Raw genomic sequence first — 106,399 nt, forward strand, 5'->3', positions numbered from 1 at the left:
GAAGTGACATGTATTGTCGAAATGGGAATCTGGTGCAAGAAAATAGGTACAGTTAATTTTATTTCAATTTAGACTCGTTTATATTTTTTTGTTTGGGCTGGTATCATAATTTCACTCCGGTTTATATGATCCGTTCATCCTATATTGACTCTTAAAATTCAAGATTTATCTAAAAATTAGGGTACTTTTTATAACCAGAGGCTCTCAAGAGCCTGTATCGCTCACATGACTCTACCTGGGTTTTTGATTTCATAGAAAAAAAGATAAAAATTTGGCTACAAAGTAAAAACACTTTGCCAGCCCCTCATCTGGAATGGAACATTTATGCTATGTTTGGTTTCATTCAATTCAATAGTTCTCTAAAAGATGAAATTTGTATGTATTTCCCTTAGGGTCCTATGTTAAACTAAGCCCCTGCTGGTGGCCATCTTGGATAATGGATCGGCTACAAAGTAACAACACCTGGTCAACACGTCATAAGGAACATTCATGCCATGTTTAGTTTTATTCCATTCAGTGGTTCTCTAGAAGAAGTCATGTGTATGCATTTCCCTTTGGGTCCTATGTTAAACTAAGTCCCCCGCTGGCGGCCATCTTGGATGATGGATCGGCTACAAAGTAACAACACTTAGTAAGCACCTCATAAGGAACATTCATGCCATGTTTGGTTTTATTCCATTCAGTGGTTCTCTAGAAGAAGTCATTTGTATGCATTTCCCATAGGGTCCTATGTTAAACTAAGTCCCCCGCTGGCAGCCATCTTGGATGATGGATCGGCTACAAAGTAACAACACTTGGTCAGCACCTCATAAGAAACATTCATGCCATGTTTGGTTTTATTCCATTCAATGGTTCTCTAGAAGAAGTTCAAAATGTAAAATGTTAAATACGACGAGGACGGACGACGACGGACGACGGACGCCAAGTGATGAGATAAGCTCACTTGGCTCTGTGGGCCAGGTGAGCTAAAAATGAGAGTCCTTTATATATGGCCTTCTAAAATACCGTTTCGATGCCTAACATCACTGAAGAGACATTTATTGTCGAAATCCGGATCTGGTGTTCCTTAAAAAATATTGACACCGTATGTTTGTGGCATAACATCGTGGCCACAAGTTAAAAAAGGCTTTTCTGTTTAGTATTAAATTTATATTAAGATCCATTTTTTACATCTTGTGATCAATTTTATTTGGCAATCGCCAATGGCAGTCAGCAGGGTAAAAGAACATCAGTTGTTCGACCTGTTTGTCCTGTTAGTCAAATGCGTTTTGTTTAAATATACTTTTTCACTTTTTTGGTCTTTTGGAAAATGTTGTTTGTGCTGTGTTAAGACCCTTCTTCAACGAAATTTGTTTTACATGCACACGTATAAAAATTGCGGTTTTTATCCAACGCAATCATAGATTTGAACGTAGTTTTCAATTTAGACTCGTTTATATTTTTTTGTTTGGGCTTGTATCATATTTTCACTCCGGTTTATATGATCCGTTCATCCTATATTGACTCTAAAAATTCAAGATTTATCTAAAAATTAGGGTACTTTTTATAAAGCCTTCTAAAATACCGTTTCGATCCCTAACATCACTGAAGAGACATTTATTGTCGAGATCTGGATCTGGTGTACTAAAAAAATATTGACACCGTATGTTTGTGGCATAACATCGTGGCCACAAGTTAAAAAAAGGTTTTTCTGTTTAGTATTAAATTTATATTAGATCCATTTTGTTACATCTTGTGATCAAATTCAGACTCGTATTATGAGTCGTATATATATATAAAGTCAAAAAGGGTACAACACCACCATTAAATAACTATAAAATGAACAAATATTAGATATTTCGGATAACAGACATCCTTCTTCAATAATAGCACAATGGCAAATGAATAATGTAAATATATTCAAACTGAGAAGCGTTTTCTTAATCTTGAAATTTATACAATTTAAGCGAACAGTACCACAGACGCTGATACAATCTTAAAATTTACAAACACGGCGCAAAGATTACAAAGATATGCCAAATGAAAATAGTTATTTTCAATGTGAACTCGCACAACTCTTAATTTCCAAAGGTTATGACAGTTTTGATGTTATAACTGCATTGAGGGCAGTCCTCAAACAAAAAAAATCAAAAATGTCCTAATCGATACAAGTTGGTATATTTCAAATTTGACAACGGTAGGGCAATTGCAACGGAAACTACACATGTAAGCCTCCCAAACGAAAAGCAGTCTAATAATGATTAGAAAAATTTGTAAGGGTTCCGCGGAACTCAGTGTCTCGCCTACTTTTGCTGTAAATCACAGGCTAAACAAAAATGAGGAAAAAAATCAATAAAAATATTCCTCTTGATACTATCATGACTATCTTATGATTGTAAGAAGCTTCTGTCCAAGTTTGGTAAAAATCTAGAATAATTAATGAATCTAATAAATGTTTTGAAAACTTTAACTGCAGACTGTATGTAATGTTCACTGGAAGAAAATCTAAGTCCATTTAAAAGTAAAATACAGAAAAAATGGAGTTGTCTTTTTACAAAATTTACTTCTGGATACTATCTAATGATCATAAATAAGCTTTTGTCCAAGTTTAGTACAAACCCAGGATAGTTTAAGAAAGTTATTAAAATTTTAAAAACTTTTACCACAGAGTGAATGTTATGTTTCCCGCAGAAAAACTAAGTCCATTTAAAAGTAAAATACAGAAAAAATGGATTTATTTGTTTACAAAATTTACTTCTGGATACTATCTTATGATCATAAACAAGTTTCTGTCCAAGTTTGGAACAAACCAAGGATAGTTTAAGAAAGTTGTTAAAATTCTAAAAACTTTAACCTCAGAGTGAATGTAATGTTTCCCCGCAGAAAAAACTAAGTCCATTTATAAGTAAAATACAGAAAAAATAGAATTTTATTTTTACAAAATTTACTTCTGGATACTATCTTATGATCATAAACAAGCTTCTGACCAAGTTTGGTAGAAATTCAGTATAGTTTAAGAAAGTTATTAAAATTTCAAAAACTTTAACCACAGAGTGAATATTTGTGGACGCCGCCGCCGACGACGCCGACGGAAAGTAGGATCGCTTAGTCTCGCTTTTTCGACTAAAGTCGAAGGCTCGACAAAAATAAGTTTTATCTAAAGAGGTAAAATAATTGAACGTGGCTTGGTACATATACATCCATCCCGAATGAATGGAGCCCTGTAATTTAAACTGGTATTTTTTTTTTAAATCGTAAAGCCAGTACTAAAGCCGGAGTTACTAGAAACAAGTGATGACAGGAAAATGAGGGACTCATTCTATGTTGGTTTTTTTTTCATTTATGCCCTCTGAGGAAACTGTCCGTTACGTATGCAGTATGTTGGCGAGACAGAGAAGCCATTCAACAAACGCATGAATGGTCATCGGAGTGACTACGCTTGCAACCCCGACCTATCCTTAAGTCGTCATTTGAGATCATCTGAGCACACACAAGCTGATCTCAAAAACCTTACCATCACAATCATAGACCACAACGAGGGTTGGTCGAAGGTCGACAGAGTCGCTCCGGAAAGATTTTGGATAAGAATGTTACGGACATTAGCTATCAAAGGTTCCAGGATTATAATTTAAAACGCCAGACGCGCGTTTCGTCTACATAAGACTCGTCAGTGACGCTCATATCAAAATATTTATAAAGCCAAACAAGTACAAAGTTGAAGAGCATTTAGGATCCAAAATTCCAAAAAGTTGTGTCAAAAACGGCTAAGGTAATCTATTCCTGGGATATACATGTACTGTGCTTCTCAGGTCGTAGAAACCTTCTCCAAATATTAAGAATTTTACTTTTGGGAAAACTGTTGGTAAAGAATTTCGTAGTTAGTTTTGTCTCATTGACGTTTATATATACCAGCTCACTGTTGATTTATTACTGTGAAAAAAATCATATTTATAGTAAATTAAGATTTGACTTGGTTTATTTTGTGCTTTTATTAAAATTATCTAGGTATGATATGTATAATACATAACAACAAAGTTTACTTACTTTTACTCATGGTAGTTAATTGTATGACATTTGTGGAATGAGAGTTGCAGGCTTGCAGGTAACATTGGTCATATGTCAACGTGAAAGTTCTGGCATTACTGAATGGTTATTAAATATGTCCAGGTTAATATCACATTACCTAAAAAGAGAGCATAAACGTGTATATTTATTTGATTTATAATTTCAGAACAAATAGAGCAATAAATGCATAGCTAGGTATAGGGTTTGAATTATGTTAAAATGAGAGACGAAAGATAAAGGAGGTACATTTAAACTCGTCAGTCGAAAACAATCTGACAATGCCATAGCTAAAAATTGTAAATTATTAACAGACAAACAATAGCACACAACACACAAAATAGAACACCAAAGACAGCAACAGGAACCCTGCAAAAAACTTGGTGCAATCTCATGTGCTCCGGAAGGGTGAGCAGATCCTGTTTCACATGCCAAGGGCACCCGTCGTGTTGCTCATTTAAGTGCAAACCCAGTAGTCATTTTTATTCGGTAGGTCAAATTTGGGTAAAGTGAGCGGGATTGCTGTTACGACATTATGAGCATATCCGTTATCATCTGTAGAAAGAGTATTCCATAATGGTCAACTAACTTTGGCGTCCGTAAAACTAACGAAGGGATGATTTCATCTGAACCACTGGGAAGTCTTGGTTTAATTTCCTCCTTCTGAACGGCAACCCTCTATCGAGGAAATCATGATAGAAAATATGTACTAAGTGTATGAAGTCGCTACGGGGTGCCGAATGGGACTCTTGTGGTTTTGTACTCAAATTTCAATTTTGTACAGACAAAAGTGACTTTTGTTCAATAAAAATGAGTTCAGTTTAACAGAATTTGTATCCTACTACAAATTTTTAAATTTTGTCTTACAAAATTATCTATCAGCCGACAAAAGTCACTTTTGTCATGACAAAATTCATTTTTGTTACACAGACTTGACTTTTGTTACCTAATTTGAAAATTGGGCGACAAAAGTCAATTTTGTATTCAAATTAGTTTAGTTTGGTGTCTGTGAACTAATTTGCATACAAAATCGACTTTTGTTACACAAAATTGACTTTTGTGAGACAAAATTGACTTTTGTCTCAACAAAATTGACAAAATGACTTTTGTGAGACAAAATTGACCAATGTGATCAACAAAATTGACAAAATTGACCAATGTGATCAACAAAATTGACAAAATTGACTTTTGTGAGACAAAATTGACCAATGTGAGACAAAATTGACTTTTGTCTCAACAAAATTGAATTTTGTCTCAACAAAATTGACAAAATTGAATTTTGTCTCACGAAAGTCAATTTTTTTCTCACGAAAGTCAATTTAGTCTCATAAAAGTCAATTTTGTTGTTACAAAATTGAATTTTGTCGTCACAAAATTGACTTTTGTCTCAACAAAATTGACAAAATTGACTATTGTCTCAACAAAATTGACAAAATTGACTTTTGTCTCAACAAAATTAACAAAATTGACTTTTGTCTCAACAAAATTGACAAAATTGAATTTTGTCTCACAAAATTGAACTTTTTCTCACAAAAGTTAGTTATGTCTCACAAAATTGAATCTTACCTCACACAATTGAAAATTGTGATTTAATTTCCATATCAGGGAACAAAAGTCAATTTTGTATGCAAATATGTTTATTTTTGCATACCTTTTAGACAAAATTGACTTTTGTCGTGACAAATATGAATTTTGTCTACAAAAGTGAATTTTGTCATAACAAAAATGAATTTTGTCTACACAAATGAATTTTGTCATCACAAAATTGAAGTTCTCACAAAACAAGTCTGTAGCACATAGTTTTGTAAGACAAAAATGATTTTGTAACATGACAGAATTGAATTTTGTACAAAACCACAAGAGTCCCATTCGGCGCCCCGTAGTCGCCGCTGGATTGTTAAAACATAGAAATGGAAATGGCCTGAAATTCACAATTGGGAAGCTGAATCTCTTTTGTGGAAAGTTTTGTTAAAAAAAACTTGTTGTCAATTTCTAGATGCAAGTCAAGATATGAGACAGACTATTAACAATATTTGTTGTAGTATCTCAAATTTTGTGTGAACATTCCGGAACGTCACTATCTAAAAATGGATAGTTGATCATAGTTATAACGATAGGAAATGAAAAATCATCTCTTTTATTATAAATCTTAGTATTCAGCATTCCGTTAGTGATATAGATATCAAGATCAAGGAAAGGGCAGTGGTCATTGTTATTATTAGCTTTATTTAAAGTAGGTTCAACAGGATAAATTTCTTTAGTATACATACTGAACTTGTCATAATTGAGAGCCAAAATATCATCCAAATATCTCAAAGTATTATTTAATTTGTTTATCAGATGTTTTTTTCGATGGGTCTTTGCTTATTATATATGTATTTCTTGTTTCGGTGGGTCTTTGCTTATTATATATATATTTTCGCCTATGACTTACTTCCGCATATTTAAATTAATTAAAGTAAATGGACTTTGGTCCCATTTATCAAACAGTTTTAATAAGTCAGTTTTAATTTCACATTTTTATACATTTAGTATCCACATTGTTCACTGGTGTAAACAAAATACCTAATTTTTCAGTGGCAGTCAAAGTTGTTCTGTGTTGTCCCAGTCGTTCCTTTTTATCGACCAACTCGGTGCACCTACCTATGTCTAAATCGTCTAAATCGATATGACAAGAAACGAAACTTCATTTTTGGATACTAATTAAAATCTAGAAATATATTAATGTTACCTTATCTTTAATGGCCATGCATTCCCATTGATGTGTCTTAAAATATTGACGTTTTGAAAAATAACTCAGAAATTCAGAAAACAATGTACCATTTCCCCTGAAGATATTAATAGAATCGACTCAATCTTGCTTCGTTTTGAAAATGGAATTCCCCTTTTACAAAAATAAAAGGCATACTGTAAAACATGGTATGGTACGATGGTATGGTATGGTATGGTACGATGGTATGGTATGTGGTATGGTATGATGGTATGGTACGAATATCATCATACCATGGTATGCATGAATGGTACCATGGTATGGTATGATGGTATGGTACAAATTACTATACCATGGTACAAATTTTTATACCATGGTATAACTTGATGGTATGAAGCATTATGTAGGGTTTTTCGAAGTAGGAAATTTAGAAAAGTCTTTATGCTTTAGCTATTCTTAAACAGGATTTTATTAATTATCTGTTTGCTTATCTTTCTTTTTTACCTATTCCAAAACAAACTCTTTTTTTCAATAAGAAACAGGAACAAGAGTATTTGTTGAAAAAATAATGTAAACAAAATATTCATTGGTTAAATTTTTTAAAGACATTTAGAATCAAAACTATTTTAATTTAGTAAAACTATCATGCTGAAGAAAAACAGTCAAAGTGAGGTTGGTGATTAGTTGTAGTAAGTAAGAATATAATCTGCTGTGACTAAAACTTTTGTTCAATTAAAGGATTTTTTTATTGCTATTTTTTTATTGCTGTACAAGTGTTATTTTGTCCACTGTAATTAATTTTGTCATATTAACCAAGGACTTATATAGGTCCCTGTATTAACATTTTGGTTATCGTCTGTTGGTCATTAAGTCAAATGGCTTCCTGCTATAAGATTATTAACATAGCATGTTCTCTAGGTCACATAGTAAATACTTTTATATGATTTATATGTTTTATTTTTGTAAACAAAGAGTTAGAGAATATTCAGAGATTATTTAGGTCAGTTGGGGAATATTTGGAGATAGAGGTATATAAGAGCCCTCTGTTTAAGTGTTTTAAAAGGAGGATTGAAGGCTAGAAAAGACCCATACAATATGAAACTTTAAAAAGGATTTTGTTAATTTGGGCAGATTTTAGCATATCTTTGGAGAACTTATAGATTTATATAGAAGTTGTGTTACATTACTTTTCAACTGTATTTAGTTTTGATATTTTTGTCCGCTCAGACTATTGCGTGGTTTTGTCCGCATAGTATTGGACACTATGCTTTGGTTTTTTTCTGTGTGCACAGTATTGGACATTGTTGCTTATTTTGATGCGGAATGTAATGAAATCCATTTGTGATGTGTGAAAGTGATGTACCGACAAATCTTTGAATGTACATTTCGTAAACTGTATATTATGTAAATATTCCTGAAAAAGCCATTTTGAACATAGGGGGGGGGGGGGGGGGGGGGGTTCCATATATCACAAACAAAAATATCCGTTAGTACTAAATGAAAACTATGAAAAAAATATATATAAAATTTAATTAAATTAAAACCTTAATTTTCATAAACCATAGATGTAATTACATCTATGCATAAACTTATTGAGCAAGTCTGTATTAAGAATATTCTATCATGGCAGATATAACATGTACATGTATAGGGACAACATGTATTCATAATATTCGATGGAACATCAGATGAAATTTTATTTTTTTCTTGTCTAGCAAATGATTATAACCCTTTATTAAAGTCTCAACTAAGAAATCTCAAACGAAAAAATGTCGTTCTTAGATGTTGATGTAATTTTAATGCATCTTAAAATAACCATCTCAAGCTTAATTGCCGAAACACTAAAATAGAATGGTTGGATCCTATGGGATGTGTTGTAGCATGGGTGTTTTATAATAACACAATTTTCTTTGTTGTTGTTTATCCTGAATTTCAAGATATAACTGGATGTGATTATATTATTATTATTACATATATATAGTATACAAAATATTCAAATTTTGCAATTAATAAAAAAAAATGAAATAAAGTTGTTTAATAAAATCTCACATAACAAAAAAAGACACATTCCTTGGTTGATATTGTCAAGGTATTGTGTATATACTTCCTTAATGCACATTGTTTTTACATATAAATGAAGAAAACAAAATACGTACTCTCTACAACATGTGCTATCTATCCATGTATCAACCAACATAGTATTATATTTAGTGACAGTTTAATTTGAAAGTATGGTGTTTTTTAATCCACACAGGAGATGCATTCACCTTTAATTCACATTTTTAGTGGAATTTCTTGGCCATAGATGTAGACAGAATATGCAACTGTTTAAAGTGTCATATTTCAAAACAATATAAAAGTTGACCATTGACAGAAGATTATGAAAAACTTGGTAATGATAACTACATTATCTAGATTATAATCATAAGATATGCAGTACTTCCCAAAATTTCAAAGAATAATTGACAGCTATTCTACTGCCAGCAAAGCGTCAGAATGGGACATAATATCTATCTATCTTATCATAACTTAGTAGTTATCTGATATGTTTAAATTGAGTTTCTTTTTCTTGTTTTCTGTTCACAGCATAAGGTAAGGGATAGTCTAACTGGTTTGTCTACATCTATTTATTTTGTAAAATTTTATTTTCACAAATAAAACAGATATATGTACATAATGTCAACAAATAAAAAAAAATCATATTTTAGATTTTTCAAAATTTCCTACTTCAAAAAACCATACCATGCTTCATACCATCAAATTATACCATGATATCATAATTTGTACCATGGTATAGTAATTCGTACCATGGTATAGTAATTCGTACCATGGTATAGTAATTTGTACCATACCATCATACCATACCATGGTACCATTCATGCATACCATGGTATGATGATATTCGTACCATACCATCATACCATACCACATACCATACCATCGTACCATACCATGTTTTACAGTATGCCAAAATAAAACTGTTTGCTTATTATTTTTCTCTGTAACGTGACACTATTTTTATGAATTAAACACAACAAACTTATAAATGTGATTACATATACTGATCTATACTGAAAAGTACTACAATCGAACGCAGCAAAGGCCATGACGTCGCTGAAAACACTCAGTGACAGCAGTAGTCTTATATTGTTAACAAGTGATCTGTCGGTAGTTAATTCTATCGTAAGTTCGAGTGATTCCGAAAAGAACTTCCGGTGAAAACAAATCGGCATGATCAGCATCATTTGTTTAAAAAATTGAATCATGAAGTAATGCTTTACATCATAATTATCTTCTTCTGGTATTCTTTTTCCGTCCACGTTGGGACTACCTCAATTGAGTACAGTTTTTCTTTCTTCAATATCTACAGACAACAATAATCCGTCATCACAATAATGTCAATAATATCCTTCACTGAATTTATATACACTATATATCAAAAAACCCGTTGGTAGAAGATAGCATTTATCTAATCAAATATTGATAAACAATGGACTTCCAAATTCAGATAATACTCAAAAAGGGAGAACTAGTAAAGAAGTACTCAAGTAGTCAAAATAATTATGATGTCTGAACTAGTAAAGAAGTAGAGTCTAGAGTAGAAACTTGAGTAGCTGAAAATAATTTGTTATCATCATAAGTACAAAAATCAGAAAAATTCTCACATACGTTTATCAAGTCTAGGGTTTTCTCCCTAATGTTGTACAATAGAACAATAGAATAGTAGATAAAATTACATGAACAATAAAAAAACAATTTATAAGGTACATATAACAGCACCCATTTGCCTAGTCCAAATAATTATGACGTCTGGAAAGGCTATTATAATTTTTTTCTTTAACTCCTTACTTCGATGTCATAATGCTGAAGCCACCATTTTCGGTTGGACTTTATATTTTGCTCTCAACTTAGAGACCCAATTTAGCCATTAAATTTTCATTGAAGGCTAAAAAAAAGTAAGGCGTTAAAGATTGGTATATCATTAAAGAATGTATGACATTAAGGTGTGTTGATGTGCAGGCTTTTAAAAAAAAAATGATTAGGTTATTGGGTATTGATACAATACTAATATGATTGACATCTGTCATTATCACTAAACAATCAGAGACAAGGTAGACCTTTAATTATAATGCACCACCTCTTAAACTGTCAATCAGATTGAACACATTACTTATCAACCCCAGTCTTGTATATTGCAGGGTATGTATAATTATAAAGACTTAATATACAAATTATTTGACCTAATTACAATTGAATACACAAATGTATATTATAGATGTTTGATATAGATAAGATAAGATAAGATATTTTATTTCCAATTATGGGCCCCAAAGGGCATAAACATTACAACATCAATAATTTTTTCATAATACAATACAAACAATGAGATAAAAAAAAAAAAAAAAGTTAAACGAGAACTATTTAAGTTCTTAAAGAATACGTAGATAAAGAATCTATAGTATGTTTTTTTTTTTAATACTGAATGCATTTTATTGCAAGTGTGGTTGATATAGATAACAAACAAGCAGCCCAAAAATAAAAAAAGAAAAATAGATATCCACATACATGACATATGTATAGTACACAAAAAGTTGGATCAATTAAATATATAATAATTAGCCAAAAAGAAAGTAGAAATTAAACATGTCCATGACTCATCCTGTGTCAGCAGCAAATAGGAAAGCATTATGGTTTCCTAAAGGCAGCTGACACCAGGGGGCAATACCTTATGGGCCATAGGCATGTAAAATGTGTGTAAATGTCTCTTTCCTACCTGTATCAAAAGCAAACAAGGAAGCATCATAGGTAACTTGAATGCAGTTGATACCAGGGGACGATGCCTCAAGGATATAAGAGAACATTTGAATAAATAATATATCTTAACAATTATTTTTTTTTTTAATCGGCTAGTATGTTTGTGATATTCAGATGAATACAATTTTCTATGTCCAATCAAATGTATATACACACATAGATTTCCTTTAACTAATCTTCACTAAGGAAGATGTTTGTATATAAAATTACATATTATTTTAAGTAACTCAACATTTTCTACACTAAATAACCAGATAATTTTGCTTTGACTGTTCATATGATTAAAATAAGAATTATATTGTGCAATACTAGCTAACATACAATTTCTATCATCCTCAAATTTGTTACAATCAAATAGAAAATGAGCCTCATCTTCGACACTATTGGAAGAACATTTATTACATATTCTGTTAATTCGGGGAATACCCTGATATCTACCTAATTCTATTTGTAATCTATGAGAAGATACACGTAATTTAGTAAAACTTCTTCTAAGTTCAAAATTCTTGATCAATGTTAGATATTTTTCAAAACCAAAATTTGTTTTATATAAAAGGTAGGTTTTCAGTTTACTGTCTGAAAATTTATCTATTTGTTTTTTCCAACAGCTAATAAACAATATTGATAGCTTGGTTTGTATATATTTCTTAAATTTGTATAAGGATTCACAAACTGGAGCATTTATGGCATTTGTATAGTCAATACCAAGTATTTTAAAAACAACATTTATTGAACCATACCATGATGTTATATTCATGTGATGTAGTGTCTTTGATTGTGTATATGCCTCTTTTAATAGAGGAAAATTATTACCTAAATTCTCTAATCTATACCAGTACAATAACATTCCTTTTATAATATTAAAATATATTGGAAATCTTCCAAGTTCAGATAACACTGCAGCATTTGTTGTTTTCTTGTGTACCCCAAGTATAAATTTACAAAATTTTATATGAAGTTTCTCACAGGGTAAACCTGAATATAATTTTTCAAAAGATATATCTTCCTTCTTACATTTAGAGGAAAGAGAATTAAACATCCCCCATATTTCGCTACCATATAATAAAATAGGTTTTACAGTGTCGTCAAAAACATGAATACTTGTTTTTACATCAGGATTAAGTGATAAAAGATCTTTCCTTAATTTGAAATGAGCTTTCAGGGATTTTTTGTATAGTTCATTTTGAGCATAACTGAATGAACCAGATGAGCTTAAATATAAACCTAGGTATTTGTATTTTGAAACACATTCCAGATTTATATTCTGAAATGTGAATATCTGTTTTACATGTCTGCCTGCCTTGTTGAAAATCAGCACCTTTGTCTTATTAGTATTCACATTGAGACACCAATCTTTGCAAAATTTATCAAGCATTCCCAGCTTTTCTCGTAGTCCTTCAGCTGATGTAGATAATAAAACAATATCATCAGCATACATTAAACAATGTAGATCTTTGTCATTGACATTAACTGGGTCTCTAGTATCTGACAAATATCTGGGCAAATTATTTATGAACATCTTGAATAAATTCGGACTGAGGTTGTCACCTTGTTTGACTCCAATATCTAATGGGGAAAAAATCACTTACTTGATTTTGAATTTTGACACATGATTTGCTAATTTCATACATACTTTTAATAATGTTATAAAAATAAGACCCAGCCCCAATATCTAGTAGTTTAATCTTGATCCCTGTATGTATAACAGTATCAAAAGCCTTCTGAAAATCAACAAAACAGGCAAACAGTCTACCTTCTTTTGAATTACAGTATTTGTTAATAAGACAGTTTCAAATAAACATATGATCTGCAGTTCTGGCATTCCTTGTGAATCCAATTTGACTATCATGTATAATATTATGTTCCTGAAGAAATTTGTCCAGTCTTAGACTTAATATTCTATTAAAAAGCTTTCCAATTGCACTTGTTATTGTTATTCCTCTATAATTGTTAGGGTCACTTGTATCGTTGCTTTTAAAAATTGGTGTAATATAACCTTCAGCCCAAGATGTTGGGTATATACCTGAAGACAGACAAGTATTAAACATCTGTTGAAAACTTTTTAAAAGGAAAGTCTGTCCATTCTTTATCATATTATTACTAATGTTATCCAAGCCTGATGATTTATTGCATTTTAAGTGTGAAATGGCTTTGGATATTTCAGACTCAGTGATAACGGAGTCCAACTCGTTGAAACATTTTGAGTTTTCTAACTGTTTCAGTTTTTCACATAGCTCTGTATATCTACTTTGAAATTCACCTTTCAGTTGTGACAACTTTTGGAAATGTAATATCAAAGTTGATGGTTGTACTCCACATTTTTTTTTAGTTTCATTTTTTTCCTGTAGTTCATTAATTAAGTTCCAATACAGTTTTGGATTCTCTTCGTGCAAGGAGTCCAGCTGACTAATCAATGATTGTTTGTATTGTTTGTATTTATATTTCCTTAGTTTGGAGTATTCACGATTCAGTTTATAAAAGTGATTTTTGATAATTGGATCATATGGAAATCTTGAATAAATTTTTCCATAATTAAGCAAGTTAGTTCGAGCTTGTTGTAAACTTGCGTCAAACCACTTTTTGTTTTTTTGTTTGTTTGTGTGTTTTTTTAAAGGTCGTTTAAGTGATAGATTTGCTGCTGATAAAAAGATGTTTGAAAGTTTTGATGATGCTTCATCTACTGATGTCTGAGTAAATTGAATTGTGCTGTTGTTGAATTCTAGTATGTAGTTTTGTAGTGTATCTGAAGAAAGTGTTTCTTGAAATTTGATTGCTGAACAGTCAGTCCAGATATAATTAGGTGTCATATTTTTCAACTGGATTGGAATATCATTTTCTCCAGGAACACAATATTTTGCAGATAATTCCCACTCAAGTTTACAATGACAATCAGATAATGTGGGAATAAATCTGGATACTTTAAAATACAGTACATTTTCAAGAATTTCTTCCGACACAGCAACATAATCAACCACACTTGCACCATTGGGGGTATAGCAAGTAAAATTACCAAATGTATCACCAAGAACTCTGCCATTTAAAATTCTTATTTGTTTACTAATGCAAAAATCCAAAACTTCTTTGCCTCTTTGATCAATTTTTTGGTCTCAACTTTTTCTTGTCATAATGTTTTTGTCAGTAGGGTATGTATCAAAAATTGGAGTAAATTTTGAATCATCGTTTACTATAAAGTCATTTTCAGAGCCTATTCTGGCATTAAAATCTCCACATAACAAAATTTCACCCATTTTTTTATACTGAAAGATATCTTTTTCTATGCATTCAAAAACATCAGAAGAGAGTTCTTGGGTATATTTAGACGTAACAGGGGGGTTGTACAGTACACAAATAAATAGGTCACTTTTAAATCCAAAAAAGGATTTTTCTAATTTAATCCATTGATAATCTGGATTACTGTTAATCAATATTTTGACATGAGGTTTAACGTGACTTTTCTGTAGAATTGCTATACCCCCAAAATGACGGTTATTATTTGATAATTTTCTACATATTGGATGATAATGAAATTTACCAATATTGTGTATTTGGGAATTATATCCCACATGAGTTTCGACTACAAAAACAATGTCGTAATTCTCTATATGTTTCAGAAAAAGGGGATCCTCTGCTTTATTCATGCCCTTTGAAAATAAGCCACCTATATTCCAATAACCAAATTTTACAGATGATTGGTTTGATTTTGGCATTTTGGTTGATACAATTAAATCTGGTATAAATAATAGAATAGATTTTCTATCTATAAAAAAAAAAATAATAAAAATTAGTCTCTAAATAAAAGGAAGAGACAACAAGGAAAATATTCAGAAATGTAAATATTTGAAATAAGTAGATTTATTTAGAGGATAGTTTTTACAATGGTTTTCTAAATACAAATAGTCTATGATATAATGACAGATAATTTCTTTTCTATGTATCCTCTTTTAACTGAATAACTATTAAACTGATTTGGGTTGAATAACCTGATATCCTGGGTTAATTCAAGATCAAAAGTATGATTCAAATGTGAAAACTAAAAATAAAAATGAATAAAATAAAATAAAAAAGGCGAACTTTTATACCTAGCAGAGGTTACATACATATGACCATGTAATAGTGTGACTTCTTCACATAATGGCTGTTTCATTTGAAAAATCTATTCAAATGAGAATATGAATTTATCAGCCCCAAAAAAAAAGAAGAAATATATAAAGTTGTACATGTATATATAAATTATATGTAAATGACTTTAAACATGTTAAAGGAAGTCAACATAATGATATGGTAATATGTATAATATTAAAAAGCAAGTTATTCATGATGACCTCTGCCACGTCCACGTCCACGTCCTCTTGTGTTGCGTTATTTGGATCTACCTCTTGAATTTGGCATGGGAATGTTTAAGGCAGTGTGTATTCCATGCTTTAAGTTTGCCGATAGCTGAGACACGCCAGAGTCAGAGAGATGAAATTTATCTTCACTTAGTAGCTCTGCAATTGGGTTTCCATTTCGCAACATATTGCCATGATCAACAAGTAGAACATCTTTATTGACATCATATATTTGTTTCAACAAGGCATTTATGATTTGTCCATTTGTGTTGAAAATTACACTGTCGAGTCGAGGAGTAGTAAGAGAGATGATGCAACCACTATTTTGCCATTTTTGAAGTGCAAGCTTGACAATATCTTGTCTTTCTTCTACACATTGCTGTGGTGATTTTATTTTCAAATCATTCGTCAGGGAATGAAACACTATTAGATTTGGAATTATATCCGATATCTCCAAAATAGCTTGTTTAGTTTCTTCTAAATTGAAAGCAGTAACCTTATTGGTTGTAAATGATGGCGATATCTTCTCTGCATTGATACGTTTGGTATTGGATGTACCAATTAAAATAATTGTTGGTTTGTTATCAATGTCAAGTTTAGATTTGTCAGTATATTTCGTGTCTGCATTAACAAGATGAAAATCTTCAAATCGAGAAATCATTTGGGAGCGGAGAGAGATATTTTCTTCTTGTAATTTCTCCAAGTGTTGAGTATGTCGTTTTAGAGTATCAGTTAGTTTGTCAATTTCTTCATTTTTGGTTTGTAGGCTTACCGATAGAAAGTCGATCTCAGAGTTTGAAGTAGTTAATACCTTTTTCATTTCTGCTCTAGTCTCCTCCAGTATTTGATTGTGACATTTCATTTGATCTTCATGTTGAGCTTTAATTAACATAATATTGCTTTGCTCGTGTTTTAATTTAACTTCCAAAGTCTGTTTTTCTGTTTGTACGGTTTTATATTTTAATTGTAATGTTGATATCTCATTGTCGTCTTTTCTACCTTTTCCCAAGACTAGAACATCATCATTGCATTGTTTAACAGCAGTTAATACTTTGCTGAAGTTTTCATTGTGACTGTGTTCTATTTTAGCCAGCGTGTCAACTAAATTTAATTCAAGCCTTTGAAAATCATCTTTTTGAGGTTGATCTTCTTGTACTAGTACTGATTTTAACCCAGTCTGGGAGTCAGGTAATACACAAGTGACCTTGTCAACAGGGCATAATTCATTAATAAAAAGTAAAAACACAAAAATACCGAACTCCGAGGAAAATTCAAAAGGAAAATCCAAAATCAAAAGGCAAAATCAAAAGTCCAAACACATCAAACGAATGGATAACAACTGTTAATGTGTGTATTGTTATTGTCATCATGACATTCGTGTGAAATACATGTATTAGTAGGACTGGTTTGTGATATGTTTGTAAGAACTTTATCAAGAATATCTTTCAGAATTGGAAAATGAATATCCACAAACTCATAACAATGACTGCCTTGTACTCTTATTGTTCCTGTTGTGACAAAAAATGTAATATTAAATTGAAGTTCCCCCTTTTTTAATACTTCAATCATCACAGAATTTCCACTGTTGTTTCGGTTTTCCCATGTTTTGGGTTCGTCATACCATTCAATATCATAATCAGGTTCCTTTCCAAGATTGTCATAATAGTAAATATCTAGTGTTTTTATCCATGGTTGGATTCTGTCAAGGTTTGTGTAGAATGTGATGATTTTACCATGTTCATCATACAAGTTTGGGTCAATTTGCTCGAAAAGGCTTAATTTTGCTTTACCAGTCCTCTTGTTTTGCTTTGATGGGAGAGATGAAAGAGGATAGTCATTAATGGTTTTGTCCATCGATAGGTCAATTTTCAATTTGCCTAAATCTACCATGATGACCGGCTTGTAGTCAACACGTGTTTATATAGTTATATGTGCACACACGTAAATCAGCGTAAATAAATGTTTGTAAATATAATATATATAAGGATGATAGATTTATCTATTGCTAATTTCTTTTGATCTACATAACATAAAGTGATTCTGTAAATTATATCTGAAAGATAAATGAATAATGGATTAAAAAGATCTTTTAAAAAATGAAATATGAATAGAAATATGAATATATAAAAGGTATTCAAGTAAGGCCTATAATTTACTTGATAAATTTCCAATAATCATCTGTAAATAATTAACAATTTAGATTAGGTCACTTATTTTTATAAGGAATTGGCATGAAGCAGTTTTAAAATTTAAAAACTTTTGATTATAACAAACCATTGTTTATTCCCCATCAATAATTATGTTTTTTTAGTCATTTGAATATTTCTTAAAGTGAATATATATTTTTGCAATCAAGAAAGAATCCACATTTCAATAAAATAAGTTTTTTTAATTTGTTCACATTGTACAATGCCCTGTATTGAAAAATACTTTAAAAATTGACCAAAGGGCACTCTGCAATTTTAATCTTCAATGTCATATAACCTCTGTCTTATCTTACAAAATGCCCAAAAACAACATTTTTAGATTATTTTTGTTGACACTTAAAAGTTTTTAGCTGTTGATCTAGATTTACAAATGTATGTCTACAAGAATAGTTGGTAACATTTACTTGAAGAAATTTTTATTTGCAATTTTTTGGTTTTTTAAAACATGTTCATAACAGGCAACATTATTTCTATATCAAAGATATAAACTGCAGTTTTAGATAAAATTGTGCAAATAAAGAGACGCATATTATTTAATGTGAGCTCATTTTATTCTCATACAGGGTTATAATCGCATAAATTTAAACTTGCATTTCGATTTTTTTTCTCAATATCTCAAAAATCAAATCGCATTTTAGTCTTAAATGACAACCGCAATAATAAATGCACCCATCAATTTCTGAACTTAAATTCACAATAAAAATGTTTGGTCTTACTTTATTCAAAACTCTTTCGTTTGACGTCAAGACAGCAAAATAAAATTTGAAAAAGGATGAACAGGTATTTGGACAAACAGATATATATAAGAGCTAACCTGTATCAGGGCAAACAGACCCTGATTCAAATTATTGCATAAAAGGCAACTGTGACCCATTTGGGGAATTAATTATCCCCAGCCTTTTCATGTTAACAGTTTGTTTTTTGCAATTGAAATAATAGTGATTACCAGCTGATTTTTATACGACCACAAACATTTTTTTGTGGTCCTATATATATTGGTATGACATTGACGTTGGCGTTGTCGTCGTCATCGTTGTCGTCAGAAGACACTTTGGTTTTTGCACTATAATTTTAGTTTAAGTAAATAAAAATCTATGAAATTTAAACACAAGGTTTATGACCACAAACGGAAAGTTAGATTTGATATTTAGAGTTTTGGTCCCAACAGTTTATGAATTATGGGCCAAAAAACGGCCAAAAGAAGCATTTTTCTTGGTTTTCGCACAATAACTTTAGTATAAGTGAATAGAAATCTATGAAATTTAAATACAAGGTTTATGAACACAAAAGAAAGGTTGGTAATGATTTTGGGAGTTTTGGTCCCAACTGTTTAGAAAGAAGGGGACAAAAAGGGGCTAAAATAAGCATTTTTCTTGGTTTTCACACCATAACTTTAGTATAGGTGAATAGAAATCTATGAAATTTAAACACAAAGTTTATGACCATAAAAGGAAGGTTGGGATTGATTTTGGGACTTTTGGTCCCAACAGTTAAGGAATGAGGGGCCCAAAGGGTCCAAAATTAAACTTTGTTTGATTTTATCAAAAATTGAATAATTGGGGTTCTTTAAAATATATGCTGAATCTCACTGTGTATCTAGATTCTAAATTTTTGGTCCTGTTTTCAAATTGGACTACATTAAAGTCAAAATGGTCCAAAATTAAACTTTGTTTGATTTTATCAAAAATTGAATAATTGGGGTTCTTTAAAATATATGCTGAATCTCACTGTGTATCTAGATTCTAAATTTTTGGTCCTGTTTTCAAATTGGACTACATTAAAGTCAAAATGGTCCAAAATTAAACTTAGTTTGATTTTCACAAAAATTGAATTATTGGGCTTCTTTGATATGCTGAATCTAAACATGTACTTATATTTTTTATTATGGGCCCAGTTTTCAAGTTGGTCCAAATTGGGGTCCAAAATTAAACTTTATATGAATTCAACACAAAATGAATTCTTGGGCTTCTTCGATATGCTGAATCTAAACATGTACTTAGATTTTTGATTATGGGCCTAGTTTTCATGTTGGTCCAAATCAGGGTCCAAAGTTAAACTTTGTTTGATTTCAACAAAAATTGAATCCTTGAGGTTCTTTGATATGCAGAATCCAAACATGTATTATTTTTTTTGCTTATGGCGCCAGTTTTCAAGTTGGTCCAAATCGGGGTCCACAATTAGACTGTTTGATAACATCAAGAATTGATTTCTTGGGGTTCTTTGATATGCTGAATCAACCATGTATTTAGATTTTGGATATTGGACCATAATAGGTAAATGTCCAATTTAAAAATTTCAAGTTTTTAAGTTTAAGTTCTTAGACCACATTCATTCTGTGTCAGAAACCTATGTTGTGTCACCTATTTAATCACTATTCAAATTCTGAGCTGTATCAAGCTTGAATGGTGTGTCCATACTTGCCCCAACTGTTCAGGGTTCAAACTCTGGGGTCGTATAAAGCTGCGACTGTTTCAGGGGTCACCAGGAAAATATACAACTTGAGAAATCTGCCATCATGCAAAAGCAAATTTATTTATCAGCAAAGACTGCATGAAAACAGTTATTGAGAAGAACATTCATTAGTACACATAATAATATTTTGTTTTGATATTTTAACAGGATAAATGTAGATGGCTTGCTTGTTCTCTTCCCTTATGACTACATCTACCCAGAGCAGTATATGTACATGGTAGAGCTAAAAAGAACACTAGATGCAAAGGTAATTATAACTTTTGACTTATCAATATGTAACTGTGCAACATCCTGGATATAAAAGAAAATTAAAATCTTGTTTTATTTACCCCTGGTTTGAGATTCACCTATACATTTATGAGGGGGGATAGGACCTTTACTCGGATTCCGGAATCGGGTGTTTTTAAGCTTGGGATTTCCGGATTTACCCCTTCAGGATCCAGGAATTCTTTTTTTCCAATTTCAGGATCCGGGATTTAACATGATTTAAATTGGTGCCCTCGAGATTTCAGGATTAGGACCCCCTCCTAACCCCCCCATTTATGTATACTATTTTCGTTATTTTTTTGTGGGATACCAATTTTTCAATTATTACATGGATTTTTACAAGGATTTTTACAAGGATTTCAAGGGTAAAGGCTAATCATAAGATTGTGTGCACGAAAAGAACAGAAATCATTCAGCTCATATAAATTGTACAAAAGTTTTTTTTTTTTATAAATGCTATATATTTGTCATTGACTATTGACAGGGACACTGTGCATTGGAGATGCCCTCGGGTACAGGGAAGACAGTATCACTTCTATCTCTTATTGTTGCTTATATGCAGGTAATTATACTAATAGATTCACAACTTTTACAGAAGTACATTTAAATTAACATCTAACAGGCTATTATTTGAACTTAGAATTATTTTTAATTATGGAATTTGCATAATTTCTTATGCTGGAAATTTTTAATAAATTTCATGTTGATTTGGCAAAATAATGTATTATTATGTTTTGAGTGGATCATAACACTTTCCATACAATGTATTTTGTATAGAAAGTGTTGTGCGTGGCACAGTACATTCTATTGAAAATGTACTGTCTTCTTTGTAATAGAAAGTGTTGTGCACAGCACAGAACATTTGAGTACAGAATTAAAGCATGGAATTTATTAAAAGTTTCCAGCACTAGAAATTATGCAAATTAAGAATAATTCCAAATTCAAATAGTAGCCTGTTATCTGTGACATTTATTTCAGTTAACCTGACACTATATGTTTTTGAACAAAACTTCTTACTATCCTCTTGAGATCAAAGCATAACTTTGCTGAATGAAGTTTGCATCTTATTTTCTGATTAATTTTTAAATGTAACAATCATGTCAATAGAAAATTTAAGAAATGCTTGTTATTATAAATATTTCAGTAAAAAAAATACTGATATGTAGAATTACTAATAATTTCTAAATTTAAAGTATTTCAAGGTAAATATATTTTGCACTCAAAAGTAAAAAACACTGAATAAAAAAAAACTGTCCATTTTGTAAATCAAAAAAGACTTTTTTTCTGTAATACTTTAAAATTACTGGTTAACAAAATATTAATTGTTTGTTTTGATTATGACTTTTGTTTTTTTATTTTATAGGCCAACCCCTTAGAAGTAACAAAGTTGATATATTGTTCTAGAACAGTGTCTGAGTTAGAGAAGGTAATGTGGACATTTATCTTGTATTTTAATGACGCAAATGAGTTCATTTAACTGACTTAAGTGACTTGTGATAGGGTGTGTTACAATGAGGGTGAGAGGTTGTGACATCAATTTATTATAGGGACAAAACTATATAACTTCAAAAACAGCACTAGCTTTTTTTAGGCCTAGCATGCAAAAATGGAAAAATTGCTGAATTTTTCATTTCCATTTTCTGGCGAGTTTGCCTCAATCAAATATTATTAAACTTTATAAATATTATTATACAAAATGCTTATTACCTTAAAACTCAGATTAATTATGAATTTGGGTAGGGTCAATTTTACATTTCTTGAGTTATGTCCCTTTATAACGTTATTTGCAAGAAAGGCAACTGTGTCCCATGGACAAAATCCCCGTTTATTCTTTAATTTTATAAGCCTGCAACATTGAGGGGCTAGAAAAGACATGTATCCATTGATTCAGTGCAGGCTTACCTGTCTCCCTAAGGGCTGTTACCTTACAATCTGATATGCTAAAATGTGACCTAATGTCCTGGTTTTCTATAATGCAAAATATATAGGTAAGTAAATGTGAACAAATAGTAGGATAGTAAGATATTGGACACAGCAGATTTGATCATTCCGTGAAGAAATAATTTATGCAGATGCTGCTTACAATTGAAGATTATTTCATTCTGATTTACTTCCCTTTAGAAAATTTATACAGATATATTTTGGAGTGAATATTTAAAGATTATTAGCATTTTAAGTGTCACTTTTCATGCTCCTGTTTGATTGATATTGATATTGATTAATTACAGGTTGTTGAAGAATTAAAGAACTTGGTCAAGTTTTATGAAGAATCCAAAGAGAAACTACAAATTGTGGGATTAGCTCTAAGCTCCAGGAAAAATCTGTGTATTCATCCTGAGGTTTGCTAGAATGTCCAAGAATGACATAGAATTCTAAGAAATTTTATGTAAAAAAAATCAAAATTAAACTAAGTTAAATCAAATTATTGATTAGACTTTATGTTAACACTCTGATTTTAGATTTCTGAAGATTTTTTTTAATAAATGAAGATCATTTCACAAAGTTATGAACATTCATGAAAGTTTTATGTAGTAAAAAGGTAGCACTCAGGCAATTTGTTAAAATTAGGATAATGCCAAGGGAGATAATCCAAAATCATCATTTCAAGAAATAAAGACAGCATTGCGATCTGAAAAAAGGAAGCAACAAATAACAGTCAACTAAACTAAACATATAAAAACTTAAACAAAAGGTTGAGCCATATTTGAATTTAAAACATAGATATTCGGTGAATTTAAAGATTTTCACTTTAGTAGTTAATAGAATAGTTATCTGTTTGAATCTTACTCTTCTGTTAACAATCAGGTTAGCCAGGAAAGAGAAGGAAAAAGTATGGATGGACTTTGTCATAAAATGACGTCATCTTTCATCAGAGTCAAACGCAAGAGTGATCCTACAGTTCCAGTTTGTGATTTCTACGAAGTAAGTTTGTACTAAAATAAAGAATATAATTATTTATTTAAAAACTGTTGAAATCAAAATGGATATTTATGTTGGTGTTGCTTGCTAGGTAATTCAGTAAAATCTAATGAAAAGTAACTCAATAAAAAGTAACTCTTTGTTAGTCTGGGTCTCTCCATTGTCATGAGGATAAGTTTATTTCCCATGATGCCAAGGTTTAGTAGCCATATTTTTTGTTACAAGACCAAATATGTTTGAGTACATATTGTTCAGATATTTTCTATATATATCCTCTAATAAGCCAATATTATAAACATCAAACAGCTAATTGGATAACATATTAATTCATAACAGTTTTTCTACAAATTTTCATAGAAAATTGTATTAAATGTAATTATCTTATTTCCCAGAAAAATGAAGACTAATCTTTTCAGAAATTCCACATGTGCATGTGTCTGTACAAATTAATAAAATCTTGCCCAATTCATTGTAAGCATGCATGTACTGTAAATTCAGAAAATTTTGAATGCATTTATAACTTCGATTGTTAAAAAATAGACAAAGATAGGAGATTAATTATTACCTTTTCCGAAAATACTGCTTACAATAAATTTTATCAAATAATGGTTTTATATTTTGCGAAATCTATCTCCTTCTTGATGGTTGTCACAAGAATAGAAATTCACAAAGATGTCTGAATTTTATTGTACATTGTTACAATGCACTTCTAATTCTAATTAGTATATATTTTCTATTACAGAAATTTGATAAGGTTGGAAGACAAACTCCTCTACCAACAGGAATATATGGTTTAGTAAGTACTTATTTTGAAATTGGTTATTTCTTTTGATATGTTGCAGACAAGATAAATTTTTTATGCCCCATTTATGGGCATTATTTTTTCTGGTCTGTGCCTTCTGTTCGTTAATGCAGTTGAAGTCTAATCAACTTGAAACTTAGTATACATGTTCTTTATGATATGATCTTTCTAATTTTAATGCCAAATTGGAGTGTATACCCCATTTTCACAGTCCACTGAACATGGAAAATTATTATGCGGATGGGGCATCCATGTACTTGGGACACATTCTTGTTATGTGTTGACAATAACAATAGGCTGTAAACAACTGTGGGTCACTGTACGGCTTTCAACAATGAGCAGAAGCAATATTGTACAGTAAACTATAAAAGTCATGAACAAATTGTGAAACAATTCAAACATGAAAATCAGCGGCCTGACTTATACTTAAACAATGAAGAAAAAAAGACAATCACTAGATTAAAGGTTTGGTGAGTTTTGACAGGTACAAAAAGATGTGTCAAATTGCATTATAAACTTCAGTTGTAAGAACAAATGTATAAAAAAAGATGTGATTTCATTATCCTTTGATGTTGTACGAAGATTGGTGATATCACTTGTAGATTTATTATTAATCATGAAATCTAACTTTAGAAGACAAAAAATCATTGAGACTTTATTTAGTCTTCTAATACAAATTAAAATTTTGAATATGAAATTTAAACCATTTTGAGTAAAAGTCAATGATTTAGTACAAAACCCCAAATTGTATCACAATTTCCTTATATAGATGTCTGAATTTTAATAAAATTCTGAAGGAACTGATTTTTTTATTTCAGGATGAATTAAAAGATTATGGAAAAGATCGAGGATTTTGCCCTTATTTCTTAGCCAGATATGCTGTAAGTTGGTATTGATTTGATACAAATAAGATATTTAGAAGTAATATGCAAAGTTTTACAAAGATTATAGGTCAGTTTTCTCATGTCCTAAGGAGACCTGTTTGACTGTCCTTATGTTACCAGTTTGGTTTTAATTTAAGTTCTACCAAATTGTGAATTTAATATGTGTGTCATTTTAACATGATACTTTAATAGAAACAACACTGTCTCAGTGGTTTCATGTAATCATGCTAGACAAAATCAGCTAAGTTTCCTGAATGTTACTGGCGGCACTTACTGTGAAGTTTAAATTTACGATTGGGTTCAGACAATGAAAGGACATTACAGATTATTGAGGATATTATTCTGACTTTTTCTGGTGGTAGCGCTGTCTGATCTCAAACAGGAGACATAATAGGCTATGTGTGAACTGTAGTTGCATAATGTATGACATGCAATGCAACATCACTGAAGAAGTTTCAGACATTGAACAGGCACATGCATATGATGTTGGGATGTTAATCAGCCATCAAGCAGTCAATGGTTATATATGGTATGAAGTCTAATATGGAGTCAGTATGCACAGGATTTTTATATAGGATTCCATAATTATTTGTTTATTTTACATTTCAGATAAATCATGCCAATATAGTTGTGTACAGTTATTATTATTTATTAGATCCTAAAATCTCAGAACTTGTTTCCAGTGAACTTTCTAAAAAAGCTGTAGTTGTATTTGATGAGGCTCACAACATAGGTATGTATTAAAGTATTATGCAGAAGATATTTTTTTTGTATTGTTTAAAACATATGCTGAGTTGTGTGTAGAAGTTGCATGTCAACTGGTTATCAATGATAAAGAGAGTGAGAGACATTTTGAATCCACCAGTTACATATTCTTGAACCAGATCGACCCTTCACATGAGATGAAAAACAGTAGGCCAGATGATACTGTAAATTCATTATTATATCACTGAATACCAATTTTCTTGACTGTTGTGTTCAACCGGGAACTACAAATTCCAATGTCCAATGAGTTACAAATTTTCTTTAGGAATTTATGCAGACTTTGGCAAAACCACGAAATCAAATATCCACGAAAATGTAAATTTTCCTCAATCCATGGACATTAATACCCATGAAAATAAATGAATCCACTGTAGTTGGTTTAGCTAATCATTGCATAATTTTTTTGAAAGTAAACACATTTATCACAGAAGACTCATTAACATGTTAGATTTATATATATATATATATATATATATATGTATTTTCAGATAATGTATGTATAGAATCTATGAGTGTAAAAATCTCCAAACGGACGCTTGAAAAATGTCAACAGAATCTAGAAAAACTAAGTGAACATATTAAAAGGTAAAAAATGCATACAAATCAAATTATTTTTGAAAAGAATTTGGTTGAATTAAGATGAGGCAAAACAAGCATTTGTAATTTATGATGAAAATTGAGGAAAATTTGTAATAATTTTATTATTAATAGGACTTTAGCATCTAATAGAACTCACATTTGATATTCAGATCTCATTATAAAATGGCAGAAATGAATCTTGCAGTTGTGAACAATTATGGAAAGTTTATTATTACAAATGCAAAAGATGCAAATGATAATTTATGCACATATTTCTTCTCTTTTTAAATGTTTTGAACTGTACAAGATATATCTAAAAAAAAATATGATTTTAAATTGAAAAGTAAGATAATTAACTGGCAATGTAAGAGGACAAATGTTGTGAGGATTTCCCAAGTTTTAGTTTGTTTTGTACATTTTTATAACCCACCTACAATAGTAGAGGGGCATTATGTTTTCCGGTCTGTGGGTCCATCCTTTCAAATGTCTGTCAGTTTGTTCGTCTGTCCACTTCAGGTTAAAGTTTTTGGACAAAGTAGTGTTTGATGAAGTTAAAATTTAATCAACTTGAAACTTGTTTGTATACTGTGTTAATGTATGGAGATCTATTTTTCAGAATAAAAGAATCAAATGCTGAAAGATTAAATGATGAATATTTGAAACTGGTACAAGGACTTAGGGATAAAAATTTAGCCAGGGAAACTGACCAAGTACTTGCTAATCCAGGTATTCTATATATTAAATAGTTTACATGAAATTGACTTGGTTATATTTTATTTTATAAATATGAATTAACAACTTCAACTATTTATACCCCCGCTTTAAAAAAGGGGGGGTATACTGTTTTACCTCTGTCTGTCCTTCCGTCAGTCAGTCCGTCTGTCCCATGAATATTTTTGTCGCATTTTTCTCAGGAACTACAATACAAGGATTTCTGAAATTTGGTTTCAGGATTTATATAAGTCAGCTATACCGTGTGAGGCGTTTTCAGATTCATCACTCCACAACTTCCTGTTAACCGAACACTTACATATTTTTACACTATTAATATTATCCACTTGCGGCGTGGGTATCATCAGTGAGCAGTAGCTCGCAGTTTCACATGTTTTTTTATATCTCTTGTTTATTTCAAAACACCTGAAAAGAAACAAAATCAAAAAGTAATCTGAAATCTGATAGTGCAAGTGAGGCATCCATGTACTATAGACACATTATTGTTTTGGTTTTTTTAAGGGGGCTTGCGGGTCTAAATCAAATTTTTTAATTTAATGTACTAGGATTTCCCTAATTTTTTCTATAAATGAACTTTATCTGATACTTATTAGAAAAATGAACTAAAAAAATGGGGTCACTGTTCATTTACACTCACAATATGCCTTCGAAAGAAGCATGCATTTTTGTTAATGTTTTTTTTTCTTCTGTTGAACTAATAGGAGAAAAAGCGGTAATATCGTAATAAAAAAAGAACTATATAACAGAAATCGCTTAAATTTTACAATTATGTAGTTTATGTACAGCTTATTCAAAAACAACAATAAAAAATATAGGTCACCGATTAGTTAAAAAAGATATTTCAATTTAAATGCCAAAAAATGGCATTTTTGCATAAAAGGGAGATCATTTGGAGCTTTTTCAATGATATCTTCATTTTAAAAGTCACCTGGGGCCAACACAAATTTTTTTTTGGAATGATCTTTGTACCATATGATAAAGTAACAGCTACTAAAGGTAATTAATGAAATTTGTAATGAAAAATACATGTTTATTTTTTTTCTGAAAATCTTGTACCTCCTTAACATTACATACTGTAAATTAAGAAATTAATGTACAATGTACTTCAAAAATGTAAATAATAAATGTATGCAATAATTTACAGTATTAATCAACTTGTACATATTTTAAAAATGGCAAGAATACTAGCAGTATAAATATGTATGAAGGGAGTTGACCTTTGTTGAAAGAAACATAAGCTAGTACGTAGTTTGTCATGTATCATACACACTTTTTTACCTCAAAAATGGTATTTTGACCCCAAAATTCTACTGTCTTAGACTATTGGATTAATTACTTTTGTGTCCTATTAGTTTATAAATTCAAACAAGCTATTTGTTTGAAAACATTCAACAGAAAAAATGTTCTGATCTACAGTTTTTTTAATTTTTACTTTCCTTTCAGTTTTACCAGATGAAGTACTTCAAGGTAAGTTGTTTACATGTATTTGAAGTTTGCTGTGAGGTTTTTATTCTGCATAGCTTCATTCACATATTTTTAAGTTTAGGAATACCTTTGCTACTGTATAAGAAAGAAGATGTAGTGTAATTGTCAATAGGACAACTCTTCTTATGATACAAAATAAAACAGGAATTTACATGTATAGGTCACCGTATGGCCTTCAACAATGAGCAAATCCCATACTGCATACTTGGCTCTAAGAGGCCTTGAAATCTGAAATGTTAAACAATTATTGTATATCTTAGCAGTTATAGTATACATTGTATTTTGGCTTTAATATTGATTCACTGATTAGGGTCTTTGCATCGGAACTAAACACATTTATTTCTAAAAAACAGTTGTTGGCATGACACAGGTTATGTTCTTCTCATATATTTTATGATAGTATGATACTAAACCCCTAACAGGAGGGATTGTGCCTGATATTCATATGATGAAGACATAATCTTTCAATCAGTTTAATTGAGGTCTGGAGCTGGCATGTCAGTTAACTGCTATAGCTAGTAGTCTGTTGTTATTTATGTATTATTGTCATTTTATTTATTTTCTTTTGTTACATCTTTTGACATCGGACTCGGACATCTCTTGAACTGAATTTTAATGTGCGTATTGTTATGCTTTTACTTTTCTACATTGGCTATAGGGGGAGGGTTGAGATCTCATAAACATGTTTAACCCCGCCGCAATTTTGCGCCTGTCCCAAGTCAGGAGCCTCTGGCCTTTGTTAGACTTGTATGATTTTAAATTTTAGTTTCTTGTGTATTATTCAGAGTTTAGTATGACGTTCATTATCACTGTACTATTATGCATATTTTTAGGGGCCAGCTGAAGGACACCTACGGGTGCGAGAATTCTCGCTACATTGAAGACCCATTGGTTGCCTTCGGCTGTTGTCTGCTCTATGGTCGGGTGGTTGTCGCTTTGACATATTCACCATTTCCTTTCTCAATTTTATTTTCTATATGAAAAATGAATGCTATGCACAAATTCGAAAGATTAACAGACTTTAGCCACAAAACACTTAAAAAGAGGTGAACAAATTACTAAGAAGACAGTGTTTTTGCAATTTGCTATACCTAAAGCAATTCAGATCTTTGAATATTATGTTGACACTTGTCTAAACTAATGACTATATTGAATTCATTACATTTTTGGTTTATTGTCATTGGGTTGCTGTCTAATTAAAGTATGCCTAACATCTCCTTTTACTATTGTTAGATTGTGATTATTTAATCATATAAATTTTGTAAACCCTCGGTTGCATCTACAGTGAAACTCACTTTTTATCTTGAATATCATGAACAGAACATTATATTTCTTAGGATATATCTAGTAATTATAAACTTCAACTTTATATTTTAGAGAATGCACTAAGTAATTGTAATCTTGAACATTACATTTTAGAGAATGTACCAAGTGATTGTAATCTTGAACATTATATTTTAGAGAATGTAAACTTGTAATTGTAATCTTGAACATTACATTTTAGAAAATGTACCAAGTAATTACAATCTTGAACATTATATTTTAGAGAATGTACCAAGTGATTGTAATCTTGAACATTATATTTTAGAGAATGTGCCAAGTGATTGTAATCTTGAACATTATATTTTAGAAAATATACCAAGTAATTACAATCTTGAACATTATGTTTTAGAGAATGTACCAAGTAAATACAATCTTGAACATTATATTTTAGAGAATGTACCAAGTGATTGTAATCTTGAACATTATATTTTAGAGAATGTGCCAAGTGATTGTAATCTTGAACATTACATTTTAGAAAATATACCAAGTAATTACAATCTTGAACATTATGTTTTAGAGAATTTATCAAATGATTGTAATCTTGAACATTATATTTTAGAGAATGTAACAAGTAATTGTAATCTTGAACATTATATTTCTGAGCATATACTTAGTAATTGTAATCTTGAACATTATATTTCTGAGGAAATACCTAGTAAGTGTAATCTTGAACATTATATTTCAGAGAATGTACCTGGTAATATAAGAACAGCGGAACATTTTGCAGCATTTATGAAAAGATTTTTAGAATATTTAAAAATTAGATTTAGAGTACAACATGTGGTGTCAGAAAGTCCTCCATCCTTCCTCAAAGACTGTGTTCAAAAAGTCTGCATTGAAAGAAAACCTTTAAGGTAAAAAGTATGCATTGAAAGAAAACCTTTAAGGTAAAAAGTATGCATTGAAAGAAAACCTTTAACGTAAAAAGTGTGCATTGAAAGAAAACCTTTAAGGTAAAAAGTATGCATTGAAAGAAAACCTTTAACATATATCTTATACTGATAAAGTCTGATTAACCATCAATGAAAAATCTGTTTTAAACTCTGGGTGATTTAGTGTTTGTGATAATGTGAAGGCAATTGCCCATTGTTGAATATGATAAAATTCAGAATGGAAATGGGGAATTTGTCAAAGAGACAACAACCAGAGCTCCAGATAAGAATTCACTAATTGGGTTTTTTACCCACCATTTTCTTATACAATTGGGTGATAAAGTTTTTTAATTGCATTATCAATTCATATTCACCCCTCATGTTAATATCAAATTGGGTTTTTCACCACCAAGCTCCTTAATGTATTGGTTTTTTTCATCAACACAATATTGAATATTTAGGGAATATCAACCCCAGATTTTTTTCCATCTTTAATATGTTTCTTTCTTTGTTTAGCTGTTTTACTTGGTTTAGGGTTAGGGTTAGGGTTATTTGCTAGCTGTTTCATTTGGTTTATTCACTAAAGGTCGAGAGGAGCAATTGTAGGTTTAATTTGTGTTCCGTTTCAAACCTTCTGCCAGTTTTGTATTTTCTCATATAAACTGATACAAAATGGATATGTGTATTCACAGGCACTCGTCTTATACCTTTATCATGTTTATATAATAAATTCTGAGACCAATGCCTGTGTGTGTATTCATTAATTAACCATAAAATGAAAAAAAATAGTATATTAACTCTAATTATACTTGAATGTTTTTGTTTTATTCCAATTTTCATAAATCTGGGTTTAGTTGTCTTTTATTAGAACTTTTGGTTTCTGATGCTTTATCATGTCATAATTGATTTGGCCTTTCCCTTTTTCCAACTGATTTCGTTTTTGAGGAAACCCCGTTATTATCAGCAATGTTCTTGTTAAGATACGCACACACGCTTCCTAAAAACACTGACTGAGTCTTGTTACCATCATAACTTTCCCTCAGCTTTTCAAAAGAAGCAGAAAATATGCTTCTATTCAATATTTTTACCGGACATTCACTTTCGTTTTAATTCAATGTATGTTATGATAAATCCAGATGAATGTGAAAAAAATTTGACTACATGACACACGCTAATTGGATAAACGCCGAGAAGGTCGAAATGTTTTCAAAAACACGTGTACCTATTGAGCAATGGAAAACTCTAACAGGGACCCAATTCAGTTACTTGATGCAGGGATCTATTTTTAGAACGAAAGGAAATTTCCAATTATAAATATTATAAAAATAGTTTACGCGACGACTGTAACAGGGTAAATAACGCAAGTGGTAGCCAATAAAAGGGTTGAGAACTCATGGTATTGGCATACAATTGGGTTTTCCTTTGAATTAATTGGGTTATTGAACCCTGCAATGTGCAATTGCATTGGTTTTTTTATTATTTGTATTGCGTGATCACGCAAATACGCAGCTTTTCTGGAGCTCTGAACAACTGTACAAAAGAGCAGAAAACAGCCCAAAGCCACCAATGGGGTCTTCAACACAGAGAAAATCTGCACAAGGAGGCTGGCTTCAACTGGTCTAAACTGTAGATGTCCATTTTTTACTGTTTAACCTCTAGGATCTGCATTTGTAAAAGAATTGAATGTTATTGCTTATAATTATATTGAGAGAAAAAACGTTTACCAATACTCATTCCCTTCATATTAAAACGCTATACACAACCAAGGATGGAATAATCCAATTAGTTTACAAAAAGATGCATTGAATTTCAGTATTACATTTTCATGCTTCAAAGATGAAAAAACGAGTTATATCAAATTTTCTTTTTGTTTTCCCATGATGCATTGTTACACAGGAAGCACATGCTGTCATCAATGTTGCATTTTATTGGGTAATGAAATATTGTCTAGTAAATATAATGCATCTTGGTTGTTGTCAGCTAATGAAAAGTATTGATGCATGTAATATGATTATTTATATTTACAAATATTTTATCCAAAAAAAATAATTGATACTTGTTTAAATTATCTGATATATATAATCAAGTTTAGCAAAAAAACTATTTGTCAGTTCTAAAACTTTCTGATTTAACACACATTTGGAAAACTTCATGACTTTATCTGGAAGGAATACATGACTAAGTAATTATTATCAGTGATCATAAAGTTTTCAAACAGTATGTGTGAAGAATGTTTTGTTCATAAAAAAACCAACTGAAATAAAATATAAGTACATTTCTGTCTGATTTACTCTTTTTTTTTATTGAGAATTGAAAAAAATATGTTATAAACCAGTGCACATAAATTTCAGATTTCTGAATGACTTGTTTTTCATGTTCTTTGGTCCATACCTTTCTGATTTTTGTTGAGCCTGCAACTTTTGTTGCAAAAAACTCGACATAGGGATAGTGATCCGGCGGCGGCTACGGCGGCGGCAGTGTTAGCTCACTTCTTTAAAGCTTTATATTTTAGAAGGTAGAAGACCTGGATGCTTCATACGTTGTATATAGATGCCTCATGTTACGAACTTTCCGTCAGTCACATGTCCAAAGTCCTTGACCTCATTTTCATGGTTCAGTGACTACTTGAAAAAAAAGTTAAGATTTTTTGTAATGTTAAATTCTCTTTTATTATAAGTAATTGGATAACTATATTTGGTATGTGCGTACCTTGCAAGGTACTTATGCCTGTCAGACAGTTTTCACTTGACCTCGACCCCATTTCATTGATCAGTGAACAAGGTTAAGTTTTGGTTCGTCCATATCTCAGATACTATAAGCAATAGGTCTAGTATATTTGGTGTATGGAAGGACTGTAAGGTGTACATGTCCAACTGGCAGGTGTCATCTGACCTTGACCTCATTTTCATGGTTCAGTGGTTATAGTTAAGTTTTTGTGTTTTGGTCTGTTTATCTTATACTACTGTGAAAGTACTTTTATTCGTGGGGTACCAATTTTCGTGGTTTTCGTGGATGACTTTATCCACGAATTTAAGAGTCCAACGAAATAAACAACCGTTGTCCAAATAAAGACATAGAAAGATCCACATCGGTAGGTTTGACTACTGATATGGACTTGGTCTAGAGAATATATTGAATAACCTCATGTCTGAGAATACTTTAGTAGCAGTCGCAGAACTACAATGGAATGCAGGATTATACCCATTAAGTCTTTAATAACATAAACTGTACAACTTTTTATCTTTTAATTCTCATAGAAAATATATTTGTACGATGAAAGTCAGATTTCCGGTATTGATATGCTAGTAGGATAAAGTGTTCATTTTATGTCTTCACAGTTCTCGTACATATGGGAAATAATAATTTCATGCTAGGCTTGATTTTGATAAAGTTATTTGACAATTCAAGATATGTTTATAGCATTAGTTTATGTTACTGTTTTCTTTAGGTGACATGTTTATGGCCTCATTAACACCTTTGATGGTCTTATATCTGTTGATCACTTTATCATGGGTTGATTAGTGTTATTACTACGATTTACACGGGTCAATGTTTACTTTGCAATTTCCTTTGATCCAGACTATTTGTAACCTTCTTTTCTAAAGGCTTTAATTTTTTCAATTATTTTTTTTTTTTTTACAAAACTAAAATCCACGAATTTAAAAACCCACGAACATGTAAATATTGCTGAAACCACGAAAATTGATACCCACGAATTAAAGTACTTTCACAGTATATGCAATAGGTCTATTATAATTGGTGTATGGAATGATTGTAAGGTGTACATGTCTAGCTGACAGGTTTTTTAGTTTTGGTCTATTTTTCTAATACTTTATGCATTAGGTCAACTATATTTGGTGTATGGAAATATTTTATGATCTATATGTCGGTTAGGCAGGTTTTATTTGACCTTGACCTCATTTTCACGGTCCATTGCTAAGTTTTAAGTGTTTGTGTTTTGGTCTGTTTTTCTTTATTTATAAGCAATAAGTCAACTATATTTGTTGTATTGAAGAATTGTTAGCTGTACATGTCTGCCTGGCATGGTTCATCTGACCTTGACCTCATTTTCATGGTTCATTGATCAATGTTTCATTTTCTTGGTTAATGTTGAGTTTATGTGACAGTTGAAATAAAGCTTTATATTTAGGTCTATCAAGATAGTATCAAGGATTAGTAAAGAAGGCGAGACATTTCAGTGTGTGCACTCTTGTTTATAATTGTTGAGCATTTTATCATCCTCCTTACAATCTTTTTATTTAGATTATTTAGATATACTCTATATAATTTTATTTAAGATAGTTTATGGTATGTTTGTTATTTTCAGATTTTGTGCAGAAAGATTGAGTTCATTAATGAGGACACTAGAATTAACAGATATTCATGACTTTTCAGCACTCACACTCATATCAAACTTTGCCACACTAGTCAGTACATATACAAAAGGTAAATTATGTACATAAGTGTGTATATGTTACAGTGAATTTGTAAAATCACTGATTATGTAGAATCCCTGAAATTTTCAGGGATTATGTAGAATCACTGGCCAGTTTAGGGATTATATATAATCACTAAAATTTTCAGGGATTATGTATAATCACTAGAAATAACAACAGGGATTCTACATAATAACTGAAATGAAGAAATAGTTTTATTTATAAAGAAAATGAATAAGTCAAATTGTTTATGCTATGAAATCATATTGAAACAGCATTACACTATATAAACATAAATTGTAGAATGCTAAGAACAAAATATCAAAATGATAATTTGTTCTTTTTCAAAATGTTAAGCACAATATATTAAAATAATATGCTTCACATCTGTTTTTACCACATTGACAATATCCAAATTTTAGAAAACATATTCCTTCATATATCAAATCAGATTTTATGACCCGCCTGAGAATAAAGTGTTCAGCAAAAACAATTGTAAAAAAAGAGAATTAGCAACCTCGAACTGATTCGATCAATACACATTAATGATATAGTTTGTAGGGTTTTAATATTCTCTGGCAAAATCATAATGGCATTGTAAGAAATATTGAATTATCCTTTCTATTCATATGCATTTAATGAATGATATACAGAACAATTTCATGTAAAATAGGAAAATGTTTTTTGAAAAAAAAATGTTCTCAAGTTGCTGTTTCAGAGTCTTAAGGACTATGGGTAATTTTATTGATGGTACTCCAAAAAGGAAAATAACTTTACGTCATTGGTTGAAATTCAATTGTTTTGGATGTTTTGAACAGTTAGTTTTGGTGATAGCTGTTGAAAATATTACTCAGAATGCATTAGATTCTGAAACAACTAATTAGTCTTTGAAATGATGTATTCGAATTTTGAGATCCATGATTTTTTGTTGATCTTATGATTTTGCACTATCTGACCTAATGAAGATTGCAAAACAATTTCTTTTTGTAAGATTTTTTTCTTTTTTTTTTTATGCTCTGCATTATTGCACAAACAATAAAATCATGTATAAAACTATGCTGCCATCTAAGATCTCTATCACTACAAATCACAGAAAACATTGAAGCATATAGTTTGAAGGAGCAATTGGGTTACATCAATGAAACAGCAATTCTTTCATTTCCTTGAAGATTGATATACTGTATAATTCAGAAATTATTGCTATGATTTATGGAAAAAAATGTGACAGGGTTATAAACGCAATAATAAAACTTGCATATTGAAAATTTTTATATGAATTAAACAGGATTATTGTCAATAATGCAAAAATTAATAACGCATTTTAGTCTAAAAATGACCAAATCACAATAAAAAATGCACACAATTATTTCTGAATTTACAATAGTGATTTGGTCCTTTATTTTCAGGTTTTGTCATAATTATTGAACCCTTTGACGACAGAACTCCAACTATATCTAACCCTGTGCTACACTTCAGTTGTATGGATGCTTCTATTGCTATAAAACCTGTCTTTAATAGATTCCAGTCAGTTGTCATCACATCGGGGGTAAGTCATAAGACATTTGTTCCAATTACTAACCTCTTAAATGATGGTACACCAATAATCATAATTTAGTTGTATGACAGTAAACTTTAGATATAATTCTTTCATGCCATGCTCTATGCTCATTTTAAAATGGGTAGGCATTGTATTTTTCAATATCTTTATACCAAGCGACACCAACACAAATGTCAACTTTGATTTCCAGAGTTGTTCAAAACACAGCTGACTCTGCAATTTCAATTGTGACGTCAATTACGTGCAGCCCATGTTTTATTGGAATTACAACATGGCTTTGTTTCGACAGCGAAAGAAGAAAGTCATATTAGAATAATAAGTACAATTAAGTTTCAAGACAAAACACCAATATTTACAATGAAGTTTCAAGACAAAACACCAATAACTACAATGAAGTTTCAAGACAAAACACCAATAATTACAATGAAGTTTCAAGACAAAACACCAATAACTACAATCAAGTTTCAACACAAAACACCAATAACTACAATCAAGTTTCAACACAAAACACCAATAACTACAATCAAGTTTCAAGACAAAACACCAATAATTACAATTAAGATGGATCTTATTAACTATTACTTGTTCTTTGCTAGATTTACTATTTATTGCAAATTATTTTCCTATTTGCATACTAGTGTATATCTACAAAACTATCAAACAATTATTATTTATGATTCATAGAACAGTGAAATGAGATGTAGCCTTGAAAATTTCTCTATCTGAAAGACCCTGAATAATCTGTTTATATCATTGTTTCTAGGAAATGCAAATGACCTTGAATTTTGTTTGTTCTGTCTTCTCACTCTTGTAGACTGTAAGAAAACGTTCTAATTTCTTGAAGTGAAAGACCCTAGATAATCCATTTATTGCGATTTTCATAAGTAACATCAAGAACCGTGGCTTATGATGTCATTGTCATTGTGTTCTTAGTCGACTGGACTGAGAAAAATGTCTCATTCCAGTACCTTGAGATTGAAATAAAGACCAAAAGCAATATATTAAGGAAAATTTTATCAAATAATCGGGTTTGCTTTATTTTTTAGACACTCTCACCTTTAGACATGTATCCTAAGATATTAGATTTTAGACCAGTAACCATGGCAACCTTCACAATGACCTTGGCAAGGACATGTTTATGCCCAATGGTAAGCTGAAATTATCTAACCATGGTTTAATAAGACCTTGCTATTATTTATAGTTGTCACTTTATAACTACCTATATGATATGCCCTCTTCTGAAACTAGCAGATATCTAAACTTTGATCTAGCAGAAATTTTTCTAGGGCCTATTTTTTTCTGTTTTGAAGAAGAAAAAAATTTTAGTGAAAAAGATAAAATATTATTAGGAAGTATTATGAACTAATTTGTTTTTAAGAAAAAAAATAATGTATTATAAACAAAAGTTTATAAATTAATTTTGAATGTTGGACACAAATTTACTACTTCAACTAATGAATTGTGATTTATAGTTTAAAAAGATTCAGTTCTGTTTTATTAAATGGATTGTAGTTAGTAATAACTTTAAATGTACACCCTTTAATCGACTAAAACCATGACATGCTAATCTTATTTGCATACTGTATTAAAACAGTGAATTATTTACTATCAATTAGATTCTTAAGCAGAAAATTGATGTCCTTTGGTATGTTTTAAGAAACATTTGCTTTGTATACTAGTTTAACTCAAATCATACACATATTGTAGATTATAAGCAAAGGTAATGACCAGGTTGCCATGACATCCAGATTTGATTCCAGGGAAGATGTAGGTATGTAGGTCTACAAAAAAAAACCAATATAGTAAAAATAATCTTTTAGTATTTATGTTTTAAAATTGTGAAAACAATATTATATTTTTTTTGTCATCCCTCCTGCTTTTGTAAACAGTTAAATATGAATTGACATATAAAAATTCAAATGTTTCCTTTTTTAGAAAAAAAGCAGACAAACAAATGCCCAAAGCTTAAAAATGGTTTTCGGTTATGTTAAAGGTCTAAGGGGAGGTAATTCTTAACATAACAAGGCAAAGTGTAACACAAATCAATAAAATGATACTGATTCTATTGATATGAAAGATGCTTTGGAATATATAATAACCTTCATCAGCTATGTGTTATACAAGAAGTTAATTTGATTTATATTTTTTGATAATTATCTCCCTTTTTTGCATGATTTTCGAGTGAACTATTTACAGTGTGAATCTGCAAGTATGTGACAATTTAGAATGTGGGAGGATTCAAAATATGTTTTAAATTGTGCATTGTTACTTATTTGAATTTCAGATGTATGGTTACCTGTTAGTAGAGATGGCTACCATTTTATTGTTACTTTTTTTGAATTTCAGCTGTAGTACGTAACTATGGTAACCTGTTAGTAGAGATGGCCACCATTGTTCCAGATGGAGTAGTTTGTTTCTTTACAAGTTATGTTTATATGGTATGTATTGTATAGATAAAGGAGGCAAACTTTCATTATTTCAACATAAGGATTTCTATCACCAAATTTTGACTACAGAAAAATTTTGCTTTTATTTTCCTTAAATTTAAATACTAGATTCCACAATTTTGATGCATGTATAAATATTAACCATGTTCTTTGATCTGTAATTTGGAATCAAATTGATGTTGGGACCTTGACATCACAGTCTGCACATATTGATTTGATTTTTGGTTCATTATTGTATGATGATGGCAATTATAACAGATCAAGTTTGTGTTTCCATCCATTGTTCCCTTTATTGGTGGAATAACAACTACACTGTATTTAACATGAGAAATTTTAATGAAAATAAATTCATACTTTAGTAAATTACTATTGAATACTGAAATACTGTGATGTTAAATTTCTGCATATTGATTCTGAAACTGTTGGTTAAATTTAGTTTTAATACCGGTATATGTCTATTAGAAATGTTCTTGTTTCATTAATTCTTAATTACGATTTTATCATTCACTCCTAGCAAAGCACAATGCTTTTTATTTCCCATTTATGGGCATTATGTTTTCCGGTCTGTCTGTTCGTTTGTTCATCTGTTTTTCTGTCTGTCCAGCTTCATATTAAAGTTTTTGGTAGAGGTAGTTTGAAACTTGAAAACTTAGTACACATGTTCCCTATTATATAATGTTTCTCTAATTTTAATGCCAAATTAGAGATTTTCCCCCATTTTGACAGTCCATTGAACATAGAAATTATAGTGCTGATGAGGCATCTGTGTACTATGGACTAATTCTTGTTAAATTCTGCACTTATTTTATTTGATGGTTGATGTTTACCTGATTCACAATATAAATGTACAAAAGGTCAGTGTAGAATTTTACTGATTATTACTAATTTTATCTATAATTTTCAGGAAACGACAATTGCTAGTTGGTACGAACAGGTAGGTCAAAATACAAACCTTTAGGCTTATAAAACTTGGGCGATTTTTATAAAAACCCAAAGAGGCATTCCCTTTTTAGCTCACCGGGCCCGAAGGGCCAAGTGAGCTTTTCTCATCACTTGGTGTCCGGCGTCCGGCGTCCGGCGTCCGGCGTTAACTTTTACAAAAATCTTCTCCTCTGAAACTACTGGGCCAAATTTAACCAAACTTAGCCACAATCATCATTGATGTATCTAGTTTGAAATTTGTGTTTTTTGACCCGGCCAACCAACCAAGATGCCTGCCATGGCTAAAAATAGAACATAGGGGTAAAATGCAGTTTTTGGCTTATAACTCAAAAACCAAAGCATTTAGAGCAAATCTGACATGGGGGTTAAATTGTTTATCAGGTCAAGATCTATCTGCCCTGAAATTTTCAGATGAATCAAACAACCCATTGTTGGGTTGCTGCCCTTAAATTGGTAATTTTAAGGAAATTTTACTGTTTTTGGTTATTATCTTGAATATTATTATAGATGGAGATAAACTGTAAACAGCAATAATGTTCAGCAAAGTAAGATTTACAAATAAGTCAACATGACCAAAATGGTCAATTGACCCCTTTAGGAGTTATTGCCCTTTTTGTCAATATTTTACAATTTTTCGTAAATATTCATGATCTTTTACAAAAATCTTCTCCTCTGAAACTACTCTGCCAAATTAATCCAAACTTGGCCACAATCATCATTGATGTATCTAGTTTAAAGTTTGTGTTTTTTGACCCGGCCAACCATCCAAGATGGCCGCCACGGTTAAAAATAGAACATTGATGTTAAATGCAGTTTTTGGTTATTACTCAAAAACCAAAGCATTTAGAGCAAATCTGACATGGGGTAAAATTGTTTATCTGGTCAAGATCTATCTGCCCTGAAATTTTAAGATGAATGGGACAACGCGTTGTTAGGGGTGCTGTCCCTAAATTGGTAATTTTAAGGAAATTTTGCTGTTTTGGGTTATTATCTTGATTATTATTATAGATAGAGATAAACTGTAAACAGCAATAATGTACGGCAATCTAAGACTCAAAAATAAGAAGTTATTGCCCTTTATAATCAATTTTTAACAATTTTCATAAAATTTGTAAATTTTTACTAACATTTTCCACTGAAACTACATGGACAAGCTCATTATAGATAGAGATAATTGTAAGCAGCAAGAATGTTCAGTAAAGCAAGATGTACAAACACATCACAATCACCTAAACACAATTTTGTCATGAACTGTCTGCTTCCTTTGTTTAACATTTAATTCACATATACCAAGGTGAGCGACACAGGCTCTTTAGAGCCTCTAGTTCATTTTTAAAGGGGAAGGGTGAGTGTAATGTTTGAGTTTAAAAAAAAATAATGTTTGGCTGCAGTAATCTCTATTCTTTTATATATCAGTCACTGCTATGCCAATGATATCTACCCCTGCAAATTCCCCCCTTCCAGGAAGCACCAGCTAGAGCAGTTCAGACCCTTTATATAGAGCCTTTATTTATGGTCAGATTATGTTCAGTTACCTTTTCATTCGAAAGATTTTGCTTTATAGATTTGACTTAAATTTGTGATACATATAAATTGTTCTTGATACTATATTATGACTTGTAAGTTTGCATGTACAATGTAATGTAAATTTTGGTTTATTGTTTCAATTTGAGTATGAAATCTAGTGTTAAAGTCTTTCTTGTGAATTTAAGATTTTTCAGATAACTTTATATACAATTTTTTTTTTAAATACTAGTAGTCAGCAACTAAATTTTGTTTTGTTTAAAAAAAACTCATTAGTAACTAATGAGGTCTACCAGTAAATAGAAAAACTGGCTATTTAGTTTATAACCTTTTTTGTTTTTTATTTTATTTTTGTTAAAGCATTTACTAACCAATATTATTTGACGACCAGATGCTTTTTAGAGTTTCTTCTACAAAAGACTCATCAGTGATGCTCGAATCAAAAAGACCAAATAAACTGAGAAATTGAAAAAGTTTGTCTTTGAAAGATAACAATTTAGTTTCATAAAATTAGAATTCATACATTTTTGCATGTAATCACACATATGTTTTAAAGATTACATGAATTGAAAAAACTAGTAAAAAAAATCTGAAAATGTATGTGCAGTTATTTTCAGTAAATAAAAACTGTTTATAACAAGACTTGGTTTTTATGCCAATAACCTGTACACTAACATAAGACAAGACTTGTTGTTTTCCATGGCTTTTAGTTTCTGATATGTTGGGTCGATGTCTCATTGGATTAAACTTCCCTTCCACTTATACTGGATAATCAAATGAAACTTCCAAAGAGATTTGAATTATCTCTGCAGATGTAATTAAGTAGTTTTGTGCATCTTTTCTCTTGATGGTTTACATTAAGAAGAACAACTTTTAAAATATCTGATGAGAATAATAATTCTTGTAAGGTAAACAACATTATTTTATGAACAGAAGGACAAAGGCAGAAGAATACCTTGACAATACATAAGAACAGAAGAAGAATGTGAAAGGTTTAGAAAATCTTGCAAAACACTGCTTGGTATTCCTATAAACATTATGAAGGGAATCCCTAGGTTAAAGAAGAATAGTTCAGTGTATTAATAAGGAGAAAAGCATTGTTGAGTGCTGACGGATTCATAAAAATTCAAGGGCAAATATTACATGCATGTTTAGGACAATATCTGATTACATACACCCTGATTTGAGTGCCTTGAACTAGACTGATGTGTGTTTTCATTTAAATTGTTTCAAATTTTGTCATGTCAAGGCCTTTTATAGCTGACTATACATAATTTGTTTTGTTCATTGTTGAAGGCCATACAGTGACCTTTTAAATCCCTTCATTTTGACTCAAACAATAAAACCACTTATCGTCCTTCCCTAAGCCTATACATGTATCACCCTGCTCTGTCGCTTAGTAATTCTCATGTCAAGACTTCAAAACAAGACCAGGCATTATCAGCGACGTCACAATGTGTGAGGAGAAGTTATCAGGGACGTCACAATGGGAAAGGAGACGCTATCAAGCTTGCTCCCATCAAGCATAAAACTGTCTTAGAGAGAGGAAAAAAGACAATTAAAAGAAATTTCTACGTATAGATATAGTAAAATATCAGCCGCTCGACACAATGTGAAATTTTTTAGCTCGTTCACTATGCTCACTCGCCAAAAAGGTTCACATTGTGGCTCGCGGCTGATATGTATGATATCAATGTGTAGAAAACCAGATAATCTATACATCTCCTTATTTTATATAACAAGTCTAAAAGAATACAACATCACCAAAAACACAATAAAACAAACAATATGTTAGATATTTCAGATAACAGATATCCTTCTTCGGTAATTGCACGATGAAAAATGAATCATGTCAATTCAAATTAAGACTCTATCAAAATCTTGATTTATACAATTTAAGCGAACGCTGGAACAATTTTAAAATTTTCAAACACACCGCAAAGACTACAAAAATATGCCAAAAATAAAAAAAGTTATTTACGATGTGAACTGGCATAACTCTAAATTCCCAAAGGTGTTGACAGTTGAGATGTTAAACAACTGCGTGGAAATACAGTCCCAATAAACAGTCCTGACCGATCTAAACTGGTACGATATTTAAAATATGACAACGGTAGAGCAGTTGCATCAGAGACTGCGTATTTAAACATCTAAAAAATATAGTAATTTGATGATAAGAAAATTGAGTAATAAATGTTTACTAAGGTTAAGTAATAGAACGTGGCTGCGTACTTACACATTCTTGCCAACTGTAATCAAAACATCTCCTTATTTTATATTGACATGATTTTAAAGTAAGATTTTTAGCATGCTAGCACTAAGGTGATTGTCCACAAGAAGATATTTCAATGGTCTTGTACATCATTTTGGGACTCCAAGCCATCAAATATGTTGTCTTAATCACAAATACCATGTGTTGAGCATCATATAATAGTTTTTAAGTCTTTTGTATGACTCAGTCTGGGATCAAGGCTAGCACTAGTACAAGACTATCAAAGCACATAAATGGTTTTACACTTGTAATTTTTGGGGCCCTTTATTACTTTCTGTGCAGTGTGGGACAAGGCTCCATGTTGAAGATCATACTTTGACCTATGATGGTTTACTTTTACAAATTGTGTCTTGGATGGAGAGTTGTTCCATGACCGCTCATACTGCATCTTTTTATATCTATGTACTGAAATATGATACTCCAATATATAATCATTTGTTGGTAATACTCACTCAAAAAATCGTTTATTTTGTTTGTATCAACTTTTGAAAATAGGCATGAGCCAAACCAATGTTCTGTCATAATTGCCATTTAATGTTTTGCACCAGAATTTATTTTTTCTGGGATCAATGTTATCCAACCAATTACATTTGTATAACATAGATTTTCATGTAATGTTAATGAGATCAGCATACAGAAAAAAAGTGTTTCATGATACAAGTTAGTATCTTTGACATTGGAACAGCACTTAAACATGACTATTGAAAAGGGCACCTAGTGTAAACTATATCAATTTATTTTCGATCTGTATAACATTTGACAATGGCAAACGATTAAGCAATGGCTGGGATCATTTGACAATGGCAGAAGATCATTTGGTGATGAGCCATCATAATACAAGTCGTGAAGATTTGTGTGTGTCTGAATAGTTTGGTACTTTACGATTGATAAACACCAACTGAAACCAATGCCTGCAACAATTTGTGTTGGTCCAGTTTTTGTATGTGGTAAATGATGGTTTGCGAAGTAGTCAAAAGAAAATAATCCAAAACTGCCAAATTGACAACAACTACGCAGATTTACCAATAGCTGCAAATGTATTTATGAAATGTTATAATATATAGATAGAACAACGTCAATTCTCTGGTGACTGATAAGATGAAGAACAGCAATAAAAGAACTGAGATATTGATATAGTTGTTTTTGTCTAGCCTGCAACTTTTGTTGCAGAAAGCTCGACATAGGGATAGTGATCTGGCGGCGGCAGCGGCTAAGGCGGCGGCGTTAGCTAACTTCTTAAAAGCTTTGTTTTTTAGAAGGTGGAAGACTTGGATGCTTCATACTTTGTATATAGATGCTTCATGTTACGAAGTTTCCGTCAGTCACATGTCCAATGTCCTTGACCTCATTTTCATGGTTCAGAGACCACTTGAAAAAAAAGTTCTGATTTTTTGTAATGTTGAATTCTTTCTTATTATAAGTAATAGGATAACTATATTTGATATGTGTGTACCTTGCAAGGTTCTCATGTCTGTCAGACAGTTTTCACTTGACCTCGACCTCATTTCATTAATCAGTGAACAAGGTTAAGTTTTGGTGGTCAAGTCCATATCTCAGATACTATAAGCAATAGGGCTTGTATATTTGGTGTATGGAAGGACTGTAAGGTGTACATGTCCAACTGACAGGTGTCATCTGACCTTGACCTCATTTTCATGGTTCAGTGGTTATAGTTAAGTTTTTGTGTTTTGGTGTGTTTTTCTCATACTAAATGCAACAGGTCTACTATATTTGTTGTATGGAATGATTGTAAGGTGTTCATGTCTAGCGGGCAGATGTCATGTGACCTTGACCTCATTTTCATGGTTCAGTGGTAAAAGTTAAGTTTTTGAGTTTTGGTCTTTTTATCTAATACTATTTGCCATAGGTCAACTATATTTGGTTCATGGAAATATTTTATGATCTTTATGTCAGTCGCGCAGGTTTTATTTGACTGTGACCTCATTTTCATGGTTCATTGCACAGTGTTAAGTTTTTGTGTTTTGGTCTATTTTTCTTCAACTATAAGTATTAGGTCAACTATATATGTTGTATAGAAGCATTGTTAGCTGTACATGTTTGCCTGGCATGGTTCATCTGACCTTGACCTCATTTTCAAGGTTCATTGGTCTTTGTTTAGTTATCTTGATAAATGTGAAGTTTATGTGCCAGTTGTAATAAAGCTTTATACTAATATGACTATCAACATAATATCAATGATTAGGTAACAGAAGGCGAGACATTTCAGGGTGTGCACTCTTGTTTTCTAGTATTTCGTGTAATATGATTGCTTCACATTCAAGTAAATAATTTCTGCAAAGTGGATGGTTTGTCTAAAGAGAGGATTAGTTTAATTGCAACTTAAAAGAGAGGATAAATTGGACAGAGGCAGAAGTTCAGCTTTACAATAAGACTACTGAGTGACGTACTGACACAGAAATGAGTAATGGATAGTATTTTACCTGATTTTTATCTTGTGTAATTTCTTTTCCAATTAAGATATTCGAATTTATTTAAGATTAATGTTATTCACTTGATAAACATTAGAGGTGTCCACATTGAAATGGTTAAATCCCACCAAGATTTTGCAACTGCAACACATTTAAGGTGTTAATGCTATTTATTGTTGTATGTTTGCTTTTTGGAAATTCTGGTTTTGGTTTGGTCATATATGCTGCTCAATCAATATATATTTGGTAATTCCAGGCCTGGATTTCAAAAAAACTTTCATGTTTGTTTTTTGTACTCATACTGAAAATGCTGGATTTCATGCTTCGAGCATATTTTTTGTGCTCCGAGCAGTGAGCAAAGTTTTATGACTTCAACCCCTGTTGTCCTTTTCTAGCCCACCATTCAGTTTAGATTTTGCTCTTTACTGGAAGCTGTAGTGGCCTCTTTGGTGGAGTTATATCATTGGCAATTATACCACATCTTCTTATTTTTATAAATAATTGCTAAATCCAGATTACTTCGACTCTGGTGGATAGTTATCTCATTGGTAATCATACCACAATTTCTTATTCTCATTCTAGTCAGAAAACTTAACATTGCACATTGGGGATTTGACTGGGATAAATTGTTGTGAGCGCTCAACACTTAGGGAAGACATCAAAAGTTTAATGTAGATTGAAAAAAATAATTCATATAGTTTTTTCACTGACCCCCATACCCCCAAACTATTTGAATTAAGTTTTTTATCCTACATTGATATTTTTTATATCGTCCCCAACCTGGGACAGTGGTGTAACAGCACAACACATGGAAATAGTGCTAATATCAGTTGGATGTAGTTGATTGCATAAAATGAGCAGAGATAGCAACCAAAAATGACCAAAAAAACTAAATATCAGCATATAAATGTACGGTCTGCAACAATAAACAGTATCTGCAGGAAAATCAAGGCCTTAATATACACAGACCCATTTTAAATGTGTTTATACACAATACAATTGTCTGCAAAAAGACAATGACACACCAATCTCACTTTCAGCTAACCAGTCTTTGCTATTGCTTTTAAGAGTCATGTGCCAGAACCAGTCGTTGCTCTTACTTTCATTTGTCATGTGTTTTGAAGGAAAGCAGCTTTACCACTTTCAAAGTTTTTGCGCAGACAGAGCTATTGTGACACAAGCATGTTTGAGTTGACTGAGGGAAACTTGAGCTAAATTGCTAAGTGAAGCTGTTATATCACTCATGATGTAATCGAAGAAAGATGATTTATCAACTCAGAAAAATACAACACATGCAATTTGATTTATTTGTAACAAAACAGAACATATTTATACGGAAAGCCCTACTTAGGTTAAAAATCTTTTGTCTTAAAGGGGACGGAAAAATAAATAGTTTGGCAACACATTGTCAAATAATCACAGTTTTATAGAACACTAAAGGTTCAGCACAAATACATACAAGCACTATACTGTGCAACATTTAAAACAACAGAATACACAGATTGTCAACACACAACTCACATTATCAATTCACAGCCACAATGCAATACTTTTTGCTTTTCACATAAATAACAGTTCTCCGTTTAAAGAGGTCACATGACTTTTAACACACGTATAATCCATTTTGAGAGTTTAAATGTCATTGCTTGGGATGGTAATAATTGACGACAACTGTTGAATGAGATCGGCATTGTTCATGGACGGATGTTTAGCATCACGAGCTAGCTGGTGACAAATATCCATTAAACGTTCCTCCATTTGTCTTTTCTGTACCTTTGGTCGAGTGTTGTTATTACGATTACGTTTATTTGCGAACCAGGACTTGACTTGAGTGACACTGATACCTCCATCTTTGGCCATTTGATCTTTTTCAGCTTTGTTTGGATAAGGACTGTCTCGATGTGTCTCGTACCATGTCATCATGACCTTGATTGCATCATTATTGAGTGGTTGATTATGTCGCTGTCTCTTGCTTGATAAGTTGATGTTAGTTGTGGTCTCGGACAGTTTACGCTTACCAACAGCACTAGACGGCATTTTGCATGGAATACGTAAACTACTTTCTGGCAGTTTTGGCAACCTATTGAGACATGTTGCTGGATATTCACTGGAAGAAATGTCACTAGATTGAATCTGTCTTTCTAAGGTAGATAACTCATCAGAATAGTTGGCGAGATTTAGCACAGAACTTGTCATTTCTGGTGTCATGTCATTTCTGTCATATTGATCATACGGAATTTCATTTATTTGTGGAATATCGTTTTCTTTATTATCTTCATCAGAACTTTCAGCACTTTTAACTGCACTCTCGGTTGATTTGACATTATAGTACTGAGAATTGTTACCAGATTTTTGTTGATATGGATACACAGGTGACATGTTTAAATCAGAGTTATAACCACTGTCTTGGTAACCACCGGCCATTTGTAGATACATGTGTGAAGCATTCTGTGACGCACACATCGATGAACTTTGAGAGTAATAATAATGATGGCGAGAATTTGATGGTACTTTTTCTGACGAGCTTGTAGATGTGGATCTGTGATCTTGTTTGTCAGCTGGTAAATTAGCAAGCACTGAGATGAGTTCTGGTGTGGAGCATCGGGAGAGTTCTACATTATATGTAGGCATGTTATACACTGCAACCGCTCCTGGTTCTGGTTTGACACTTTCTGGTTGTGGCTGTTGCTGCTGCTGTTGATGTTGTTGTTCAGCCACACTTCTGCTGTGCATGTAGTTAGCAGCATAATACCAGTTATACATGGGATACGGCCATGATTCAGCATTGCTATGGTTACTAATATCAGAGTAATTGTAGCTGTACTCATTTGGGGTTGTAGATCTTGGCTGACACAGATGGATTCCTGTAAAATTGAAATATTTTTATTTGTAAGCAGATTGATTTGTATTACTTAATATTTTTGAAATCATTGCAACAGTTACTTAATAAGCAGTATTTAACAAATGACTTTCTCCAGTTCTCCTTGAAAATGATTATAAAAACAGGTTGATAATTAAAAAAAAAACTTCCCCTTAGCTTAGTGCAAAAGGCTGTATGGCAGTGAGACAATCAAGAATTGAATTATTTATTTTGAGCCCAAATAGTTCTTTTAATTAATATTTATTTCTCAAATAAGGATAGGTTAAATGTGTTAAAAAAGAAATGAGACTCTTGTGCTTGTGATTTCAAGCAATAAGTACAAGCTAACTGAAATTTAGAAAACTTTTCCATATATGGTTGCTGGTGATGTGTTAAATCTTTCATAGATGAATAAATCCTATAAATGATTATATTAATGGTACTTGGAACAAGACAATTTTTGTTTTGCCTTCCCCCTTTTTTCTAAATCTGTTACTTTATTTTGTTAATTTATACTTTTGATTTTTTGGCTGTTTTTCTGATCCATAATTCAAATTTCACTAAGTCAATATCTGGACCCTTTATTCCAGACAGGTAATATTCAAAATGTTCAATATTGTGCAAACTGTCAACAATTGAGGTGCACTTGATTTGTACCTATCTGTCAATATTTTACCAAATGAATTTTGCCAAGATGCTTGCTGCTCATTGGTAACTTTTACCCTCAATAAATGAACAGGATCCATTTCAAACTTTGTGTATTTAAAATTTTACTTCTAAGATGTACCAGTAATTTAGTTAAAGGTCAATGTACTTTGATGAGAGGGTGCACCTGAACTAAGTACTTGACCCAAAAAATATAATTTCATATCTAATAGTTTATGCAAAAACTGCATAAAATAGATGATACTGCTAGCATTATAAACAAATAGTTACCTGTATTTGGTATAGGTGAGAAGCTCCATGAAGGTAGAGATGTAGATTTCTGTGGTTCAGGTGAACTTTCTGGGGTTTCACTGTACAATTCAGCAACTGATTGATATAGATCATCAATTTCTTGTGTCTTGCTGCACTCTCTTGGTTGTTGAAATTCTTTTTCATCCTCCATTTTAGAATTCTCAAAATTATCTGAACCACAGAACTGATATTTTCTAGTCGAGTTTTTTCAAAGGAATGGTGGCAAAATGTTACAGCTGGGTATATATACACTTCCAGGTTAAAAGTTCATTTTCGGGAATACGCTATTCTGATTGGATAAATGTCAGATGTCATTTGCATATTGGGTCTGATGTACTCCCAAGCCCATGTTTTGATTGAGTTTTACAAGGAAGAGCGTGTGTACTGACAATGTTTACTCATGCATCACAAGCTAAGATTGGACAACTGTCAAAGTTTGTTTGGATGTGATTGGATTGTGTCACTGAAATTGATTGTTTTGATTTGATAATTGATTTCAGTTTCAATAGTTTTTTTCAGCAGGGGAAATGTACTTTTATTATAGAATCTTATAAGAAATATTCAGAGAATACTCTTAAGAAATATTAAAAAAAAAAAATATGGAAGAAATTGAAATAATTTAAATTAGAAAAATACACTATTCCCATTACTCAAAAAAACAAACAAATTTTAGCAAGGAAAAAGGTGTGTGTACATTTCTTTAATTTGGCTCATACAAGAAGGAATTAATAAATATTTTGAGGAAAGAAAAAAAAAATTAGCAAGTAAAAAGTTGTTCATTTGACAAAAAATGTATTGCTAATTTGGAAAGAAATTTAATAAGGAAAATTAAAAAAAAAAGAATTGATTAAAAAAGAATGTAACTTTCAATTATAGAATATATAATTTTGATAAATGTATGTAACATTATCAATGGGATGTTACTGATTTCAAGTTTCATGTTAAGCATGATTTTGATCTTTCGTGTCAATAATGGGATGCCTGCAGTCAGGTGAAGCCAATCTTAGTGTCAATATATATGTTCCTGTTTGGAAGTGGATGTTTTCATGAAAACAGGGGATGGGTAATAATAAGTTATGAATTAGTTATATAGATGTTCCAGCATTCAAGTGGAAATACGACCTATGCCTATGACATGCTGGCAAATAGTTTGTTATATTTAAAGATTAGAAAGACAATTTCAAAAAATTAACTGCAGTTTGTAGAGGTTAGCATATAAGTTATTGGTGTGTTGTTTAAGTAAACTGCATCTTATAATATGTGGTTTATATTATGAAAAAAAGGATAGAACTATTGTGCAACTCAATAGGGAATTTTGACTTTTTAATTTTAAGAAAAATTAGTGATATCTAAAATGTATCTGAAGTTTGGAAGCCCTTGAAGTTTAAAGCTTGCATATATTTAATAATTATTGTTTGCTAAATTTTATGGATTTTTTTACAGATTTTTTTAGTTAAAAAAAATCAATCCATGTTTATAATATAACTGTTGCTGTTTTTTTTTCATTAAGTTTAAAATTCTAAAAACAGGGGGAGTTGATTATTTAAAAAGTGCTATTTATTTTATTTTTTGTTGTGTTGTTTTCGAATTCAGTTACACAAATTCCTTGTTCTTTCATTTTTAGCATAATTTATATATGTATTAGAAACATTTGCCATAAACATATATGTAGTTTGCCCAGGGAAGCATTCTTATGGCCTAATTTATTATAGATATGAGAAATACAATATTCACATCATGTTTGGAATCATAGAAAAGGTGTCAGAAAATAAATCACTATGATTAAAAATTGATTAATCACTTAATCCAAGCTTTGATTAATCTGATTAATCCTAAGCTACTCAAAAATAATCTTTGAGTTAATCAAAGTTGAACAAATCAATCAGTTAAAAACGAGTGAAATAGCAGTGGGAGGTTGATCAGTGTTTGACACACACCAATCAATAGAAACTAAAATGAAATTTTGTCAATCACAAAATTTTCTTGAATTAATTTCTATCTAAGTGTAAGGGAGATAACTCTGTGTCCTTTAAAGATTAAAATACATGTATATGGTTTCGGTTGGGTTTGTGTTGTTTAATCTTTAGTTTTCTATGTTGTGTCTTGTGTACTATTATTTGTCTCTTTTTCTTTGTTATCCATGGCGTTTATTTTTTATCAATGAGTTTGACTGTCCCTCTGGTGTCTTTCGCCCCTCTTTTATATTGATACTGTGTTACTGTGTTGCATAGTTTGAAGTGGAAACGGGTTTTTTTGCAAATTTTCTTCACCATTATTCTACAATCTTGAATTGATCGTTTTATGTATGTAATGTGGATTCATTTGTTTCTGTGTGTACCAATTTTCATGGATTTAGGAAAAAAATTGTATTTTAGTGGATATATTATTTTGTGATTTTTGCAAAAGTCTGCATACAATGCAAAATTGTGTATTAATTAAGTTGGACATTAATATTCATGGTTCACCTAGCTTTACCCAAGAAATCTACAAAAATTGGTATTTCACAATTAATAATCAATTCACAGTAATTGATGATTTAATATTTGCTTTAATGGCTTTTGATCTGAAGATCTGACGCAAAATATAGGGATGATGTTTGAATTTTTAAATAAACCTACTTAAAAGCATAAAATCTTTTGACTTTTTCTTTGTTTTTGTTTTGGCCTACTTCTTTTAATATGACATCAAAAACATTATATATTTTGGTATGCTGTTTTGTGTTTGGTTTCCGGACAATAAATTAAGTATAAGTTGATAGAAATCTATGAAATTTAAACACAAGGTTGATAACCACAAAAGAAAGGTAGGGAATAGTTTTTGGGATTGTGGTCCTAACAGTTTAGGTTATGGAATGAGGCGAAAAATGGGGCTCAAATAAGCATTTTTTTATATTATACCACAAGGTTCAATACCAGAAATTGATGTTTATGATTGGCTTAAGGGTGTTATGGCTCAAACTGTGTAGAAATTAGGGGCAAAAAGTGGGAAAACAAGGGTGTCCTGGTTAATGGACAATTACTTTCAAGTAAAATGTTAAGTTTGGATTATCTACCTTTCACTGCTTTAATAAATTGTGTGTGGGGGGGGCGGGGGGTGGGGGGGGGGGAACAAATATTCTTGTGATTTCAAAATTTAGAAAAAAAAAAAAGAAAATTTCTTCATATATTTTTTTTGGCCAAATTTGCACAATAGCAAAAAAAATATATAAATTCAAATCATACAACCAAATCTAAGTTCTTCGACTACAGTTATTCTGTGTCAGAAACCTATTATGTTCAACTGTTCAGGGTGAAACCTTTGCTTCATGTATCTAGCTGTGCTCGGCGAAGCAATTTAATTTTACTTTGAAGAAGAATACTTTAAAACTTATTTAGAATTAATATGTGGACAAATATGATAAGACTAGTTAATGATATTTTAAAAAGTTCTGCAAACAGATAATGAAAACAAAATTTGAAATGTACGATTAAATTAGTGTAATGTTTATGCTGTAACATTTATTACCAGAAGACAAACATTGCAAAAACAGATAAATGTTGGGTTTTTTTTTATTCAGAATGCAAGGTCTATTTGTGAAATATTAAAATATGCCAAAATCTATTGCAGTCATTGAAAAATTTATAATAAAAGTTAATAATTACTGAAATGAGTTTTTCTATGACACGAATAAATCTTTCATAAATAGATATAAATTGTCAGAATGATCATTTGATTGATTGATCATGACCTAACCAAGCTATTTACAAATCTCAGCTTGTAGTTTATCAAAGTTTACAAAATAATCAGTCAAAAAAGAGTGAAATCTCAGCTTGGTGTTGATCACTTTTGACAAATTAATCATTAGAATTTGTGAGGAGATTGATTTGATTATAGTTTTGTTATGATATATACATTTTTTATATATCAAATTTTCTACTAAATTAAAAAAACAATGAAAAAAAACCCAAGGATTTTTGAAATATTTATGCCATTTTTTTGGTATGGCAATAATTTGAGTTTCTTATGACATCAGCTTCACTACATTTTACATATCTAGACAAATATTTTTAAATTACTATTCATATCGATTTTTTTTTAGTGATTTCCAGTTTGTAAAGTTATATTCTGCTTAGGTTTATCTTTTATTGGTATATTAAAATTGTGATTAAATATATAATATGTCTTTATAAAAGAAGAAATTTTGTTTGCCATTTTTTGTTTGTTCATATAATGCTATCCTGATGTCACTGTCCAAAGACGCATTTAGTTTCCAAATGATAACTTTAAATTAAGTGAATGGATCTCTATGAAATTTAAGCAGAAAGTTCAATATCACAAAAGGAAGAGTTGGATAAAATTTTGGGGTTATGGTACCATCAGTGTAGAAATTAAGGGCCACAAATAAGCATGTTTGTAGTTTCAGAACAATATGTGTGTAAGTGTATAGATCTCTCTGAAATTAAATCACAAGGTTCCATATCTCAAAGAGAAGGCTAGGATTTAAGTTTGGGGGTAATTGCCTCAAACGTTCAAGAATGAGGGGCGAAAAAAAAGGGTAAAAAAATAAGCATTTTTCTAGTTTCCAGACAATAACTTGTGTTAAGGTGTATGTATCTCTCTGAAATTGTTCTAAAAGGTTCCATACTTCAAAGGGAAGCCTGGGAAGGAGTTTGGAGGTAATTGCACAAAAATCTTTAAGATAAGGGGCAAAAAACAGACATTTTTCTAGTCCCAGACAATAACTAGTGTTTAAAGTTTATGGAATTCTCTGATATTGTACATTTTTTGCTTGTAAAGGAAATAATCTTTAAAATTTCAACAAAAAATTGTGAGGGGGTGTCAATCCTTTTTTTTAAATGTGTCAAAGAGACAACAACCTAACCAAAGAGCAGAAAACAGTCAAATGTTACCATTGGGTCTTCAAAACAGCAAGAAAATCCAGCACCTGGAGGCCAGCTTCTGCTGGCCCCTAAACAAAAATGTATACTAGTTACATGAAAATGGATATCCCACAAATCTCAAAAACATATAAATAAACTAAAATTAAAAATTACACAATATTAAGGGCAGCTGACTTGGGACTTGTGCAAAAAATGTATCTGGGTTAGATATATTTTGTGAGATCTAAACTCTCCCCCTATACCTCTAGCCAATGTAGAATAAACACACCCACAGTAAAACTCAATTTAAAAGAGGTCAGAATAGGTAACAAAAGAAGCAAAGCAAGATGACAATGAAACATAAATTAACAAAGGACTACTAGCCTTCACTGACATGCATACTGAAAATGGTGTTTATGTTCCAACAAGAAATCAATCAATACCAAAAACATTGTCCTATTTTTACTTTTTAAACTTTTATATTTTTTTCTCATTCCAGGGTATAATAGACCAAATACTGAAGCATAAATTATTGTTCATTGAGACACAAGATGGTGCAGAAACAACACTGGCTTTGTATAATTATCAGAAGGTATGTTATGTAATCATGATTTTGTTTGTCATCCTGCAAAGTTATTATTTTAATGAGAAATCTTTACATGCATAATCCTAAATCAATTTGATGATGTCTTATGGATAAGAAAAAGATTCTCATATCTCCCTTATATTACCGACAAGTCTTTTTCTGTGATTATTGGAGTATTATTTTACCATATCTTGAAATTTCTAGAAAAACATGTTATACCAAAATTGAATTATTGTCATACTTGATAGAGAGTTGTCTGATTGGCACTCGTACCACATCTTACATCTGTTGGATAGAAGTCTCATTTATGGTTATTTACTGAACCAGGATTTTAAAAAAGGGGACCATATAAGCAACATTAAGAGTGGTACTTGTAAATAGTCTATGCGTTCATTATCACTGGACTAGTATATATTTGTTTAGGGGCCAGCTGAAGGACGCCTCCGGGTGCGGGAATTTCTCGCTACATTGAAGACCTGTTGGTGACCTTCTGCTGTTGGTTTTTTTTGGTCGGGTTGTTGTCTCTTTGACACATTCCCCATTTCCATTCTCAATTTTATTACTATATACGTAGCTATCACCTTCTCCTGAAATGACCCCAAAATCACCTTTTATTTCATTTTTCTAATTTAAGGCATGTGAGAATGGCAGAGGGGCTGTGCTGTTGTCAGTTGCAAGAGGGAAAGTGTCAGAGGGAATAGATTTTGGTGAGTGTGTTTGAATACTTATATATTTTTAACAGAACATTAAAGATGCAGCTTTTAGTTGAGTAGCTGATGCACATGTTAAAGTAAACTTTAAATGAATTTTTTGATGTTTTTTTTAAATTGAAAAGACATGTTGAAACCTGTTTGTCTTCTTTGTACCAGACATACTTCGAATAAATAAAAGTACATGTATTTTTCAACACAAAAAAAAACCTTGTAACAACAATGTAGATTTAATACCAAAGAAAATATCAGTGAAAACTAACTTCATTATTTTTTTGTTGTCTGTTGTAATGGGAGACAACTCCTGTTTTCAAGGTCTGTTTAGTTCAAATAAAATAGTTTGAGCTGATTGTGACTGCAATTATTATCAAAAAAAAGTTCAACATAAAAGTTTCATTAACCATGAAAAAAATAACATAAGAATACATTCAAATTATCCAAGCCATTTTAGATATTTAAAGAAAAGTGATGAGAATTTATAAAACAAAAACAAATCTTTTTTTAATTGTGATATGGGAGACAACTCTTGGTAAATACATCAATATATAGATATAACATGATTAGATATGGATATATGTTTCATTTCTTTATCTTTTTTTATTGCATAGATCACCACTTTGGGAGAGCGGTACTCATGTTGGGTATACCATATGTTTATACACAGAGCAGGATATTGAAGGTATGGACAAATAATGAAATACATATACTATTTTTTGCACTGTTAAAAAAATTTATCCTTTTAATTCAGAACCGAAATCATATTTTTACTTGCAGCGCTAAGTTTATCATGCAATATGCTCAGTTTATATATGCATAGACTTAGTTCAATTCAGCACATATGCTCTGTCTATTTTTAGCATGAACAGTTTTGTTTCATATTTTAAGATTTACTCAATCTATTTTAGCACTGGCTCAATACATGTATATTTAAGAGTATGCTTGACTTCTTTTGTAGTCTAATTTTTAAGCAGATGATCATTTCTTTTCAGCATGAATTTCAGTTTATTTTAGCAAACGCTTAAATTTTATTAGCATAGATTCAGATTATTTTACCTCATGCTTTCCAGGCTCAATTTATTGTATGCCAAAACAATCATAGTGAGATGTTTTTAAAAATAATGCTTCAAAGTAATCACAGGAACTTATTCTCTAATTTCAGGCTCGACTAGAGTACCTAAGAGACCAGTTCCAGATCAGAGAGAATGATTTTCTTACATTTGATGCCATGAGACATGCAGCCCAGTGTGTAGGGAGAGCTATCAGGGGGAAAACAGACTATGGTATCATGGCATTTGCTGATAAGGTAGATAACAATTACAAATTAGCAGACGGCATAGAAAATTGTGAAACCAACTTTTTTGACATGACATATATACTGGTACAAGTGAAAAAAACGAAACATTTTTTTTTGATTTTTTTAAACAGACCAAGACAGAAATAATAAATTGACGGAAAGTTGAAATTAATAAACATATTTGTTCCTATAATATGTCATAATAAAAAGTTTTTATGTGTAACATAATCAAACACCCAGAAGTAGTTGTGTGGTGAGGATATTTTAGTATTTTTTTTTATAGTTGTCTTTTTAATATTTTTAGTTAAGGTGGTTCATAACACTACAGGGAGATAACTGTGTAAAAATCAGCTAAATGTTTTATGTTGGATTTCTGTAAATATTGACCATGGCATTTCCCATAGGAACTCCTTTTACGGAGGTTCTAAAACTAAGCTTTTGAATGATTAAAATTAGTATTTGTCAAACTGCTATATTGTTGATTCCCTTGAAAAGATGTATACAAAATATATCATCAAAGGCTAGTACAAAATGCAGTTGTATTAACATTGTTGTAGAATAAAATAATTTTATTTTCTACACCTTTTTCATGAGTAATGAATTCAATGTAGAAGCAGAAATGTAAAATTTTATGTGTCTTCTTTTATTAGAGATTTGCCAGAGCAGATAAACGAGGTAAACTTCCAAGATGGATACAGGAACATCTTAAAGACGAACTATGTAATCTCTCTGTAGATGAGGCTATACAAGTGTCCAAGAGGTTTCTGAGGAGGATGGCACAACCATTTACAAGGGTAAGTTAGGGGAGATGTCGGAATACGTGAATTAAGTAAGAAAATGTTGCATGTTTTAATTATGTAATGGATCTATAGAGTACCCAAGTTTACAAGTGACACATTACAAAGTCTTAAAGTTGCATTTATAAATTTGTGACGTTCCTGTCATTTTTACGACAGGAGATATTCTGGCTTGAATAGGATTTTAAGAATCAGTGAAAGGATTGCATTTTGATCTGACTAATCCTTAACCATAACTGAAAATGAATTACCAATAGATATTTAGTTATTTGCCTTAACCCTTTCCTACATGGAAATTTTCTTCTTACCTACTTGATTTGCATAGGATTTTTTCAATAAAAAAAATCATCAGATTTAAAGTATTAATGCATTGTGAAAAGGAATATTTCATCAATGAAATTCAAGTCAGATATTCTCATAAATATTGTTTTCATATTGGATACAAACTTTTTTAAGTCTGATGCAGGCATTTTGTAGTCAAAGCATTTCAACTGAGGTACTTCACAGGCGTCATTAGGGAGTAAAGGGGGTGGCGTCAAAAAGCGTCATTACAGAGGAAAGGGTTGCATTTTGATGTGACTAATCTTAAACAATAATTGAAAATTACTTTCTATCAGATTATCACTTGCTTTAAGAAACATGACAAATGCCAAACTTAGAAATAGTATTAGATGAAGTGTAAATTTTACATGCTTGACTTGGTTATCTTAATCATTTATGTCTACAATTTAGGTCATCGATAACACATACAAGTCTTTAAGACCCTTAGTTATACAGGATATTTTCATAATTTATTTACACCAAATTTGAACATGCTTTCATATACAGAATTTGGTACTTCACATTTAGCAGAGAAAATTAAATCTGAGGTCTGATCTACTGCTTATTGTGGATACATTATTATTTTCATGGAATACCTATTTTCGTGGATTACGTTGGTAAAGGCGAACCACGAAATTAAAAGTTCCAAGCAAGACAAATTTTATGAAGGCTAATATGCAGACATCTGCAAAACCACGAAATTAAATATTCACGATATGTAAGTTTTCCTTAATCAACGAAAATTGGTACCTAAGAAAATAAATGAATCTACAGTACACCTTTCTGAAACTAATGAATTTTATTGGTAATTCATCTATAAGTATCTTTTTGTATTTTTAGGAAGATCAGTTAGGACTTTCATTACTTACAGTAGAACAACTACAGTCTGAGGAAACAAAGAAAAAATTAGAACAAAAAATGCAGTATGTCTGAGATCTAAGGAGAATCAATAACAATGTCTTGAAGATGGACAAAGGATAGGAAATCTTGGAATTTTGTATACATAATTGTGACTATTGTATGACACTAGAATTACAAGTTGCCTTGACTATGACTGTCAAGATTTTGGGAATTGAAGAAAAAATAAAATTACCTCTATTTTTGAAATAAAAGTTTTTTGTATTACTTTTAAATGTATTTATTTTCACAGCATCAATCATTCAATTGACCAGATTTGGCCCTGCACACTCATTCATGGTCTATTGATTTCAGTTGGTGCTTAGCTTAATGTAAGTTTGTTCAAGGGAAACTACTTATGTGAAGTCAATGATATTTGGTATAAAATTGTATAAGTACTAGCCCATCTCATTTTAATCCCAAAAAATTTTACTACACAAAATGATATTCTTGTCAATTTTATTGATATTGGAGTTATTGCTTTGTTTTGCTTTCAAAGTGACTTTATTGATTGATGCTAGTCACATCAATGCTCATTATTCCTGGATTCAAATGCTGTAAGTTTTATTGTCTGCCACCACTTGAATAACATCCATTTTGTCAGGCATTTTATACATTCTTTTCTTTAAAATCACATGTAGCAATTTGGAAATTATTTAATTTATGGAACAGGCAAAAATGAATTGATGCAGTAATAGAACACATAATCACCTGATAGATTATGTGACAAATTTAGCAAGTGAAAAAAACAAACATGCAAAATCCATCTGTTAACATTCAAATGACCTTTGGAAAGACATCAAGGAGCCTCATATTATATAGCTTGACATGGTTTGGTAATGTTGTTAAAATTTAAATAAGAAGATAAGCTATGTTTGCCAATGATATGACCTATACACTAGAGTTCAAATAAAGTGGATGAAAGCAATTTTAGGTAACTGTATGACCTTCAACAATGACAAAATTCCATACCATATAGTCAGACGTTAAAGTACCAGACAGGAAAATTTGAACGAGAAAACTAAATGCTGAATTTATACTGCTTCAATCTACAAAATACAAATGTGATAAACATGAACCAATAAGACCAAATAATCCTAGTTTTTGACATTGTAAATATGAATATTTGCTGCCAAGGCTGCCATCAAGGTGAGTCAATAAATCATAACATCTTTATAGATTTCTTTATTTTAAATTAAAATTATATAGGTTTTACATGTCAATAAATAAAGTTGTTTAAATAAATCAAAAGTATACACTTTATAGGAACACATCATTTAAATGTAAAATGTAATCTAGTTGGTGGAACTTTTAAAATGATGAAAATGTAGTGTAACCTATATAGACTCATAAATAAAACTGAATAAATATTATAATGAAAAGAGTATATATAATGATTTGTTGAAATAATGTTTGCCGATAAATTCAAAGTAATATTTTCCCATAAGATACAGATGAAAGGTAGTCAAATATAGATTAAGATACACTTTAAAATAGTAAAATAATAATTTTTAAGATAAACACAAATTTTGCTTGCCCTTCAATAATTGTATTTTAAATTACACAAGTGCTGTATTTTGTAATTATTAAGAAATATTTTTTGATGACATAAATAGGTGACAAATGTAAACACAGAAAGTGCATGAGCACTGAAACTTGATAACAAAACAAAAGTTAACAAATGTGGAAGAAACAGCAAATTATTAAAATAAAAGTTCAGTTTGTTAAAAAAATTCTGGAGTGAAGATAGATTTCAATTAGAATTTCCACAGAGATTTTGTTATGCAAAACACATTTCAATACAAAAAAATGTTTTGTCAAATAAAAATTGAAGGTTTTCAGGGGCAAAAACAGGATTTCAGATGAACTGAAATTTTAGATCGCTGACACGCATCCACCTTAATCGGCCCCTGGTTTTCAGTTAAAACAAGGCTCAGTATTGAAAGGTTTTCAGTTAAGGCCAGATTAAGTATAGACAGGTTTTCAGTTGGGAAGGCAGGGTGTAGCTTAAACAGGATGCACTTTTCATGATTATCATTAACACTTTATATCATAATTTGTACAGTTGCCTTAAAATATTTTTCATAATCGAGAAATTCATTGGATAATATGTAAATTAAACAACACACACACAAATCAATCATAGCATTTAAATGTCTCAAATAAATAAAATATCTATTTATATATTGCAAATAATTAACATAATTAAAATCGAACAAAAGAATAGATATATTAGTAAAGCAAAAATGTTTTTTATCACAGTCAAGCAGTTATAACAGTTGTAATACTTCCATACACACAACAAAACAAACACATATCATACAAAAATATGAACAACAAGGGAAAACAGACATAATCCCTAATAGATATTTAATTAGCTATCAAAGGTACCGGGATTATATTTTGATACACCAGACATGTGTTTTTTCTACATTAGACTCATCAGTGAACCTTGGATCAAAATAGTAAAAAAGGCCAACCAAGTACCAAATGGAAGAGCATTGATGACCTATCTTTTAGTAGGATTTCTTTTTAATTTGTTCCATGAATGTGGAAGACACAAAAATATTTATTCCCTACCATGAATATAAATTTCAAATTGGTTTCAGATGCTTAAATATTTTTAATGGCAGTGAGTTTAAATGTATGCTTTTTATTATTGATTGTGAAAATTGCTACCAAAAAACAACTACCATTGTAACCAATTTGAATTTTGATAGCATTATTTGAATGCAGTATTTCCTGGAATTATTAATTGTTCATTGTTCAACAATAGATGTAAATAAATAAATGCCTGCAAAATATCTGAATTACATTACACATACTTTTATACACTCAATGTGTTGTTTTGAAATGTAAATAATCAGTATGGGTTGGGGAAAGATCTATTTCTTCAGAGGAATGTCTGTTTGTTGGTTTGCATTCAAACTGCAAGGATTTATTTTGTGAAGTTGCTGTTTCACTTTTTTGGAGGTGTCTTCTTTGACCCACTTCCAGAGATTGCCTTAGGAGTAGCTGCTTCTGGTTTTGGGGGTGTTTTATCTGATGTGTTTGGAGTCTCACATTTCTTTGGTGAATTTTCAGTTTTCTTGGGTGTGCTGTCAGCTTTCTTTAGTGTAGCTTCAGTTTTTTTAGTTGCGCTGTCATCTTTCTTTGCAGACTTTGTATCTTTATCAGGATTTGCAGCATCTATCTTTGCATGCTCTGTTGTGACCAAATTTTTCAGTTCTTCCTGAAAAAAACAAGAAATTTATTGTACTGCCAAATCATCAAATAAGTACGCATTTTTGTATATGTAGCATTTAATGTGGTAGACCTAGGTTAAGGGAAAAAACTCTTTAAATCATCAGTACGTTTGTGTCTGCCATTTTCATAAATATGTTCTAAGCTTCTAGGATACATAGATTATTTTCAATCTGTTTCAGGTAAATGCTTAAAATACATTAATAGAACTTTACTATTACAAACGCATCACTGAATTAAAGAGTTATCTCCCTGGACCAAGGTCTTCCCGCTTCATTTGGTATGAAAAAGTTTTTCGAAAGATGACATGACTTTGTATATACAACTTCTAATAAAATCTATTGAAATGCATTCAATACCATAAATTTTTTTTCCATCATCATATTCTAATTTTCTATATGACTTACTAGTGAGATGTTTCAAAATAAATCCTACTTCAAATTTATAAACCTAATTTAGATGCTGTAAATTCAGAAATGATTGCAAGGTTTTTAATAAGTGAATAATACTACTACTTGAGTATCACATTAATAAGACCTCACATTCTGATATCAAATACATATATATTCGTAAGTAGCTTTTTCCAAAATTTACAATGATTAAACTTGCTGTTTTTTGTTTATTCTTCAAAAATTTAAATAATTTCTGAAATTACAGTACCCGAACAAAATGCATTTTGGTCCGAGACCACAATTGTCATTCCTTGATTTTTGTTGTCCATGAATATAGTCCCTAGTGTTGACAGTGGGTTACTTGCCATTTATTTTATACCCCTTTCAAATTCATTTCTCCGTCTTTAATGCATCAAATTGCAAGTAGGGGTGAAATTACATTGTAAAATAATTTGGGTACAGAATTTTAAAAGAAAGTAGTGATTTGGTTCAGCTGAAAAAGGTTGAAAATTAGCACTTCAGAAGCTGTGAAAAGATTTCAAGACGCCCTAAACATCAAATTGTCCATATTTTGAGTTGGAGCCAATGAAGTTTTCTATAATTTTGATATAATTTGTCCCAAAAGTAGTACAACACACTGTAAAAATTTCATTGAGAAAGGGTTGGTGGGATTTTTTTAATTTTCATTTATGTTCTAAAAGAAATACACTACGAAATAATTGTGGTCTCGGACATTTTGGAAGAAGGAAAAACAAATCCCTAAACTTACATCCCATCCTAATGCTTCAGCTAATGCTGTACAACCATCATCACAGGTTCCCTGCCAAAATATATCTCTAAAAAAACAAATCAAATTCAGAATAAAACAAACAAAGGTAATTATGCTCAGTTAACATTAAACAAGAATTCCAGTTTTCTTGAAAAGTCATTTTTTCTGAAAAGATTAATTGAACTTACAAAACTGAGCTTACAGGAAGTACACCACTAATTCATGGTCCCATTACTTTCTATGTTAAATTCCATCATTTCAAGCAGGCACACCTCTTTCGTTTTAAGTTCAAATAAAGTGGCAATCATTGCATTTTAAAGCAACACTTGGAGTTACACCTACAGCTTTAGATTTCTAGATTAATAAACATTTATTCATTGTTGCAGTATCAATTCTGACCTATTTTCATTCACAATATTTTTTTTCACATTACTTGATTCACATTACTTGATAGTTTCTTCTTGAAATTGGCAAGAATTTTGAAGTTTTATTAACAAAAAAAAGTAGCTGTAAGATTTCAAGCTGACAAAGAAATGCTGACCATTGGGCTGGTCATACCCTCAAGGACAAAACATTCATTAGTAGTGACATCAACCAAGTAGTCGTAAAAATTAACCAAAGATACCACTTACAAATTTAACCTTTCTAAAAAGATCATACTTAGTGCTTTGCAGTATCATAAATTACAACATCAAGCAATAATTGTTAATAGGGTCTTTGAAAATCCATACTGTTATTCTAATCAATATTTTACATATTTGATATATTCTCCTGTTTAGGACATGTTTCTAATTCTTTATCTCTTTAACAAATTGAACCTTAGCAACACTGTAAACCATTGAAGTAGATGGCATGAATAAAGAATAAAATAACTAACTTTGCACCTAGATGAGAAGCTATAATTTTGTATGTCAGACAAGCATTTGATCTACTTCTACTTCTACTAGATAATTGCCACTATCAACGAACTGAATATTTTGCCATGACTTGGGTGCGCATATTGATCCCTCTTCCCTACCAAATAATGTTTGAATTTAGTTCAGCTTTGTCACAAAGGCTTTAAAAGCTTATTGGCTGATCTTCTAAGCATGTCTTACATCAAACCAACCTGTAATTATTTTCACCATCAAAATCAAAACCGCTGCCAAATATCACAGTCATAATTGGATCCAGTTTCTAAATAAATAAAACAAAAATGATAAAATCAAATTTTGGGTAAAATGGAAAAAAAGCATTGTACACCTAATACAAAATAAGGATTTCTCACATTGCCATTCCATATTGATAAACTTCTCTTTGGATCAGACACTAATTTTTATCTTCTCTTTTTTATCTTTGAAAGATGTTTCAATTTTTTTTGTATTATGTTTTTCCTCACTTTTCAATTAAAGCCAATTTTTATATTCCAAAATCATAATTTTCCAATGAAATTGTTACAAAATAATTAAAGAAGTATAGCTGATTTAGTTTTATTATTTTAAAATTTCTTGTAGCTAGTATCCAAAGAACATCTTAACAATACGGAATGGCCTAACCATCAGACGGTCCCTTTACTTTACCTGTTATTGGCCTTGGAATATGGCCCAGTTTTATCCTTCCTCTGTAGCATTAAAATGACAAAGAATATATACAAAGAAGGTTATTTCAAATCTTGTTACTCTAATAAAATATCATATGAATGTCAAAATAAAAGGTTAAACTCAACCTCTTAAAAAATTAAAACAATAATTTATAAATTTCATGATCCTGAAGCGTTTTTCTGGATTTACCTTCATAAGGAATGCTCACGACTAAATATTTGAAAAGATTCAAAGATTATTTTAAGAATGTAAAAAAGATTGAAATATAAATAGCTCCTTATAGTAAGAGGAATAACTTGACCCTGCTTTCCAAATTGTGACCTATTTCTTAAAGTCCTTACTAATTAGGGTTTTCAAACTTTGCTTGCCTAGATGTGAAGGTTTTTTTCTAACTTACCGGAGGACAACTGTTTTCTAAGTTGATATACATTCTTGGTACATTTTCATTTGTTCTGAAAATAATAAACAAGAGTCAAAGTCATGACATACTAAAATCTATAGCATATTTGCATATTTGAAGTAACTTTATAACTGGCAATTGAGGAAAAGTTGAAATCGATGACATGCAAAATTTCATACAACCACTTCTCACTACATTAACTAAAACTCAGGTCATAATTTTTTTTGGTTTGAATTGTTTTTTTCAGGGCCTTTTATAGTTGACTATGTAGTATGAGTTTTCCCTATTGTCTAAGGCTGTATGGCGACCTTCAGTTGTTAAATATTATGTCATTTGGTCTCTGATGGAGAGGTTTTTTTTGGCAATCATACCACATCTTCTTTTTTACACAACTAGTTGTAGTACAGTCACTGAATGGGAAGTTAATTTATCCCCATTTTCTCTAATTTTCCTTTGATTTTCTTTCTACAAAATTTGTCCATATCACGCATCTCATATACTATATGTCTTTTTCAGTCTAAATGAAAGAAAATTCATGACTTTATGAGCCAACATCATCAATGCCAAGGAAAATCACAATCATTAACAAATTATCACTGGTCTTTTCAATTTTGAGGAAGTTTCTATAATACATCTCATCTCAAGGCTGTCACCCTTGGTTGAGATTGTAGCTGAGAAATGCCTTCTCATTTGAAATAACATGGAAAATCTTAAAGTATATTTTATGTGTTTAAAGTACCGCTTTTGGGCTTTTTTCATGGGGCCAGTTTTTATTTGTAGAGAAAGCCAGAGTGCCTGGAGAAAAAAACACTGACCTTAAATTAAAATGTATGAAATATTAAGTATAATGTTTATACATAAATTACCTGTTTACTAATGAAGCAAACGGTTGAACCAATAATGATGTTCCCATTATAATTAGCAAATCACATTTTTCAAAATCCTGAAAAAGAAAAACATTTGTCAACTCTGAATATGACAATGATGACTTGTTCTTTTTATTTTATTTTCATTCTTTTTCTAAGGACCTCATAATTCTCAAATAAACAAGTGAAACTGCGAGCTACTGCTCACTGATGATACCCCCGCCGCAAGTGGATAATATAAATGTGTAAAAATATGCAAGTGTTCGATAGACAGGAAGTTGTCGAGTGATGAATCTGAAAACGCATCACACGGTATAGCTGACTTATATAAATCCTGAAACCAAATTTCAGAAATCCTTGTATTGTAGTTCCTGAGAAAAATGTGACGAAAATTTTCAACTTGGCTATCATGTGTTAAACCATACAAGTGTTCTGTAAACAGGAAGTTGTCGAGTGATCAATCTGAAAACACATCACACGGTATAGCTGACTTAGATAAACCCTGAAACCAAATTTCAGAAATCCTTGTATTGTAGTTCCTGAGAAAAATGCGAAGAAAAATATTCATGGGACGGACAGACTGACTGACTGACTGACGAAATGACGGAAGGACAGACAGAGGTAAAACCGTATACCCCCCTTTTTTAAAGCGGGGATATAATATGTTTTTCTAACAAAATAATACAAAAGTAATGAAATCAAATGTAGTTTCATCAGAATGAAGTAAATTAAAAAATTCAACAACAACAAGAATGTGTCCATAGTACATGGATGCCCCACTCACACTATCATTTTCTATGTTCAGTGGATGGTGAATTTTGGGTAAAAAAAGTAATACACATTGAATTCTTTTTAACGAAAAAAAAATACACAAAAAGTATAAAGGAATTTAGTTCAGTTTTTCAGAAAATATTAAAATACTTCACTCTTCGTAAGAGTGAAATGTCATGCATGATTGTTAAAGAAGACATAACAAAAACAATTCAAAATTTCTTTTACATGTTTTACAGTGTTATCTGTAATTACTTTAAATTATAATAAAAACAATAAAATAGTATTATATCATACCTCTGACATACATTTTAGAAAACGAAATGGAAGACTTTCACCAAAGAAGACAATATCTGCAATAAATATCAAAAGATAAAATTAGGTCACAACATCTTAATTATTAATCATAATCAAAGTATTTTGCTTGATAGATTGTTAAATAGTACTCTCAGTATGATTGGAGTTCATTGTTCCCCAGTTTTGCAAATATTTAAGTGAAAATGAAGGCTTCAGAGCAAATGCAATGCAATTTTCAAAATAATTTATATTAACAAGGGGAATAACTTTTTTTTTAAAAGTTTACGAGCACTGATGTTGGAACTTGAAAGAGACATTGCTGATATAAACCTGATAAGTTTGATAAAAATATGGCAAGAATTGAACCCATGACATTGCTAACAATATTTCAAAAGGGCATATATCTTTAAAACTAAGGGCTCTAAAGAGCCTGTGTTGCTCACCTTGGTCTATGTGAATATTAAACAAAGGACGCAGATGGATTCATGACAACTTTGTGTTTTGGTGATGGTAATATGTTTGTACATCTTACTTTACTGAACATTCTTGCTGCTAACAATATCTCTATCTATAATGAACTTGGCCCAGTAGTTTTAGTGGAAAATGTTAGTAAAAATTTACAAATTGACTATAAAGGACAATAACTCCTTAGGGTTGTCAGTTGACCATTTAGGTCATGTTGACTAATTTTAAGGTATCACTTTGCTGTACATTATTGCTGTTTACAGTTTATCTCTATCTAATCCAGATTTGCTCTAAATGCTTTGATTTTTGAGTTATAAGCCAAAAACTGCATTTTACACCTTTGTTCTATTTTTAGCCGTGGCCATTTTGGTCATGTTGACTTATTTGTAAATCTTACTTTGCTGAACATAATTGCTGTTTACAAATTATCTCTATCTATTATAATATTCATGATAATAACCAAAAACAGCAAAATTTCCTTAAAATTACCAAATAAGGGGCAGCAACCCAATAATGGGTTGTCTGATTTATCTGAAAATTTCAGGGCAGATAGATCTTTACCTGATAAACAATTTGATCCCCCCCCCCCCCCCCCCCCCCAATCAGATTTGCTGTAAATGTTTTGGTTTTTGAGTTATAAGCCAAAAACTGCATTTTACCCCTATGTTCTATTTTTAGCCATGGCGGCCATCTTGGTTGGTTGTCCGGATCACCGGACACATTTTTTTAATCTAGATACCCCAATGATGATTGTGGTCAAGTTTGGTTTAATTTGGCCCAGTAGTTTCAGAGGAGAAGATTTTTGTAAAAGATTACAAAGATTTACGAAAAATGGTTAAAAATTGACTATAAAGGGCAATAACTCCTAAAGGGGTCAACTGACCATTTTGGTCATGTTGACTTATTTGTAAATCTTACTTTGCTGAACATTATTGCTGTTTTGAGTTTATCTCTATCTATTATAATATTCAAGATAATAACCATAAACAACAAAATGTCCTTAAAATTACGAAATCAGGGGCAGCAACCCAACAACGGGTTGTCCAAAACATCTGAAAATTTCAGGGCAGATAGATCTTGACCTGATAAACAATTTTACCCATGTCAGATTTGCTCTAAATGCTTTTGTTTTTGAGTTATAAGCCAAAAACTGCATTTTACCCCTATGTTCTATTTTTAGCCATGGCGGCCATCTTGATTGGTTGGCCGGGTCACCGGACACATTTTTTAAACTAGATACCCCAATGATGATTGTGGCCAAGTTTGGTGTAATTTGACCCAGTAGTTTCAGAGAAGAAGATTTTTGTAAAAGCTAACGACGGACGCCGACAACGACGGACGCCAAGTGATGAGAAAAGCTCACTTGGCCCTTTGGGCCAGGTGAGCTAAAAAATGGTTGATCAGCACTGATTTTCAATTTTGTCTGAGTCATTACTGATATTTGTTTGAAAAAAAATGTGGCAAAAAATGTACTCACTTACAAAAATGCCCTTATTTCCCTGTCCCCATAAAATATTGAGTACAGGTCAATGTAACTTAGTATACTATGCTAAAATAAGAGTCATTCAATTAAGTGAGAAACAGATGATAAAAAAGGGAGATAACTCACCAGGTTTGACAACACCCTCACATCCTTCTGCTTCACATTTAGGTATACTTGGTTTCATTATCCTCTCTAAAAATTAAAAATAAAATAAATAAATTTTCACCATTCCATTATTTGTATCTGGATTTAAACAAACGAAATCCCGAGGTCCTGAATTTAAATAAAGTAAATCCTGACGTCCCGAAATCAGAAAAAAAAGGATTCCCGGATCACGAAAGGGTCAATCCCGAAATCTCGAGCTTAAAAAGACCCAATCACGGAGTCCAAATAAAGTTCCTATCCCCCCTCACCCCTAACACAATAGTCAGGTGCTGATGTACAGGGGTTGTGTAACCTGAGTACTGAAATAATAAATTAGAACTATGCCTGATGAGTAAATTAAATTTTCTCAGCAATCAATTTGATTTAGGCTGTTGTTATGCCACCTTTTAAACTAGGTTTAACTAAAATTCATTCAATGGTTTACAAGTTGAGATAAAGTAAAGCTTGATTCCTTTATTCCTACAAGTGACATTTCAACTGGCATTTTATAGTGTGTCTTTTTATGTTGTAATGTCACTCTACTGTTTAAGATTAGGGCAAAGGTTGATGCCTGTTAACACGTTTTTAAAAACCCACTGCGTTTTTTTGCACTTGTCTTCAAGTTTTATTCATAAACTACTGGTTCCTGGTGTATTATTAAGGTAAATAGTGCACCAGAAAATCTATTACCTTTCATCCAGTCCTGGGTATACTCTGCCCTACACTGTATGCAATGCCCTGTCCTGAAATGACCATGGGCCTCAACACACAACTCTGGGTCCAAACCAGCAACAGACTCTAATGTATCTATATTCTGCAAGAGATTAAAACAACATTAAAAATATGTCCATCATGAAATTATAATACACCTAGCCTGTTAATAGAATCTTAATCTAAACTAGAGGCTCCAAAGAGCCTGTGTCGCTCACCTTGGTCTATGTGAATATTAAACAAAGGAAGCAGATGGATTCATGACAAAATTGTGTTTTGGTGATGGTGATGTGTTTGTAAATCTTACTTTACTAGTCTTGCTGCTTACATTTATCTCTATCTATAATGAACTTGGCCCAGTAGTTTCAGTGGAAAATGTTAATAAAAATTTACAAATTTTATGAAAATTGTTAAAAATTGACTATAAAGGACAATAACTCCTTAGGGGGTCAATTGACAATTTCGGTCATGTTGACTTATTTGTAAATCTTACTTTGCTGAACATAATTGCTGTTTACAGTTTATCTCTATCTATAATAAAATTTAAGATAATAACCAAAAACAGCAAAATTTCCTTAAAATTACCGATTCAGGGGCAGCAACCCAACAATGGGTTGTCAGATTCATCTGAAAATTATAGGGCAGATAGATCTTGATCTGAGTAATAATTTTACCCCGTGTTGGATTGCTCTAAATGCTTTGGTTTTTGAGTTATAAGCCAAAAACTGCATTTTACCCCTATGTTCTATTTTTAGCTGTGGCGGCCATCTTGATTTGAAAGTCGGGTCACCGGACACATTTTTAAAACAAGATACCCCAAAGATGATGATTGCCAAGTCTGGATTAATTTGGCCCAGTAGTTTCAGAGGAGAAGATTTTTGTAAAAGATAACTAAGATTTACGAAAAATGGTTAAAAATTGACTATAAAGGGCAATAACTCCTAAACAGGTCAACTGACCATTTCGGTCATGTTGACTTATTTGTAAATCCTACTTTACTAAACATTATTGCTGTTTACAGTTTATCTCTATCTATAATAATATTCAAGATAATAACCAAAAACTGCAAAATTTCCACAAAATTACCAATTCAGGGGCAGCAACCCAACAACGGGTTGACCGATTCATCTGAAAATTTCAGGGCAGATAGATTTTGACCTGATAAACATTTTTACCCCATGTCAGATTTCCTCTAAATGCTTTGGTTTTTGAGTTATAAGCCAAAAACTGCAGTTTATCCCTATGTTCTATTTTTAGCCGTGGCTGCCATCTTGGTTGGTTGACTGGGTCACGCCACACATTTTTTAAACTAGATACCCCAATGATGATTGTGGCCAAGTTTGGATTAATTTGGCCAAGTAGTTTCAGAGGAGAAGATTTTTGTAAAAGATTACTTTAATTTACGAAAAATGGTTAAAAATTGACTATAAAGGGCAATAACTCCTAAACGGGTCAACTGACCATTTTGGTCATGTTGACTTATTTGTAGATCTTACTTTGCTGAACATTATTGCTGTTTACAGTTTATCTCTATCTATAATAATATTCAAGATAATAACCAAAAACTGCAAAATTTCCACAAAATTACCAATTCAGGGGCAGCAACCCAACAACGGGTTGACCGATTCATCTGAAAATTTCAGGGCAGATAGATCTTGCCCTGATAAACATTTTTACCCCATGTCAGATTTCCTCTAAATGCTTTGGTTTTTGAGTTATAAGCCAAAAACTGCATTTTACCCCTATGTTCTATTTTTAGCCATGGCGGCCATCTTGGTTAGTTGGCCGGGTCACCGGACACATTTTTTAAACTAGATACCCCAATAATGATAGTGGCCAAGTTTGGTTTAATTTGGCCCAGTAGTTTCAGAGGAGAAGATTTTTGTAAAAGTTAACAACGACGACGGACGACGGACGACGGACGACAGACGACGGACGACGGACGACGACGGACGACGGACGACGACGGACGCCGGACGCAAAGTGATGGGAAAAGCTCACTTGGCCCTTCGGGCCAGGTGAGCTAAAAACTATATAAAGGATCTAATCCTTCAAAGAATATAAAACGCATTAGAGTCTTTTTCAACCATCAAAACCTTTCCCCATCTCTTTCTTATGCTATGTTTTCTAATAGCCTGATTTGGTCTTTTGTTTTTTAATATATAGTGTCACCATGGATATGTTCCATGATGCCAAAATCTATGGAGACCATGCTCTTTCATGACATCAAATGTGTCAACATGACAGTTGCCACCTCTGGGGAAGTACAAAGCACATGAGTTTAACAGTTTTTTAAAGAGTGCCAGTTGTTTAATCTTTAGTTTTCTGTGTAGTTTTTTGAAGACCGTTGCATGTCTTTTTTTTTTTTTGGCCATGGTGTATTTCTTTCTTTATCGTTTTCTTTTTCAATAATGACTTTTGATGGTACCTTTGTTATCTCCCCTTTCCAAATGATACAATTTCTAATAAGTTTTCCAGAAAACTTGTGCTGTGTTGAAAGAAATCAGAATAGTGTACTTATAATTTACTGATGTACTACTGTGGATTAATTGATTTTTGTTTGTACCAATTTTCTTAAAGATTGCATTATCATGGATATTTCATTTCATGGTTTTAAAAAAAGTCTTCATACAAGCCTATAGAAAATTTATAAAGTAATAACATCTAAGTTTGTGGTCCACCTGTATGCACAAAATCCTTATAAAGTAGTATTCCACATGTATATACTAAGGGATCTGCATCACTAGCTGTAGAGGCTCTTATCGTCCTTCCCTATGCCTATATCACCCTGCTCTGTTGCTCAGTACTTCTCATATCAAGACTTCAAAGGAGACCAGGCATTATCAGCAATGTCACAATGCAAGTGGAGACGTTATCAAGCCTGCTATCGTCAAGCGTAAAATTGTCTTAGGGAGAGGAAATAAGACCTTTAATAGATTGATAAACAGATATAGATATTGTAAAATATCAGCCGCTTGACACAATGTGAAACTTTTTAGTTCGTTCTCACCAGCTAAAAAGGTTCACATTGTGGCTCACGGCTGATATTTTACGATATCATGTGTAGAAACCCCAATAATCTATACATATCATGTAGCATCCAGACACACATATGTGACTTTGAGATGAAGAATATTGTAAATTGGTTTTGTCATGTGTTAGTGTGTGTCAGGGTTTATGTCATGAATTAATACACCATTGTTTTTTGTTTTTATAACAATCATACATATACACTTACTTACTTACTTACTTACTTACTTGGTCCTTGCTATGCCTAATGGCACATGTACACACAGCTTGAATAAGTAGATTTACCTGAGTGAAGTGTCTCAAAAGAAGTCCCTTTTCTTGAAGCATTCTGATAAAATAGTGGCAAGTTGAAGGCTAAAAAATAAAGATGTTTATATATATGTCTGACAAAATAATGGAAGGTATGTAGTACGCTATACATTAAAACAAATTTACTGTGGTTGATTTTTTACTTAAGATGCCATCTTTAATTATTTGATAAACAGGAAGTCATTAATGTAAAATTGTAATTGTGTGATACTGTATAGCATAATCACATGAAAGCAGATTCCAAATTTCCTCATGTCCAGTATGAGGGTATGGATGCCCTTTACTGTCAGGCTTCAAACAGGCATTTGGTTAAAAATTTATCAAAATATCCTTATAATGATTTGTCAGACATGAGAGGTCTCAAATAATAAATTATCATTGGCATTGTGAATTTTGGAATTTAATGTGATTTATCAAAATCAGCAAAATTTAAAAGTCATTTGACAAGATTTTTAGCCCTAATCATCATGAAGATACCCCCATAATGAAGCTCCATAATTATGTAAGAACATATTTTTTCATAAATAGATTAGCAATGAATCTGAATCTGAAAATGCATCACATAGTATCGAATGATCAACTGAAGCTAGATTCCAAATTTAGGAAGCTGATATATAGTTCCAAAAATAAATAGGCTAAATTATACAGGAAATAATAACTAATGTTTTCAGTTATCTGCGACTGAAACATTTTTCACAAATAGACAATTTAAGTATACTATCAAATGAAGAACAGTTTAAATATTGACTATCTCAACATCCGAGAAAAACTGCTAAATATCTATTGCAAGCTTTCAGTAAGAGAAAACTTTTTATATGAAAATTTTTGATAACATTTTATTTATTTTTGTTTGTCTTACCATTGAAATTCATGTTTAAAGTGACTTGTTCTAAATATTGTTTTTATATCTCACTGTATTATATAATATTTTGTGAAAAACACATGTCACTATAATAAATAATTTACTTACTTACTGATATGAATGGGTTTTTTTTCCAGACTTGTCTCACCCTAATCATAAGTTATACAGAAATGTTTATATCTTCCAATTGATTTTTATCAAAACATGTTATGTTAAAGTCATACAAGATCCAGTATTGTATAACTATGAACAGATATTTTTTACAGTTTTAAAACCATTACCTGAGTTGAAAAAGTGATTACAGTTAATTAAAAATACAGTACCTTAAATACACCTGGCCATAACTCTCTTGCCAACATGAAAAATGGTTCTGGGTTCTCCTGTAAAGAAATATAGCGTTTGAGTACAATGTTTTACATAGGATTGATTGATTGGAGTTTTTCAAATATTAGGCAAAAATGCAAAAAGTTGGGTGAAAATTGTCAAAAAAGGAACCATTCAGGATATGTGAGATGATTTTCTATTATGTTAAATTTTCAAGTTGCATTTTACTGTAATTTAATACACCCCACTTCCTTTTAAGATGTAAAATAGACAAGGTCACCTTTTTTCCATGACGTCACAATAGGAACTTCAGAGGAAAGCCAAAAAAAATTACGTCATAATTAAATTTTGACAAACGAAAAACTGAGATGAAACAAAACACACGTTGATTAAATAAAATAACCAACAGATCAGGAAAATGATCAATCATGTAAGAATAAGAGAAATAGATATAAAACAATATCTGATTGATAAGGGGTGCTTTAACTTCACTTTCAGCTCATTTTGCCGGTTTTTATTGGTGAGACTCAGAAAGATCTTCAGCAGGAATGTCTAATTAAAAATGCAGTTCAAGGCACAGGCCATGAGGGGATTCAAACTCACAATTTCGTGTTGACAGGCTTATGATTGCTGTAGATGAATTCCTAAGACCTATCAGCTAGAGACCCCTAAACATGAATATACAACTTACTTTGAAATAATCAAGTGAAAATACTGCAGTTGGTTCTGGCAAATTATATTTCTGTAAATTATCATATAAGCCTGTCCCTGGGGATCTGAAATCTGGTATTCCTGCAGCTAAAAATAGAAATGATCTCAAATCAAAAATTAAATACAAAAAGTTAAATCCAAAGAATTTGTGTGTTGTTTTTACCAAATGGAACTTTTTATTAACTCAAATTTATTTTCAAGTAATCATTTGTGATTAAATATTTTATTTTGGTAAAATTGAAAATAAGTTAAATCTCAAATTAAATACTGTAAATTAATAAATTATTGCGATATTTTTATTATTGCGAAATATGTGACAACATTGTAAACGCAATAATTTAAACTCGCATTCCAAAATATTTTATATAGATTAAATAGGATTTTTCTCAAAATCAAAAATATTAAAATCGCATTTAAGTCTAAAATGACAAAGACGCAATAATAAATGCACACAATAATTTCTGAATTTACAGTATATAGTAAACCATTTATCATATCAATACAACCGACTGATAGATTAATCAAACACGCTAAACTGAAACACCTGAATTTAGGTTATTTTACTGTAGATTTACCCAACTGTCTTCTGGGTAATTTTGCTTCTTTATTTGAAAAAAATGATAAAATAAATATAAAACTAACCTCAAGAGTTAAGGTTTTTAAGATATGATTGGTTTTTTATAAATAATCTTGTTTACTCACAAGTAGAGATCCCAGCTCCTGCCATTGTGATGATGTTTTTTGCTTTGCCATCTTTTATGTACTTGACAATGCCATTAAAGTCTACTGTATCTAACAATGATTCTATCTTGGGTTCATCCTTTAGTCCAAGGGAAATAGCAAAGGCATCAAAAAGAGCTGGAAATAAGAAATTCAATAACGATGATTCTGTAATCTATTCTAATTTATTTGAGCAGTACTGTATTCTATCTACATACTGATATACTTATACTGTCCATAAACTAAAGTAATCATGTCATGATCAGATATCTCTGAAGGTTTGGGGTTCCTTTCAAAAATAAACTAATACCATAGTTTTGTTAATTTCTATGCTATTTGGTCTCTTGTGGAGAGTTGTCTCCATGTCTCATTGGCAATCATACCACATCTTATCATTTTTATAAATAAATCTGTTTCTTTTATGATTTTTGAATGATATATATTCAATATGGTGTTCTTTCCAAATAAAGAATGGTTTTTTTTTTGTTTTTTTGAAGTCATCAGCCATTGCATGAATGTATGTGCTGTCATAATTTTAAAAACAAAGAGCAGAATACAATTTTTAACTTGATGTCATTTTCTTTTATCTGATGAACAAATTAAAGGTGTAATGCCACCAATTGGAAACTTAAAAACAGATAATTAACAATTAGCTATTATTTGAACTTGGAATTATTTTTAATCATGGAATTTGCTTGATTTCTTGTTATTGAAATCTTTAATAAATTCCACGTTTAGTCTGTACTGAAATGATCTATGATGCTCACAACACTTTCTATTAAAAGGAAAATAGTATATTTTCAATAGAATGTACTGTGCCGCACACAACATTATCTAACCAAAATACATTGTATGGAAAATATTATTTTAACCCCTCAAAAGATCCTAATACCAAATAAACATGGAGTTTATTAAAAAATTTAAACACAAGAAATTATGCAAATTCCATAATTAAAAATTATTCCAAGTTCAAATAATAGCCTGTTAATTGTTGTTACTTCTGCACATATATATATATATTAACAGTAAGGCACATACCAGATTTCTTTTCTTCTTCCTTAAATATTAATAAAAACATATGTCAGAATTATGTGTATCTTAGAATATTTAAACAAAATTTACACCAGAAAATAAATGCAAATGAATAATTCATAATCAATGATTTTTTTAGCTTATTTTGACAAAACTGAACCATACTGGTGGCTAAAAGCTAATTATTATTTCACTATTTGCATTTTATTACTGATTGAGCAAAAAAAGAAAATGTTCTGGTACTTAAAAATGATATCTCTTGCATGGTCTCACCTAAATTTACAAAAAAATGTGCATCTACCACCAGAACAGTTAGGTCCAAAGTTCAAAGAAAAAGAAAAAGAGGGTATAACTGTCTAGTTAAAGAGGCACTAGCTACAAGATGTATAAAAAATCTTATATCTTCTTTTGTTATAAATAAAATATGAGAATTTGATTAAAAACGGTGTGAACATGAATTTGACAGCTAGTGCCCCTTTGACTGTCCCTTTGGTATCTTTCGTCCCTCTTTTAAGATAAAATAAATAAATATTAGAAAATTTTACAATGTTATGTTATCTTTCTTTTGTGAACAAAGGGGAGTAAAATGTTTAATGTCATAAGAAATGAGTGACCGGTGAAAAATAATGTTCTTCCAATTCTGAACCAATGCATACAAACATCATAAACTTAACTTCTGTTCAATAATTTTTCATTTTTTTCGCAAAGATTTCGTATACTCGTCAATTTTTTTTTTCAATCGGTCAGTGCTGTTGTGAAAATAAGGCAGGTATTAAAGTTCCTGTTTTGAAGCCAAAGTTTAACAATTGTCACTGTTTGTCAACAATCGACAGGCCCGTAGCCAGGAATTTCAAAAGGGGGGTTCGTTTGACTCACAAACTCGACTTTAACAGTCACAATTCGAACAGAACATTGACTTTAACAGTGCTTATTTGTTTTCAAGGGGGGGTTCGTCCGAACCCCCCGAACCCCCCCTGGCTACGGGTATGATCGACAAAAAATCAACAAAAAGCATGGAAATTGAGCACGTGTTTAACATGTAAATTCAGATAAAAGTTTATTTTAAGGACATCCATGCGTATTGCGATCACCAGATTTTTACGAGATTGGTCACACTGAGGTCACTTAGCAAACGGCAAATATGTCGGGGGAATTGCTTCCTGGAAGGAAGCAATTAAAATAAAGTAAACTTCTTCTAAATTTTAATAAATTAAAGAATTTTCTTCAGAAAAAAGTTTATGTACATAAGTTTTATAATAAAAACTATCCATTTAGTTATAAAAAAAAACATATGAATATTTTTTTAATTTGAGGTTTCTTATGTGGCATAGTGTGAATTAACAAACAATGCAAATGCATTTAAGATCCTTTTTCCTTATAAGTAGATATCTTATCAAAATTAATCCAACCATAATGAAAGAACTGAGTTTTTTAATATAGCTACACATGTATTTGCTGGAAATTTAAACAATAAGAGATTTGTGAGTTATGTTGAATGTAAATAAGTGAGTATTATAACAGTAAATAAATCAAAAAACACAAAAAAAAAACACAAAATAGAAATCTCTGTGTCTTCAATCTTGATAAATCTGTTATCATGATATGATAAACTACTTACTTTTTTCTCAGTAGTTTGATTATCTTCTGCTTTAGAATCAGAATTATCTCCCCCTGCAGCACCTTGACTATTACTTGGCCCTTCTTCTTTCTTATCATCAGAGTTATCTCCCCCTTCAGCTCCTTTAGTGTCCTGTCCTGTAGAAATGAGAGACAAAGTTGTAAAGTGCAGAAAAGAAGAAGACAACACTCATTGAAACATTTCAATGATTCTAGGAACAACCAGTTTTATGGGATTTCAGAAAACTTCAGAGTCTTCTGTCCTGATTATTATTTCTGCCTTCGATGAAAACTTTGTTGCGTGTTAAAACCAGATGCTCCAAAGGGCACAGCTTTAAATGACTGAAGAGGTCGAACCCTGAGCAGTTGGGGCAATTATGGACACAACATTCAAGCTTGATTCAGCTATGAATTTGGATTGTGATTTAATAGTTGTCACAGAATGAATGTGGTCTTAGGCTAATAAACTTAAATAAAAAAAAAAATTTACTTTTAAATTAGTCTTTTTAATTTCTTAAATCTGAGATGAGAAAAAACTTTTAAAAATAAATTTACAGCTACATGTACACATCTCAAGAAAATAGTCATTTCTTAAAACATAATTTTCAAGCAGTGTAAAGGAGGTAATGAAGTGAACAAACAAATATAAAATTTGTAAGGGTTCTGTGGAACCCAGTGTCTCCCCTACTTTTGCTGTAAATCGCAGGCTCAACAACAATGAGGAAAAAAATCAATAAAAATATTCCTCCTGTTACTATTTTATGATTGTAAGAAAATCTAAGTCCATTTAAAAGTAAATTACAGAAAAAAACAGTAATCTTTTTACAAACTTTACTTCTGGAATCTGGATACAATCTTATGATCATAAATAAGCTTCTGTCCAAGTTTGGTACAAACCCAGGATAGTTTAAGAAAGTTATTAAAATTTTAAAAACTTTAACCACAGAGTGAATGAAATGGTTCGCCGCAGAAAAACTAAGTCCATTTAAAAGTAAAATATGGAAAAAATGGATTTATTTATTTACAAAATTTACTTCTGGATACTATCTTATGATCATAAACAAGCTTCTGTCCAAGTTTGGTTTGGTACAAACCCAGGATAGTGTAAGAAAGTTATTAAAATTCTAAAAACTTTAACCACAGAGTGATTGTAATGTTTCCCCGCAGAAAAAACTAAGTCCATTTATAAGTAAAATACGGGAAAAATGGAATTTTATTTTTACAAAATTTACTTCTGGATATTATCTTATGATCATAAACAAGCTTCTGTCCAAGTTTGGTACAAACCCAGGATAGTTTGTAAGTTATTAAAATTCTAAAAACTTTAACCACAGAGTGAATGTTTTGTTTCCCCGCAGAAAAAAATAAGTCCATTTATAGTAAAATATGGAAAAAATGGAATTTTATTTTTACAAAATTTACTTCTGGATACTATCTTATGATTATAAACAAGCTTCTGTATAAGTTTGGTACAAACCCAGGATAGTTTAAGAAAGTTATTAAAATTTTAAAAACTTTAACCACAGAGTGAATGAAATGGTTCGCCGCAGAAAAACTAAGTCCATTTAAAAGTAAAATATGGAAAAAATGGATTTATTTATTTACAAAATTTAATTCTGGATACTATCTTATGATCATAAACAAGCTTCTGTCCAAGTTTGGTACAAACCCAGGATAGTTTGAAAAAGTTATTAAAATTCTAAAAACTTTAACCACAGAGTGAATGTTTTGTTTCCCCGCAGAAAAAAAATAAGTCCATTTATGCAGGAACATATATATTAAATATACTAGATATACTGTTCCCAGATTTATGGTAAAATAAGGAAAAAATGGAATTTTATTTTTACAAAATTTACTTCTGGATACTATCTTATGATTATAAACAAGCTTCTGTCCAAGTTTGGTACAAACCCAGGATAGTTGGAGAAAGTTATTAAAATTCTAAAAACTTTAACCACAGAGTGAATGTTTTGTTTCCCTGCAGAAAAAAACTAAGTCCATTTAATAAAATAAGGAAAAAAATGGAATTTTATTTTTAGAAAATTTACTTCTGGATACTATCTTATGATCATAAACAAGCTTCTGTCAAAGTTTAGTAGAAATCCAGTATAGTTTAAGAAAGTTATTAAAATTTCAAAACTGACTTTAACCACAGAAAAATGTTGTGGTGGTAAGTTTTACATGCTAAACCAAGGCTCATTTCGATCATTACCTGACGACATGATTTCCAAGCGAATTTTTTTAACAGTTTAATTCACTTCTGGGTCATATGGTATTTTGGTAAATGACAAATCGACTCAGTCTCACATGTCATGCAATCATATTTTCTTTTGGATGATGTTTGTTTGTTTGTTTACATGCACGGTACCGTTTTTCGTTTTATGATATTTGATAAAACTAAAAACCAAAAAATGATCTAAATAAACAGCAAGCAAACATGTGCGTAATATAATGTATTTTTCTTTAAATATTATGGTTGTACCAGGAAGTTAAGTTAGGTTAATGTAAAACGACATGGTTAGCTTCCTTTCAGACAATGAAGAAACTGTCAATGGATAATTTCAAGTTACAAAAAACGAATGATTCAATCGCAGGTGACCTAAGGGGATACATGTCTCTGCATGGGAGTATAAATTATAAAAATTAATCCTGATAATTTGTTCATACTTTGCCAAAAGGTAGTATTGTGATATGATAAAAAATAATAAAAATGATAGGAAACCGAGCATTTTCTCAAGCTACAGGTTGTGATAAAGTGACACATTTTGTATGAATTTTAAAAGCAAACTACATTAGAAGCTTAACTAAATGACAGATATGTAAAATAAAATACGAGAAGATATTGCTTTGAGAAAATGTTTTGAGAACACCAAAGGCAGAGATAGGGTCACCGTACGTTTTTTTCCCGGCTAAAATTTAAATACTAGTAACAAAATTTCATGTAGATTCCTTTAGAAAATGCACTATTTCAGAGTTGCCTCCCCATAAAAATTCCAATTTTAAAACCTTTAAAATCAAGCAAAAAAAATCTACGCTTGTAAAAAAAATCTTCAAGTTATAATCATATAAATTGTTCTCTTACATGGAAATATTTATTAGTTATCGCTGCATTCCTGCATCAAATTTTGCCAACTAGATTGAAAAAATGGACCTTAGGTTCTCTGTTATTTAACCGTGGCTTCCATTTGTTGTCAGTTTATTTTATTTCGAATTGATAAAATCAGAGATATATGATATATATGTCAGTAACAGCCTCTGATAACACCAAGGATTTGTATAGTAAGATTTGCATATATTAGTACTAACGTTATACACAATGTACAATATTTTTTTATGTTTGCATATTGATGAACAGTTGATGTTTTTTACAGAGTCAGTCAGTCGTGATTCATTGGGGACTCGACTTTATTCTCTGGTATTCACCAGTATATCATTATTCTTCTTAGGTAGACTTCATAATTATGTCATGTCATTCATAACATGATCCACACAACTGTAATCAATTATGTCAGACTGTGGTAAAAAAAAACCATAGCAAAGAGACAGAAAGCAAAAAGAACAGCATTGTTGAAGGCCGTACGGTTGTCTCATTGGCAATCATACAATATCTTCTTTTTATTATACATGTAGCAACAAATTCCAATTTTAAAATGCAAATCGTGATTCCAACATACATTATAGTTGATAATTGTCAGTGATGGTAAATATCTGAAACTTCTCTTTGTCAATATATGCATTTGTATACAACTGCACTGTACAAAATTTATTTTCTCCTCAATACTTTTTTTTCCTCATGGATGTAATGTATTGTCATTACATGTATATTACTTCGATCAATGCTTTAATAAATATAGGCATGATAATATTTATTTTATATGTCTCATTGGCAATCATACCATATCTTCTTTTTATTATACATGTAGCAACAAATTCCAATTTAAAAATGCAAATCGAACATACATTATAGTTGATTATTGTCAGTGATGGTAAATATCTGAAACTTCTCTTTGTCAATATATGCATTTGTATACAACTGCACTGTACAAAATTTATTTTCTCCTCACTGATACTTTTTTTCCTCATGGATGTAATGTATTGTCATTACATGTATATTACTTCGATCAATGCTTTAATAAATATAGGCATGGCAATATTTATTTTATATCACAATAATTAATCAATCAAACATGCATAGAGATTTGGCATCTGGTTTCGGCCTTCAACCATTCACTCCAAATTCGAATCACTGTCTTTAAAATTGCGCAGATCGACATTCAGTCTCACTTTGAATATTCACTATAAATACGGGTCAAGCTATTGTACTGTCTAACACTTGAGGTCGACTTCGAGTTAGCGTGGAGTTAGTGTAACTATTGAGTTCGAACAAAACATCGAGTTGAAGCTCATTTGCCATTGATTGTATAATTTCACAATAATCAAGTCTCAAGTATAGTTTTATGTTTTTGCATTTATCATTCGATTTTACAACAAACCAATGCTATTTAGGCTTAGAAGCCGATGAAATATGGAACACTTATGAATCATATTTTAGTCTTAGACACATCATTTATTTTATTTATAAGTTGTTATTGGCTTTGAACCTGCTTTCAGAATATACACGACTGCGAGCACTCTCAAATCTGAACTTATATTTTCAGTGTTTTTGTTAAAGTTTTTTCGCTTTGAATTAACTTCCTTCCATTTTTTTAAATTAATATCGCTGTTAAGTTTTCTTGATGAATCCATGTAGAATCAATTCGGCACCTATATTATGCCTGTCTCTCTCTATATATATGTTCCAGACCATATCGGAATATTTGGACCGTACGCGTACGGTCCGGACCGTATACGTATGTATACTCGTACGGTCCGATCATACGCGTACGGTCGGACCGTATGAGTGTACGCGTACGGTCCAGCTGATGTTTTGGGATCATATGGGTTAACTTTAAACAAACATTTATCAAAATAATTATTTTTAGTTACACAAATTGTCTTTATTTCATGTATATATGAGGATAAAATGATTAAGCGAACAATTGAAATTAAATATGTGTTTATTTGTATGAATGTGAATCCTATTTTGGTACTCAAGATGACAGTGACTTCCACAAAGAAGTCATTTTTTTTTTACAGTAACATGATTTGTTCATGCATGTTGCTTTGCATTTTTTTTTGTAAAGTTCCTTTAATTTAATATTCTAAAACGATTGTCCTCCCAGTCTAAGTTTACTTCCGATAACTTCAATTTCAATTAGCATACTTGGCTTCAATTTATGAATTACTGAAATGCTAAATACAGGAGATTAACCACAGGTATTTGGGGCATGGACCCCCCTTTTTTGTACCTCACTAAAAAAAATATTGTTTATTGTTTTTTTTTATTTATTTACAATATTCTACAATGTATAAACATATATCAAGTCTCAACAATCCATTGCTAGTCGATTACAATATTTTTTTTACTATCCATACGAGCCCAAGTGAAAAAGTTCTTTTTTCACTTGGGCTTTTTTCACTTGGGCTCGTATGGATAGTAAAAAAAATATTGTAATCGACTAGCAATGGATTGTTGAGACTTGATATATGTTTATACATTGTAGAATATTGTAAATAAATAAAAAAAACCAATAAACAATATTTTTTTTAGTGAGGTACAAAAAAGGGGGGTCCATGCCCCAAATACCTGTGGTTATTTTTAGAATATCTAAAAAAACGATATACGTTTGACGTCATGTAATGAATTTCAAGATATTGTTTAACGTTTTATAACACATGATATCTGTCATCGATTATTTGACAAAAAATCTTTAAATACATTAAATGTAAAAAAAAAAAAAAAAAAAAAAAAAAAGTAAATGAAATAACAACTAATATGTTGTTACTGTCAAGGAGACAATGTAATATCTATAAAATTCCAATAATCCTAAATGACGATTTTGATACAAATATGGTCGGAAATTAATAATATAACAAATATAGCCCGCTTTGAATGAGGTCAATACAGGATATATCGACCAAAAGAAGTATATCGACCTCGGACTTCGTCCTCAGTCAATATACTTCTTTCAGGTCAATATATCCTTGTATCGACCTCATACAAAGGCTATATTTGTATAGAATTATATGTCGCCGACATTGTATGCAATTCTTCAAAAGGCCAATCTTCACATCTGGTGACCTCTTAAATTTGAAAGACCATCAATCTCGGGCTATGGTTGAACATATTCAAATCACTGTCCTTATATATTCATATTTCTTGACGATCTTCTCTCTCTGCTCCATACTCCGTGAACTTTGTAAAATTGCAACTAGTATATATAATCATTAACAATATACATGAAATAAAGCTCTTACAATTGACTATTAATTCAGGAATTTAATGTTGTAAAAACATCAGAATTGCTTAAAGGTTATCTATATATTTGTAATATTCTTACGACTTTATTTAGTTTCATGAAGCATCAAAAGTTCGTCTGTAAATAATATTCCTTTCGCGGCAACAAATATATTTGCAAATTACGCTTACACTGACAAAGTAAAAACTTAGATCTCGTCATTGATCAGTATTACGCCCAGTTGCAAATAGAAAATCCATATTCAGGATGGTTACGTGTACATGTGAGTGACAAATAATAGCTGCTTTTATAACACATAAAGACAGAGCCATAGTTTTAGCTTGAAAAATATACTTTAAGGGTTTCACATGTGCAGGATTGTCGTTCCACAACGCTTTAGTTTAGGGCACGCTAGGTATTTGGTTAGGTTCATGTTGCCCCGTCTATAGTTTTCTAGAGGCGTATTTGTTACAGAAAAACTGGTTTTAGTTTTAGGTTTTGGTTTAAAACTGGTTTTGATTGGTTTTGATTTAGGTTTCAAAACTGGTTTTGGTTGAGGTATTTTTCAACAAATGTAAAGTTTATCTAAAAAAACATGATGCCAAAACTACTTGGGCATGTTTGTCTCTTCTGTACATCACCAGGATGTCTTTTGGTGAACCCCCCCCCCCCCCCCCGCCCCCCAAAAAAGAAAGAAAAAATGAATCTGGACCTCTTCTGGAGATATATGAAAAGATTAATAAAATAAAAATTCAATTTGCCATCAAATATAACTGATTTTTGTCATGTAGAAATGACTGTTAAAGAGTGGTCTGTTCGTTACAATTTTCTTTGTTCTTTCCTCTAATTTTGTGTTAAACCCACCAGGATCAACCCCCACTACTATAGTATTTGATTTCTTTAAGTATAATCTTAAACTCTACAAGAAATCGTCAATGTTTGTCTGGAATATATATTAAGGTATATAGAGAGGGAAATTTTGAGACAAGTGCCTGTGAAAATGACTTTGTATAAAGCAAAGATATCAGAAAGTTCTCAAAATCATTTTTCTCTGGTGGTTCAAGAAGAAAATCTTCTGGTCCTAACTATTGTTTCTGATGCAAAATTTTGATGGTCAAAACCTTTGGACTACAACTTTTGACTATCTTTCATTGTATATGGATCTATATGTAAGGATACAACATATAACAGATGTTTCTTTAGGGGGAGGGGGAGCGCTTTGTCGCGACTGTTACACCACTGTCCTTTTGTACACTAATTAGGTTGTTAGTTTTCGTCTTTGAATGGTTTTACATTTGTGATTTCTGGTTCTTTTATAGTCGACTATTTGGTATGAGCTTTGCTTATTATTGAGGGCTGTATGGTTACATATGGCTGTTATTTTCTGCGTCATTTTGTCTCTTTAAAAAGTTGTCTCATTGGCAATCATACATCATCTTCGTTTTTATATCAACCCCTGCCATATTCTTTATGAACCTGTTTAGTGGTTGTCGTTGGCTCATGTCTCAACTCATATTTGATATTTTGTAAATTGTTTTGTATTGTTAGGCCGTTAGTTTTTTCGTTTGGATTGTTTCACACTTTTCATGGCTTTTTATAAACGGTTTTACAGTATCTGGTTTTGTTATTGTTGAAGGCCTTAAGGTTGCCTATAATTGCTTACATCCACTTCATATGTGGATAGTTGCCTCATTAGCAATATTATAATATCACATCTCTTGATTCTTACTTTATATACCCGACTTTTAATCTCGTTATCTCCTGAACATGCATGAAATATTTGTCACTGGGCATTACAAATTAGCATCAATTTAAACTTGTGGTAAATAATCCTTGACACTGCAGAGAGAAAGAGATGTATTTTTTGCTTAGTCAGAGAGAGAGAGAACTTGAAGAGAGAGATCGATTGCACAAGCTTTTCTAAAAGCTAAACTTTCAGACAGGTGCGTGCTGCACATGGAGTGGCCCAGCAAGTATTTAAAATCACAGGTACTTGTGGACAGGATACCCTTTGGGTGCCCCTGAGTGGGAGTATCCTGTCCACAAGTACCTGTGCATTCGACAACAATTCAAACGTGAAAGCGAGAGTGAAAGTGAAAGTGAAAGTGAAAGTAGGACAGAACTATTACCATATCATATGAGAGCTTGCTTGTTACTTTTTGTACATGTTGTCTAAGTATTCTCCTTCGACAAATTGCAGATGGTATGAAGGTCAGTATAGCCAAATAAGTGTTCCAGAACTGAGTTTCAAAATTTAAATTGTAGATTTTGTATTTATATGGATGGATCATTTTCTGTCAGGTTTATATCACAGGCGCTTGGGTCTATGATACATTTTTTTTTTTTTTTTTTTTTTTTTTATTAAAATTTTCAATTTTCTATATTTATAATACATATCTATCACTTCTGTGCATGTCTCACCTAGTTTCGAGTGATTTAAACGACCCAGAGAAAATACCAAATTTTACTATCCATACTAAGAGTATGGATAGTAAAATTTGGTATTTTCTCTGGGTCGTTTAAATCACTCGAAACTAGGTGAGACATGCACAGAAATGATAGATATGTATTATAAATATAGAAAATTGAAAATTTAATTTTAATAAAAAAAAAAAAAAAAAATGTATCATAGACCCAAGCGCCTGTGGTTTATATGTAGATCCTTTGGCTAAAATGGCTGCATTTTCACTGAGAAAAAATTGTCTTGTACACTATTGATATGTATATATAATCTTTTATTAATAAAATTTGTACACTTAATTTTTTATAAAGAGAACACTGATTTTTTTTTAATCTATGAAATTAAGAAATAGCATTTAAAAAAAAGTTGTACACAGTGGGCACTGCTGCAGGCACTTGTCTCAGATCCCCCCCTATATACCTTAATTGTTATAGAAAGGTTTATTGGGAAAAAAATATTCTGAGACAAGTGTCTGTGACAGTGGGTTAATTAGAAGTGCGTGACTGCGCGACATTTGTAGCATATTTTCAATTCAGACAATTTTTTTTTTATATAGTTCCTTTATAATTAAACTCTAAATTGTATTGCTAAGAAGTAAATCATGAAAAAAAACCCACAACATTCAGTAAATATATACATAGAACTGCAATTAAAAAGAATAAGTCTTTTATATGTGATTTTTGCATCCAGGGGCAGATCAAGCCATTTAAAAAAAAGGGGGGTCCCAACCCAGGATAAAGGGGGTTCCAACCATATTTGCCCTTTCAAATTCCTTGATCATCCAAAAAAAAGGGAGTCAATTTTAGCTGAACTAATTTACATTATTGTTTAGGAGTGATCTGAAGACTGCCTCTGGGTGCTGTTCTTATTTTCATGTTATGAAAATCGACCAATTGGTTTGCCTTGGGCTATTCTCTGGTCTTTGGTCAGGTATGTTTAAGGTGGTACCTAGCTCTACAGGGAGATAACTCTGTAAAATCAGCTGAACGTTTTAATAACCTTGCGCCGTTAATGGAATATTAAGCTTCTCAATGATCAAAATAAGTGTTTGTCAAACTGCTATATAACCAGTGTAATTTTTCTGATAGAATGCTTGGTTCAAATTTTTGCGAAATTTTTATATTTTTGTCAAAGATAAATACTTTGCCAAAATTTTCTGAAAATTAAACGAGACATATTAAATTTAGTGAAGGTGTTGGGTACCACCTTAAGAAAAGAATTTTATGACAATATTTCAATAGGTTGTAAAAATTTTGAAAAGTTGAGCACAAGTGCCAAATTTAATTGGCTTTTTATTTAAGGAAACCTAGAGGTATTGAAAAATATTACTATTTATATTAATAAATGTTTGGAGCTGAGAAAACTATCAATATAGTATAGATATTGTTTTATTTAACTCTTTGAGAATATTTGCCAGTGTTAATAATAGATATATTGTTATAGATATAGGAAGATTTGGTGTGAGTGCCAATGAGACAACTCTCATTTATAAAAGTAAACCATTATAGGTCAATGTATGGCCCTCAACATGAAGCCTTGGCTCACACCGAACAACAAGCTATAAAGGGCCCCAAAATTACTAGTGTAAAACCATTCAAACGGGAAAACCAACGGTCTAATCTATATAAAAAAACTGGGAAACGAGAAACACGTATAAATTTATACATAAACAAACGACAACTACTGTACATTATGCCTTTTTTTTTATATGGCTCTGATCTGGTTGTAGATTAACTTCTAAGAAAAAGTTAAATTCATATTTATGATTTGTGTCAACATTATTGTAACAATTATATAAATCATTGTAATAAATTGCTTTGCTCTTCATGGGCCCTTTTATTGGATTAAAAATATCAATTATTTAGTATTTTAATTTATTTTAATTAATTATGTGTTCAAGCTTGAATTTATTAGATTTTACAATAGGATAACACTAAGTTAATATAACGTCTTGAATTTTGTCTGAAAAAAAAAGGTTCAGGTGGTGACCATTACTCAAGAGCATGACTTTTGTGCAGAAAAAAAATAAGATCTATTGTCTCTTAAGTGGTTTAGGTTTATAAGGAATTCAATTGATAAGGGTTTTGTAGTTTTTAAAAAGTTGATAATTCTTATTCTTGCAGATAACAGTAAAAAATAAATACAATACTGTGTATTAATTACAAGCCTGTAATTCAGTGGTTGTCGTTTGTTTATGTGTTACATATATTTGTTTTTCATTCATTTTTTTACATAAATAAGGCCGTTAGTTTTCTCGCTTGAATTGTTTTACATTGTCTTATTGGGGCCTTTTATAGCTGACTATATGCGGTATGGGCTTTACTCATTGTTGAAGGCCGTACGGTGACCTATAATTGTTAATGTTTGTGTCATTTTGGTCTTTTGTGGATAGTTGTCTCATTGGCAATCATACCACATCTTCTTTTTTATATTAATCATTAATTTTTTTCCATATATGAGTTGAGGAGAAATCGTAGTTCGTGGTTATTTGATTTCATGGTTTGCTTAAGTCTGCATACAAATGTTTAAACTGTTTGTACTTTGTTGAACATTTATTTAGTTCATTGTTTAAAAATTACCCATGAAAAAAATTGGTATACCATGAATAATAATGATAATGAATCTTATAAATTATAAAGAATATATGAAAATGAAAAACATTCTTTAATATCTACCATAAATTTCAGAAATTATTGAGAGGTTTTTATTATTGTGAAAAATGCGTCAGAGTTATAAACCCAATAATTTTTTAACTCACATTTCGAAAATATTTCATTTGAATTAAACTGGATTTTTTTCAAAATTGTAAAAAGTAAATTGCATTTAAGTCTAAAAATGACAAAATCGCAATAATAAATACACAAAATAATTTCTGAATTTACAGTGATTAAAAAATAATTCTAAATCCCATTTGAAATTAGCCTACATTGAATACACAATGTGAATTTTTATTTTATGTTTTCAGATAATTTATAGATGTCAATTACTATATTACTAACTAATTCACAAAGAAGAGGATATTTTCAAACCCACAATATTGTCTTTTCAATTTATTGTACAGATTTTGTATATATACAAAGTGGACAAAGAGGGTATGTGTCTTGGAGTGTCAACTAGGATATCGGAAACGAAATAGGTAGTGATAAAAGTAAAGACAGATATGTCAGAGGTGGATGAGACAGAGGCAGATATGACACAGAGAGGTGGATATGTCAGTGGTGGATATGCTAGAGGTGGATATTGCAGTGGATATGCAAGTCGTGGCAGTGGTGGATATGGCATTGGTGGATATGCTAATCGTGGCAGTGGTGGATATGGCAGTGGTGGATATGCTGGTCGTGGCAGTGGTGGATATGGCAGTGATAAAAGTGTCAGCAGTGGAAATGCTAATCGTGGCAGTGGTGGATATGGCAGAGGTGAATATGGCAGTGATAAAAGTGTCAGCAGTGGAAATGAAAGAGGTGGATATGGCAGTGGTGGATATACTAGTGGATATGGCAGTGGTGGATATGGCAGTAATAAAAATGGCAGTGGTGGATATGGCAGTGATAAAAATGTCAGTGGTGGATATGGCAGTGATAAAAATGTCAGTGGTGGATATGGCAGTGATAAAAATGTCAGTGGTGGATATGGCAGTGATAAAAATGTCAGTGGTGGATATGCTAGAGGTGGATATGTTAGTGGTGGATATGGCAGAGGTGGATATGGCAGAGGTGGATATGGGGGTTATACATATGATAGAGGTGGATATGCCAGTGATGGATATAGAAAAAGTGGGTATGACAGAGATGCCAGCCTTAATCAAGGTGAGGGACACAGAATTGGTTGTCAACAGAATGATGAACTGAGAAATGAAAAATCATTGGTAATTTTTTGTTATTTGCAGAGGTCATATATGATACAGCCTAGGGGCTGAACACAGTTATGACAGTGTTGTCCTAATGTAACAGAAGCAAGGGTTTAAATCCTGTTGAAGGGAGAATAAAAATTTCTTAACAAAGACAAAAAATGTATAATAATCTCTTATGGTTTTGGCCTGTCATTTATTTCTCCCATAATGAGATATTTCTCATTTCACACTGCACACAAAGTGTGAAATGAAAAAGTGATACAATAATCTGTGTTTTCCTTGATTGGCTTATCCAGCATTGTGAGACTATATTACCACAATATCATCAGCTTTTTGTTACTCTGATCACTGATCACTCTCAAAGGTTAAGATGATGAACATTTTGTCCAGGGCAACGAATATTTGTGATTTTTCAATGATATATAAAACACTCACACTTTTTGTTACCTGGGATTCCAATCTAATCTAAGCATACAAAAAGTTATAAAATTTCCTTGTTAAAGTTTGACACTGGAACACGACATAATGATGCCATACTTGCTCGCACCATATCCTTTATTATTATATTGTAACTGGAGGCATATTTTCTATGTCAACTTTAACATATTTTACCCCAGACAGTTTAAAGAGTAGGTATCGGAATCCTGAGTCTCTGATCCTTTATATGTGGCTTTGTAGAACTTAACACTAGCAAGTTTTCATAGTTTATTAATAAATGACAATTTAGCAAATATCAACAATATTGTAAAGATAAAAGTATTCAAATTTAAATAAGTTAAACTTACATGATAAAAGTGGGTCTGTGCAAGACCAACAAGCTTTCTATATGTAAAGCTAAACTGCAAACTGTCTTTACACAGTGCTGGGTTGTTTTTCTCTAATAAAAACACCTACCTTAAAAAGTCTCTATAGAAAGACTGTGGCTCTCTAAATAATTAAGCAATTTAACAAATGAGAGTTTTTATCGATCTTGACTGGCTATACAGCCCTTGCACGGGCGGCATACAATTTAACAAATATTAATCTCAGATCTAATTTAACAATAGCAAGACCGCCAAGATGACTAGAAAAGTAGATGATCAGTTGCAGATTTATCAAAATCTGTGAATATCTTATTGTGCTGTGAATAAATTTAAGCACAATGAAGAAAATGGATATAAAATGACATGTAAATCAATTATTTTTATCAATAATTTATATCAACAGTAATATTTAAATGTTAATTTCACAATAATCCATTTTCAAAGGAAGTAATGTTGTTTCAAAAATAGGCTCTCCGCCACAATATTGAAATTCAAATTTAATAACTCAAGTTGATATCAAGCTATATCCAGTTCTCACTTATTATGAAACCTTTCAATGCACAGTTTTAAGCTCACTGTTTCGAAGGAACATTGAGCTTTTGCCATCACTTGGTCTTCGTCTGTCCAGTGTAAACTATTTTAAACATCTTCTCTTCTGAAACTACTTTACTAATTCCACCAAACTTAAGGTGAATGATCCTTCGGGTATCTAGATAAGAGATTGTGCTTTATTTTCTGTTTCCTAAAAAAACATGGCCTCCATGGCTATAAATATCACATAGGGGTAAAATGCAGTTTTTGGCTAAAATGACAAAAAAACAAAGCATTTAGAGCAATCAGATATAGAGTCAAAGTGTTCAATAGGGCCCCTTTATCAAATTGGTTCACATTGAGTTCTAAAGGGTTCAAAATTGAACGTTATTTGATTTCATAAAAAATTGCATTCTTGGGGTTCTATGATATGCTGAATCTAACATTGTATTTAGATTTTTGATATTTGGGCCCCTTTATCAAATTGGTTCACATTGAGTTCTAAAGAGTCCTAATTGAACGTTATTTGATTTCATCAAAATTTAAATTATAAGGGTTCTATGATATGCTGAATCTAACCATGTATTTAGATTTTTGATATTTTGGCCCCTTTGTCAAATTGGTTCACAATTGAGTTCTAAAGTTCTAAAGGGTCCAAAATTGAACATTATTTGATTTCATCAAAAATTAAATTCTTGGGGATCCATGATATGCTGAATCTAACCATGTATTTAGATTTTGGATATTGGACCATAATAGGTAAATTTCCAATTTATTGTTTTAAGTTCTTAAACCACATTCATTCTGTGTCTACTATTTGATCACAATCCAAATTTAGAGCTGTATCAAGCTTGAAGGTTGTGTCCATACTTGCCCCAACTGTTAAGGGTTCAACCTCTTCGGCCGTCTCAAGCTTAGCCATGCAGCGAATGAACTGTTGGTTATTATCTTGTGAATATTATTTATGATAAAGTTTTACTGTAAACAACAGAAAAGTTCAGCAAAGTAAGATCTACAAATAAGGTCATATGACCAAAATTGGCAATTGACCCCTGAAGGAGTTATTGCCTTTCAAGGACAATTTTACACAATTTGTTTATCATGTTGTCTTATTTTTTTTAATTTCCCTCTGAAACCACTGAATCAACTCCAACCAAACATAAGCTGAATAATCCATAGTCTATCTAGAATGAAGATTGTTTTTTATTTGCTGTTAAGTTAAAAAAAAAAAAAACACAACACCATGCATGCATGGAAAAAAAGAACATAGGGGTAAAGTGTAATTTTTGGCTTATATCGCTTTTCATGCTATTTGCATTTCAGCATATCTGATGTGTGGTAAAAATATTTAGTAGGTCAAGTTCTATCAGCCATGAAATTTGTATATGAATCTAATGACCAATTGTTGGGAAAAATTGCTGCCACTTAATTGGTAATTTTAAGGATTTTTTGCAGATTTTGGTTATTTTCTTGAATATTATTAACGCTAACAATAAACTGTAAACAACAAAATGTTAAGCAAAGAAAGCAGATGCAGATTTATGATAATGAAGATCAGGATTTCTGGGAAAAATTTCTTTGATTACATAGGGAATCACTGAAGCATGACTGGAGCAGAGCCCCCTCTTAGTCAGTCAGTGTGCCCAGGGGCCCCCTCCTATGAAAATTTCTGGATCCCTAACTGGAGTTTCAGAGTATCTAGTATTATTTTTTTTATTTTATTTCCTTGTAGGTCAATAAAATTAATATATATACCACTATAGCTAAAATGGAACATGGGGGTAAAATGCATTTTTTTTTTATTTGAAGAAAATATGACAGATACAAAGAACATTTAAATGGAATTTTTAAGCCACTCATTAATATATATATATTGAAAGCAAAAAAGAACTCAATCTGATATACATTAATGTACATTGCAGTGTTATTTATATTGTAATTTGATCATTCTAGTATTTATACTATTTTTCTTTCAGTTCTACCTTGGGCAAGGCTTAATCTCCTTATTATTTTCAGTTACAAAATGATGATAATGAAGATCAGGAAAAAGAAGATAAAGAAATTGATGTTGAATCAACCATGTGTAATGAAGAAGAAGAATTTCCAAACAGTTCTGATTTTGAACTTAATTTGGAAGATAGATCAGGTCTCAGTTATTTAGATGAAGAAGAAGATTTGACAGTGTATGCTTGTAAGTAAACTCATCGTGTTTATAGAAGTACATAAACTAGCAGTAGAAGTTTACCCTATTTCTTCTTAGTTTAATCATATTTTATTGTCCAAAATGACAAACGGATCCAACGGATCAGACACAAATTTTACAACTTCGTAACCTCTTCTCCAACTTCTTATATGTATGTAATTAAGAAAATAAAATTATAAATTTATAGAAATATGTAACTTATTATGCTCAATTATTAGCAGTCTCTGTTTATATCAATCTAAGTTTGTAGAAGTTCACCTATGTTAGTTGCTGCTTCTCTATTTTCATCTCTATCGTGTCTTCTACCGTAGTGTCTTTTTTCTGGTTACTCCAATTGTTTGTTGTCCATACTCAATTGTATAATTTAGTGTCATATAATAATCTCTGCAGTAAGTTTCTAGTCTGTTTTCAAATGCATTCACTTTAGTGGTTGTTGCATTAATGTGTTCTGGCAAGCTGTTCCATTTGTCTATTATTCTGTTTGTGAAGAAGTGTTTACGCACATCTAATTTGCATCTTTGTTTCGTTGATTTTAAATATATGTACTTTGGTTGTACTGTTGTTAAAAATATACAGATAGTTAGTCGTTTTACTGTCGTATATTTTGACCAATGTTTTGAAAGCCTTTATCACGTCCCCTCACATTTGTCTATATTGCAGACTGTTAGCAATTTCAATATAATTTTCAATATTTGTAGTTCTTCTTTTTAACTTTTGTCATTCAAGTATGGTAGCATCTTAGTAGCTCTTTTCTTGTCATTTTCTAATGATTCAATGTCTTTTACTTTTTACAGATTCCATACACTATTGACATATTTTAAGTGTGTCTTGCCAGTTCCTTTGTAATCTAAAGATTTAAATCTTATTCTGATAATACAGACTATTCATTTTTCCTTATTTACTTCAATTTGTATATGTTTGTCAAAAACCAGATGACTATCTATGTTTACTGCAATACCTTTTTTCTATATCTATCAAATCCAATGCTGTCGTACCACCATTACACTTTTTTTCACTTTTTTATGTGTCAACTATTTTCCACTTGTTATAAAAAGAAATTCTATCACTTAGGAAGCTCTTGATCCATTATTTCAAGTTCCATGGCTTATACCATGCTGTTTTAGTTTTAGAAAAAAGTGCTTGTCAAAGGCCTTCATCAAGTCCATATAGATTGAGTGTAGTATTTCTCTATTGGTCAGAATTTCAGTACATCTACCGGTATCAAGAACCTTTACAAGTTGAAGGGAGGTAGATCTCCCATAACTTATAAAACCAAACTGTTTGTTACTTAATAAATTATGACTATTAATGTGTTGGACTATTCTCTCTCTCACAAGTTTTTCTATTAATTTGCAAATAGCACTAGTCAAACTAACCATTCATGGTCTATATATAGTAAGACAGGGCTGTTTTATCACCCAAAGTTCTTAAATATTGCTGATATTTGACTTATTTTCAATTTTAAGCATACTGTTTCACTCTTCAAACTAAAATTGATTACTAGTTAAAATAAATATTTTGGGTGCACTTAACACTTACCAACAACTCGCCTATCAATTGTCAGCTATAAAATAATTGTTGTTTGTTTCCGGTTTGAATTGTTTTACACTAGTCATTATTTAGCCCTTTATAGCTGTTTTAACTTTATATGATTTCAGATGAGGAAACAATCACAATAAAGGAAAGAGATAACAGTATCAGTGCTGTAGACTATCTGATGGAGAAAGATGTGGTGGCTGTTCATGTTGAAGTGTCCAAAGATGGCTTACAAAGAATACTTTGTGTAACTGAAGATAAATCATATATCTTTGAATTGGAAAACAATCCATTCTTAATGACTTTTGGCAAAGTGGCAGAATTTTTTAGTTGGACCCCAGAACCAAAGGGACCAACCAAAGTGAGGGTTTATACAATTATTTCTGTTTTACTGTGTAAAGTAATAGAAACTGTTATTTAATTTTACTGATCTTGTTTTTGATGGATTAAATTAGCAGAAGAAAGACCAAACACATCTTGTGCATTTTACTTGTAAAAAATTGTAAATAGATAGACAAAAAAAACAACACTTGCAAACTAAGATATTACTAATTTTATTTCAAGAAATATTGCCTTATAAGCATGCTATCAGAGGGTTAGAATTTGGGACAAAAATGGGTTATGAAATATTATAACCCAGAAACTAATATTTATAATCTAAATTGTGCAAATTGAGAATGTCTGTTTGTCTATTGTTTGTTAGAAACATTGTTGTCATGTTAAAGATTGCTCTTTATTTCTGTTATAGACAAAACACCAGAAAATATGCTATATAGATAATAGTACTAAAGCACTTGGTCCTAGGACACAGTTATATAGTCCCTAGTGTGAACACTGTATAACTTGCATTTTTTTTATACACTTTCCAAATTCTTTCTTGATATTTTAAAATGCATAAAATATTTAGTAGGGGGATGAAATAACATGTTCAAAATTTTTTAATTATTTTAACCCTTACCATGCGGTGACCGTCACATGACGGGCGTACCCTAATAACCCTTATTTGGCTCCAATGGTGTTCCATACTTTTAGAAGTCCACTTTATGATACTTATCTTAAAAGTTATGCATATTCCCTCTGAGGCCATCCATATTCATATTTCTCATGTATAAGTAGCATTTTGAGCACAAATACGGACTTGGAAAATTGATTTTTTTGCAAATAAACGAAAATTAGACATTTTCTGAAAACAATTCCGCGTGGTAAGGGTTAAGTAGTGATTTGGTCCAGTTTAAAAAGGTAAAAAAAAATTGAATGTTTGAAGCCTACAAACTAAATTTTAGACTCCCTTAACACAGAATTGTAAAGATTTTGAGTCAGAGCTGGTAGAAGTTTCTATAATTTTGATATAGTTTGTCCCAATAGTAGTTACCTACATGTATACTGTGAAAATCTTTTTGAAATAGAGACTCATATATTTTTCAGGTATTTCATGGATTAGATTCTAAGACGTGTGCTGTGTTTTTTGACAAATATGACATCATACTGGATGGAACTAAAATATATGATCTCAAGGTTTGCTCTTTAGATTCTTAAAAGTTATGACTCCCTCTTCCACAAGTAACATATAACAATGTCTTGCATAATAAGGCTGGATCATTTTAATGTTTACATTTTTATACCAGAGGACCCATATGTCCCTCTGTCAGTGTCTGGTCTTGTTGGCCCTCTCCTGTAAATAATAAATTTATGGAAAATGGCCTTGTTAGCACATGTATGGGTACAATTATGACAGATTTTGAAAAAAAAACATATACTAAAAGTTAACTTCAGTAATATCTCAAACAGTTTCTGTAATGGTGGATGAATGACTTTTTTTTTAAAAGAGTTATGTCCCTTGGAAATATTTAATTTATTGAAAATTGCCTTTCAAGCTCACCTGGCCCGAAGGGCCAAGTGAGCTTTTCCCATCACTTGGCGTCCGTCCTCTCGTCTGTCCTCCGGCGTCTGGTGTTAACTTTTACAAAAATCTTCTCTGAAACTACTGAGCCAAATTTAACCAAACTTGGCCACAATTATCATTGAGGTATCTAGTTTATAAAATGTGTCCTGTGACCCGGTCAACCAACCAAGATGGCCGCCACGGCTAAAAATAGAACATGGGAGTAAAATGCAGTTTTTGGCTTATAACTCAAAAACCAAAGCATTTAGAGCAAATCTGACATGGGGTAAAATTGTTTATCAGGTCAAGACCTATCTGCCCTGAAATTTTCAGATGAATCAGACAACCCATTGTTGGGTTGCTGCTCCTTAATTGGTAATTTTCAGGAAATTTTCCTGTTTTTGGTTATTATCTTGAATATTGTTATAGATAGAGATAAACTGTAAACAGCAATAATGTTCAGCAAATTAAGATTTACAAATAATTCAACATGACCGAAATGGTCAGTTGACTCCTTTAGGAGTTATTGCCCTTTATAGTAAATTTTTAACCATTTTTCCTAAAACTTAGTAATCTTTTACAAAAATCTTCTCCTCTGAAACAACTGTGCCAAATTAAACCAAACATGGCCACAACTATCATTGGGGTATCTTGTTTAAAAAATGTGTGGTATGACCAGGTCAACCAACCAAGATGGCCACCACGGTTAAAAATAGAACATAGGGGTAAAATGCAGTTTTTTGCTTATAACTCAAAAACCAAAGCATTAAGAGCAAATCTGACATGGGTTCAAATGTTCATCAGGTTAAGATCTATCTGCCCTGAAATTTTCAGATGAATCCGACATTCAGTTGTTGGGTTGCTGCCCCTGAATTGGTAATTTTAAGGAAATTTTCCTGTTTTTGGTTATTATCTTGAATATTATTATAAATAGAGATAATAATAATAATAATAAATTCTTTATTTAAAGAGGGTAAACTCAGTTAGTTATAATAAACTAATCTTCCCTGAGGCCCTCACATACAAATTACAATACAATCAAAACAGATATTTACACATAGTTAATTTACAGTCATGTAGTTCAATGTATTGTTATTAACATAAGATATAATGCTGTTTAAGAAGTATACATGTAGTCAAAAAAATCAAATGAAAATAAAAAAAAAAAAAAATATACATTAAAAATGCATTGTCATGATTGTAGCAAACATTTCTTATCAGGATTGTGTTAGGTACTTCTTGATACTTTGCTTAAAAGTAAAAGTGTTTTGAGCCTTACGCATTTTGTGTGGTAGTCCATTCCATAATACTGATCCAGAATAAGCAAATGATTTCTTAAATAGTTCAGCTTTTGGCTTAGGAACTATCAGATTACCTTGAGTGACACCTCTTAAGGAGTAAGGATTATTATCTGATTTCAGTTTAAACTTTTGAACTAGGTACATTGGTGCTTCCATACGCATACATTTATATAGAAGTAAATATTTGTGGTAATTTATTCTATTGTCAACTGTCATCCACCCAAGTTTTTTAAATAAGGGGGCTGAGGGGGATAAAGGATCTGCATCTAGAATTAATCTTGCTGCTCTTTTTTGGAGTTTTAAAATTCTTGTTTTCCCTTCATTTTTACATTCACCCCAAATAATACAGCAGTAGTCAATTAAGGGAAGAATATACCCATTGTAATATGTTTTCCTTGCATTTATATCTAAAAACTTCTTTATTTTAGAAAGAAGGTATATTCTGGATGATATATTAGCACAAACTTGGTCAATTTGATTTTTCCAGTTAAGTGTGTTGTCAATTTTAACACCTAATAATTTTTCACATGAAGAATTTTGTAAAACTTTTGAATTTATTATCAAGTTTGGTTGATAAGTCTGAATTGATAGTTTCTGTTTTGTTCCAGTAACCAAACATTTTGTTTTATTTGCATTAATGAACATGTTGTTCATTTTACACCACTCTTCAACCCTGTATAAATCTTCTTGAACATCATCATGTATGTTTTCTATGTTTTTCCCAGATTTATGAAGAGTGGTGTCATCAGCATATAGGTCTGTTTCACAATTTTCAATACATAAGGGAAGGTCGTTTATAAATAGTACAAACAATAGGGGACCAAGTATAGAACCTTGGGGGACACCAAATTTTATATGTTGTTGTTCAGAATAAACATTACAAATGTTTACCTGCTGTTTTCTGTTATTGAGGTATGACTTAAAAAAACTAACAGTAGCCTCACTAAATCCATAAATTTCAAGCTTTAAACAAAGAATATCATGATCTACCAAATCAAAAGCTTTTTTAAAATCTAATAAAATTGCTAGATTTAAATTACCATCATTCATTTCTTGCAACCATTTGTCAATGATATTGATAAGTGCAGTTTGACAAGAATGCTGCGGCCTGAAACCAGATTGTGTAGGGTGTAAAAGTTTAAGTTTAGATAAATATTTGTACATTTTATTAGAAACATGTTTTTCTATTAATTTTGATAAAGTTGGAAGAACAGATATAGGTCTGTAATTTGTTGCTAAAAGCTTGTCACCATCCTTGAAAACTGGTGTTACCTTAGCATTCTTTAGTAATGAAGGATATATACCAGTATCTATCATTCTGTTAAATATATATGTGAGAGGTGATGCAATAAAAGGGGCACTTAATCTTAGGATTTTTGGACCAATATTATCCATACCAGATGCTTTATTTATATCAAGTTTTGCTAATTCATTAAATAGCTCATTCATATTCACTGGAGGTATAGAAAATTTTTCATGTTTATGTAATTTATTTTTAACAAATTTACTAAGATTACTAAAATCTGCTTTGTTAACCGGTGTATAACTTCCTTGTTCTCTTAGTTTTTCCGCACAGGAAGTGAAAAAGTTATTAAAAGTATCAGCTATACATTTTTTACTTTTAGTTGTATTGTTATCTTCTGTGGCCAACTCATATGGTGTATTTTTAACTTTTGGGTTCAGACTGTGAAGACATTTCCATAATGTTTTAGGGTCATTTGAGTCTTTTACCATATTTTTATAATAATTCTTTTTTGAGTTATCAATAATTTGTTTAGTTTTATTTCTCCAAAATCTATACTCACTCCATAAACCAAGTGCATTATATTTATCTCTCATATTCCTAGCGTAAATGATTTCACTATTATACCATTCAGGCTGTCTGTCTCTTTTAACTCTCTTTTTAACAACAGGAGCATGTTTATCTAAAGCCTTGTTCAACATATCATAAAACAATTGTAGACAGTCAGAGGGGTTTTCTTCAAATTCAATTTCATGAAAAGGCGTAGATTGCAGAACTTATAAAAAATTGTTTTGGTTGAAATTTTTGAAATTTCTATATGTAATTGTACTGTGTGTATTCTTTTTGCCTATGTTGACTTCTTTCCTTGTTAAACAGATAGGATAATGGTCACTAATTGCATATCTACACACATGTGATTCCTCTACCATATTTGGATTATTGACATAAATATGATCAATCAGTGTACTAGTATCTTTTGTTACCCTTGTGGCTTCTTCAATCAGTTGTTGAAAATTATATGATTCTAAAATATTCAGCCATTTTTGAGGAGTTTTGTTTGGTGCTTTAAAATTGAAATTAAAATCACCCATAATTGTTATATCTGAATTGATGGTCATTGCCACTCTTATTTCTTTTTCAAAATCATCAACCCAATATATCAGTGACTTTGGTGGCCTATACACAAAACATAATAAAAAAGATTTTTTGTAATCTGGTTTAATTTCAAACCACATTGTTTCCACACCCCCTATTTCTATGTTGTTTTTTCTTAAAAATTTAATAGTTTCAGAAAAGTAAACAATTAGACCACCCCCACCTTGGGATGTTCTGTCCTTTCTTTCAAATACATAACCAGGTACTTGTAATTTATTATCAGGAGTGTGTTTTGTTAAAAATGTTTCACACAATCCTAATACATCAGGTTGGTTATCAGAAAACATAAGGTTATGTTTAATTTCTTCATATTTACTTTCAATCCTATTAACATTATGAGAACAAATCCTAATACCTTTTGATTTACTAAAACCATAAGAATTAAAAATCTTATCATTAGCTGTCAATGCATGGTTTTCTAAATTGATTATATAATATATACAAACACTAATTGCTAAAATAAACACAGACACATAGGATAATTTCACATCAATTATTAAATTGACCTGAGGGAGAGGTAATAATAAATTATCTACATTAGACTCATCATCAAACATTACACAGTTTGTATCATGCTGTTTAATACCAAGTAATGTATCCTGTCCAGATGTCTGAGATTCAGTGTTAGAGATATCAGAATTAATCAACCCATCATTAGTACTATAAAGTTTGACAGTAGACATTTCCTGGATTGTGTCAAGTGAGAAATTACTTTCATTCTTTTCTTTAATTGTTTTTCTAGTGTTTTTAGTTTTCTTTATCTCAGAAATCTGAAGCCCTTGTGTCAAAGAAAATAATTTACACATGCATGGAAATAAATTGCATTCAGAACATAATATTGTCAGTACATCAAATTTGTTTGAAACAGATATTAAATTGGCATTTTCTTCTTTGCCATTTTTTCAAGCAGTACAAAATTTTAGTTTGTGTCCATACCTATTACACTTGAAGCATTTAATTTTCATATTAAATCTACAGAAAGATGTTTTATGGTTAAGTTCACCACAGTTCTCGCATTCATCGTGTGTATTGATTATTCCTATTATGTTATCGATTGTTTTGATGTATCTTGATGTTCCTCTTGAATTGAAATGAATACCATCATGAACATAGAAATTATTGTTTTGATCGAAGCTGTCACGCATATACATTTCATACTGTCTTATAAAAACTAGTCCAAGATGTTGACATAATCTTTCTAAAGCTACATTTGCCCTGTAAACATCTACATCAATCCTGGGAGGGAGTCCTGAGACTATGATGTTACAGTCAGAGTTACTACAACTACGAGCTGCTAGGAGCAAACTTTCAAATTCATTTTCAAAATCTTTCAAGGATTTTCCACCACTCATGTCGTTTCCACCAACTTGAAGAATAATATTCTTATAAGCTTTTAGATCCATATTCATAATTTCCTTTGTTATTCTATCAATGTGTGCCCCTCTGAATGTTCTTATGTTGGTCTTTGATAGGCCAGAAGTTCTAATCCCTTTAAGAATTGATGATCCAATGATTAAATTTTTGTCACCTGATTTTTTAACCTTCTCTGGACTATGGTTGTTGATAGTTTTTGGATTTGGACTTGAGTTTTCTTGTTGGGATTTTGGCTCAAGGACAGGTCGGCATTGATCTTTTGTGGGTTTAAACTTGGAAGGTCTTGGAGCTGGAATTGGTCTTGTCTGGGTTGATGCATCACAAGTGTTGACATATTGGGATGTTTGGCACTCAACAGAAACAGCTGATAACTCAGTTTGTATTGATTGCTCACTGCATTTTTTCACTGCTAGTTCAGATTCAAGACGTTTAATGATATTTATTAAGTCCTCTCTACTTTTGCCATAATATATAGAGTTGGTACATATATAATTTGATTTCAATTTAGTTATTGAGTCATTTTGGACATTTAGGCTCTCCTCATGATTTTCATTTTCAGTTATTTCTTCATTTGATTCTATTGAGCTATTGATAAAGTCTTGAATAAATTCAATTGGTGTTGATGCTCTTGGCTGAGATGAAATTATTTCCTTTTCAAGTAATTCACACTTAGCAACAAAAGTATCAATCCAAGTAAAAACATTGTTACCTTGCACATTAATGGTACCAGTACTTACGTAAAGTGTTACTGTCACTGAATTGTCCACAGTTTTATATATATTTCCATATTGAAAGTGACTCCTTATGAAATTTAAATCATTATCCAAAATTTCTTGAACATCCTGTATCATATGTGATGAGACATGAATTGTAACACTATTCTTCTTAGGCGAAATTTGCAAAAATTCTGGTATATTCTCAGCTGATAAATTCAATGAAATACTTTCATCTAAAATTTTATCAGTTAATTCACTAATTTCACTACTATTATTAAAAAGTACAGTTGCATTAAAGGAATTAAACAGTGATTTAACAACAGTAAAACTGTTTAGTAAAGCCATGGTAATTATCAATCAGGAGCTCACAGAAACACATCCTTTCACTTCAAAATCATTTATCTAATCAAAATAAACTGTAAACAGCAATAATGTTCAGCAAAGTAAGATTTACAAATAAGTCAACATGACCAAAATGGTCAGTTGACCCCTTTAGGAGTTATTGCCCTTTATAGTCAATTTTTTAGCATTTTTCGTAAATCTTAGTAATCTTTTACAAAAATCTTCTTCTCTAATACTAAGGGGCCAAATTAAAACAATCATCATTTGGGTATCTAGTTTAAGAAATGTGTGGCATGACCAGGTCAACCAACCAAGATGGCCACCACGGTTAAAAATAGAACATAGGGGTAAAGTTCATTTTTTGGCTTATCTAACTCAAAAACCAAAGCATTTAAAGCAAATCTGACATGAGTAAAATTGTTTATCAGGTCAAAATCTATCTGCCCTGAAATTTTCAGATGAATCGGACAACCCGTTGTTGGGAGCTGCCCCTGAACTGTTAATTTTAAGGAAATTTTGCTGTTTATATTATCATAAATAAATTTTGTGTATTTAATGTCTTCTGATTGGTTAAAATTATTAGTTTTATTTTCAATGTTGTCAATTTTTATGGTGACACGCCCACTCTGACATTGTGTATTCATACGCCAACATGTGTGTACGTTGTTATTGTCAAGGTAAATAATATAAAAAACTCTTTGAGCCGTATTTTTGATAGAAATTTATTTATAATGAATGGCAATAATTTATTTTGATTTTATTGAACCATAAAACTAATTTTTGACTCTTCACATTTTACATAATCCGCTTCGCGGATTATTCAATGTGAAGAGTCAAAAATTAGTTTT

General features: G+C 31.2%; 4 protein-coding genes across 4 annotated transcripts in view; 2 read left to right on the top strand and 2 right to left on the bottom strand.

Moving 5' to 3' along the window:
- Positions 1–9,943: 9,943 nt before the first annotated feature.
- On the top strand, positions 9,944–60,318 carry LOC134701407 (general transcription and DNA repair factor IIH helicase subunit XPD-like). The gene is made up of 25 exons (XM_063562555.1): positions 9,944–10,020; positions 20,721–20,820; positions 21,325–21,402; positions 22,204–22,266; positions 23,069–23,179; positions 23,646–23,762; positions 24,502–24,555; positions 25,380–25,442; positions 26,055–26,178; positions 26,699–26,795; positions 27,406–27,515; positions 28,965–28,988; positions 31,015–31,183; positions 35,529–35,647; positions 37,044–37,183; positions 38,242–38,343; positions 38,903–38,966; positions 39,542–39,633; positions 40,547–40,576; positions 55,985–56,077; positions 56,706–56,778; positions 57,390–57,460; positions 57,941–58,084; positions 58,726–58,869; positions 60,034–60,318. The coding sequence occupies exons 1-25, from the start codon at positions 10,016–10,018 to the stop codon at positions 60,124–60,126; spliced, it is 2,280 nt and encodes a 759-aa protein (XP_063418625.1). The 5' UTR covers positions 9,944–10,015; the 3' UTR covers positions 60,127–60,318.
- Positions 48,094–50,875, bottom strand: LOC134701406 (uncharacterized). Its single transcript, XM_063562554.1, has 2 exons — positions 50,606–50,875; positions 48,094–49,673 (listed from the first exon to the last, which is right to left on the bottom strand). Exons 1-2 carry the CDS (start codon positions 50,775–50,777, stop codon positions 48,442–48,444), a joined length of 1,404 nt encoding a protein of 467 aa, XP_063418624.1. The 5' UTR covers positions 50,778–50,875; the 3' UTR covers positions 48,094–48,441.
- A 1,108-nt stretch (positions 60,319–61,426) lies between the features above and the next one.
- Positions 61,427–82,179, bottom strand: LOC134701392 (NAD-dependent protein deacetylase sirtuin-2-like). The gene is made up of 15 exons (XM_063562543.1): positions 82,029–82,179; positions 79,818–79,954; positions 78,206–78,224; positions 77,150–77,305; positions 76,428–76,534; positions 75,736–75,792; positions 74,527–74,595; positions 71,191–71,314; positions 70,483–70,548; positions 68,409–68,464; positions 67,341–67,417; positions 66,472–66,526; positions 65,603–65,670; positions 64,495–64,561; positions 61,427–63,322 (listed from the first exon to the last, which is right to left on the bottom strand). Exons 1-15 carry the CDS (start codon positions 82,036–82,038, stop codon positions 63,050–63,052), a joined length of 1,341 nt encoding a protein of 446 aa, XP_063418613.1. The 5' UTR covers positions 82,039–82,179; the 3' UTR covers positions 61,427–63,049.
- A 9,596-nt stretch (positions 82,180–91,775) lies between these two features.
- LOC134701495 (uncharacterized) overlaps positions 91,776–106,399 on the top strand; it is a 23,998-nt gene continuing 9,374 nt past the window's right edge. Inside the window, exons 1-4 of the mRNA XM_063562649.1 lie at positions 91,776–92,480; positions 95,816–95,990; positions 97,661–97,899; positions 98,964–99,053. Of these exons, the coding sequence (XP_063418719.1) occupies positions 91,776–92,480; positions 95,816–95,990; positions 97,661–97,899; positions 98,964–99,053 (1,209 nt within the window). The remainder of the gene's footprint in view (positions 92,481–95,815; positions 95,991–97,660; positions 97,900–98,963; positions 99,054–106,399) is intronic.

Source organism: Mytilus trossulus, unplaced genomic scaffold (genome assembly GCF_036588685.1).
Source record: "Mytilus trossulus isolate FHL-02 unplaced genomic scaffold, PNRI_Mtr1.1.1.hap1 h1tg000244l__unscaffolded, whole genome shotgun sequence".
NCBI lineage: Eukaryota > Metazoa > Mollusca > Bivalvia > Mytilida > Mytilidae > Mytilus > Mytilus trossulus.

Bases quoted from the DNA above. Each gene is read 5' to 3' on its own strand.
- LOC134701407 (XM_063562555.1), top strand. The intron at 56,078-56,705 runs GTATGTTATGTA...TTCTAATTTAAG, and splicing joins CTTTGTATAATTATCAGAAG to GCATGTGAGAATGGCAGAGG. The intron at 58,085-58,725 runs GTAGATAACAAT...TTCTTTTATTAG, and splicing joins TCATGGCATTTGCTGATAAG to AGATTTGCCAGAGCAGATAA.
- LOC134701406 (XM_063562554.1), bottom strand. From the start codon at position 50,777: ATGGAGGATGAAAAAGAATTTCAACAACCAAGAGAGTGCAGCAAGACA. The intron at 49,674-50,605 runs GTAACTATTTGT...TCAATTTTACAG, and splicing joins CTCACCTATACCAAATACAG to GAATCCATCTGTGTCAGCCA.
- LOC134701392 (XM_063562543.1), bottom strand. The intron at 70,549-71,190 runs GTAATAGATTTT...TTTAATTTTTAG, and splicing joins TACCCAGGACTGGATGAAAG to AGAGGATAATGAAACCAAGT. The intron at 67,418-68,408 runs GTATGATATAAT...TTTCTTTTTCAG, and splicing joins TTCTAAAATGTATGTCAGAG to GATTTTGAAAAATGTGATTT.